The sequence below is a fragment of the Hypomesus transpacificus genome, chromosome 10 (assembly GCF_021917145.1).
Source record: "Hypomesus transpacificus isolate Combined female chromosome 10, fHypTra1, whole genome shotgun sequence".
Lineage (NCBI taxonomy): Eukaryota > Metazoa > Chordata > Actinopteri > Osmeriformes > Osmeridae > Hypomesus > Hypomesus transpacificus.
The window spans coordinates 6,725,399-6,866,820 of NC_061069.1; the positions used below are offsets into that span (position 1 = coordinate 6,725,399).

At 39.8% G+C, this 141,422-nt stretch overlaps 9 protein-coding genes, 3 long non-coding RNA genes and 7 gene segments (V, D, J or C); 2 read left to right on the plus strand and 17 right to left on the minus strand.

Annotated features, from left to right (window-relative positions):
* Positions 1-233: 233 nt before the first annotated feature.
* On the minus strand, positions 234-13,278 carry LOC124472669 (myosin heavy chain, fast skeletal muscle-like). The gene is made up of 40 exons (XM_047027644.1): positions 13,246-13,278; positions 12,729-12,947; positions 12,375-12,518; positions 12,101-12,257; positions 11,810-11,837; positions 11,215-11,329; positions 10,788-10,880; positions 10,534-10,597; positions 10,335-10,433; positions 10,104-10,207; positions 9,828-9,966; positions 9,594-9,712; positions 9,290-9,439; positions 8,921-9,091; positions 8,304-8,607; positions 8,099-8,163; positions 7,850-7,937; positions 7,628-7,745; positions 7,423-7,546; positions 6,995-7,131; positions 6,482-6,737; positions 6,158-6,400; positions 5,883-6,059; positions 5,594-5,739; positions 5,325-5,415; positions 4,783-5,172; positions 4,311-4,437; positions 4,027-4,145; positions 3,657-3,853; positions 3,340-3,523; positions 3,041-3,206; positions 2,822-2,946; positions 2,414-2,722; positions 2,054-2,257; positions 1,839-1,964; positions 1,246-1,416; positions 994-1,098; positions 814-909; positions 527-658; positions 234-339 (listed from the first exon to the last, which is right to left on the minus strand). The coding sequence occupies exons 2-40, from the start codon at positions 12,933-12,935 to the stop codon at positions 322-324; spliced, it is 5,808 nt and encodes a 1,935-aa protein (XP_046883600.1). The 5' UTR covers positions 12,936-12,947; positions 13,246-13,278; the 3' UTR covers positions 234-321.
* Positions 13,279-20,152: 6,874 nt separating this feature from the next.
* On the minus strand, positions 20,153-36,459 carry LOC124472322 (myosin-13-like; the record flags this gene model as incomplete). Its single annotated transcript, XM_047027096.1, has 5 exons — positions 20,153-20,241; positions 35,488-35,581; positions 35,832-35,890; positions 36,013-36,024; positions 36,429-36,459. Coding segments are annotated over 5 exons (285 nt in total), but the record flags the coding sequence as incomplete, so codon positions are not given.
* LOC124472671 lies at positions 23,914-28,226 on the minus strand. Of its 2 annotated transcripts, none has more exons than XR_006956644.1 (7): positions 27,957-28,226; positions 27,719-27,773; positions 27,518-27,615; positions 27,139-27,275; positions 26,767-26,936; positions 24,676-24,919; positions 23,914-23,945 (listed from the first exon to the last, which is right to left on the minus strand). It is a non-coding gene; the product is annotated as an uncharacterized LOC124472671 (long non-coding RNA). The 2 variants fall into 2 exon arrangements; XR_006956643.1 differs by lacking the exon at positions 23,914-23,945 and adding an exon at positions 23,974-24,355.
* Positions 36,460-41,637: 5,178 nt separating the features above from the next.
* On the minus strand, positions 41,638-54,601 carry LOC124472653 (myosin heavy chain, fast skeletal muscle-like). The gene is made up of 40 exons (XM_047027635.1): positions 54,554-54,601; positions 53,990-54,208; positions 53,625-53,768; positions 53,372-53,528; positions 53,239-53,266; positions 52,973-53,087; positions 52,346-52,438; positions 52,186-52,249; positions 51,972-52,070; positions 51,747-51,850; positions 51,532-51,670; positions 51,310-51,428; positions 51,027-51,176; positions 50,654-50,824; positions 50,209-50,512; positions 50,003-50,067; positions 49,788-49,875; positions 49,534-49,651; positions 49,327-49,450; positions 48,937-49,073; positions 48,443-48,698; positions 48,093-48,335; positions 47,828-48,004; positions 47,557-47,702; positions 47,282-47,372; positions 46,685-47,074; positions 46,408-46,534; positions 46,137-46,255; positions 45,819-46,015; positions 45,495-45,678; positions 45,142-45,307; positions 44,919-45,043; positions 44,499-44,807; positions 43,680-43,883; positions 43,443-43,568; positions 42,813-42,983; positions 42,546-42,650; positions 42,351-42,446; positions 41,954-42,085; positions 41,638-41,710 (listed from the first exon to the last, which is right to left on the minus strand). Exons 2-40 carry the CDS (start codon positions 54,194-54,196, stop codon positions 41,693-41,695), a joined length of 5,808 nt encoding a protein of 1,935 aa, XP_046883591.1. The 5' UTR covers positions 54,197-54,208; positions 54,554-54,601; the 3' UTR covers positions 41,638-41,692.
* A 3,384-nt stretch (positions 54,602-57,985) lies between these two features.
* On the minus strand, positions 57,986-72,431 carry LOC124472655 (myosin heavy chain, fast skeletal muscle-like). Its single transcript, XM_047027638.1, has 41 exons — positions 72,405-72,431; positions 71,366-71,405; positions 70,860-71,078; positions 70,510-70,653; positions 70,233-70,389; positions 70,101-70,128; positions 69,840-69,948; positions 69,172-69,264; positions 69,011-69,074; positions 68,797-68,895; positions 68,572-68,675; positions 68,357-68,495; positions 68,135-68,253; positions 67,828-67,977; positions 67,476-67,646; positions 66,985-67,288; positions 66,779-66,843; positions 66,562-66,649; positions 66,308-66,425; positions 66,103-66,226; positions 65,685-65,821; positions 65,204-65,459; positions 64,889-65,131; positions 64,623-64,799; positions 64,287-64,432; positions 63,740-63,830; positions 63,189-63,578; positions 62,829-62,955; positions 62,504-62,622; positions 62,185-62,381; positions 61,853-62,036; positions 61,495-61,660; positions 61,182-61,306; positions 60,772-61,080; positions 60,263-60,466; positions 60,046-60,171; positions 58,952-59,122; positions 58,701-58,805; positions 58,524-58,619; positions 58,219-58,350; positions 57,986-58,103 (listed from the first exon to the last, which is right to left on the minus strand). The coding sequence occupies exons 3-41, from the start codon at positions 71,064-71,066 to the stop codon at positions 58,086-58,088; spliced, it is 5,802 nt and encodes a 1,933-aa protein (XP_046883594.1). The 5' UTR covers positions 71,067-71,078; positions 71,366-71,405; positions 72,405-72,431; the 3' UTR covers positions 57,986-58,085.
* A 2,958-nt stretch (positions 72,432-75,389) lies between these two features.
* LOC124472654 (myosin heavy chain, fast skeletal muscle-like) lies at positions 75,390-88,985 on the minus strand. 2 transcript variants are annotated; one of them, XM_047027636.1, is made up of 41 exons: positions 88,943-88,985; positions 88,567-88,607; positions 88,066-88,284; positions 87,734-87,877; positions 87,461-87,617; positions 87,331-87,358; positions 87,067-87,175; positions 86,403-86,495; positions 86,249-86,312; positions 86,035-86,133; positions 85,810-85,913; positions 85,595-85,733; positions 85,373-85,491; positions 85,059-85,208; positions 84,707-84,877; positions 84,216-84,519; positions 84,010-84,074; positions 83,777-83,864; positions 83,541-83,658; positions 83,336-83,459; positions 82,875-83,011; positions 82,419-82,674; positions 82,088-82,330; positions 81,823-81,999; positions 81,487-81,632; positions 80,940-81,030; positions 80,389-80,778; positions 80,008-80,134; positions 79,756-79,874; positions 79,436-79,632; positions 79,115-79,298; positions 78,609-78,774; positions 78,259-78,383; positions 77,848-78,156; positions 77,335-77,538; positions 77,119-77,244; positions 76,527-76,697; positions 76,290-76,394; positions 76,083-76,178; positions 75,775-75,906; positions 75,390-75,511 (listed from the first exon to the last, which is right to left on the minus strand). In XM_047027636.1, exons 3-41 carry the CDS (start codon positions 88,270-88,272, stop codon positions 75,494-75,496), a joined length of 5,802 nt encoding a protein of 1,933 aa, XP_046883592.1. In that variant the 5' UTR covers positions 88,273-88,284; positions 88,567-88,607; positions 88,943-88,985; the 3' UTR covers positions 75,390-75,493. The 2 variants fall into 2 exon arrangements, with proteins under 2 accessions (XP_046883592.1, XP_046883593.1); XM_047027637.1 differs by lacking the exon at positions 88,943-88,985 and having other exon boundaries at positions 88,066-88,280.
* Positions 88,986-105,010: 16,025 nt separating this feature from the next.
* On the minus strand, positions 105,011-105,664 carry LOC124472663. The segment is given in 2 exon segments: positions 105,011-105,440; positions 105,552-105,664. Coding segments are annotated over 2 exon segments (426 nt in total).
* Positions 105,249-106,230, plus strand: LOC124472675. Its single transcript, XR_006956648.1, has 3 exons — positions 105,249-105,340; positions 105,683-105,783; positions 105,917-106,230. It is a non-coding gene; the product is annotated as an uncharacterized LOC124472675 (long non-coding RNA).
* A 1,011-nt stretch (positions 106,231-107,241) lies between these two features.
* On the minus strand, positions 107,242-108,345 carry LOC124472661. The segment is given in 2 exon segments: positions 107,242-107,991; positions 108,107-108,345. Coding segments are annotated over 2 exon segments (435 nt in total).
* Positions 108,346-108,424: 79 nt separating this feature from the next.
* LOC124472667 lies at positions 108,425-109,911 on the minus strand. The segment is given in 2 exon segments: positions 108,425-108,949; positions 109,061-109,911. Coding segments are annotated over 2 exon segments (393 nt in total).
* A 403-nt stretch (positions 109,912-110,314) lies between these two features.
* On the minus strand, positions 110,315-111,410 carry LOC124472657. The segment is given in 2 exon segments: positions 110,315-110,954; positions 111,061-111,410. Coding segments are annotated over 2 exon segments (501 nt in total).
* Positions 111,411-113,340: 1,930 nt separating this feature from the next.
* On the minus strand, positions 113,341-114,566 carry LOC124472672. Of its 2 annotated transcripts, XR_006956646.1 has the most exons (3): positions 114,235-114,566; positions 113,566-114,105; positions 113,341-113,406 (listed from the first exon to the last, which is right to left on the minus strand). It is a non-coding gene; the product is annotated as an uncharacterized LOC124472672 (long non-coding RNA). The 2 variants fall into 2 exon arrangements; XR_006956645.1 differs by having other exon boundaries at positions 113,566-114,566.
* A 4,387-nt stretch (positions 114,567-118,953) lies between these two features.
* On the minus strand, positions 118,954-120,174 carry LOC124472323 (the record flags this gene model as incomplete). The annotated part of the gene is made up of 3 exons (XM_047027098.1): positions 120,052-120,174; positions 119,389-119,844; positions 118,954-119,261 (listed from the first exon to the last, which is right to left on the minus strand). Coding segments are annotated over exons 1-3 (801 nt in total), but the record flags the coding sequence as incomplete, so codon positions are not given.
* Positions 120,175-121,141: 967 nt separating this feature from the next.
* On the minus strand, positions 121,142-123,360 carry LOC124472324. The gene is made up of 4 exons (XM_047027099.1): positions 123,222-123,360; positions 122,717-123,071; positions 122,166-122,188; positions 121,142-121,658 (listed from the first exon to the last, which is right to left on the minus strand). The coding sequence occupies exons 1-4, from the start codon at positions 123,262-123,264 to the stop codon at positions 121,240-121,242; spliced, it is 840 nt and encodes a 279-aa protein (XP_046883055.1). The 5' UTR covers positions 123,265-123,360; the 3' UTR covers positions 121,142-121,239.
* On the minus strand, positions 123,277-124,056 carry LOC124472664. The segment is given in 2 exon segments: positions 123,277-123,755; positions 123,865-124,056. Coding segments are annotated over 2 exon segments (426 nt in total).
* A 1,734-nt stretch (positions 124,057-125,790) lies between these two features.
* On the minus strand, positions 125,791-126,976 carry LOC124472666. The segment is given in 2 exon segments: positions 125,791-126,802; positions 126,885-126,976. Coding segments are annotated over 2 exon segments (414 nt in total).
* Positions 126,977-127,207: 231 nt separating this feature from the next.
* LOC124472665 lies at positions 127,208-128,049 on the minus strand. The segment is given in 2 exon segments: positions 127,208-127,668; positions 127,761-128,049. Coding segments are annotated over 2 exon segments (414 nt in total).
* A 2,314-nt stretch (positions 128,050-130,363) lies between these two features.
* Positions 130,364-131,907, plus strand: LOC124472658 (class E basic helix-loop-helix protein 22-like). Its single transcript, XM_047027642.1, has one exon. The coding sequence runs from the start codon at positions 130,889-130,891 to the stop codon at positions 131,597-131,599; it is 711 nt and encodes a 236-aa protein (XP_046883598.1). The 5' UTR covers positions 130,364-130,888; the 3' UTR covers positions 131,600-131,907.
* Positions 131,908-132,130: 223 nt separating this feature from the next.
* LOC124472656 (cytochrome P450 7B1) lies at positions 132,131-139,394 on the minus strand. Of its 2 annotated transcripts, none has more exons than XM_047027639.1 (6): positions 138,932-139,394; positions 136,036-136,172; positions 135,222-135,842; positions 134,804-135,010; positions 133,922-134,100; positions 132,131-132,962 (listed from the first exon to the last, which is right to left on the minus strand). In XM_047027639.1, exons 1-6 carry the CDS (start codon positions 138,997-138,999, stop codon positions 132,669-132,671), a joined length of 1,506 nt encoding a protein of 501 aa, XP_046883595.1. In that variant the 5' UTR covers positions 139,000-139,394; the 3' UTR covers positions 132,131-132,668. The 2 variants fall into 2 exon arrangements, with proteins under 2 accessions (XP_046883595.1, XP_046883596.1); XM_047027640.1 differs by lacking the exon at positions 138,932-139,394 and adding an exon at positions 137,458-138,911.
* Positions 139,395-141,422: the final 2,028 nt, after the last annotated feature.

The window sequence follows — 141,422 nt, forward strand, 5'->3', positions numbered from 1 at the left end:
TACATTACATACTGTCTCACTTCACTGTATCTATCCCAAAAGATCAGAACTGCCCTAAAAATATAAAAGTTAAACTATTCACTCTACATTGCAGTGTCCTTATTATTCCTGCGAGTGACTCTCAACATTGTGTTTCACCTTTTTTAATTTGCAGTGTCTGTGCTGATCCTATGATATTTAGTTTTTTTTCTAAGGAAGAAATAAGTAAGTAAGAAATCCAGTAAAAAGTCATGTGGCATTGTGTGCACAAATACTTTATTTTTTAAATACTTTAAATATCAGCATGTAATTCATATTTTATGAAATCAGATCTTGTCAGGTCTATTCCGCTTCCTTAGCCTGAGAAAAAGAGAAAAAATAGGAGTTAGTCAGTCATCTTACTTTAACACAGAATGTGCATGTGGGGATACGTTTTAAAAAAACTACCCCCAAAACTATGTTCTTTCAGTAACTGTGACTTAAAGTGGTCTTTATGAGGTCCTATGAGGTATATTTATGAACCCTTGGTGTATCAGCAGGTCTTTACCTTTCCAGAGTCCCGACTCTTGGTTCTAAGCTTGTTGACCTGAGACTCAGCGATGTCGGCACGCTCCTCAGCCTCCTCCAGCTCATGCTGAACCTTCCTGAACTTGGACATGTGGGAGTTGGCCTGCTCCTCCTGAAAGGAATTAATATAAAAAGATATCATGAAAACGTTGTCAATTTACCTGCTGCTAGAATTGTTAAGACAAGAAATACATAATTGGTACAGATATTAGGAAAGATTTAATGTATTTTTGCATAAGCAAGGGTCAAATAAGTTATTAGACTTACCGCCTCCTCAGCCTGTCTCTTGTAAGCCTTCACTTTAAGCTGCAGCTTATCCACCAGGTCCTGAAGTCTGGCTACATTCTTCTTATCCTCCTCAGTCTGGGGTAAAAAAAAGTGTATTACTTGTTCATGTTCGCACAAATGCTGAAGATTTTATAAAGAGTGTAATGAGTATGTTTTTACCTGGTATGTCAGCTCCTTGACTCTACGCTCATACTTGCGGACTCCCTTGACTGCATCTACACCTCTCCTCTGTTCAGCCTCAACCTCAGTCTCAAGCTCACGCACCTGTGTGGAGAACATGAGGTCATGATGAATCCATCACTCCCATGCTAAAAGGCCCTTTTTAACAGCATTATGCAGGACTAAATACACCAGAAAAAGTTTACCTCTATCAAGGTTACACAGGGAATATTCAAATGTTTTCAAACTCACCCTGGACTCCAGTTTCTGGAGCTGCTTCTTGCCACCCTTCATGGCTAGGTTCTCTGCCTCATCCAGACGGTGCTGCAGGTCCTTGACAGTCACTTCAAGATTCTTCTTCATCCTCTCAAGGTGAGAGCTGGTGTCCTGCTCCTTCTTCAGCTCTTCTGCCATCATGGCCGCCTGCAACAACACAATACCGCTTGGTTGAACTGAAGAACTACTCACTCAGTATTGTACCAGGTTACATGACCCACATTTTTTCACAGTACAGCATTATATTATCTCGACCATATAATAGTGGAATGACCCAACCAACAACCTACAAATCCTTGTGAGAACTGGACTGCATATAAATCAGAACGATGTAACAGGTTCCTGCATTGTACTTAGATGGATCAGTGGGGTCGACAGTAGAATTGTGAACACTTTAGTTGTGAAGCAGTAAGTAGAACATGGCCACAAGGGGGAAGGTATGTTATCATTGGCATAGGCTACTGTATGATGATTTGGTAGTTCCATATTGCTTTGACATGGCCTTAATGATGGTATAAGTAAAGTAGCAGACTGAATAGTGACTGTACTACTAGGTTAGCCAGACTCACGTCTGTGATGGCCTTCTTGGCCTTCTCCTCAGCGTTCCTGGACTCCTGGACAATGTCGTCCACCTCTCCCTGCACCTGAACCAGGTCAGACTCAAGCTTCTTCTTGGTGTTCAACAGGCTTGTGTTCTAAAAGGAGTAGACATGGATTTAACAATAAACACAACTTTTGTTAGGAATGTTACCTATTTGTGTGTGTTTGTGGATGTTTTCCACACCTGTGAATGCAGCAGTCCCACTCTCTCACTGGCGTCCACCAGCTCCTGCTCAGCCACTTTGCGGCCTCTCTCTGTCTGCTCCAGACCCACTCTCAGCTCCTCAATCTCAGCCAACATTAGCCCATTTCTACGTTCCACCATGGCAGCCTGTTCCTTCATGTCTTCTGCGGCACGGACGGCATCATCCAGGTGCAACTGGGCATCCTAGAGAACAAACAAAGTGGTTCAAATAAATGCAGTGTAGGAGCTTAGCATTGGTGTTTGTTTCAGTTATATAAGTAAGTGAATATATCAAATGTTATTGAACTGAAAGATAGATTTTAGTAATTTTAGGTGAACTGTTGCCAACAATCACAGTACCTTGAGCTGCGCCTGAACATTCCTCAGCTGCTTCTGGGACTCAGCAGCCTGGCGGTTAGCATGGCTCAGCTGGATCTCCATCTCATTCAGGTCTCCCTCCATCTTCTTCTTGACTCTCAGAGCATCATTCCTGCTGCGGACCTCAGAGTCCAGGGTGCTCTGCATGGAGTCCAGCACTCTCTGGCTGTTCCTCTTGATCTGCTCCATCTCCTCATCCTTCTCTGCCAGCTTTCTGTCCACCTCACCCTTGATCTGGTTCAGCTCAAGCTGCACACGCAGAATCTTGGATTCCTCATGCTCCAGTGTTCCCTGAATAAAGAAACAATTTGCAATGTCATTCTTAGTTAAGTTACTTCTAAAAGTGTTTATTCTTCTCACTTCATTCTGGAAATTGTGGAGAGTTTGTACCTCAGCCTCCTCCAGAGCCGTCTGGATCTCAGACTTCTCTGTCTCCACGGTCTTCTTGGCCTTCTCCAGCTCATGGATGCTCTTGCCAGTCTCTCCGATCTGCTCGGTCAGGTCAGAGATCTCCTCTGTAAATGGAAAAAGAAATATTGTTTGATTCAAAAATATATAATCAGATGTACTAGAGGTGGGGAAAAGCACCACCCACAACATTTATCTCACGTTGCAAGTTCTTGTTTTCTCTCTTCAGAGTCTCCAGCTGGTCAAGAGCCTCCTCATAGGAGTTCTTCATCTTGAAGAGCTCTGTGCTGAGAGAACGAGCCTCCTTCTGAGCTCCCTCCAGCTCAGCCTGGCCCTCCTCAAACTTCTGCTTCCATTCTGCAAGAACCTAGGAGGAAGCACACACCAAAGCAGCCTTTAACAGTTGAATTATAAATGACTATGCAAGGGCTAAAAAACAGAGTGTCATAGAACAGTTTTGAGCAACTTGTTGCAGATTCTGGTATTTTTCCAATTGTCACCTTGTCGAAGTTCCTCTGCTTCTTATCCAGGTTGGCAGCCAGGCCATTGGCTCTCTCAACATCAATCATGAGGTCCTCCACCTCTCCCTGCAGCCTCTGCTTGGTCTTCTCCAGAGAGGCACATTTGGAGTTGGTGGCCTCGATGGTCTCCTCAGCTTCCTGGAGACGCTGAGCCAGCTTCTTTCTGTTAGGTACAAGAGCAGTATTGTAAATATGTCCTGTCCTGATGGCAGGCTTGCAGTAATTGACAATACTGTCAAATATTGTTGTGGCTCAATTGTGTATCGTTGCCTGAGGGCAGACTTTCATGGACTTACTTGGCCTCTTCCAGCTCCTCTGTCCTCTGGATGGCATCAGTTTCATACTTGGTCCTCCACTGAGCCACCTCAGAGTTAGCCTTGGACATGCCACGCTGCAGCTCTGCTTTGGCCTCCTGCTCCTCCTCAAACTGCTCCCTCAGCAGGTCACAGTCGTGGCGGGCAGATTGGACACCATGGGCCAGGGCATTCTTAGCCTTAAATGGAAATAAAAAGGGGCAGCTGTGTTGACTTGAATAATGAGAACTATACAAGTTAATGCGTTTAGATTTGTTTCCAAATTAATAATATACCAAGAAATAGATGTGGACTTGGTAAGAAATCCAAACAGGCAGTGCCTTAAATGTAATTCTTCAGGTTTGAGAATTACCTTGACCTCCTCCTCAACATGCCTCTTGAGCTCCTCAATCTGCTGGGTGTAGGCCTGCTTGCCTCTGGTCAGCTGGGACACCAGGGCTTCCTTCTCCTCCAGCTGGCGACCAAACTCACCTGTGGGGAATTTAGTAAGTTCTTGTCAGGTCAAGCCCTCGCTGGTGTACTTTTTCATATGATGACTTTGTTTTTCTATCTACCTGACCATTTACTGTACTAAACTTCAAATATGTATTTTCATAACTTTTGATGAAGGAATTGTTCTTGATTCACTGAATTTACCATTCTCAGTGAGGAGTCTGGCTCTCTGTCCACCAATGTCATTGACCTGGCGAACGTTCTCATCATTCTTGGTCTTGAGCTCACTGAGCTGGTCCTCAAGGGTACGGCACATCTTCTCCAGATTGCCCTGTGGAACACCATGTTTTACATACACTGGATCCTGATTCATAACCAGCTTAATGCAAACAGTGTATAGATTGTATTATTTGGCTTTTTTTCACTAACCCAAACCATGATTAATATTGAATGAAAATTAATCAGCCAATGGAACTAATACATTTCGTTTCTCCCATGTATGCAAAACAATCAAAAATGTTCACATGGATAGGAATCAATATAATGTTATCAATAGACATGAAGCTTTGAAGGTTAACAAAAGGTCAGATTTCAGATCCTGAGACTACTTAAACCCTAATCTTGGAAACCCACCATATTTGGGCTGATTATGTGATTGTCATTTGTCATCACTGACCTTAGACTTGGAAACAGCCTCCATGTTGGAGGAGAGGTCATCAATCTCCATCTTGAATTCACTCTTCTCTTTCTCCAGCTTCTGTTTGACGCGCTGCAGGTTGTCGATCTGCTCTCCCAACTCTGCCACACTGTCAGCCTGCTTTTTCCTCAGGGCTGAGGCTGTGGCCTCATGCTGCAGGGTGGACTCCTCCAGGTCACGTCTCAGTTTCTGGAACTCAGCCTCTCGCTTCTTGTTCATCTCAATCTGAGCAGCTGTGGCGCCTCCAGCCTCCTCCAGCCTCTCACTGATCTCCTCGAGTTCCCTGGACAGATCGGCCCTCTGCTTCTCCACCTTGGCCCTGGCAGCACGCTCAGCCTCAATCTCCTCCTCCAGCTCCTCAATACGAGCCTACAGTAGATTTAGGGTCAAAGTCTCAAAATTCTGGCCCACATACGAGAGGAAACGGATATAATAGACAAGGTGGATTTTAAATACAAGCCAGTCAAATTTAATCCAGGACAAAACAGGAGAGATTATTTGTCTGGGGTCTACAAGCGTACCTGGAGCTCCTTAATCTTCTTCTGCAGCTGGGCACCCAGAGACTGCTCATCCTCAATTTTGCTGAGGAGCTGGCTGGTCTCAAAGTCCTTCCTACGGAGCACAATGTCAGAGGTTTTGTGTCAATGGTCAAACTTAAAGCATACAGTTATATACACAGTTACACAGTTGTATTTGGTTAGTATTTCAAAATAAGTGTGTAATCAAACTTAATGACCATGGGAAATAATGAAGTAATTTATATCTCTAAGGTATTTTATCAGTTACTTACTTCTTGATCTTCTCATCAGACTGCTGCTTGTCGTTCTCCAGGTCCATGATGGACTCCTGGGCCAGTTTCAGGTCTCCCTCCAGCTTTCTCTTGCCTCTCTCAAGGTCCATACGGAGCTTCTTCTCTTGCTCCAGAGAACCTTCAAGCTGGAGGACAACAGAGTTAATTAATAGTTAATACTCAAGTTTAAACAATGATAGGTTCTACATCTGAATCTCTAATCTCAAAACGGGACTTTATGTGAGATAACAGTAAGAATGAAATCGTTAAAATGTATGACTTGACCCACATCATCAACTTGCTGTTCCAGCTTGGTCTTGGCCTTGGTCAGAGTGTTGACTTTGTCCTCCTCTGCCTGCAGGTCATCCAGTGTCTGCTGGTGGGCCTCTTGCAGGGCTTTTTTCTCCTTGGTCAGCTTGGCAACACTCTCATCTTGAGATGCCATCTCCTCAGTCAGGTTTTTAACCTGCACAAGACAGCAATAACCTGATGGTCAATTCAGACCTTATGAAGAGTACAGTTATTCAACATTTCCTATATCGCCCCTCAGTGAGATGTTGATACCTTGTTTTCTGTGGCGTGTTTCTCCTTCTCCACTTTGGCCAGGGTAAGCTCCAGATCATCAATGTCCTTCTTCAGTTCAGAGCACTCATCCTCCAGCTTCCTCTTCTTGGCTGTCAGCTCAGCATTCATCTCCTCTTCATCCTCCAGTCTTTCTGTTGTCTCTTTGAGTTTGGCCTCCAGCTGGATCTTGCTCTTGATCAGACCCTCACATCTCTCCTCAGCGTCATTCAGATTTTCTGATTCCTGAGAGAAGAACATTTGTGGGTAAGCCAATGTGTATATGACATTATAGACGTGTGGTGTGTGTATGTGTATTTAACTTACAGATGCTACTTGAAGAGACAGGTCGTTCTTCTCCTGAAGGAGGGACACCATCTTTTCTTCCAGCTCTTTTTTGCGAGCCTCAGACTTTTCAAGAGCAGCTTTGCACTTCCCATAGTCCTCTTTCATGTTGGCCAGCTCCTTCTCTGTCTCAGCACTTTGCAGGAGGGGCTTGATCTTGTAGTAGACCTTCATCCATGGCCAGTGTTTCACATTCATGAATGAGCGGACATTGTACTGGATGGTGAAGACAGACTCTCTGATAATAAGAGATAGACACAGTAATTATTTAGCTCAATACAAATTGAGCAATTTAAAGTAATTACCCTAACCTATTCCTACATGTATTGTCTACCATTCCATCAAGCCTAAGATAGACATCCTTCCAAAATTACAAGTTTACATCATTATTCTAACAATAGCTTCATAGTAGAACAAAATGTATCAGTCCCTAAAAACAAAATTTGAATACAAATACTTGAATCCATATATTTCCTTTTATCAACTCCATCTCACCTCCTTGCCATCATCTTGGTAAACTCAGTTCTCATCAGATATCCACGGGCCAGAGCTTGTGTCATGGTTACCAGAGTAGCAAGCTTCTCATCTCTCATCTCCTCAAGGACACCAAGCAGACCAGCTTTGAAGAACACCTGAAACAGAGGTATGATACAAAACTTAAATAAACAACGTAAACACTTCTGGTGTTAACATGTTGCTATCTAAGTAGAAAACAAAAGTTATGTATGATGTTGGGATCAAATAACTGCCAATGAAATGACTTGCTGAGGATTTATAAAACTGTGTATTTCACAAGTATTATTACACTAAGATTGTTGAATTCCTCTCGATTCCGTTTTGAATTTCTACCAGTTAAATGAGATAATTAATAATCTCTGTGAGTCACAAACATCAGTTGCCAGTATCCCATCATCAAGATTTACCTTGGTGTGTCCAAACTTGTACTCCTCATGGTTCACATCAATTGACCCAAGCAACTTTTCAGAAGCCTTCTTATTATCCATGAACTGGCCTTCGGGGATGACACTGGCATTCAATACCTTGTATCTGTAAAGATAAAAAATGTATTTCTCAACATGTCTGCTTATTTACAGAAACTACATCGCAAATGTATGTGTTTATTATTACCTCTGCTTAAAGTCAGCATAGATGATTCTGCTGGGGAAGCCCTTTCTGCAGATCCTAATACCCTCCAGCACACCATTACACCTCAGCTGGTGGATAACCAGGAAGTTCTCCATCAAACCTAGAATCAAAACGTTTATGGTGAAGTGATGTCTTAAAGACAACTTATATACTTGATACTGAACCATTTTAGAAGTGTAATACTGAAATAACATGATGTTTTACCTGGAGTCTTTGACTCATTGGGAATCAGACAACGCACAAAATGAGGGTGGGTGCTCCTCAAGTTGGTCATCAGCTTGCCCAAATTCTCCTGTAAGGTTTTTGCAAAGGCAATTGATCTCAGATATTGTTTGTAATCAAGCTACAATGTTTATGATGAGACAGACTACAATTTACAAGTATTTAAGTGAGTATAAGTCAGTGATGCAAAACTATTCAATCTATCATAAATGACATACAAATCCCACTCACTCTGAACTGAGAGGACACAGTCTGCATGGAACCTCCCTTCTTCTTGCCTCCTTTCTTTGAGGTGTCTGTCAAGGATTGAAGCAGCACAATACATATTGTTGAAGAAAAGTCTTTAACAAACATGTTTATCCATGACAAGGCATGTCAATATGTGTTAAGATTGAATGTATGATGATATTTTGGATCCTAGTTCAACTATACTAACCCTCAGGTGGAGCAGCAACATAGAGCGCAGCCAAAAGTTTGACTGAAGACTTTCCATACAGCTGAAGCACAGAGTCGTTCAGGGGATCCTTATTCTTTTCCAGCCAGCCAGTGATATTGTAGTCCACTGTACCAGCATAGTGGACCAGGGAGAAGTGGGCCTCTGCCTTGCCCTTTGCTGGTTTAGGCTTCTCAAATGCCTTGGTCTTACCAAGATGCTGGTCATACAGCTTGTTCTTGAAGGAAGTGTCAGAAGCCTTGGGGAACATGCACTCCTCTTCAAGGATGGAGAAAATGCCCATTGGCTGGGGAGAAAACACACATCAGATAAGAATCTGTTTCCACAAAGTAAACCACATTTCTATTCTAGAAAAAAACAACTACTGTAATAACATAACTCATCAAAGAACTAACTTGTGTAGTTGCAAGAACCTCACATTTTGGTTATTTGTACAGAAAAAAAAGTACAGCGTAGACTAGACGTACAGGGCACATTAATATTAGAGATATGGTGAGCTCTTAATATTTATTGTACAGTATTTATTGTTCTTCACGTTTACCTCATATGCTTACAATGTACTTTGAAGACCCATTGGGTAATTTATACACACAGCTCACCTTCTCAATGAGCTCAATGCAGGCAGCCAAGTCCATGCCAAAGTCAATGAACTCCCAGATGATGCCTTCCTTCTTGTACTCCTCTTGCTCCAGGACGAACATGGTGTGGTTGAAGAACTGTTGCAGTTTCTCATTGGTGAAGTTGATGCACAGCTGCTCCATGCTGTTGTACTGGGAATTGGCACATTGAGATTTTGTTTTTTTTGGAGGTTTGGAGATTTTTGGGGGGATCCCACAGTGTTTTTGCCTATTATCTGTTCTTAAATGATTTCCTTCAAGTAGATCAGAGAGTTTCTTGGTCTCTAACTAACCTAAGTAACTAAACATCATAGTGAATATACAGTACTACAATAGTATGTACAAACTCACATCAAAGATCTCAAACCCAGCAATGTCGAGCACACCAATGAAGAAGTTCCTTTGCTGCTTTGTGTCCAACATCTGGTTGATGCGGATGACCATCCACAAGAACATCCTCTCATAGATGGACTTGGCCAGAGCCATCACTGAGTTGTTCACCTGTGTAACATCAATGCAAAAAGTTACTTTCACTGCTTTACACAAATGTTATTCAATTGTATTCATTTCATGCTAAGTATTTCTTTTTACAAACACATCACAAGTAAAAGAAACAGTCTCATAGTAAAATTACTGCTCTCAAGTCTATTCTTACCTGAGGCACTGTCTGACCCTTGGTCACATACTCATTGCCGACCTTCACTCTGGGGTAGCACAGGGCTTTCAGCATGTCAGCTGAGTTCAGACCCAGAAGGTAACCGATTTTGTCAGCCACTGGTGGTGGAAATTATGCATTAATATCAAATACTAACTATGAGGTACTGTAATTATGCATCAAAATATGAAATAGCAGTTTGAGAAAAGTGTAGAAGGAGGAAGTGAGACTCACCATCTGTGCCATCTGGCTCGGCCTGCTCCTCACGCTGCTTCTGCTTGAAGTGCAGGTTGCCGTGGTGCATGACAGCACCAGTCAGCTTGTAAATGCTAACCTTTTCTTCACCGCTGAAGCCCAAGATGTCAATAGCCTCCTAGATAATTTTGTCAGAATAATATATTTTAGACACACAATCTATGCTGGTTTCTTCATGTCCTGATCCAGAGTCAATCATGTTACATTTTACATGTTAAATTGCTCAGTTAAATTGCAACACTTTCAGTAACTCACATCCGTGGCATCAAGCTCAACCGTGTCATCAATACTGGCCACAGTGATCTGACCCTGGCTGATCATGGGGTAGTCGTAGGGGTTGGTAGTGATGAGCGCCATTTCTATGGAGACACAAAACTGAAATGATTATTACCTGATGCCAGCTTGTGTTAGTTATTGCACCTTTCATGAACGGACAAAGGAGCGAATACAACACAATTTAGTATTTTCATCCCTGCAGTGACCCACCAACAAGCTCAGGTTTGTGGTTGGTCATCATCTGGTAGAAGATGTGGTAGCCTCTCTCATCAGGCAGCTGGAAGCTCACTCTGGACTTCTCCAGCAGGTCTGTGAGAGAAAGAAAAGAAGAAAGACATTTTAGCTAAAGTAAATGGACATCATATAGTTGATTTGGGTGAGAACTTCTGAGGAATCAAAACCTACTCACAGGTCTCAATGTCAGCACTAGACAGTTTGCCGGTAGTGTGGAAGTGAATCCTGATGAATTTACCCTAAAAGACGACAGTTGCTGTCAACGGTATCAAGTATAAAAGCAACTGCCTACAGTATATAGTCTTCCAGCACGCGCTCCAATGTCCATTATCCTGTTACCACAGCAAGATTGTAAGTGATAAAATGATATTACATGTAAACGTGTGAAGTGATAAGCATAGAATAGCAGTCTTCAACTATGAAACTTACAAAGCGAGAAGAGTTGTCATTCCTCACTGTCTTGGCGTTACCATAGGACTCCAGTAGAGGGTTAGCTGCAATGATCTGATCCTCAAGAGAACCCTGAAGGGAGACAAACCAGTTGGTCCTTATGTTGTATCTTGTAACTCTTATCTTTCAACATTAAGTTTTTCATTCCAGTATTGAAAAGATACAGTATATTTGTTATATATAGCCTACGGTGTTCAAGTTCATATGTTTATTCAGGGTTGACTCGCAAGTTACCATGTAGTCTTAGAAAGCTCCATACCTCTTTTATTAGTTTCAAACATTCTGAAGATCTACATCATGCAAAGTATATAGTAACCATTGCAAAACATATTAATATTTATAAAACTTAACCACAAAGAAAATGTATTAGGGCTGTGATTATCATAGAGCATATGTCACGACTTACCTGCATTTTGCCGGGTACTGATTCCTTCTTCTTGTCACCTCCAGAAACAGCAATGGTGGCAAAGTACTGGATGACACGCTTGGTGTTGACAGTCTTTCCAGCACCGGATTCCCCACTGAAGATGGTAAAATTGTTTAATTAAGTCTCCATAACTTTTAAATCTAGTACTGACAAGTGTTCTAACTAATAAACATAAAGTCATAAAGGTTCTACAGGTTCTTCAGCTCGGATCTAAGACGGATTCGAGAGACCGCAGATAGAGTGCAGCTTGTCTGGGTTGTTATATGTGTGGAAACTGCAAGTGGCAGCTCGGGTCTAAGACGGATTTGGGAGACTGCAGATAGAGTGCGGCTGGTCTGGTTTGTTATATGTTTTAGATCTATTACTTTTATCACTTGTATTATTGTTTTTGTTGATTTTATGTAAAGCACCTTGAGCTGCAATTCTTGTGTGAAATGTGCTATATAAATAAAGTCTTATTTACTTACTTACATTGAGAAATATCTCAGGTTGATCTCTTTTTATTAGAAATTATGTACTATTATGTTTTTACAGAAGAAACCATACAAATATTAAAGAAAAAATATTCACTCACGTAATTAGGACGGACTGGTTCTCCCTATCTGCAAGTAACAATTACAATAAAAGTCATGAGTAACTCCATTGTAAATCACATTGTGCTAGCTACTGTATTTTAACAGCATTTATTCACTCTCATCCATCCATTCCTAAATTCATCCATGCATCCCTTAATCTATCATTCTTGAACTCTTTATCAATCCATCCGATGATGCAACACCCATCAATCAATTTATCTCACTGTTCACCGGTTAATTAATCAGTTAAACCATGCATCCATCCTCCATCCATCAGTGAGAGTTCATACCAGTTAACATGAACTGATAGGCGTTGTCAGAGACGGAGAAAATGTGGGGTGGAGCCTCCATACGCTTCTTCCCTCTGTAGGCGTTGACCACTTCCATGTCATACACAGGGAGCCACTTGTAGGGGTTCACCGTGGCACAGAAGAGCCCAGAGTAGGTCTGTGTGAGCAGAAGGCAAATCAATACATAGATATTTGAGCTCAAGTGCTTTATATTTCCTGAGACTGATATTTGCTTCCTTGAGGTGGCTTATGTGAACAGGCACAGTTTTCTTACGTAGATCATCCATGCGGCATAACGCTCTTTGAGGTTATACAGGACAGAAGCTTCATTGAGGTAGGTCATCATGGCCATGTCCTCAATCTTGTCATACTTAGGGGGGTTCATGTTGTAGACATCCTCCTCTTTAAAGGTTTTAGTCTAAAATGGGCAGACACATAAAGCTATGTTAGGACAGAAATGTGGCAATCTGAGAAGCCAATTGGAATGGCTGCACAGTTATTTAAATAAATGGGTAAAGATTGTCAATTAATGTAGCTCATGTTGTGGATATACAGACTCGCTGCAATGACTTTTGTCCTAAACCTCTTGTTTAATTCTGTGCCAACCAAACTGATCAAATTGTCTTACCTCTTCAGTTTCAAGGATTTTCACGTCACACTTCCCGCCATCCCGCTTAAGAACCAAACCCTTGAGGTACAGCTCCTTGACATCAGTCACATAGCAGGCATTCTTAGCATCAAAGGGTGCAGTCTGGGCCTCAATCCTCTCCTTCTCAGGCTTACGAAGATAAATGGCGGCCTTGCCATATTGGGCCATCTCGGCGTCCGTACTCATGGTGGCGGTTTACTGGAAGACAAGTGTATTTATCATCACCTTAAATCAACCATAGTACTCTTATTTGCATCTAATACAAGTTTTACAAATGTTTATTCACTTAAATCAGGTCAAAACAACATATCCCAATAGCCTTGAGGATGCCACTTAGCTGGCAATGAAGATTGGAGACAAAAAGATTGGTTTGGACAATTATATTTCTCCAGTCACTTTACTTTCCACAATTAACATAGTAGACCTTCGATCAGTACTGTACACTGATTCAAACAGTATACATCAGTTCTGAATGTAGCATCAAATTATGTCTCACCTGGTCTTCCCCTTCCAGATGAATTGGACTCTTAGTTGACACTGGAAGAAATGTTTGTTTTTAGTACTCACGTGCCAATAATGTAATCTAAAAAGAGACATTATGATACACAGTTGTATCAATAGTGAACAGAATAAAGCTTTTCCTCTGGATGTCTGAAACGCACATTTGTAATTACAATACTATAATAGGAGCATACAGTTGGGTTGCTTTTGAGTCTCGCAAACAGTCACGAAAAAATCTCGCTCTACAAAATCATTGTAAAGCTAATGTCTTCAATGAAAAGTTTACCTTACCAAAACCAACTTTAATTTAAATGTAAATTGCCATGTAATGTTAAAATAGCAAGCTAACACTCTGCATTTACTTGGCCTGTGAGTAAAACATTTAGCAATGAGTTTGGTATCATAAAAAACATTATGTGAATGAACAATGCAAAGAGTATCTTACCACAGAGGTTGAAGCTATCTGTCCATGGATGCTGTCCTGTGGGACTCCTTATATCTGGTGGAAAGTGCCTAGCAAGCAGAAGTTATTTATGGATCACTCTCCTCAAGGAAGTTTGTTGGAGCCCAGAATCTAGAATTTGATTGGACCCCATCTGTTCTTCCCTCCCTCCGCCTTTCCATTTGTCTATTGTCTGTGATGAAGAACATTTGTATACATTTCCTACCATGCATTTGTTTGTTAACAGGTATTTTATTTAGGCTATTAAACAATTTTATGTACAACTTTGACAACAGTTGAAAAACTTAAGGGTAAAATATGCTCAATTTGGTCAAACAAATTACACAGTAGATTTGTTTGACAGTTATCGTTAGAAAAAAGAGGCAAGAATAACTTTTATAAAACATTTTGCAAAGCATTACAACTTCTTATGACATTTCATAAGTACTTTAAGATACGATTTACAGGGTAGATTTCTCTAACAGTTTTTTTGAGGACTGATAGATTGAGAGATGGCTTTATGCTCGATTTTATCATACAAAATGACAAATATTCCAGGTCAAGTTATTATTCATTACCATGTGTTATTGCAGCATGGAGATGGTTTATAGGCTTTTTGTTGTATTATTATTTTCTATTTAATCTATATTCATATTATTTGGCATGACTTTGAAAGGAAAGATTTATAAACCTTTCATAAGATCAAAATGTCAATATTACAAATACATTCATTAAAACACTCAATGTCAGACACTAACCATTCATGTAGCCAACATTTGATGTGGCAGAAGTGAACGTAGTTTAAGCCTTATCTGAAGGTGCCGATGAGTCCCAGACATAAAACAACCTTCAATCAAAGGACAAACTTTAAATATGTTTGCATCACTTTTCAACACCTTATTGTAAAAACTGTTATTCTTACAAAATACTTTTAGCCTCTTAAACTAAATGATGACATATAAAAGAGCTTATCCACAGACATTCATACTCAATCACCACACAATTTTAAGCTGACAGTCCCCTCGCCGTAGCAATGTGTTTCAAACACATTCAAGAATAAATTTTATTTTCCACAATGTTCATGCAAGATTCAAGTCAACTTTGTAACAAAAATGAGTCCTCTCCAGATCATTTCATGTATACTCTATTATATGTATTTATGTGAAAAGTTTGAAATGCAAGATATACTGTATTTGTCCTCCCCCAAAATTATGTATGTGACTTGATGTACAACTTGAATGTTAGAGTTCTTGGACTTGTACTTGAACATCTACGGTATCTTGGCTCCAACATCAGCTGTTCGAAGAAATATGTTAAAGATGTCATCATTAAATTTTACTCTATATTTATGACCACCACTTGACATATTTTGAATAAAATATTTAAACCAGAAACCTATACTATTAAGATTAACCCAGTAAAATCACACTATATGTAATCAACATATACTGTAAATGTTGTGAGCTTATGCAGTAATTGCTGCAATCAGTTTTTTACCAACTGCTGGTCTTCACCATAAATTAAGATTTACTACCAAGGACTTGGTAACTTGATTCAAGCTAAAAAGAAAATGCCCTTTGAGATAAAATCTAATTTGGGATGTGGTGTCACATTCCTTTGCAGTACTCTAATAAATAACACCACCCTGGGTTTACATTGAAAGGACTTATAGGGCATTTGTTCATTCCTTTTATGACAGTATCAATGACAAACATGGAATGGAGTCAACGATATGTATGGAGATGACGTGTATACGAGATGCAAATTATGTCAATCATCGGTTGATTATGACTTTTTTCGGAACTGGGATGAATGATATTAGGACGTAAAACAGTGTTGCCAATTGGCAGCATCAATGTACATTCTTGTGCATTAATGTAGGTTTTAACATGCTTGTTATCGTTAGTATCAACAAGTAATAGTTTAGTAGCTTTAGCACCTCTTGATAAAATCTTCATTTTCTGTAACAGTAACTGTAAATATTGTGAACAATGTAAGACTATATCATTAATATTTATTGCCTTTTTCCATTGATGTTGACTACGTGACTTTTGACAATGTTGAGCATGTTGTAATTAGCAATAAGTAATTTCTGAAATTCAGCTATTGTTTACTGGAGTGTTGTTTACTCCAGCAAATTTAATATGTTCTCTAACACAATCGGCACTGTATTACTGTTACTATTAGAGCTTATGTGTTCATTTAAGAACACTTCCCCCCTCATGGTTTATTCCCCCAACAGTTGTCCTCAATGGCTCTCCTAGTGCACACACACACACACACACAGTTATAGTCTGTCAGGGGGATCCTTCACAGCAAGCTGGGTAAAAAGGTTGATTAAGTTTGTTGTGTGTTCTCAAATTTCTCTCTGGCCGCCTCCATATTATTCATATAACAGAATTGGATAGGAGTCAAGTGGCGCACCTCTTCTAGACATGGAACAAAGTGCTGTATGCTCTATTTCCCTTGGAGGACCTCTTGAGCAATAACAGAGCCACTACTTTCCTGAAAGATGTCTGTGATTAGTACAACAACTGTGTCAGTTTCCAAGTCCTCTCTGCCGTATATGCAATTAATAATCAATCTTTTGTAATAATACAAAAGTAGTAATAATATTAATATTAACAGAATGTATTAACTTATCAGATGCTTTTCCCAAATTAAGTTGGAAAGCTTGAAAATGTTTTAGTGATCTTTCATACCTTGGGCCCTATCTTGATAGCCTGGCTCTGCCCTCCTACGTACTTCCGCTCAATTTGGATTTTGCTTCTGTACTAGGTCTGGCCATTCGGTACGTAGGTCAGATTTTTCAAGTATAATTTCTACCGGCAAATCAGTGAACAGAGGGAGTTGCTGAGAACGATGACGTTGATGTCGTGCGCTAGTTTGTATTGTAGTTTCGTAATAGCGGCGGAGAAAGATGCGAGCAAAGCCATTCGGTCCGTTGTGGCAACACTGCCGAATATCTATAAACTAAAGCCAGAGCAAGAACAAGTTTTGCTGAGTTTTGTTGGTGGCCATGATGGTGTGGCCCTCCTCCCCAAGGGGTTCGGGAACAATTTGATTTTCAAGCTACGGCAGCTAGCTCTGTTACTGTAGTGGTGAAGGAATTGGCTAAAGCAAACTCTGGCGATTGGTTATGGCAGATCAGAGTGGCTCTGGGCAGATCCAATAGTTTTAAACTTCAACACAGTACCCGCCTACAAGGAAGTCAACGCTTGTCAATGGAGCGAGGCCAGACTCTCTGTACAAATGAAATGTACGAGAGTCTGGTTAGGACCAGGCTACTATCTTACACCCAGCGCAATTGACTTTGTCAACGACGCCAGTATCATTCCTAGTTTGCACTTGACGTAAAGCGGACTTTTCCTTCCACAGATGCACGTCGGTAAATTAGGGAATGACTTTGCGCTCCCGGGGGCAGTTCAGCGAAAAAAGGAGGCGTGTTCCGGCTCAAACATTCCCTGATGCTATTTTTGCAGTTTCAGAAAAACAATTCCGCCACTGACCAGGAAAAACTCTAAAGTCAATAGCGCGTTATTCAGATACTATTTTAAGGGCGCAAGCTTGGTCCGTGCACCCTGCTGGCGGGGCCATGGTCTTCTTTCTACGAAGCTACGTTACATTGTTTTGATTTATGGCATGTTACATTTCTTCAATGATTATGAAAAGATTTTAATAAGAAATCTCTATGTATGTGAACTTGATTTGTATCAGGTGGCTGAGCGGTTAGGGATATGGGCTCGTAATCAGAAGGTTACCGGTTCGATTCCCGGCTGTGCAAATGACATTGTGTCCTTGGGCAAGGCACTTCACCCTATTTGCCTCGGGAGAATGTCCCTGTACTAACTGTAAGTCGCTCTGGATAAGAGGATCTGCTAAATGACTAAATGTAAATTTCCTCCCACGCCTGTTTAACCGACGCTAATTTGGGTGGGTTTCTTCTCCCATCTCCATCAGAATCAGGTTTATTCGCCATGTAGCCTATGTTACACAAACATGGAATTTACTGTGGCAGGAAGGTGCAAACAATAAACATATACGTACATATCTTAAATTAAGTAAAAAAGTACAATAGTTAAACTAATTCTAAGAACTAAACAGTAAAAAAATATAACAATTTAAAAAATAATATATATATAAAACAAGAATAAGAATTTGCATGAACGGGCAATTTAGTGCAATGAGAGAAAACTGCTCTGCCTTTCCCATACCATGTCACTTCTATCTGTTACGGCCCTGACTAGAACGTCGGTCTCCTCGGCTGTGAACCGCACCTGGCGTGCGCCTGGCAAATCCGCCGTTATAATAGCAATCTGCCATGGAACAAGCGCTGCTCTTAAAGGGAATGTGAAATGACGCTCTGATCGGTTTATTGCACGTTACGCCCAAACCACACCCATTAGTGATGAAGCTACTTCGGACCAACCCATTTTTGATTTGCGCCAGGCGCAAAGTCATTTATCCCGCCGGCAAAATAGCAACCGCGCCGGAATCCCGCCCACAAAGTTACTTGCGCTTTGCGTTTTGATACTTGCATTTCAGATCGTTAATATAGGGCCCAAGTGTGTAGATAGTTACAGCAACTACTCGTGTATCGAATGAGTATAACTCTAGCTTTGTTGCTTTGTTGAAGAAATGAGTCTTCTATTGCCCCCCAGGTCCTCTTGGTTTCTTCCTTTTGGAACTGGACGTACTCATCAACTCACTCCCTGAAGATTTACATTTAGTCATTTTTTAGTCAAGATTTAGTCAAGATGGCACCCCCATGACTGTACTGGACTGAGACCACACAGATGGCCATCTTGCATTTTCAGTCCTTTGCCTTTGCTCTCTCTCGCTCCATCCCCTGCCATTTTCAATGTCAGCAACCAACTAGACCTTGGAGCTAGGAGCTGCATAATGTAACCCAGTATAAAGACCAGCAGTGGTGGTTTTAACCAATTTTACTAAGGACGCCAAGGTGGGGCCAGTGTTTAATCAGAGGGGAACAAAAAAACGGAAACAAATGATATTAAATACTTGAATTTTGCTTTACATTAAAATCATACAAACGGATCTGGCTCTTCCTTTTCCAGCTCCTCAGCTTGTAGTAGACTACAAGTCATAGTATTTCCAAGCCTTGATAGTGTAACTGAGATGACGCAGTCATTAATTCCTCTTTCAAGTAAGCCCACGTGTTCACGTGTGGAGAATTAAATTAGCTGCATGGTCTGTAGAGATCTTGGGACGCAGCTGCAATACATTACATAACAGAAAGTGTTTCATTCTGCAGAAATTGTGGAAATGTTTTGTGTATCAAACACCTCAATTGTTTTCATTTGTATAATATTACAGCTCATCTTCATTGGTAAAAGACACGATCTTTACCCGTACGTGACTTTAGTGCATGGAAAAGTGAAACGTAAATATAGGCTACTTGTCCAAAGGACAACTGCCTCAGAAAGTTAATGTCAGGCCCTGAATGATCACTGTCACTAGATATAAAGAGACGTTGACTTTCACTCGGTGCACAAAAAAGGGTAACCTAGGCTCAGGTGGGTCTTCAACCGACAAAACTTAAACAATGCCTCTTCTTGGCGGTGAAATCATTGTCCCGATTCTCTCAGGTAAGTAAACTTCTCGATCTTACGTAAACCGGAGCTCCAGCCTTCCGTGTCCCTCACGGTATCCCTACTGGGGTGGCCAGGTCTGTTGTAGGGGGCCCAACCTGCAGCTCGTCTCTCAAAACCTCACCCACCACCTAACTGTGGCTCTCCCTCTTTAACAAAACCCCTCAGGTCATCAGGGTCTCATCAGTCCCAGGTCCACTATGAGGGAGGGATGGAGCTCCCGACTCCCCCAGCAGAGGGAGCAACAGCTGGTCAGGGCTGCAGCCACCTCCAGGGAATGTGGCACCCCTCCAGGACCTAGCCTGTCGTGACGTCACACACTCCTTTCCAAAACTCTGGAAATCTCAATCTGCTATTCCCTTTTCTTTCCAGGAAAGAAACAACCACCTTCATGACACCGACTTATCTTGCTTCAACGCCGGACACTCAACGGAGTCGGCTTACTGGTGGTGGTGTTCAAGAAACGCAAGGTTCTACATTGAGAAATATCTCAGGTTGATGACTTTTGATAAAAAATTGTGTTAATATGTTTTTACATAAGAAACCATACAAATGTAAAAGAAAAAATCTTAACTCATGTAATCAGGACGGACTGGTTTTCCCTATCTGCAAGTAAAAAGAAAAGTAATAGTCACGAGTAACTCCATGGTAAATTACATTGTACTGTCTACTGTATTTAAACAGTATATCTTCACTTTCATCCATCCATTCCTAAATTCATCCATGCATCCCTTTATCTATTATTCTTGAACTCTTTAACAATCCATCCGATTATGCATCAACCATCAATCAGTATATATCACTGTTCACCAGTTAATTAAACAGTTAAACCATCCATCCTCCATCCATCAGTGAGTGTCCATACTAGTCAACATAAACTGATAGGTGTTGTCAGAGACGGAGAAGATGTGGGGTGGAGCTTCCATACGCTTTTTCCCTCCTTACTCAAGTTCAAATTTGTGAATATTTATGGATACACAATAATTGTCTTAAAATGCATGGACGATATGAAGTGAGTAGGCAAGACAATTAATACTGTTTCATGACTATATTACAAAAGTATATTCCCTAAATTCAGATTCTGATTTATGCATTCATTTGAACTCTATGTGTCTGTTCTGATGTGTTTATGGGGATAGTAGTAAATGTTTTGGAGGTGGTTGGATTGTTAAAGAGTTTAGTTTAATTGAATTTCTTTATAATTGCATCATGTTACACATTATATCACATACTGTACTTATATGAATACACTCTGTAAAATATATCGAGAGTACTAAAGTGTTCTTCTATCTACAGTACATATCCATCCACCAGACCCTTGAAGTCATTGGATGTACTGTCCAAATGGGAGAATGAACTCACAGAGACACATCAGAATGCATTTTAATGGCTTTATAATTATATTTATTATATAATTTCAATACACATTTCAATGACACAGAGTCATCTGGTAAAGTGGTAGTCAGATTGTACTTTTTTGTACATAATGTAATACAAAACATACCTTACACAATCAGTACTAAGCCACATAAAGTGTATCAAGACAGCACCTAAGTGTACTGTCCAAGGGGCTGAGTAAACACAGTAGGACATAGGTGAATAGATGTACTTGCCATGGAATTACACCATAGTGAAGCTTTATTACATTTTCCATTTGTAAGTAAAATGCATTAATGGTAGAGTTTCTATAGAGCAACAAACAAATGTGAGTTTTAATGCTTATATTATTGCAATATGTATTATTACATATTGCTCCCAAAGGGCATGGTTCCATAATGTGTTATAACGTGTCAACGGGCTCCAGTGTTAAGGGAGTGTTGCTATATAACTAGACTAGACTAACTAAAATGTTGGGAATCTCATGTTTTCAGGAATGTATAAGAATTCACATTATGACAATGTTGGGAATGTGCATGTATACAGTATTAGATGTCCATTTGCAGACATAAATATGAAAATGCATGACACCTTATAAAATCCCCAAATATAACTTGATACTTGATATCAAGTTAGCAGAAAGCCATTTTGTTATCCATTAGATGGGCCTGTTTTCATCAAAACATGCTACAAGCTTTCATACAACATTTCTATGTGTATTTTCAAACAACATTAAACTATTAACTATTATATTTACCAAACACTCCAGAGCAACTTACAGTAAGTACAGGGACAGCATGAGCTGGAGGAGGCTGAGGAGCATGCTGACATCGCTGAGTCTCAGGTCAACAAGCTTGACATTTAATCATTTAGCAGACACTCTTATCCAGAGCGACTTACAGTAAGTTCAGGACCTTCTCCCTGAGGCAAGTAGTGTGAAATGCCTTGCCCAAGGACACAACTTGATTTGGCATGGCTGGGAATCAAATCAGCTTCCTTCTGATTAATAGCCCGATTCCCTAACCACTCAGCCATCTGACCCGTATTTTTTTTTTTTTTTACTTTAAAAAAACCTTTTTGAAAAACACTTTAATAAGCAACCTTGGGTTATACAATTATTCCCCTGAACATGTTCGTGAAGTTTCACCAGAACTTTAATGAAATTGACAGGAATTTCCCACTGCTTTGTGGGAATACACATTACTAAAACAAACCTTTATAAGTTTGGCAACAATGAAAAGAAAAGGAGTGCAAAGAGTCAAGTGTATCTTACACACAATTAAATCTATGTGTCCAGGGCCGGCGCAAGCACCTTCGCCGGCCAAGATGTTTCAACACCCCCCCCCCCCCCCCCCCCCCAGGAGCGAAAAACTGAGAGACGTCCCCCCCACCCCACCTCGGCGCCCTCTGCTGGTGGTGCGGGACGGTTACTTAATGGACGCACTTCGGTATTTGGCGCCCCCCTCTTCATGGCGCCCTAGGCGGCTGCCTAGTTCGCCTATAGCAAACGCCGGCCCTGTATGTGTCCATGAATGCGTGTGTCTTCTGATATGTCCCAGAGGCTGACTACCTAATAGTGGCCTCCATTTGAGGTGAATTTGAGACAAATGCTGTATATATAGTAGGGTTTAACTCTCTCCCTATCTCATTGTTTGCATTATTAGCTAAGGCAACGAAAACATTTAAAACATTCAAAAAGTTAATTATACAGAATATTAAATGGAGGTATTTATTTCCGAATTAAAGAGTTGGAGAAGAATCTTGTTTTGTGGGCTTAGGAGAGGAGTCACAAATAAGGCCAAATAGCTTCAATATAAACAAAGTTGGGCAGCAGTACATGTGGGTGCACAACATTGACAATTCAAAAAATAAAAGGTGAAACTTCAACTTGAGGACAAAAAAGTGTTTTGCAACATACTGGTGATCTGTCCCCTACAGATAAGGAGAACATGTTGAGAGTCAGGGCTGTTTACAAGGTTGACTTACGGTACTTTACTCTGCTACAATTAGCTGTCTCAAAACTGCATAGCGATGTGTTAGTCAAGAATAGATTAATGTATTCATGTCATCTGAGCTGTATCAATTCAGTGAGGAAGCCTTATAAAGACTCTGAATGTGCTTTGAGCTTGGAGTAGGCAGTCATAACAGCTGAGGACATATGCCGTCAGCTGACTGCAAGACTGGGTTCAGATTTTTCCATGATATATTTAAGAGGTGCTACATTAGCACTACTGTAAATGACTCATTTATTTCATCTCTAAAAACAACACGTCTGCAAGTAGGAAAATGTATCCAATTCTAAACGTAAATATATGTTGCCCTTAACCAAACCAATTCTTATCCTTTCCCACTTGATTCTATTGAGACCTGCATTAAAAGTTTTGTCCATATGCACATGCTCATTCTGTTGATTCTATTAATAGCTATCCTTAATACAGTATGCCAGGGATCCCTCACAGCAAGCTGACTACTAGATGCTTGAGGTTAATAAGTTTCTTAACAGCTTGTTGTGGCTGAAGTCTAGACACTCTGCTTCAAATCATTTATAATACCGCAATATATTTGATTTGCACCAAATGGTCAGCCCCTGTCCAGATACAGATTGTGAGAGAAATTCGACAAGGTTTGAAGAAGCCAATTACAGTAGATTAGATTAAGTTCCTACTGCAATCACATAATGAATCTATTGATACAAAACCTATTTCCTAAATTGTATTAGGCCTACAACACTCTCACATGTGTTCCCCTATATGTGGTATAAATGAGTGTTCTCATACATGCTGTAGGTTCATCACTACTGTGGTTCAATGTTCAGGTAAGTTTCGGTCAGTTTACTGTTGAGAACTGTGTATAAATTGTATCAATCTCAAAACCTGAACTGATGTAGTAGCATCATCAGCACCAGATCTCCTCAGGGCTGCGTTCTTTCCCCTCTGCTCTTCTCCCTGTACACCAACAGCTGGACCTCCAGTCATCCGTCCATCAACTCATGAAGTTTTCGGACGACACCACCCTCATTGGGCTCATCTCTGGTGGAGACAAGTCTGATTATAGGTGGGAAGCGGCCAACCTGGTGACCTGGTGCAGCCAGAACAACCTAGAGCTCAATGCTCTTAAGACAGTGGAGATGGTTGTGGACTTCAGGAAGAATACAGCCCCACTCACCCCCATCACCCTGTGTGACTCCCCAGTCAACACTGTGGAGTCCTTCCGCTTCCTGGGCACTATCCTCTCCCAGGACCTCAAGTGGGAACTGAACATCAGCTGCCTCACCAAGAAAGCACAAGAGAGGATGTACTTCCTATGGCAGCTGAAGAAATTCAACCTGCAGAAAGACTATGATGATGCACTTCTACTCAGCCAATAGTGTGTTAAAATGTGTGCTTTTCTCATTTACTTAGAACGTTGTTTAATTGATGTTTGATTATAACTTCCCTTCAGGTAGAGTTGCGTTAGTCAATTTTAGATCCCAAAAATGGTATCATACTAACAAAACCATTTATGAATGTTGTATTGTTATGTTTTGAAGTATAAGCGATCCATGAACATTTTAAATATTGAATTAAAAAAACCACCAACCACTTCACACCTGTAAGCGAATCTCAGGATGACGCCCAGGTGGGGAGTAACTGACCAATCAGGAATTCTCCTTCACAAAGACACCCCCCTCTTTCCTTTGGAGTATAAAGCCCCCCAAAATATAATTACCCCCACTTGTTTGTAGAAGTGAAACTGAAGTGAAAGCGTAATTTCTAACCTATTCCTCTCAACTTGCAAACTTCACTAAATCGCCCGGAACTTTGACGAGAGATTCCGTTGTTCTATTTTCTAGACGATAACGAAACCATTGACACTACCCTTCTTCAAACCGACCAAAGTAACTGCGATTTGCTATATTTCTTACTAGCGAACATTGGCATATTGTGACCGAATTTGTTACGTTTGATTTTAGTTTGCAAATGATTTAACGTAACGCTTTTTAGGATTAGATTACCATATCAGACTGAAAAAGAGTCGTTCAGGGAATCCTTGTTATTTCCAGCCAATGATATAGTAGTCCACTGTACCAGCATAGTGGACCAGGGAGAAGAGGGCCTCGGCCTTGCCCTTGGCTGGTTTAGGCTTCTCAAATGCCTTGGTCTTACCAAGATGCTGGTCATACAGCTTGTTCTTGAAGGAAGCATCTGAAGCCTTGGGGAACATGCATTCCTCTTCAAGGATGGAGAAAATGCCCTTGGCTGTGTAGAAATATACTTTGATCAGTCAAATATACTGTGTATTAGAGTTAGCTGAAATTGCATAAATAAGACATATAATAAGCATTGTGATATGATAAGAACATGTCAGTTTATTCATACTGTATATACAGTGCCCTCCAAAAGTATTGGAACAGTGAGGCGAATTCCTTTATTTTTGCTGTTGACTGAAAACATTTGGGCTTGACATCAAATAATGAACGTGAGACCAGAGATCAACGTTTCAGCTTTTATTTCCAGGTATTTACATCAGGATCTGATGCACAACTAAGAAAATATCACATTTTGTTTGAATCCACCCATTTGTCATGTGATCAAAAGTATTGGAACAGATATACTTAAAACATATTTAAGTGAATAAGACTTAATATTTAGTTGCAAATCCTTTGCTTTCAATAACTGCAGCAAGTCTGTGACCCATTGACGTCACCAAACTTTTGCATTCTTCCTTTTTGATGCTTTCCCAGGCTTTCACTGCAGCCTCTTTCAGTTGTTGTTTGTTTTGTGGGGTTCCTCCCTTCAGTCTCCTCTTAAGCAGGTAAAATGCATGCTCTATAGGGTTTAAGTCTGGAGATTGACTTGGCCAGTCTAATACCTTCCATTTCTTGCCCCTGATGAACTCCTTTGTTGTTTTGGCAGTGTGTTTTGGGTCGTTATCTTGCTGCATGATGAAGGCTCTGCCAATCAGTTTGGTTGCATCTTTCCTTAAATTGGCAGACAAAATGTTTCTGTAGACTTCCGAGTTCATTTTGCTGCTGCCATCATGTGTTACATCCTCAATGAAGATTAATGAGCCCGTCCCAGAAGAAGCCATGCAAGCCCAAGCCATGACATTACCTCCACCGTGTTTCACAGATGAGCTTGTGTGTTTGGGATCATGAGCAGTTCCTTTCTTTCTCCAAACTTTAGCCTTTCCATCACTTTGGTAAAAGTTAATCTTTGTCTCATCAGTCCATAAAACTTTGTCCCAGAATTTTTGAGGTTCATCTCTGTACTTTTTGGCAAATTCCAGCCTGGCCTTCCTATTCTTCTTGCTAATGAGTGGTTTGCATCTTCTGGTGTAGCCCTTGTACTTTTGTTCATGAAGTCTTCTGCGAACAGTAGATAGTGATACCTTCACTCCTGCCATCTGGAGGTTGTTGCTGATCTCACTAACAGTTGTTTTAGGGTCTTTCTTTACAGCTCTCACAATGTTTCTGTCATCAACTGCTGATGTTTTCCTTGGTCTACCTGTTCAACGTCTGTTACTTAGTACACCAGTAGTTTTCTTCTTCTTCAGGACATTCCAAATGGTTGTACTGGCTATGGCCAATGTTTCTGCAATGGCTCTGATTGATTTTCCATCTTCTCTAAGACTCACAATTGCTTGTTTTTCACCCAAAGACAGCGCTCTGGTTTTCATGTTGTTTTCACCTCTGAATACAGTCTGCATAGACAAAACCTATCTTACCCAATCTGAACCTGAGTGTAGACATTCAGTGGTATTTATTGATTGAATAATGTATGTAATAGGACACACCTGGGCAACAAAACACACCTGTCAGTCACATGTTCCAATACTTTTGCTCACGTGACAAATGGGTGGGTTCGAACAAAAAGGTGATATTTTCTAATTTGTGCATCAGATCCTGATGTAAATACCTGGAAATAAAAGCTGAAACGTTGATCTCTGGTTTCACATTCATCGTTTGATGTCAAGCCCAAATGTTTTCAGTCTACAGCAAAAATAAAGGAATTGGCCTCACTGTTCCAATACTTTTGGAGGGCACTGTACATGTATGAATAATCTTGTATCCTTGCCAGGTATGAAACATCCACAGGCACCTCACCTTCTCAATAAGCTCAATGCAGGCAGCCAAGTCCATGCCAAAGTCAATGAACTCCCAGATGATGCCCTCTTTCTTGTACTACTCTTGCTCCAGGACGAACATGGTGTGGTTGAAGAACTGTTGCAGTTTCTCATTGGTGAAGTTGATGCACATGCTGTTATACTGTAGATCTGCAAAGTTTGGCAGAACTTTATTGAGCAATCCTACCATGCCATATGTATTTTTTACTTTATCTGCACAATTGTTGTTCCTTGAAATCAAATCTTCAGTAGATACTATCTGTATAGTTTAATGACACATGAAAGAAACCACTTTTGAATGTATTTCTAATAATTGCTCAAATGTTGCCATAATGACAAGTCTCAAACTCACGTTCAAGATCTCAAAACCAGCAATGTCAAGCACACCAATGTAGAAGTTCCCTTGCTGCTTGGTGTCCAACATCTGATTGATGCAGATGACCATTCACAAGAACATCCTCACATAGACTGACTCACAGAATTGTTCCCCTGTGTCACATTATGTAATACAATATGTTAGTTCCACTTTACTGTCCACTTTTTTTACCATTATGCAATATTTACATTTCATAGATATAGAAATACCATCCCACTGCACTTGCAACAGCATATCAATTATTTAAATGTAGACATTATGCCAGTTTGTGTCATACAACTTTCATGAAATGACAAAAGCGAAAACAATTATTAAGTTAGTTATAATCATTCTTTTAAGCTCTGCAGTGACTCACCAACAAGCTTAGGTTTGTGGTTGTCATTATCTCGTAGAAGATGTGGTAGCCTCTCTCATCAGGCAGTTGGAAGCTCGTTCTGGACTTCTCCAACAGGTCTGAGAAAGAGAGATGAGAAGAAGAAAGATATTTTAAACAAAAGTAAATGGATATCATCAGTTGATATGGGGCTTAATTTTTAAGGAATACAGGCCAACTCACAGGTTTCAATATCAGCACTAGCCAGTAGTGTGAAAGTGAATTCGGATGAATTTACCTTAAAGAAAGCATGTCATTTCAAGGGTGTCAAGAATGAATGTCACTGGAGAGTGTACTCCTCCAATGTGCAATCCAATGTAAATTATCATGTTACCACAGCATGATTGTTTGTAATAATAATAATGATACATAAAAAGATGTGGAGGAAAATGCATAAAATGGCAATCTTTGTCAAACTTACAAAACAAGAGGAGTTGTCATTCCTCACTGTCTTGGCATTACCGTAGACCAGCACCAAACTTCCAAACTTCTCATTCTCATTCAGTTACTCAGTTAGTCTTCACTAACCCTCTTCTGATTCTTGAAAACAACATTTTCTCGACATTGAGCCTCCCGTTTTATTTATCTTGTCAGAGCTGAGTAAAGAGTAAACATGCTTCACAGACTTTTTATTCCTAATACAAAAATTGGACACATCGTTCTTTGCATTAACTTCATATAGTATTTAATGTAAGGACTAACCTGCATTTTACCAGGAGTTCGTTTTTTCTTCTCACCCCAAGAAACAGTTATGGTAGTACTGGATGACAGCGAGGTGAAGTTAGTTTCATATTCGACATTCGACATTCGTCTCACATTCGGAAGACGCTACTTTGCAGCGCCGAGTTAAGGACCGGGTGAAAATTAGCCATACAATTTTGAAAAATGATGACATTTATAATATTTGTATGACTATAAAACCTCAAACAAACAGCTGAGCATTCCAACAATGTCTGGCCTACTTCCAAACCCTTTACTTTTTCAATAAAACATTTTAAAAAATGATAGAAAATCGCTAATCTCTGAAAATAGCATGACATCCTTGCTAATATCAATATATTTTCCAAACTTGGGTCAAAAAATCTCAAATACACACCAGATTATTCTAATAGTGTCTGGCCTACTTCCACACCCTTTACTTTTTCAATGATGTTTTTAAAAAAATGATAGAAAATCGCTAATCTCTGAAAATAGCATGAAATCCTTGCTAATCTCAATATCTTTTCCAAACTTGGGTCAAAAAATCTCAAATACACACCAGATTATTCTAATAGTGTCTGGCCTACTTCCACACCCTTTACTTTTTCAATAAAACATTTTAAAAAATGATAGAAAATCGCTAATCTCTGAAAATAGCATGAAATCATTGATAATCTCAATAACTTTTTCAAACTTGGGTCAAAAAATCTCGAATATACACCAGATTATTCTAATAGTGTCTGGCCTACTTCCACACCCTTTACTTTTTCAATAATGTTTTTAAAAAAATGATAGAAAATCGCTAATCTCTGAAAATAGCATGAAATCCTTGCTAATCTCAATATCTTTTCCAAACTTGGGTCAAAAAATCTCAAATACACACCAGATTATTCTAATAGTGTCTGGCCTACTTCCACACCCTTTACGTTTTCAATAAAACATTTTAAAAAATGATAGAAAATCTCTAATCTCTGAAAATAGCATGAAATCATTGATAATCTCAATAACTTTTTCAAATTTGGGTCAAAAAATCTCGAATATACACCAGATTATTCTAATAGTGTCTGGCCTACTTCCACACCCTTTACTTTTTCAATAAAACATTTTAAAAAATGATAGAAAATCGCTAATCTCTGAAAATAGCATGCCATCCTTGCTAATATCAATATATTTTCCAAACTTGGGTCAAAAAATCTCAAAGACACACCATATTATTCTAATAGTGTCTGGCCTACTTCCACACCCTTTACTTTTTCAATGATGTTTTTAAAAAAATGATAGAAAATCGCTAATCTCTGAAAATAGCATGAAATCCTTGCTAATCTCAATATCTTTTCCAAACTTGGGTCAAAAAATCTCAAATACACACCAGATTATTCTAATAGTGTCTGGCCTACTTCCACACCCTTTACTTTTTCAATAAAACATTTTAAAAAATGATAGAAAATCGCTAATCTCTGAAAATAGCATGAAATCATTGATAATCTCAATAACTTTTTCAAACTTGGGTCAAAAAATCTCGAATATACACCAGATTATTCTAATAGTGTCTGGCCTACTTCCACACCCTTTACTTTTTCAATAATGTTTTAAAAAAAATGATAGAAAATCGCTAATCTCTGAAAATAGCATGAAATCCTTGCTAATCTCAATATCTTTTCCAAACTTGGGTCAAAAAATTTCAAATACACACCAGATTATTCTAATAGTGTCTGGCCTACTTCCAAACCCTTTACTTTTTCAATAAAACATTTTAAAAAATGATAGAAAATCTCTAATCTCTGAAAATAGCATGAAATCATTGATAATCTCAATAACTTTTTCAAATTTGGGTCAAAAAATCTCGAATATACACCAGATTATTCTAATAGTGTCTGGCCTACTTCCACATCCTTTACGTTTTCAATAAAACATTTAAAAAAATGATAGAAAATCGCTAATCTCTGAAAATAGCATGAAATCATTGATAATCTCAATAACTTTTTCAGAATTGGGTCAAAAAATCTCGAATATACACCATATTATTCTAATAGTGTCTGGCCCACTTCAACACACCCTTTAATTTTTCAATAATGTTTTTAAAAAAATGATAGAAAATCGCTAATCTCTGAAAATAGCATGAAATCCTTGCTAATCTCAATATCTTTTCCAAACTTGGGTCAAAAAATCTCAAATACACACCAGATTATTCTAATAGTGTCTGGCCTACTTCCACACCCTTTACTTTTTCAATAAAACATTTTAAAAAATGATAGAAAATCGCTAATCTCTGAAAATAGCATGAAATCATTGATAATCTCAATAACTTTTTCAAACTTGGGTCAAAAAATCTCGAATATACACCAGATTATTCTAATAGTGTCTGGCCTACTTCCACACCCTTTACTTTTTCAATAATGTTTTTAAAAAAATGATAGAAAATCGCTAATCTCTGAAAATAGCATGAAATCCTTGCTAATCTCAATATCTTTTCCAAACTTGGGTCAAAAAATCTCAAATACACACCAGATTATTCTAATAGTGTCTGGCCTACTTCCACACCCTTTACTTTTTCAATAATGTTTTTAAAAAAATGATAGAAAATCGCTAATCTCTGAAAATAGCATGAAATCCTTGCTAATCTCAATATCTTTTCCAAACTTGGGTCAAAAAATCTTAAATACACACCAGATTATTCTAATAGTGTCTGGCCTACTTCCACACCCTTTACTTTTTCAATAAAACATTTAAAAAAATGATAGAAAATCGCTAATCTCTGAAAATAGCATGAAATCCTTGCAAATCTCAATACATTTTCCAGACTTGTTGAGAAAAATCTCAAATACACACCAGATTATTCTAATAGTGTCTGGAATACTTCCACACCCTTTACTTTTTCAATAATCTGTTTTAAAAATGATAGAAAATCGCTAAACTCTGAAAATAGCATGAAATCCCTCTGAAATGTTATAGAAGACGAGTAATCATGTCATACAGGAAGACAGGATCACAATCCACCACAACGGATCAATTGACAGTCTCAGCTGTCAAGTCTTAGGTTAAACACTTTATATATAAGGAATATTTTGAATCCAGTCGATACTGACCTGACTGAGAGAGAGAGAGAGAAAGAGAGAGAGAGAGAGAGAGAGAGAGAGAGAGAGAGAGAGACAGACAGACAGACAGACAGACAGAGAGCGCGAATTAGAGAGAGAGGTATGTGTAAGATTACTCTGATGTAACCCCTTGACACACCCCATCACTTTGAGTGTCTGCCTGTCAGAAAAATTGAAGATGTATCTTTTTTTATTCTGTATAAAATTATACTGTGTTCAGCATTCCTTGTGTGGAAAGAGAGGCCTACTCCCAAACCTGGAATAGATGGAGACGCAAACTCTGGTGACCATTTGCTTGACACCTATATGGTCAACTAGGGTTGATGACGCAAACACTCACACACACGCGAGCAAGGTCTATGCAAGGGAGCCAATGAAAGAAGAGTTATGAAGAAATTGGGATTTCCTATGTGCTTACATTATTCACTTATCAATAGAACTAGTCATTGGATACTAGTTAGTAAGTTCTCATGTAAACTTGCTATTAATAGCAAAATAGAGTAGATTGTGTCTATGTGTCAGGATTAATAGATGTTCGGGGTCAAGAGAAAGTACTGGCTAAACGTTCCTTGTCATAACTACAATTAGAGCTCCATATGAACTCTCTAGTCTGAGAGTTGTCATGGTGTTGGGAGCAGTGAATCTCTTTCTCTGAGACTGTCGTAACGTCAATACTGTCTGACTGTCACAATCTATGTTTACATTCTTGTGCCCTATAAAAGATGGTCCTCCGGCTTTCAGAGCTGAGAGAGACATGATTGAGACCTAAGCCTGGTGTTGTGTTGTCATTTATTGTCAGAGATCTGGTTCTTTGTTTGGCAAAACTCATTGCCACAACTTGTGCCACTGTGTTTAAATGCACGCTTAAGATAAAAAAAGAAACAGGGAATGAAAATAAGCAAAGGCTGTAATCATAATATATATGGGGTTCCATAAAAGTTATTGATTGAGATTAGTGAAGATTTCGTGCTATTTTCAGAGATTAGCGATTTTCTATCATTTTTTTAAAAACATCATTGAAAAAGTAAAGGGTGTGGAAGTAGGCCAGACACTATTAGAATAATATGGTGTGTCTTTGAGATTTTTTGACCCAAGTTTGGAAAAGATATTGAGATTAGCAAGGATGGCATGCTATTTTCAGAGATTAGCGATTTTCTATCATTTTTTAAAATGTTTTATTGAAAAAGTAAAGGGTGTGGAAGTAGGCCAGACACTATTAGAATAATCTGGTGTATATTCGAGATTTTTTGACCCAAATTTGAAAAAGTTATTGAGATTATCAATGATTTCATGCTATTTTCAGAGATTAGAGATTTTCTATCATTTTTTAAAATGTTTTATTGAAAAAGTAAAGGGTGTGGAAGTAGGCCAGACACTATTAGAATAATCTGGTGTGTATTTGAGATTTTTTGACCCAAGTTTGGAAAAGATATTGAGATTAGCAAGGATTTCATGCTATTTTCAGAGATTAGCGATTTTCTATCATTTTTTTAAAAACATTATTGAAAAAGTAAAGGGTGTGGAAGTAGGCCAGACACTATTAGAATAATCTGGTGTATATTCGAGATTTTTTGACCCAAGTTTGAAAAAGTTATTGAGATTATCAATGATTTCATGCTATTTTCAGAGATTAGCGATTTTCTATCATTTTTTTAAATGTTTTATTGAAAAGGTAAAGGGTGTGGAAGTAGGCCAGACACTATTAGAATAATCTGGTGTGTATTTGAGATTTTTTGACCCAAGTTTGGAAAAGATATTGAGATTAGCAAGGATTTCATGCTATTTTCAGAGATTAGCGATTTTCTATCATTTTTTTAATGTTTTATTGAAAAAGTAAAGGGTGTGGAAGTAGGCCAGACACTATTAGAATAATATGGTGTATATTCGAGATTTTTTGAAACAAGTTTGAAAAAGTTATTGAGATTATCAATGATTTCATGCTATTTTCAGAGATTAGCGATTTTCTATCATTTTTTAAAATGTTTTATTGAAAAAGTAAAGGGTTTGGAAGTAGGCCAGACATTGTTGGAATGCTCTGCTGTTTGTTTGAGGTTTTATAGTCATACAAATATTATAAATGTCATCATTTTTCAAAATTGTATGGGTAATTTTCACCCGGTCCCTAACTCGGTGCTGCAAAGTAGCGTCTTCCGAATGTGAGACGAATGTCGAATGTCGAATATGAAACTAACTTCACCTTGGTCTGGATGACATGCTTGGTGTTGACAGTCTTTCCAGCACCATATTTTCAACTACCTGTTTTGCGTGCGGGCCCGCCCGCGGGCCCGAAACACTGCCCCCTCCTCCCCCAGTTATTACGCATTAAAAATCATAAATAATTTTTTTAACTAGTACACATGTTATACATCATTGGAAAGCTATGATTCTTGTGCTTCCATTGAAATAAACCAATTCAAGCTCAACTTGCAACAGAAAGTACCGTCAACGTCTTTGTCCAGTGACCGTTCATTCAACAATGCCAGAAAAAAAGTTGTACTTACCTTCGATTACTTAGGAATGTCCAGGTATGCACACAACTCATCAAAACCTCATCTGCTTACATTCCCAAGGGTCCAAAGTATCAAACCATGTCGAGTAGTTGTCCAAACAAAGAATTATATCCACACATAGCCACGATCTTGTTGCTTCATTGTTACTTCGTAAAAAAAAAGAATTCTGTCTCTCAACGCACTTTAGCTCATAGCATGAGATCTGGGTCAAGTAGAAACACGGGGATAGTCTTAAAATGGCCGCTACACTCTGACTTGTTGATAGACACCTTGGTTTAGCCAATAGGAGCTTCCATGCCCCGGTGACAGTCCTCTAAAGCCAACTAGGTCTGTGCGTCCAGCCCGCCCCCCGCCCACCCCCCCCCCCCCCCCCCCCGCCCCCTCTACACGATTTTTTCTAACTGGCTTGGACTGACTCTGAAAAGAGCTAGTTATCCTTGTAGCTTAGCACTAGCTGTAAATGGCGATACCCCATATGCCAGGTTTTGTGGAGCCTTCAAAATAAAAGTCGATTGCGCAATATGTCAGTGTTCTTTGTGTGCCAATCCTGGGAATCAGATAAACCACTCCAATGTGTTCATGCTTCAGTTTTTGTGTTTCAGTAATACTAATGAGGGATTTAGCTGTTATATATGATAGTTCTAAGGACCACCTTTCATTAGAGATAACAATTATACCTTTTTATCCTAAGAATTTGACCTTGGTTAGAAGGGTCATTCTGGAGTCTCCAAAAGGCCCTTTTAGAAAACGCCTGGATGTACTCTTATAAAAACATGTGTCAAATATGAATATATTGTGGTATTATGTTTGACTTTTAATCTGAATTGGGTAAGGCTTCAACCTGTGGTCCAATTCTGTCTTCCAGCTAATACCTACCACCTCTAGGCCTCTTCAGGCCTCTGTTTTCAAAACAAAATCTAGGCGGAAATAGAAACTTTCACTTTCCTTGTGTTCAAGCTTCTATTACTCAACACCAGTAGGACTGACAGGGGTCCTGACAACAAGGAACATAACTTCAGAGTGTCAGCTTTCAAAAGAGTCCATTTACATGCATGTACTCCAAATGGTTCAAGAACAGCTTTCAATTTACTTTGGGCATGCTGTTTAGGCGTTTTTAGGCACATTTAACAGTCTCCAGAACAGGTTTTAAGAAGATGGTCAAAAAAATTTTTTAAATCTTCATAACTTTTACATTTTGAAAGTACCGACAAGTATTCTAACTAATGATCATGACCTCTAGTCATAAATATTCTACATTGAGAAATATCTCAGGTTGATCTCTTTTTATTACAAATTGTGTTAATATGTCTTTACATAAGAAAGCATACAAATATTAAATAAAAAATCTTAACTCACGTAATCAGGATGGACTGGTTCTCCCTATCTGCAAGTAAAAATAAAAGTAATGGTCATGACTAACTCCATAGGAAATTAAATTGTGCTGTCTACTGTATTGAAACAATATATCTTCACTTTCATCCATCCATCCCTAAATATATCCATGTATCCCTTAATCTATTATTCTTGAACTCTTTATCAATCCAATCCGATTATGTATCAACCATCAATCAAATGATCTGACTGTTCACCTGTGAATTAATCAGTTAAACAATGCATCCATCCTCCATCCATCAGTGAGCCTCCATACGCTTCTTCCCTCTGTAGGCGTTGACCAATTCCATATCATACACAGGGAGCCACTTGTAGGGGTTCACCGTGGCACAGAAGAGCCCAGAGTAGGTCTGTGTGAGCAGAAGGCAAATTAATACATAGATATTTGAGCTCAAGTACGGTATATTTTTTGAGACTGTCATTTGCTTCCTTGAGGTGGCTTTTGTGATTAACATGTAATAGTAAATGTAACTGCTCAAAGGTTCATGTTTTATAAAAGATTGTTTATTATTACTGACTTGCAGAATTCTGGTTTACAGAAAAACTTGGCCACATCCACTGAACCATATCTTTTTTATTTTGTGTGTTTTATTGTCTTACCTCTTCAGTGTCAAGGATTTTTACGTCACGCTTCCCGCCATCCCTCTTAGGTATAACTCCTTGACATCAGGCACATAGCAGGCATTTTTAGCATCAAAGGGTGCAGTCTTGGCCTCAAATCTCTCATTCTCAGGTAAATGGCGGCCTTGCCAAACTTGGCCATCTCTGCGTCCGTACTCACGGTGGCGGTTTACTGGGAAGATAATGCATCAAGCTAAGTAAATAAAATAGATAAACTGGTTGTGACAATTACAATACAAAATCATATTCTTTCAGTTGCTTCAAATGGTTAGCTCTAGATATATATTACCACTTATTTAAAATGTAAATTCCAAATACCAGCTTTAAAGTTAGATGAAACAATGCAATTATGCCTGAATAATTATTATGTGATTATAATAAAGTAATAAAAATAACAATAATACAGTATACATATACATATTTACAGGCTCAAAGCACATAAACTAGGATGATACCTAGATGATAATCAGACATGGTTGTACTTCACAAGTCACTGTATGTTGTTAATTGTAGACAATGTAAAAAACTGCCGTTTGAACAGTATGCACTAGTATGCAGCATCAAACCAGGCCTAACCTGGTGTTCCCTCCCCAGATGAAGTAGGTTTTTAGTTGACACTGGAAGATATTAGATAGTTTGAATGAGTTCATACATACCGATCATTCAAACCCAAAAAGAGACACACAACATTGTTATAGCAAACATATTTTTCTAAATCTTTATGTCATTGAAATAGAGCCCACATTGTGTAACTTACTGGATGATAGCATGATTTAAAGTGTTTAGTTTTTTTTATTTAATGTTATGTACTGTGTTAAATGTGTTGTTGTTAGAGTACTATGTGTGGGTTTCATTCTGAATCAATGAAATTCATTTGTAAATATCTAAGAATGTTTTGTTCTCACGGGATGTGAGGGAGCACATCTGACCACATCCAAGAGTAATAAATAATAATTAAAAGGATAAATAACTAAATAGTATTACATGGTATGCCATCCATTGTAAGTCAAATGATGTGTCCATAAAGTTAACATAAAATAAATACATCAATCTCAACACCCACATGTAATATGGGTATGGGAATATGTGAATGCAAAATAAAAGAGACTTGGGTCTCACCACAGAGGTTGAAGCTATCTGTCCATGGATGGGAAGCTATCTGTCCTGTGGGACTCCTTATATCTGGTGCAGAGTGCCAAGCTAGCAGAAGCTAATTGTGGATCACTCTCTTCAAAGAAGTTTGAAAGAGGCGAGCATTTAGGGTTTGACTTGACTCCCTTCCTCCCTTCCTTCTTCTCACTCTCTAATTACTGGGATAAAATTGCAGTACAGTACGTGTTCTACAACGCTCTAATGTTCTAACATGATATTTAATGTAGGTTATTATATAATCTTTTAATTTCAGAAATACGGTGGACATACAAGTTGGAAAAAAAACAAGGCACTTGCAAACACAATCAAAAATTCACATTTAATAAATTGAAGCTTAATGAGGCTTAGTGTGAAAATGGCAAGACAATGTTTGGTACCAACATAATATTTATATTTCTTTATGATACTACATTTGTGAAAAAGAATCAACAGTCGTCCATTGTGTAGCAAGTAAATGGTTGCAGTATATTCAGAGTGTCACTATGGAATGTAACCACCCAATGTTTACAGATGCTTAACCTTTTCCTTGGACAAAATACAAATTCTTCACATTCCTACAAATCTGTAGACAATGTTATGTGCTGCAGTCTAAAAGTATAATGTCGAATGTTAGTCTTTTCATTTCATTATGCCTTGAAGCATTTTTTCTTATTTTTTTGTATCATAATTTAAAACGCACGCCTAAGATTTTTGTACAGTACTGTACATTAACATATGAAATATTCAATCAGATCCACCCGCATGAAAGGATTCAAAATTGACAGCATCCTTTTTACCCCATAGTGTAAACCACTCAAAAAAAGAACTGATAAATAATGATGCATACTTTATGTGAACTGTATGCATCTTAAGACAATGCACTTATAATGTAAATATTTAGAGACACAGCTGTGGTATCTACTTATCTACTATTGTGCCAATGTTCAAAATGTGATAGATAACTTTTAAACTGTAAGTATTTAATTCACCAGTGTGACACAATTCTTGACACAACATACCTTTTTGGGTGACATGTACTGCTTGATTAAAGGCTTAGACTTGTTAACATTTACCCTGGCTTTAAAATCAGCCATTACTTGGAGACAACATATCCAAGATGCCATGTTTCGGATATCCACTGGTTGCCATCAGGGTTCCAGCAGTCTATTTCACAAGCCAGCATACTAAATCTGGATGAGCTTTTAAAATACCACTTGGCCAACCATTTCTTCAGCTCAGCTGGCTTGCTTATATCTGGTATCATATTATAATGGGAAAAATGTATGGGAACAGGTAACATACTTAAACTATTTTATTAATGAACAGGTTTTTTCCAGACAATTGTTTGTCTAGTATTATAAACTTGGATTGTAAAGGGATAGCTTGCTGATAAACAGAAGTCAGGAAAGTCTCTGATATAATTCCTCATTCAATATATAACTATACAGTTTAATGTACTACAATGATTTATAGTTCTTGAGCTTATTTAACGCTACCTGTCACAATCCAATTTAAATTATTACTGGAAGTTTGCCTGATACATCAACATGTAATTTGATAACTATAAAAAGTCCCCAAATCTAATTTTGGATGTGTTCTAGGTATGGGCATAGTGCCACTGAACAGCTTACTTGGTTACACTTTGATAGCCCATTTGAAAGGTCAACACAGCTCCTGCTCAGGCTATCAGTGTCAGACTTGTGGTGCAAACAGTGGATATATTTCAGGGTGGGGATACTTCTATGGTCACATTCTATGCGTATGCACTATTGGATGTCTCCATGCTGCAAAACAGTCTACTGAATCTCATTCAGCATTTTCATTTGAGCTGTATCAATGTCTATGATCACACCTTGTATACTCTGATGTTGTAGAAGCTGGTCCATCATAGTTATCATAGGTGCTGTTCAGCACAACATTAATCATCTATTTTAAAGTCAAGATTGTAAGCATAGCTTAATTTTTGCACAGTATCTGAAGTTCATTCAATGCAATCAGTTACTGCCTTTGTCCTTTGCCAAGCCCTTTTCCAGTCACAGTTGATTCTATTATTGGTTGTCCTCAAAATTAACCCAGAACAGTCAGCGCACACACATGTTGAGCCAGATTTACAGTCTATCAGGGGAGCACATACTGCTGGCTGACTTGCAGAAGCAAACATAATCATTGATAGGTTTGTTGAGGTTGCTGTGTTTTTGTTTTCCCTTCTTTCTCCAGGCAACACCACGTCATTCATGGTACTGAGTTGGATTTGAACCAAGTGGCCGCTTTTCCAAACACAGATTAAAATACTGCTGTATGTGCATGATTTGCCTGGGTGGAGCTCTTGAGTAGCCAATCTCATACACTGCAGAGAGGACCTGGCGTGACCAGAAAGGACTGTATTGACAGCTACTTTGTTGAGTCCAGATCCTCCTTTCAGTGCATGGAATTTGCAAAGGACATTAACTTTGATAAAACCAATATGAGTTACATTTTTTTCACTTTTTTATTTTGCTCACTTTTGAAGTTGTGTCACAGATCGGCGGTAAAACTAATTTGTCCTGTCTCAATACCAAACTACTCTACAGTTGGGTGTTTTTTGTTGAAGGTAAGCCGCCGTTAAAGGCTGGTTTTATCTTGCTCTTGTAATAGAATTCACTTCACTCAACTGATGAGAATAGTTGATAAGAATGGTAGCCCGTAAAGTATCAGGACTTATTTATAATTGGTTTAGATAGGCCACTTGGAAATGTACAGTGGAGCATAATAAAAGTCTAAGGTATCTGTGCCTGTACTGTAGGCTACAGAAGCGCATTGCATTTGCAAAACACAATATTTTGCCATATTATCTCATAATTCAGAGAAAATATCTCATAATTACAAGAACACAAAACAGGGTGTTCAATGCACCAGCACTTCATAACGTAAAGGCAAATTACCAGTTATTTGTAAACAATGTAATGTGCAAAATCACGCAAAAACTTTGAAGATCTTATTATAATATTATAAAGGGAAAATACCCCAGAGAGGTGTATATGAACAGTACAGTGTGGAAATAAAGTATCAGTTTATTTGATAAAGGTTTTTATTTGATGAATCTAATCATGATAAAGCGAATTGAAAGTGTGTGTGTGTATGGGGGGGTGCAGGTCTGAAAATGTGTTATACCCACTTCTTCAGGCACCACTACACCACTGTTAACAATCATCACTTACAAACGCAGTCATAATTATAAAGCAAAGTACAAGTGAATGAAAGACTCAGACCCGGAGGCCCATTCAAGGGTCGAACTACTAATTTCTTCTTCCTATTCTAAGCCTATATACAGCTTTGACATGGAAAATTAATTACTGAAAGACTCAGACCTGAAGACCCAGTCAAGGGTGAACTTGCTGTCTCCAATACTGACCCTATACAGCTGGCACATGGCAAATGAACAGAAGAGTCAGACTCAAAGATAGTCATTTCTGTTTCCTACACTGAGGGCCTCATTTACTAACAAAGGCGCAGCTTACGCTGCGTATGTTTTTGCGAGTTTTGTAATAGCGCCCGCTATGCTTCCTCATTTTGCCTGGTATTTATCAAACCTGACATCCATCAGGCAATCAGGGCATACTCCTCCCTCAATCGTAATGTGCACGCCTCTAAAAGAACAGGGCTCGCATATTTCTAACATGGATCTTAAAGAAAGCGCAAGCTTAAATGTAGTGACGGATCTAAGGGGTGGCAAGGGGTGGCAGCTGCCACCCCAATAAAAAATACTTTTTTTTTTTTTTTTTTTTTCATGCATTTAGCAGCCGCTTTTATCCAAAGCGACTTCCAAGAGAGAGCTTTACAAAAGTGCATAGGTCTCTGATCATAACAACGAGATAGCCCCAAACATTGCGGTTAGCCAAAACATGAAGCATACATTGTGAAAAAACAGTCCAAAAGCGAAGAACCATAAGAGCATGTAGTGAAACAAGTTACAATTAAACAACATGAACCTCAATCTTCCCATGGAAAAATATTATTTGCACATTACAGAACATTTCAATAAATAATATTAATGTTACTGTTTAATTTAAACTACAAATATCTAGCCTAATCATTTACCATAGGGAGTACTGTACCCCCCTACTTTGGGTTTGATTCGCCTCCAGGAGGCCACCCAACAACTTCCTTCTGCCACCCCATTGCCACCCCGAATGAAAATCTCTAGATCCGCCCCTGGCATGAAGTAACAGCAAACCTGAACATTTTACAGGTAAGAACATTTGGAAACAGGCGCAAACGGCTTGATAAATGAGGCCTTGAGTATCTACAGCTGTCACGCTGAAAATGAAGGACCCTAACCCTAACCCTAACCCTATTGGAAGGAAATAACCCTTTTGAAAAACACAGTGGTTTAATGTGAAAGGCTCATGATGCAAAACCATTTAAGTTGTATGGTGCATCAGTGGCTTAACTACCTATTACTGACCACATTTCTAAAAACGTGTCCATGTATATCCCATACTACAATATCCCATTCAATTTTGTGTTGAGAAAATCTACGTGTTTGAGTACACTCTAGCCAGGGGAATAATCGGTTGCTCCGTGCCTCCGTGATAAATTCACAAAGTCAAATAGTATTGCAGGCCCATATTTTATTTTACGTGTCTTTATTTAAAGGACAGTCTTGAAACTTTGCCATGACAATCATATTTTATGAAGCATAGCATTGTTTTGGAACAGGTTTGTGTTGTCTATTCAGCTTCTTTAGCCTGATTGGAAAAAGAAAAAGAAGGAATTGTTATTGATAGGATTCCTTCCACGAGGAACATAGAGTAAGGTGGGCCTATTTTGACTTAAATTACTTTTGACAAAAACTGAAATTAAAAACTGTCCTGGTTGATGTGGAGTGGTGTATTATATTCCAGTTGGAGTAGTATGATATCAGGCATAGTTCAGATTGTATTGTAATGGTATGTATTGTTATCATAATCTTAGTGAAACACGATTTTTACCTTTCCAGCCTCTCGACTCTTGGTTCTGAGCTTGTTGACCTGAGACTCAGCAATGTCAGCACGCTCCTCAGCCTCCTCCAGCTCATGCTGAACCTTCCTGAACTTGGACATGTGGGAGTTGGCCTGCTCCTCCTGGGAGGATTTTGGGGGAAAACAAGTGAGGCACAATTTCAACTAATTCATAATAACAATTGGGCCATGTGTGATATAATTAGATAGGGCATTAAAACATTATTTACAAAGCCACATAAATAATACAAGGGGAATATAATTGTGTGTGCCCTTTGTGTTATTAGACATGTAATAAATGTTCTGTATATCTGATGTAGCAGATACACTGCCCCAATAAGCTACTTATGCCAACGTAAACTGAAATGCTTGTTAGTGTATGACTCACCGCCTCCTCAGCCTGTCTCTTGTAAGCCTTCACTTTAAGCTGCAGCTTATCCACCAGGTCCTGAAGTCTGGTTACATTCTTAATATCCTCCTCAGTCTGGAGCAAAAATTATATTATATTGGACATGTAGTGTACAGTTTAACACATGTATGTCTGTTAAGGAATAATGTTTTGGAATGTAGAGTAAGTTGTTACCTGGTATGTCAGCTCCTTGACTCTGCGCTCATACTTGCGGACTCCCTTGATTGCGTCCATGCTTCTTTTCTGTTCACCATCAACTTCAGATTCCAACTCACGCACCTGCATGAAGGCATGAGCTCATGGTGAATCCAAATGCCAACACGGCCAAGCTGGAAGACTGCCATGGTCAAATATTATGACAACCAGAGAGAGACATCATTATATCGACTACATATTTTAAATGTGTTTTGTTGAAGGTAGCCATGGTAATTGTACACTCACTCTAGACTCCAGTTTCTGGAGCTGCTTCTTGCCACCCTTCATGGCTAGGTTCTCTGCCTCATCCAGACGGTGCTGCAGGTCCTTGACTGTCACTTCAAGATTCTTCTTCATCCTCTCAAGGTGAGAGCTGGTGTCCTGCTCCTTCTTCAGCTCTTCTGCCATCATGGCTGCCTGCAATCAAAGACAAATATTTTGTGAGGTAGACCTGGTAAATTCATCATAGCTGTGTGCAATGTGGACTGATGTTGAGAATGTACAGGTTAGCATACAGTGCAATGTGGATAAAAGGTAATAGCAAATACTTGGAGTTCAAAAGAAGCCAGAAGTACATAGAATTCCCAGGTTTATTAACAAAATAGCTTTAAAGTTCAAGGGAGGTGCCCAACCATAAACTGCCAATTTTCAACAGTGCTTGGTTGAAAATTGGTGGGGTTTGGAGGTAGGTAAGCTCTGGTATGTTTATATTCAGGAGCTAGAAGAATGGGACCACTGGATGCTGGGTACAGTATGTTACCATAGAGGTTTGATTATGTGGTGGAAAGACATTGCACATTGCTTTGTTATTGGGAGTGTGGCAGTGTATAGGAAAACGGTATACCGTACAAGTAAGACAAAATTATCCAGACTCACATCAGTGATGGCTTTCTTGGCCTTCTCCTCAGCATTTCTGGCCTCCTGGACAATGTCGTCCACCTCTCCCTGCACCTGAACCAGGTCAGCCTCAATCTTCTTCTTGGTGTTTAACAGGCTGGTGTTCTGGAAGGGAGTACACATTGATTTAGCAAAAACTAAGCTTTTACTGTGAGTGTTATAAATCACACAAAAAATATAACACTTTGTGTCTATATGTGTGGAACTCGTCCATACTTGAGAATGCAGCAGTCCCAGTCTCTCGTTGGCGTCCACCAGCTCCTGCTCAGCCACTTTGCGGCCTCTCTCTGTCTGCTCCAAACCCACTCTCAGCTCCTCAATCTCAGCCAACATCAGACCGTTTCTACGTTCCACCATGGTAGCTTGCTCTTTCATGTCCTCTGTGGCACGGACAGCATCATCCAGATGCAACTGGGCATCCTAGAAACACCACAAGGTGCCAAGAAGTCATAAATGATGTTGGTACATCTTTGGATAGATTAAACTAGCGTTTATGGATTTTGTAGTGTGATGTTGTGTTGTAACAGTCTCTTGGAATACTGAGTATTACAACAGTAAGTTTGTTCAAATGGGTGTTATCAGGTTTGCTTTCAATTTATTAGGTGTTTTCATTTTTGTTAAAACATTGATTTAGATATATTAATAATTTATAGATTTATATTGACAATTACTTAGTCCCATTATTAATGATGATATAGTTGTGTGTGTATTAATAAAACATTTTTTTTTAACCAGATAAAGGCAAATCTTGAAAATTCTCTTAGTTTTATTTTAGGATAAACTTAGTCTACGGCTGTGAACAAGGAACAGAAAAGGCCCTGTAATGTTTTGTAATGTTTTACAATTGTTGGCTACGCAAACAACTCTATAATACGATGCAACCCTATATTGATTACAAGGATTGGAAGCACTGGACAACATTTCAATGATCGCAGCAAAATTTTATGACTTTATGTGAGGTAGTGACCAGAACATATCATGTTGTGTACTTCTGTGTACTTCTCTGTAATATGATATTGCCAACAATCACAGTACCTTGAGCTGCGCCTGAACATTCCTCAGCTGCTTCTGGGACTCAGCAGCCTGGCGGTTAGCATGGCTCAGCTGGATCTCCATCTCATTCAGGTCTCCCTCCATCTTCTTCTTTATTCTCAGAGCATCATTCCTGCTGCGGATCTCAGAGTCCAGGGTGCTCTGCATGGAGTCCAGCACTCTCTGGCTGTTCCTCTTGATCTGCTCCATCTCCTCATCCTTCTCTGCCAGCTTTCTGTCCACCTCACCCTTAATCTGGTTCAGCTCCAGCTGCACACGCAGAATCTTGGATTCCTCATGCTCCAGTGTTCCCTGGATAAATAAACATTGAGACACTTTTGTAATTCACTTATGTGATCATCTCAACAGTATTGGGGAATTCGACAGCATACTCATATTTCTCATAAAAGGTAGTTATTGCACCTCAGCCTCCTCCAGAGCCGTCTGGATCTCAGACTTCTCTGTCTCCACTGTTTTCTTGGCCTTCTCCAGCTCATGGATGCTCTTGCCAGTCTCTCCGATCTGCTCGGTCAGGTCAGAGATCTCCTCTATAATTAGAAAAATAAACATTCCGAATTACCATTACATGGGGTTGTACACTATTTAAGTAGATTGTACAAAGCACCACACACTATATTTATCTCACGTTGCAAGTTCTTGTTCTCTCTCTTCAGAGTCTCCAGCTGATCAAGGGCCTCTTCATAGGAGTTCTTCATCTTAAAGAGCTCTGTGCTGAGAGAACGAGCCTCCTTCTGAGTTCCCTCCAGCTCAGCCTGGCCCTCCTCAAACTTCTGCTTCCACTCTGCAAGAACCTAGGTGGAAGCACACACACAAAAGTAGCCCTTAACAATGAATGTCAACATGTAAACAATGTTTTAGGCTCATGGCACGAAAGGGCATGAGCATGACAATAGTTCTTAAGTCCCAATTGCAGATTTAGGTCCATCTTTGGATTCAACTTAATGCCTTATTAAAACCTTGCTGTGGAACATTTTATACCCTGTCAAAGTTCCTCTGCTTCTTATCCAGGTTGGCCGCCAGGGCATTGGCTCTCTCAACATCAATCATGAGGTCCTCCACCTCTCCCTGCAGCCTCTGCTTGGTCTTCTCCAGAGAGGCACACTTGGAGTTGGTGGCCTCGATGGTCTCCTCAGCATCCTGGAGACGCTGAGCTAACTTCTTCCTGTTTGGGTACAAAAGAGGCAATTACTTTTCTCTCTTTTTTTACATTGGGATCTTTGGAGACCCACGAGTTACAGTTAAGCTACCAACAAATCAACAAATGTCTGCTTCAGGGAAGACCTCAATGGTCAATAGACTTACTTGGCCTCTTCAAGCTCCTCTGTCCTCTGGATGGCATCAGTTTCATACTTGGTCCTCCATTGAGCCACCTCAGAGTTAGCCTTGGACATGCCACGTTGCAGCTCTGCCTTGGCCTCCTGCTCCTCCTCAAACTGCTCCCTCAGCAGGTCACAGTCGTGACGGGCAGATTGGACACCATGGGCCAGGGCATTTTTAGCCTGAGAAGAAATTGGGGAGTAAATATTGTTCTTTTTATTCCAGCAATAGGAATTTGAAAGGTGGATGTTTTCAGCACAGTTCACAGTTCAATCCCTAGATAAATAATGTGAGTTGTCTTACCTTGACCTCCTCCTCAACATGTCTCTTGAGCTCCTCAATCTGCTGGGTGTAGGCCTGCTTTCCTCTGGTCAACTGGGACACCAGGGTTTCCTTCTCCTCCAGCTGGCGACCAAACTCACCTGTGGAGAGTTAAGGAAGCTCTTGTCAGGTATTCTTCTAGCTAGATTTTTTCCTCTGACAGGTTGAAGAATGTTATGCCAGTTTGTAGAATGATCGTCCAGTAATTAATATACTGTAGATGTAAAATAAAATAGATTTTTCTTATTTTTACCATTCTCAGTGAGGAGTCTGGCTTTCTGTCCACCAATATCGTTGATTTGGCGAGCGTTCTCATCGTTCTTGGTCTTGATTTCACTGAGCTGGTCCTCAAGGGTACGACAGATCTTCTCTAGATTGCCCTGTGACGCAAACATCATGTTAAACAGACACAGTTACTGGAAAGTGTTATCTTTACGATAATAATTTTACCACACATTAAGAAATGAGACAGGCAATTAAAAAACAGACCATATTACATATGGTATATATATTTTTATTGTATCACAGACCTTAGTCTTGGAAACAGCCTCCATGTTGGAGGAAAGGTCATCAATCTCCATCTTGAATTCACTCTTCTCTTTCTCCAGCTTCTGTTTGACGCGCTGCAGGTTGTCGATCTGCTCTCCCAGCTCTGCCACACTGTCAGCCTGTTTCTTCCTCAGGGCTGAGGCTGTGGCCTCATGCTGCAGGGTGGACTCCTCCAGGTCACGTCTCAGTTTCTGGAACTCAGCCTCTCGCTTCTTGTTCATCTCAATCTGAGCAGCTGTGGCGCCTCCAGCCTCCTCCAGCCTCTCACTGATCTCCTCGAGTTCCCTGGACAGATCGGCCCTCTGCTTCTCCACCTTGGCCCTGGCAGCACGCTCCGCCTCAATCTCCTCCTCCAGCTCCTCAATACGAGCCTAAATCATGTCATTTTATTCCGAAACAAAATGTCAGAAAGAAGATTTGTGCAATAGTATTTGTTTATTATGTGTAAGTTGCTATGGCTAAAAGGATCTGTTGTATTATAAATAAACAAATGCAAAATTTAAATGTAAACTTATGCTATCATTTTAGATTGAAGAAATATGAAACTATACTGCACAATGCAAAACAACTGTGCTTACCTGGAGCTCCTTGATCTTCTTCTGCAGCTGGGCACCCATAGACTGCTCATCTTCAATCTTGCTGAGGAGCTGGCTGGTCTCAAATTCTTTCCTATTAAGCAGAAATAACTCATTTTCAAATGGCTTTGGTTACTGTAGTTTGGGGAAGGGACAGTAAATATATCCAGATTTGTGGATGGTTATTGAATATATAAATAACATTGCATATCCTAGATATGCATAGTTAATTTAATCTGCCTAGAATATGAATATGAATCTCTGATCAGTATACTTACTTCTTGATCTTCTCATCAGACTGCTGCTTGTCGTTCTCCAGGTCCATGATGGACTCCTGGGCCAGTTTCAGGTCTCCCTCCAGCTTTCTCTTGCCTCTCTCAAGGTCCATACGGAGCTTCTTCTCTTGCTCAAGAGAACCTTCAAGCTGGAGGACAAAACAGATTGTTTTGTTGATTAAAACAGGTAAGATTTTATTCATTAACACAAGTCCTTCTTCTCACACTCACTACTGTTAATTGTTTGGACATCATACTGTATAACCCAACTCACATCATCAACTTGCTGTTCCAGCTTGGTCTTGGCCTTGGTCAGAGTGTTGACTTTGTCCTCCTCTGCCTGCAGGTCATCCAGTGTCTGCTGGTGGGCCTCTTGCAGGGCTTTCTTCTCCTTGGTTAGCTTGGCAACACTCTCATCTTGAGATGCCATCTCCTCAGTCAGGTTTTTAACCTGGACAAGACAAAGTTAGTTCAAGTAAAAACCATTGTTTGGTGTTTCTGAACAAACTACTGCTTGGATATCGGTGAGATGTTGATACCTTGTTCTCTGTGGCATGTTTCTCCTTCTCCACTTTGGCCAGGGTAAGCTCCAGATCATCAATGTCCTTCTTCAGTTCAGAGCACTCATCCTCCAGCTTCCTCTTCTTGGCTGTCAGCTCAGCATTCATCTCCTCTTCATCCTCCAGCCTTTCTGTTGTCTCTTTGAGTTTGGCCTCCAGCTGGATCTTGCTCTTGATCAGACCCTCACATCTCTCCTCAGCATCGTTCAGATTATCTGATTCCTGGAAAATTAAAGGTAGAGAAAAACGTTGTTTCAATGTTTGTTCTAAGATTGTTTTTTTTAGCTTGTTTAGCTGTCTTTACATGTGAATATATTTTGTTCACTCACGGATGCAACTTGGAGAGACAAGTCATTCTTCTCCTGCAGGAGGGACACCATCTTCTCCTCCAGCTCCTTCTTGCGAGCCTCAGCCTTTTCAAGAGCAACTTTACATTTCTCATAGTCCTCTTTCATGTTGACCAGTTCCTTTTCAGTCTCAGCACTTTGCAGGAGAGGCTTGATCTTGTAGTAAACCTTCATCCATGGCCAGTGTTTCACATTCATGAATGAGCGGATGTTGTACTGGATGGTGTAGACAGAATCTCTGATAATAAGAGATAGACACAGTAATTGTTTAGCGCAATACAAATCATGCAAAGTCATTACTCTAACCCTAACCCATTCCTACATATGAATTATATAATTCCATCAAGCCCAAGATAGCCATCATTCCAAAATTACAAGTTTACATAATTATTTTAACAATAGCTTCATAGTAAAACAAAATGTATCACTCCCTAAAAACAATATTTGAATGCAAATACTTATCATCTCCATCTCACCTCCTCTCCGTCATCTTGGTATACTCCCTTCTCATCAGGAATCCACGGGCAAGAGCTTGCGTCATGGTTACCAGACTAGCAAGCTTCTCATCTCTCATCTCCTCAAGGACACCAAGCAGACCAGCTTTAAAGAACACCTGAGACAAAGGTATAATACAAAACCTAAATAAACAACATAAAAGCTTCTCATTTAAACAATTAAATGACTTGCTGAGGATTTGTGAAAAAGAATATTTCTCAGATGTAGTTTATTAAGATTGTTGGATTGCTCTTGAAAATTTGTAAACTCCATTTTGAATGTCTACCAGGTAAATTAGATATTAATAACCTCTGTAAGTCACAAGCACGAGTTGCCAATATCCTAAAAATCAATAGTGTACGGTATGTTACCTTGGTGTGTCCAAACTTGTACTCATCATGGTTCACATCAATTGACCCAAGCAGCTTCTCAGAAGCCTTCTTGTTATCCATGAACTGGCCATCAGGGATGACACCTGCATTCAATACTTTGTATCTGAAAAGGGAGAAACTCGGTTCATTAATTGCTGTGTTGTTTTCTCTCTACCATATCTATGTTGCATTTGTGTGTAACATTACCTCTGCTTAAAGTCAGCATAGATGATTCTGCTGGGGAAGCCCTTTGTGCAGATCCTAATACCCTCCAACACACCATTACACCTCAGCTGGTGAATAACCAGGAAGTTCTCCATCAGACCTGGATGAAACATTTAAGGTCAGCATTTTACTTTATGGAACTTAATTGTAGAAATAATAATCAAATACATGTTGAATCACCTTATGTTTAAAGTAATAATGACTTAAGAGAAATAATACGTAAAACTATATTTTACCTGGAGTCTTTGACTCATTGGGGATCAGACAACGCACAAAATGAGGGTGGGTGCTCCTCAAGTTGGTCATCAGCTTTCCCAAGTTCTCCTGTCAGGTCGTTATAAAGCATTGTTACTCTCAGATATTATTCATAAGAAAGCCAAAATGCTCACTAATATTAAAGTACAATCACAGTATGGAACTATCCCAAATCATATAAAAAAACCTCACTCACTCTAAACTGAGAGGACACAGTCTGCATTGAACCTCCCTTCTTCTTGCCTCCTTTTTTTGAGGTATCTATTATAGGAGTATCAGGAGTAAGACAGCATAATAAATTAAATGTCTTGTTGCTTGAACAATACTGTTAATTCATTCACAAATCATGTTATTACGTTCATGTATAAACCTGTGTTTGTAATCTAATTCAACCATACTAACCCTCAGGTGGAGCAGCAACATAGAGCGTGGCCAACAGTTTGGTTGAGGACTTTCCATACAGCAGAAGCACAGAGTCATTCAGGGGATCCTTGTTCTTGTCCAGCCATCCAGTGATATTGTAGTCCACTGTACCAGCATAGTGGACCAGGGAGAAGTGGGCCTCGGCCTTGCCCTTTGCTGGTTTAGGCTTCTCAAATGCCTTGTTCTTGCCAAGATGCTGGTCATACAGCTTGTTCTTGAAGGAACTGTCTGAAGCCTTGGGGAACATGCACTCCTCTTCAAGGATGGAGAAAATGCCCATTGGCTGTGTAGAAATATACTTTGATCACTCAAATATACTGTGTATAAGAGTGAGCTGACACGGCATAGTTGAATAAGACATAATAAGCATTGTGATATGATAAGAACATCCTTGCCAGGTATGAAACATCCACATACACCTCACCTTCTCAATAAGCTCAATGCAGGCAGCCAAGTCCATGCCAAAGTCAATGAAAGCCCAGATGATGCCCTCCTTCTTGTACTCCTCTTGCTCCAGGACGAACATGGTGTGGTTGAAGAACTGTTGCAGTTTCTCATTGGTGAAATTGATGCACAGTTGCTCCATGCTGTTGTACTGTAGATTTGCAAAGTTTGGCAGAACTTTATTGAGCGATCCCACTGTACCGTAAGTATTTTTACTTTATTTGCACAATTTATGTTATTCTCAATCTTAAAATAGAGTAGATACTATCTGTATAGTTTAATGACACACAAAATAAACCGTTTTTGTATTTCTAATAATTGTAACAATATTGCAATAATGATCTCAAACTCACATCAAAGATCTCAAAACCAGCAATGTCAAGCACACCGATGTAGAAGTTCCTTGGCTGCTTGGTGTCCAACATTTGGTTAATGCGGACGACCATCCACAAGAACATCCTCTCATAGATGGACTTGGCCAGAGCACTTACTGAATTGGTTACCTGTGTAAGAATGTTAGTTCAACTTAAACATTGATTTCATTTCATGAATTATTTTTTACCTATAATAATTGAACACTGCTAAAATTAATATGACAATCAAGCTTTTTTTACAACATGCTTTTTAAAGCCTTACCTGAGGCACTGTCTGACCCTTGGTCACATACTCATTGCCGACTTTCACTCTGGGGTAGCACAGGGCTTTCAGCATTTCAGCTGAGTTCAGACCCAGAAGGTAACCGATTTTATCAGCCACTGGGGAGAGAAAGGAGCAATGAGCATCAGAGTGTAATGTTTATCAAAGGAATATAGTTTTATGAATGCTCTTTAGAACATTTATACAAATACTTTGGCTTACCATCTGTGCCATCTGGCTCTGCCTGCTCCTCACGCTGCTTCTGCTTGAAGTGCATGTTGCCGTGGTGCATGACAGCACCGGTAAACTTGTAGATGCTCATCTTCTCGTCAGCGGTGAAGCCCAAGACGTCAATAGCATCCTGGATGGGGAAAGAAAGTTTACAATGAACCACCAATACACTATGATTTTCAAGTTGAACCCTTTTAGTGACTTACATCTGTGGCATCAAGCTCAACCTTGTCATCAATACTGGCCACAGTGAGCTGACCCTGACTGATCATGGGATAGTCATAGGGATTGGTGGTGATAAGCGCCATTTCTGAGGAGACACAACTCAAATGATTATCACCCACGGCATATGTAAATTTTATGTAAAAGGATGAACCCTCAATGAGTGGACAAAGTAGTTTATGCCATTCAGAATCCCTGCAGTGCCTCACCAACAAGCTCAGGTTTGTGGTTGGTCATCATTTGGTAGAAGATGTGGTAGCCTCTCTCATCAGGCAGCTGGAAACTTACTCTGGACTTCTCCAGCAGGTCTGTGAGAAACATGGTTGAAAGGATAGAGAAAAATTAGAACAATTTGAATCTCAAGTAAATGAATACCAACATTTACTTACAGGATCAAATAGGAAATAATCCAAACTAACTTACAGGTCTCAATGTCAGCACTTGCTAGTTTTCCATTCATGTGAAAGTGAATCCTAATGAATTTACCCTGAAAGAGTCCATAGAGAGGGGCTTTTTCAACGCATCCGATTGATTTTTAAGTTTGTGTAAAATGTGAAAAGTAATATTTTCCCTCCAAACTTACAAAGCGTGATGAGTTGTCATTCCTCACTGTCTTGGCATTACCATAGGACTCCAGTAGAGGGTTAGCTGCAATGATTTGATCCTCAAGGGAACCCTGAAGGGAGAAAAACCATTGGTCATTTAGACTGATCACCAATCATCCAAAATAATTATCTTACTTCCTTGAGACAATGTCTAAACTTATTTCTATATTATCTTTTAACACCTTTAGTTTAATATGTTTGGCCAAAGTTAACATAATACCCCCTACTTAAAGGGCAAATGTCAAAAATCATTAGGTAATATACTTAGTCTTATTTACATTGTGCTGTATGTAAAACTACCACTGGACTGCTGTCAAGAATGACAACATATTTTGAAGATATAAACTAGATTTTAACTATACAAAGGGAGTCTTTTTGTATTAAAATGTGGGGGGACAGATTTTTTTTATAACTGATGATGCAGCCAGTAAATATATTTTTTTCTAAATAAACACTGGGGGGACATATTTACACTTTTCATGTAAATGAAACCTACTCCCTTGAACTGTACCATGGAAATACGTTTTTGTTTTTGGTGGGTGGAAAAACAATTATGGGTCAACCATTGATGACTTGCACTTTAAACGGTGTATATTAGGTCATACCTGCATTTTGCCAGGTACTGGTTCCTTCTTCTTCTCACCTCCAGAAACAGCAATGGTGGCAAAGTACTGGATAACACGTTTGGTGTTGACAGTCTTTCCAGCACCGGATTCTCCACTATTTTATAAGATGATAAAAATATGATTTAGTGTGCATGAACTAATATAAGTATTGTCAAGCATCTTAAGTCATTAAGCAATATAGACTTCATATTTATATACATATATAAATATATAAAATATACACTCAATTAAAGTCTTAAACTTACGTGATAAGGACAGACTGGTTCTCCTTATCTGAAAGTAAATTGACAAATAAATGTGTCAGAAGTGATACGAGTAGCAACTCAGAATGCATCCATCTATATATAAATTCACCTATCCCTCAGTGAGCGTCCATACCAGTTAACATGAACTGATAGGCGTTGTCAGAGACGGAGAAGATGTGGGGTGGAGCCTCCATACGCTTCTTCCCTCTGTAGGCGTTGACCACTTCCATGTCATACACAGGGAGCCACTTGTAGGGGTTCACCGTGGCACAGAAGAGCCCAGAGTAGGTCTGTGTGAGCAGAAGGCAAATTAATACATAGATATTTGAGCTCAAGTATGGTATATTCCTTGAGGTGGCTTATGTGAACAGGCACAGTTTTCTTACGTAGATCATCCATGCAGCATAACGCTCTTTGAGGTTATACAGGACAGAAGCTTCATTGAGGTAGGTCATCATGGCCATGTCCTCAATCTTGTCAAATTTAGGAGGGTTCATGTTGTAGACATCCTCCTCTTTGAAGGTTTTCACCTGTAAATTGGCAAAAGCACGAAAGGTTTGTACAATTTCAAACTACTGTATTTTCAATGGATGAAAATAAACGTGGTAAAAGTTTTTGATTGAAGAAACTGAAATTGTGGCATCGAGGACAGACAACTGACTGTTGCTATACAGACACACTTGACCATATCCAGTAAATCTGTTTATTCTGTTTCATTGCAGCCCAACTAATCAAACATGTATCATCTTACCTCTTCAGTGTCAAGGATTTTCACATCACACTTCCCACCGTCCCTCTTAACAACCAGTCCCTTGAGGTACAACTCCTTTTCGTCAACCACATAACAAGCATTCTTAGAATCAAATGGCTTGCTCTGGGCTTCAAGCCTCTCCCTTTCAGGTTTACGAAGGTAAATTGAAGCCTTCCCATACTGGGCCATCTCCGCATCCGTACTCATGGCTGCGGTTCACTTGTGGGGGAAAAAAACATGAAAATAAATTTGTTTAATAATTTTTTTCGTTGTCCATCTCTTCTGACAAGTGGTCAATAAATTAGTAAATTGTGTGAGTGCCTTATACATGGTAAATAGGTGCTTTTCCATGCTTAAAGCACAGATAGCACTTGAGATAAGATAATCCTTTATTAGTCCCACAATGGGGAAATGTGCATGTCACTATAAAGGAAGGTTTTGAAAATTAGATTATATGGTGAGGATAATTGTATTTCAACTACCTCTTTTATTGTACTAAGCCATGAAAACTATGTTTTGCATTTTTTACAGTGTGCATTCATTGATAACATAAAGCTATCTCACCTGTTATTCTCCTCCCAGACTAATTGGACTCTTGGTTGACACTGAAATATAGTTGAGGGTTGTTAGTACACACATACTAGCCATTTTGACCAAATAGAGATAAATTGGGCTACATACTGGATATGATTCCTCTCCACACACTTCCCCATTTCATCATTCACACACTTATTAAAAACTGTAAGTGTCATTGCTCTCAACACATTCTTGTAGTTGCTGTGATTGAAGACAGTGGCTGGACTGGAAGGACCATTCTTTACAATTCCAAGATATTAAATCTTATACTTCAAACTGGTTTTCTCAATAAAAGACCAGCATGCACTTATACACAGTTAATAAAACATGTAGCAACGAGTATGTTATCAATAATAAGAATGTGAAAATGAAAAGTGCAAAGACTGAGAGGAACTTACCACAGAGTTTGAAGTTATTGGCCAATGGATGCTTATCTGTGGGTCTCCTTATATATTGTTGAAGAGTGCATAGCAAGCAGCAGCTAATTGTAGACCACTTCGTCTTAAGGAAGTTAACTGGAGGCGAGAGTCCACTGTTTGACCTTGACCCTTTCTCTCCTTCCCTCTTGCTATCTCTAGTTTCAATGATGAAAGACATTAAAACATGTTAAGGTATTTCATTGCAGAAGTACAGTGTTGTGACATAGGTGGGACAAATTATTTTACTATGGTACCTCCCAAAAATATTTTACCATTATAAATAAAAATACATAAAACAATCAAACCATGATTCAAGTATAGGCACTAAATACTTGTATGCACAAGCACCATATCCACCATTTAAAAAGTAATGGAATATTGTAAAATGTGTAAGTCATCTTTACTATTAAACATTTTATTATTACATTACAGTTTGACACAGCTGTAAATGTAGAACCTTAGTTATTTATACCATTAATGAAAGAGTTATCACCCAGAGGTGAGATGGATACCACTGCTCTTTTGTGAAGCTGACATGGCACATGTAATTGAGCTGCCCTTCAGAGATGACTTTGTGCAGAACTTTATAAATGACAAATCCAAAAGATTAAACAGCTGTGTGAACTGACACAAAAAGATTAAATAAAACCTGACATGCAGATCTATGACAAATTGAATGGTTTGGTGAGGAAAACGGTGATATACATTTTTTATTTTCAACAGTTTGTCTTTTAAGACTATTCACTATTTACATAACATCCAAACTCTTTAGCCACCATAGATTTTGTCAAATACTTTCAGAAAGTTGGTACAAAAGCCTAATAATTTAAACAGGTTCAAATTAAAATTGAAAGAATATTGAGAAAAAAACTAACACATGATTTGTACCGGATTAAAAAATATTTACATATTTTATTTTGGTTGATTTGCATTTCAAAATACAAGGTTTAAATGGATAATGTTCAAGACCCTCATGTCAGCTTCCAAACTGTCCTGTCTAGATATATTTGTGTTATTTATCCTCCTTCGTTTCTCCATTCATTTGAAATATGTCTCATCACAACAAGACATTTTAGGTGAGACAAGTTACACTGCTAGAGTAGTCTTGTTAAATATGCATTAGTCTTGTTGACATCTATCTTCGCTATAAAGTTGGCTAATACTTAGGCACACCATTTTCAAGACGCCATGATTACATGGTTCACATTTCCCCTGGCTGCCACATGACAGGGTTTCAACAGTGGGAATTTTGAGGTTTTCTTGTCATGCCGCCAAATATTAAGGATGAGCTTTTAAAATACTAACCATCTGACAATCGCTACTGCACAACTAATTATAATTGGTGAAACAGTATTTTATATGTAATTATTGTAATAACTGTTGACCTACTCAAATTGATATGTTTGACAACATTGATTTTATAAAAAATATATTAAGACCACACTTCCTCAAATTAAATAGATGGTAAAGAGAAAGCCAAAGATACATTTCAGACCTTAATATAAAGACTAAACTATACTGTACTATGAGAAACTTTACAACTAGAGGTTTTGGATTGTTTCTAAGTTCTCGTTAGTCTCTCATACATGCATCAGAATTTACCGTTGTAACGTGAGCTTATAAGAAAACATCAACCCTGAGTTATAGTCTAATTTGGGATGTGTGTCACATGTAATGGCAGAACTCCAGTAAAGCTCGGCCACCTTGGCCTCACTTTGAAAGTTATACATGAAAGGCCAAAACGGATATTGGCTCATCTCAGGCCAGATATTCCAGGCCAAATAGCTCACTGGTAATTCAATTATGTCATTTAGTAGTGGCATTTGAGCAGTATCAATGTCAGTAAAAAAGTAGTCTGTACTTAACTATAATGAGGTTCGTGCTTGTGTAATAACGTTGATTGCTGACAAGCAGCTGTTAACTGCTCATAGCAAGACTTAGAAATGCGTATGAGAAATAGATATGAAGACAGGTTTGTGAGGAGGAATCTATTTTCACACCATCTGAAAAGTTAGGTTATAAATTTAGAATTTGAATATAATTTTAAATGTAAATGCAATGACAATACATTTTGGATGGTTTTGATTGTCAATTGTTATTTAGTTATGATTATAATAATAATACATTTTATTATATGGGCCTTTCTTGCACACAAAGCACTACAGTACAGTAAAAAGTAAAGGTTGCAATATTAGTTGCCTAGTAATGTTAGCTATCTAGATACTCACATGACTCACAGGTTGAATAGCCATAGTGGCTAACTGACTATTTTAAATTGATCTAATTCGTATTTTATTAAAAATAAGGAAATGTGGAAGAGAATGCATATTATGTTACATTTTACATTTAGCAGACGCTCTTCTCCAGAGCGACTTACAGTAAGTACAGGGACATTCCCCCGGAGGCAAGTAGGGTGAAGTGCCTTGCCCAAGGACACAACTTTATTTGGCACTGTGGGGAATCGATCCAGCAACCTTCTGATTACCAGCCCGACTCCCTCACCGCTCAGCCATCTGACTCCCATTATGTCTGTTTAACTAGAACTAGCAACAAAACTGTTAACCTAACAGTCTTAATACTGTACATTCCACAGACACTGTACTAGTTTAATTGTTTTTTTAGAAAAGCCTGGATTATTCTTCATCTATATGATGAATTTGAGTCATTGTATCTGTATATTTTGTATCCCTTGCAGTCACTAAAGGACCCACTTTTTCAAACATATTTTACTGAAACAAACATCTTTAAACTTATCTATCAGCTATAGCACCTATAAACAAGCCACAGTAGCTTTAACAAACTCACTTTCTTATAAATACTATATTCAGGATCATGGAAGAAATGTTTCATAGGCTACAAGGGCCTTGTGTTTTCAAACTTAATTTGGATGCAGACATTTTTTATGTGCTTTACCTACCTGTATAAACAAATTTCTATGTACACAGTTGTCCAACGTTAAACAACATTTCAACCTCCTATAACAAATAAACAAGCCATGTCGTTTTGTACATTGTTCATTTTATTTTCCAAACCCCACAATGTAAACCATATTTTATGATACATAGCGATGTTTTGGCACAGTGTCTTGTATAGGTTAGTATCTATTCCGCTTCTTTTGCCTGATTGTAAAAAAGAAAACAGTTATTGTATTTAATTTGACAAATAGTCTAACAAAACACTGTAATGCATTTTTTTCTTGTCTGAACCCTTGGTGTGACATCAGCAGGTCTTTACCTTTCCAGAGTCACGACTCTTGGTTCTGAGCTTGTTGACCTGAGACTCAGCGATGTCGGCACGCTCCTCAGCCTCCTCTAGCTCATGCTGAACCTTCCTGAACTTGGACATGTGAGAGTTGGATTGCTCCTCCTGGGATCAATTCATTAAAAATAATATTTCTTAAAAACTTTGTAAATGTGCTTGCTGCAGTGATCATTAAGACATTAAGAAAAATACCATTGGTAAAGCCATAGATATATACACCAAAAGCTAGGAAACCTTTATTTTGCATAAGCAAGGGTCAAATAAGTTATTAGACTTACCGCCTCCTCAGCCTGTCTCTTGTAAGCCTTCACTTTAAGCTGCAGCTTATCCACCAGGTCCTGAAGTCTGGTTACATTCTTCTTATCCTCCTCAGTCTGAAGTAAAAAAGTAATTAATTGTTTGTGTTCACACAAATGCTGATTATTTTATAAAGAGTGTAATGAGTATGTTGTTACCTGGTACGTCAGCTCCTTGACTCTACGTTCATACTTGCGGACTCCCTTGACTGCATCTACACCTCTCCTCTGTTCAGCCTCAACTTCAGTCTCCAGCTCACGCACCTGGGTGGAGATTATGAGCTCATGGTGAATCCATCACTTCCATGGAAAAACGTCCTTATTAACAGCATTATGCCAGGAAAAAAGGGCGTAAACATATTTTACCTTTCTCAAGGCAACAGGGATTATTTTTACTTTTGCAAACTCACCCTGGACTCCAGTTTCTGGAGCTGCTTCTTGCCACCCTTCATGGCTAGGTTCTCTGCCTCATCCAGACGGTGCTGCAGGTCCTTGACTGTCACTTCAAGATTCTTCTTCATCCTCTCAAGGTGAGAGCTGGTGTCCTGCTCCTTCTTCAGCTCTTCTGCCATCATGGCAGCCTGCAACAACAGAATACCTTCAACAGTTATACCTTCATCAAGATGGCGCCGACGAAGGCAGCCACGGTAGCTAGGTGCGCTCTGTTTTGTCTTGTTTTGTCTTATAATTCAGTGTTCTGCCAAGATTTCCAGGGTTCTCTAACAAGAGAAGAACTTCTAAACATCAGGACTACAACTCCTGTGGATTTATTTCCCACTTTTCTGCTTCCAGCGGCAGAATTAGTGGGAATTATAGTCAAAGCTGCCCTCGGCTTTGTCCTAGCAGTGAACTCCTGTAATATTTGTATTTTACTCCTGTAATATTTGTATTTTACTCCTGTAATATTTGTATTTTATATTGTATTTTATATTGTAAATTGGCAACTTATATTTTACTTATTGTATATTTTATTTTAATTGTATCCCACTTAGTATTGCTAGTTTATGTCTCCTTAGTATAGTTAGACCACATATTTAAATGTAAGATTCCTATATGTTTACTGTATGCACCTTCCTGCCAAAGCAAGTTCCTTGTCTGTGCAAACTTTCATGGCAAATAAATCCCATTCTGATTCTGATTCTGATTCTGATACCGCTTGGTTGAACTGAGGAACTGTACGTACACAGAGTATATTGTACCAGGTTATATGAACAAAAATAATTTCACGGTACAGCATTATATCATCTAGATCTTGTACGAATGGTATGACCCATCAAATTGTTATTAAACCTTGTGAGAAGTGCAGTGTATAAATCAGCGTATAAATCAGAACCATCTAACAAGTTTCTGCATTCTACTTAGATGGATCAGTGGGGGTTGACACTAGAATTGTGGACACATACGTTATGAAGCACTAGGACATCGATACAGGGTGGGCTAATGTAGGTAAGTAAAGTAGTGACTGATAGTGACTGTACTGTGATACTTTGTTAGCCAGACTCACATCAGTGATGGCCTTCTTGGCCTTGTCCTCAGCATTTCTGGACTCCTGGACAATGTCGTCAACCTCTCCCTGCACCTGAACCAGGTCAGTCTCAAGCTTCTTCTTGGTGTTCAACAGGCTGGTGTTCTGAAAGAGAGTACACATGGATATAGCAAAAACTAAGCCTTTGCTGTGAATGTTATTTAACTTTGTGTCTATGTGTGGCTCTCGTCCATACCTGGGAATGCAGCAGTCCCACTCTCTCACTGGCGTCCACCAGCTCCTGCTCAGCCACTTTGCGGCCTCTCTCTGTCTGCTCCAGACCCACTCTCAGCTCCTCAATCTCAGCCACCATCAGACCGTTTCTACGTTCCACCATTGCAGCCTGTTCCTTCATGTCTTCTGCAGCCCTGACGGCATCATCCAGGTGCAACTGGGCATCCTAGAAACAGCAGTGTAGAAAAGAATGAGAAGATGCTGCTGTGCACAGTATTTCTGAACCCGTCCTCTACTGCTTCAGCAGTACTGTTTGTACTGGAAGGTGTACTGATCTTTGTAAGAATGATATTATGAATTGCCTTTCTATATACATGAACCTATGTTTTCCAAACCAAAACAAATATGATCTGAGATGGATATTTGAGCCTATATTTTAATTTTGAGTCTAGATCTGCAGTGATGGTCTGAAGTCGGTAATAATGTAATTCACTGCAGTCTACTTATCACTATGGCCAACAATCACAGTACCTTGAGCTGCGCCTGAACGTTCCTCAGCTGCTTCTGGGACTCAGCAGCCTGGCGGTTTGCATGGCTCAGCTGGATCTCCATCTCATTCAGGTCTCCCTCCATCTTCTTCTTTATTCTCAGAGCATCATTCCTGCTGCGGACCTCAGAGTCCAGAGTGCTCTGCATGGAGTCCAGCACTCTCTGGCTGTTCCTCTTGATCTGCTCCATCTCCTCATCCTTCTCTGCCAGCTTTCTGTCCACCTCACCCTTGATCTGGTTCAGCTCCAGCTGCACACGCAGAATCTTGGATTCCTCATGCTCCAGGGTTCCCTGAGTAAATGAACGTTTTTTTTAATGTAATTGTTAGTTGTGGTAATCCTTAGAATTTTTATAATTTCCACTTCATTCTAGAAATTGTGGAGAGTTTGTACCTCAGCCTCCTCCAGAGCCGTCTGGATCTCAGACTTCTCTGTCTCCACTGTCTTCCTGGCCTTCTCCAGCTCATGGATGCTCTTGCCAGTCTCTCCGATCTGCTCGGTCAGGTCAGAGATCTCCTCTGTGATTTGAAACAGAAGCTCGGTCAATTAGCAAGCTTAGTCTACTGGATCCAACACAAGTTCAACAGGAAACTGTTTTCCCCCAGTTGATAGTTCTGTAAATCAACTAATCCACAGTATAATGAGATGGTGAAATCATTCTCTCTTTTCAACAATACAAAAGCACCACACACTGCATTTATCTCACGTTGCAAATTCTTGTTCTCTCTCTTCAGAGTCTCCAGCTGGTCAAGAGCCTCCTCATAGGAGTTCTTCATCTTGAAGAGCTCTGTGCTGAGAGAGCGAGCCTCCTTCTGAGCTCCCTCCAGCTCAGCCTGGCCCTCCTCATACTTCTGCTTCCACTCTGCAAGAACCTAGGAGGAAATACAGACAACATGTAGCATTTAACAATTAATGTCAACATTTAAACAATGGGTTAGGTTCAAGGCACAAAAGCAGGTAGTGAGGATGACAAATGTTTTTAAGCTCTAATTGCTGATTTTGGTCCATCTATATTCCACACTTACAATTACATCAACATTTAGAACTGGCACTTGATTTTTCACCTTGTCAAAGTTCCTCTGCTTCTTATCCAGGTTGGCAGCCAGGCCATTGGCTCTCTCAACATCAATCATGAGGTCCTCCACCTCTCCCTGCAGCCTTTGCTTGGTCTTCTCCAGAGATGCACATTTGGAGTTGGTGGCCTCAATGGTCTCCTCAGCTTCCTGAAGACGCTGAGCCAGCTTCTTCCTGTTGACACAAAAAGTATTGCAATGGTGTTCTGTCTTGAGAGCAAACTTGGGGTGGTTGACAGTAACTTTATATTGGGGTACTATGAATTACTATCAACGTTCTATATTACTAGCTTATTGAAGACAATTAAATGTTTTGGACTTACTTGGCTTCCTCCAGCTCCTCTGTCCTCTGGATGGCATCAGTTTCATACTTGGTCCTCCACTGAGCCACCTCAGAGTTAGCCTTGGACATGCCACGTTGCAGTTCTGCCTTGGCCTCCTGCTCCTCCTCAAACTGTTCCCTCAGCAGATCACAGTCGTGGCGAGCAGATTGAACTCCATGGGCCAGTGCGTTCTTAGCCTGAGAGGAAAATAATAGGAGATGTGGGTGATGTAGTAAGGGACCAAAAAAGAGTATTCGCAAACCACTGTACTGTAAAACTGTCATAGTTGGTCAACATAGGTATTCTTTATTTTTTTTACCTTGACCTCCTCCTCAACATGCCTCTTGAGCTCTTCAATCTGCTGGGTGTAGGCCTGCTTGCCTCTGGTCAGCTGGGACACCAGGGCTTCCTTCTCCTCCAGCTGGCGACCAAACTCACCTGTGGGGAGTTGATGAAAGCTCAGTTTTCTTAAGAGTATCCCAACGACTTAGTACCAAACTCACCTTCAGGGAATTGAGGAAGCTCTTCCTTAGGTCTGTTTCTTTATTATACTTGTTTTGGTTATTTTCAATATACACCTTTTGGAACATATTTCTGCATGTAGGTCTTTGAACTCACTAAATATGTTGCATAAATGTTTTTACCATTCTCAGTGAGGAGTCTGGCTCTCTGTGCACCGATGTCATTGACCTGGCGAACGTTCTCATCGTTCTTGGTCTTGAGCTCACTGAGCTGGTCCTCAAAGGTACGGCACATCTTCTCCAGATTTCCCTGTGGAATAAACACGATGCATCACTTAGATACTTTAGTTTTTTTTTTACTGTTTTGGTGTTTTTTTTACACAAGTGTAAACCAACATGCCCAATTGAAGTTCTTGAATCCTTAAATTGTTCAAATTTAGTAAATTATGAAAAAATGTGCCTTTATAATTATTAGGGAATTTGGAATCGTTAAAGTTTTACATTAATTCAATCTTTCTGTTTTGGTTTATTTGTATCACTGACCTTAGCCTTAGCAACTGCCTCCATGTTGGAGGAGAGGTCATCAATCTCCATCTTGAATTCACTCTTTTCTTTCTCCAGCTTCTGTTTGACGCGCTGCAGGTTGTCGATCTGCTCTCCCAGCTCTGCCACACTGTCAGCCTGCTTCTTCCTCAGGGCTGAGGCTGTGGACTCATGCTGCAGGGTGGACTCCTCCAGGTCACGTCTCAGTTTCTGGAACTCAGCCTCTCGCTTCTTGTTCATCTCAATCTGAGCAGCTGTGGCGCCTCCAGCCTCCTCCAGCCTCTCACTGATCTCCTCGAGTTCCCTGGATAGATCGGCCCTCTGCTTCTCGACCTTGGCCCTGGCAGCACGTTCAGCCTCAATCTCCTCCTCCAGCTCCTCAATACGAGCCTACAGTAGATATCAAATATTTAGCATCAAAGTCTCAAAATTGTGGCCCACATATGAGAGTAAAAGGACTAAATAGACAAGGTGGATGTTAAACATAAACAAGTCCAATATCAGCAAGGCATAAAAAAGAAATGTTACTTGTTTATTAAGGACAAGCACACCTGGAGCTCCTTGATCTTCTTCTGCAGCTGGGCACCCAGAGACTGCTCATCCTCAATCTTGCTGAGGAGCTGGCTGGTCTCAAAGTCCTTCCTATAGTGAACACATTAATCCACATCAGGTTTGGGTTTTGTGTCATTGAGTGGAGATTAAATTGTAAAGCACATCCATAAGTTTTCTGTTAATACTTGTGTTGCCGTCTGTCATGGTGCAAAAAGTGGGTCACAATGACCGGAAGTCGGCACAAGGGTTAAGTATTTAAAAACAAAAGCCTTGTTATCCCTAATGATTAACATATTCAATTAAGTCATCTATAAGTAATCTGATTAGTATAATTAGACACAAAACTCAGTTTCATAGGTCTTTATTATTGCATTACTCCAAGGAGAGTAATATGAATAATAAATGTGAAATGCATGACCTATAGATGGGTTTGAATATTGGACATCAAAATTATTATATTGAAGTAGAAATTAAATGTAATGATTGCTGGAGTAAATGAAATCAATGTAATGTCAAGAATGTCTCTAATAAATATACAATACTTACTTCTTGATTTTTTCATCAGACTGCTGCTTGTCGTTTTCCAGGTCCATGATGGACTCCTGGGCCAGTTTCAGGTCTCCCTCCAGCTTTCTCTTGCCTCTCTCAAGGTCCATACGGAGCTTCTTCTCTTGCTCCAGAGAACCTTCAAGCTAAGAGCCAACACACATTTCTCATACTTAAGCTTTTATGTTTACAGCTATCTATTCATAACATGTTATATTAGTCAGTTGTCTTTCTGAATCCCCCCCAAAAAAATATGATATGAGATTAAATTAAATACCAATAGAGGCAAAGTTGGATAAAACCCCAAATTCTGCACGAAAACATGACTTTACTCACGTCATCAACTTGCTGTTCCAGCTTAGTCTTGGCCTTGGTCAGAGTGTTGACTTTGTCTTCCTCTGCCTGCAGGTCATCCAGTGTCTGCTGGTGGGCCTCTTGCAGGGCTTTCTTCTCCTTGGTCAGCTTGGCAACACTCTCATCTTGAGATGCCATCTCCTCAGTCAGGTTTTTAACCTGGACAAGACAAAGTTAGTTCAAGACAAAATTATTGTTTGGTGTTTTCTGAACAAACTACTGCTTGGATATTGGTGAGATGTTGATACCTTGTTCTCTGTGGCATGTTTCTCCTTCTCCACTTTGGCCAGGGTAAGCTCCAGATCATCAATGTCCTTCTTCAGTTCAGAGCACTCATCCTCCAGCTTCCTCTTCTTGGCTGTCAGCTCAGCATTAATCTCCTCTTCATCCTCAAGCCTTTCTGTTGTCTCTTTGAGTTTGGCTTCCAGCTGGATCTTGCTCTTGATCAGGCCCTCACATCTTTCCTCAGCATCATTCAGACCTTCTGCTTCCTGAGAATAACAGAGGTTAATTAATGTTCAATTTAGTGTGTTTGTGTGTGTGCATGTGTGTGCCTCACTCACAGATGCAACTTGGAGAGCCAAGTCATTCTTCTCCTGCAGGAGGGACACCATCTTCTCCTCAAGCTCCTTCTTGCGAGCCTCAGCCTTGACAAGAGCAACTTTACATTTCTCATAGTCTTCCTTCATGTTGGCCAGCTCCTTCTCAGTCTCAGCACTTTGCAGGAGAGGTTTGATCTTGTAGTAAACCTTCATCCATGGCCAGTGTTTCACATTCATGAATGAGCGGATGTTGTACTGGATGGTGTAGACAGACTCTCTGATGATAAGAGATAAACACAGTAAGTGTTTAGCTCAATACAAATTAAGCAATGTAAAGTCATTACCCTAACCCATTCCTACATGTAAAGTCTATCATTCCATCAAGCCCAAGTTATCCATCATTCCAAAATTACAAGTTGACATCATTATTCTAACAATAGCTTCAAAGTAGAACAAAATGTATCTTGAATCCATATTTTTCCTTTTATCATCTCCATCTCACCTCCTCTCCGTCATCTTGACATACTCCCTTCTCATCAGGTATCCACGGGCAAGAGCTTGCGTCATGGTTACCAAAGCAGCAAGCTTTTCATCTCTCATCTCCTCAAGGACACCAAGCAGACCAGCTTTGAAGAACACCTGAAACGGAGGTACGATACAAAACTTAAATAAACAACATAAACACTTCTGGTGTTAACATATTGCTATCTAAGTAATCAAATAACTGCCAATGAAATGACTTGCTGAGGATTTATAACACATTTTTCATATGTATTATTACAGTAAGATTGCTGGATTGTTCTCAAAAACATTTAACTCAATTTTGAATGTCTACCAGGTAAATTAGATATTTAACAATCTCTATATGTCACAAACATGAGTTCCCAGTATCTCATAATCAATAGTGTACAGTGTGTTACCTTGGTGTGTCCAAACTTGTATTCATCATGGTTCACATCAATTGACCCAAGCAGCTTCTCAGAAGCCTTCTTGTTATCCATGAACTGGCCTTCAGGGATGACACTGGCATTCAATACCTTGTATCTGTAAAGATAGAAAATGTATTTCTCAACATGTCTGCTTATTTACAGAAACTACATCCGAAGTGTCTGTGTTTACTATTACCTCTGCTTAAAGTCAGCATAGATGATTCTGCTGGGGAAACCCTTTGTGCAGATCCTAATACCCTCCAGCACACCATTACACCTCAGCTGGTGGATAACCAGGAAGTTCTCCATCAAACCTGGATGAAACATTAAGGGTCAGCATTTTACGTTGTGGATTATAATTGTTGAAAGAATAATCAAATAGATGTTTCATCATTTCATGTTTAAAGTAATAATGACTTAATAGAAATAATACGTAAACCAATAATGTACCTGGAGTCTTTGACTCATTGGGGATCAGACAACGCACAAAATGAGGGTGGGTGCTCCTCAAGTTGGTCATCAGCTTTCCCAAGTTCTCCTGTAAGGTTGTTATAAAGCATTGTTACTCTCAGATATTATTCATAAGAAAGCTAAAATGCTCACTAATATTAAAGTACAATCACAGCATGAAACTATCCCAAATCATGTAAAAGAAAACCTCACTCACTCTAAACTGAGAGGACACAGTCTGCATTGAACCTCCCTTCTTCTTGCCTCCTTTCTTTGTGGTATCTGTCAAAGGAGTGGCAGGAGTTAGACAGCATTATAAATTAAATGTCTTGTTGCTTGAACAATACTGTTAATTTATTAACAAATCATGTTAATATGTTCATGTATAAATCTGTGTTGGTAATCTAATTTAACCATACTAACCCTCAGGTGGAGCAGCAACATAGAGCGTGGCCAACAGTTTGGTTGAGGACTTTCCATACAGCAGAAGCACAGAGTCGTTCAGGGGATCCTTGTTCTTGTCCAGCCAGCCTGTGACATTGTAGTCCACTGTACCTGCATAGTGGACCAGGGAGAAGTGGGCCTCGGCCTTGCCCTTTGCTGGTTTAGGCTTCTCAAATGCTATGTTCTTGCCAAGATGCTGGTCATACAGCTTGTTCTTGAAGGAAGTGTCTGAAGCCTTGGGGAACATGCACTCCTCTTCAAGGATGGAGAAAATGCCCATTGGCTGTGTAGAAATATACATTGATCAGTCAAAAATACTGTGTATAAGAGTGAGCTGAAACGGCATCATTGAATATAATCACAAATAGCATTGTGATATGATAAGAAAATGTCAGTTTATTCATACTGTATCTGCATGTATGAATAACCTTGTATCCTTGCCAGGTATGAAACATTCACAGACACCTCACCTTCTCAATAAGCTCAATGCAGGCAGCCAAGTCCATGCCAAAGTCAATGAAAGCCCAGATAATGCCCTCCTTCTTGTACTCCTCTTGCTCCAGGACAAACATGGTGTGGTTGAAGAACTGTTGCAGTTTCTCATTGGTGAAGTTGATGCACAGCTGCTCCATGCTGTTGTACTGTAGTTTTACAAAGTTTGGCAGAACTTTATTGAGCGATCCCACCATAATGTATGTATTTGTTACTTTATCTGCACAATTTATGTTCCTGTTAATCAAATATTTAGAATGTATTTTTGACTTTTGAATGTATTTCTAATAATTGTTCAAATATTGCCATAATGCCAAATCTCAAACTCACGTCAAATATCTCAAAACCAGCAATGTCAAGCACACCGATGTAGAAGTTCCTTGGCTGCTTGGTGTCCAACATCTGGTTGATGCGGACCACCATCCACAAGAACATCCTCTCATAGATGGACTTGGCAAGAGCACTCACTGAATTGGTTACCTGTGTAAGAATGTTGGTTCCACTTAAACATTGATTTCATTTTATGAATAGTTTTTTACCTGTTATAATTGAAAACACTCTGCTAATATTACAATCAAGCTTTATTTCTAACAGCATGTCAGTAAAAAAATAGCTCTGATGTTTTTTAAAGTCTTACCTGAGGCACCGTCTGACCCTTGGTCACATACTCATTGCCGACCTTCACTCTGGGGTAGCACAGGGCTTTCAGCATTTCAGCTGAGTTCAGACCCAGAAGGTAACCGATTTTATCAGCCACTGGGGAGAGAAAGGAGCAATGAGCATCAGAGTGCAATGTTTATCAAAGGAATATTGTTACGTGAAAGCTCTTTAGAACATTGATACAAATACTTTGGCTTACCATCTGTGCCATCTGGCTCAGCCTGCTCTTCACGCTGCTTCTGCTTGAAGTGCATGTTGCCATGGTGCATGACAGCACCGGTAAACTTGTAGATGCTCATTTTCTCTTCAGCGGTGAAGCCCAAGACGTCAATAGCATCCTAGATGTGGAAAGAACGTTTACAATGAACCACCAATTCGTCATGATTTTCAAGTTGAACCCTTTTAGTGACTTACATCTGTGGCATCAAGCTCGACTGTGTCATCAATACTGGCCACAGTGATCTGACCCTGGCTGATCATGGGATAGTCATAGGGATTGGTGGTGATGAGCGACATTTCTGTGGAGACAAAACTCAAATGATTATCACCCACAGCATGTGTACATTTTATGTAAAAGGCTGAACCCTCAATGAGTGGACAAAGTAGTTAATGTCCTTCAGAATCCCTGCCGTGCCTCACCAACAAGCTCAGGTTTGTGGTTGGTCATCATTTGGTAGAAGATGTGGTAGCCTCTCTCATCAGGCAGCTGGAAACTTACTCTGGACTTCTCCAGCAGGTCTGTGAGAAACATGGTTGAAAGGATAGAGAAAAATTAGAACAATTTGAATCTCAAGTGAATGGACACCAACAGTTATTTAAAGGATCAATTGGGAAATAATCCAAACCAACTTACAGGTCTCAATGTCAGCACTTGCCAGTTTCCCATTCATGTGGAAGTGAATCCTAATGAATTTACCCTGAAAGAGTCCATAGAGAGGGCTTTTTCAACGTGTCCCATTGATTTATAAGTTAATGTAAAATGTGAAAATGTGAATACTTTCCCTCCAAACTTACAAAGCGGGATGAGTTGTCATTCCTCACTGTCTTGGCATTACCGTAGGACTCCAGTAGAGGGTTAGCCGCAATAATCTGATCCTCAAGGGAACCCTGAAGGGAAACAAACCAGTTGGTAATTTAGAGTTATCACCAATATTCCAAAATAATTATCTTGTCACTTTAATCATTTACTCCTGAAATGCTTCCCCTAGACTAGGTCTAACCATGTTTCTATTTTATCTATGAACACCTTTAGTTTAATATGTTTGGTCAGAGTTAACACAGTACCCCCCACTTAAAGTGCAAATGTCATGAATCCTTAACCTTTTAAGTTGCTATATAAGTAACATACTAACAGTCTTATTAATGATATGCTGTATGTAAAACTATGACAGGACTGCTGTCGAGAATGACAACATATTTTGAAGATATAAACTATATTTTAATTACCGTAAACAAATGGAGTCTTTTTGTTTTCAAATGTGGGGGGACAGATTTTTTCAATAACTGATGATGCAGCCAGTGACCATAATTTTTTAATAAAAAAATGGGAGGATATATTTACAGTTTTCATGTAAAATGAAACATACGCCCTTGAACTGTACCATGGAGGGGTGGGGGCCTGAAAACAATGATGGGTCAACAATTGATGGCATGCACTTTATATGGTGTATATAAATTCATACCTGCATTTTGCCGGGTATTACTTCCTTCTTCCCTCCAGAAACAGCAATTGTGGCAAAGTACTGGATGACACGTTTGGTGTTTACAGTCTTTCCAGCACCGGATTCTCCACTAGTTTATAAGATGATAAAAAATATAATTTAGTGTGCATGAACTAAATTAAGTATGGTCAAGCTTCTTGAGTCATTAATCACAACCATTTTCATATTTGTATATATATATATATACATAAAATATACACTCAGTTAAAGTCTTAAACTTACGTGATTAGGACTGACTGGTTCTCCTTATCTGAAAGTCAATTGACAAATAAATGTATCAGAAGTGATACAGGTAGCAATTAAGAATCCATCCATCTATATTTGAATTCAGCCATCCTTCAGTAGAGTCCATACCAGTTAACATGAACTGATAGGCGTTGTCAGAGACGGAGAAGATATGGGGTGGAGCCTCCATGCGCTTCTTCCCTCTGTAGGCGTTGACCACATCCATGTCATACACAGGGAGCCACTTGTAGGGGTTCACCGTGGCACAGAAGAGCCCAGAGTAGGTCTGCATATGAGCAGAGAGTAAAGGGAAATATTGCTATTAGAGTTTAAATTTAAGTATACATTTTCTGAGGGTGTGATTTGCTTCCTTAAGGTGGCTCATGTGTATGTGTAGTTTTCTTACGTAGATCATCCATGCGGCATAACGCTCTTTGAGGTTATACAGGACAGTAGCTTCACTGAGGTAGGTCATCATGGCCATGTCCTCAATCTTGTCATATTTAGGAGGGTTCATCTGCAAGACTTCCTCTTCTTTGAAGGTTTTAACCTGAAAGATGATGTCAATTACATGCATTAAGCCTACTCTAATTGAATAATGTATACTTTTGTCAAGTGAATTTCAATCATATTTCATAGTTTTTGTATGTTTTTAAACAGCTTAAATGTGTCTGTAACTGTGGCTGCAAAATATCGATGTACAGAAACAAGTCCACCAAATTGTTTTTTCATTAGTATTCCTAAGTATCCTCTTACCTCCTCAGTGATAAGGATTTTCACATCACACTTCCCGGCATCTCTTTTAACAACCAGACCCTTGAGGTACAACTCCTTGACATCAGGCACATAGCAGGCATTCTTAGAATCAAATGGTGCAGCCTGGGCCTCAATCCTCTCCTTCTCAGGTTTACGAAGGTAAATGGCGGCCGCGCCATATTGGGCCATCTCAGCGTCCGTACTCATGGTGCCGGCTTACTGGGGAAAAAACATATCACTGTTATGAAATCTATTCCTTCTTTTTTGAAAAGATGTGCCCTTTCTCATTATTCATAATTGTCCTGTGGGGCTGAAAGTTTACATGATAAATGCATTTACTGTTTATTACTGTAAAGTAAGTAGGCCTCAGAAGCCTACAAAAGGTGTAAAATAAATATAAAAATATAATAACATAATAACATTTAATACAATTACAGTAGTAGATATACTTATGGTGCTTTGGCTTTGAGCAGTATACATGTATGTAGCATCAAACTATGTCTCACCTGTTTTCCCCTCCCAGATGAAATTGACTCTTAGTTGGTGCTGTAAAATATGTTTGTTTAGAGTTTTTTGAGAAATGTATATAGAAATAACATAACCAGAAAATATACAACATTTACATGTCATTGCTATACCTCCCATCACATTTGCGTGTTACATAGTAGGGATGCACTTCAATGATTGGTCAACACCTTAATCCAATATTCCTATAACAAAATTGGCTGATGCCGATATTTTGATATTTAAATTACTGTTTCATATAATTGATTAAGAAAAAATGAATACCCCATTCAGATATAGGAAAAATGATCACATATGGTATACACATTTGATGGACACATTGACCCGTGAATTAAGAAAACGTAGCCTATTGTAGACATATGATAAGCAGGGTGCCTTTTCAAACATCACAATTGGTCACAAGTAATCGGCCATTTTCTTTACAGTCAGCTGATATAAACATTTTGTTTGGGGCGGGCCAATACCTATTGGTAATGGAAAATGAATCGGTGCATCCCTGCTACACAACAAACATGATTTACTGTAAATGCAATATGTCATTCAAGAACAAGAACATACTTTTCATCAACCAATATCTTATAGTAAACAAAAGTTTGTCATCCCAAAATAGTATTTCAGTTATGGGACAAAACGTATTGTATCACATTGTCTTGTCTGTCTTTTCATTCAAAACTTAATCGTACATGTTTGTCCATGATAGTTGAATTTTTTTTCTTGTATATGGGCAAGGCAAACAATTACATTTACATTTAGACATTGAACAGACGCTCTTATCCAGAGCGACTAACAGTACATTCCCTCGAGAAAAGTAGGGTGAAGTGCCTTGCCCAAGGACACAACATCATTTTGCATGGCCGGGAATCAATCCAGCACCCTTCTGATTACCAGCCCGAATCCCTAACCGCTGAGCCACCTGACTCCCTATTACAAATCTGCTTACCTCGTAATCACAAAGTGTGATGAGTTTTATCCATGTGTCTGAGCTCAATAAAAAGGATGTGAAAATAACAAGTATCTTACCCCACAGGTGGAAGTTATCTGTCTGTGGATGCTGCTCTGTGGGACTCCTTATATCTAGTCGAGAGTGATTAGCAAGCAGTAGCTAATTGTGGACTACTCTCCTAAAGGAAATGGATTAGAGACGAGTCTAGAGTTTGACTTGCACCCCATCCCTCCCTCCCCCTCATTCTCTCTATGTCTCTTTTGCATGATACAGGACATTTCTGGATTTATTACACATTGCTTTCCCTTTTCTTCATTTTTTAATAATGTATAAAAAGGCCTAAATTTGATTTTTATTAAGGACAGTACACATTCAAGGTTGTAATGAGTACAGTACTAGATCCAACAGGATTTTAGGCAAGCAATTTTATTTTTTATTTTATTTTTGCTTGTTGTGCAGTTTGCACAACTTTTGACCAACTTGCTAAACTTGTGAAAATGAAAACTGTGTTTCATTCTATATCTTTAGAATAGGTTCACCAGAAAAGGAAAACACTTTTTTACTGAACATTGGATGTATTATTTCAAATCCAACGTGAAGAGAATAGAGATAAAATGTATTATTACCCACATACAGGAGTGAACTGTATGGATTTTATAATAAAGACACTGGCATTTGTCCAGTCTGGTTTCTAGTATCCTAATCCAATTCCGTCCACTGAAATGTAAAACCTATTTATTTTGGATAATAAATTATTGGATGACATGATCAACTGATTTACAAGATTAATTATGAATCCAGAGACAACGTGTTAAGATTGGCGCTGGTAGCTTGGACCAATAAACTTGTCATATCCCCTACGTTGAATTCCAATTTGGGATTTGGTGTGTCAGATGCAATATCAGGCCAGTAAGTTACTTTGGCATGCCTCCTTTGAAAGGCCAGAGAAGGTTTTGGCTTGGCAGACCTTCAGGGCTATTTATCTGACTAGCAACTTTATCGTGGTATCAATGTCCAAAGTATGAATGGGATATGTTGTGGGGGAACAGACATACATGGTCAGATTGCTTTCTTGCCCACCACTGAACATCATCATGTTGCAAAACAGCTTGACACGACAAGAAACATACATTCAGCAGTGCCACTTGAGATGTATCATGTCAGAAAAGCCTTATATGCTTGTCAATAATAACCCTGACCTTTGAAGTGAGATTATTTCTGTTGATGGTAAGAATGATAGGAATTAGAGAAACATTAATAGGCCCCTATGTTCATATAAATATTTATATGTTACATGTAAATGTATTTAATATGTATTTGGGACTACTACTAACTGAAGCAACAGTCATGGAAAAGTTGTGTTGTGTTCATTTTCATAGACCCGCTATCCTTCAAATTATATAAATTCAGTGCACGCACACAAACACACACATGCACAGACACAATCCCACACATCCACAAACACACATGATGAGCCATAAATAATTTGTCAGGGGAATCCCTATCAGCAAACTGACTCCCAGACAGTTTAGGTTAAAAGGTTACTCAACAGTTTGTTAAGGCTGGCTGAATTCCAGGCTCCAGTTTCCTGTTCCAGGCGTCTATACAATATCTCAGTTATGACAGTTAAATTCAATTACAGATTGAAGTAATAACTCCAAAGACGTAGGCTATAGCTGGCTGCAGTTGTAGATGAGAATTGGTAGCCTAATCACAGAACGTCATACTTTATATTGCTATTCTGCTATTATCATTGTCTTTCACATTTCTAAGACTTGTGTTTAGCAAACACTGTGGGAAAGTACACTTTTGTTTACCTATTTCAGTCGGACAAAACCAATAATTTATGAAGAATGGCTCATGGCGTGGCCTAAGAGGGACCACTTAAAACGCCGAGGCCTGACTGATGCTGTCGACCAGACAATACTGAATGTAGGCGACTGTGGTGAAGTTGGTTTGAATATCGATATTCAACAGATATTCAGACGCCCAGTATTGTGTTTTTTTAACCGGGGTACTATCGGCCGCTTAGAATGCTTTTCGGTGCCTAAACAACGCATATTTAAGGATCATCAACAAATTACAAATGTCAACAGTCAATTTCAACAACATGAACTATGAACATCAAAATTATGTTCAAGTAGGCCTATTCAAGATGTGTGCATGCTGCACAGCCTTTAGTAGCATATCATTTTCATCTCAGGTTATTAACAATTAATTTTGTATTCAAATTACATTTTCAAACTTCGATAGCTAGCTTAGGTAGGCTAATATGATCTATTTACCTCAAATTACTTTGAGAATGTTCACTGACTATTCAGTTCACTGTATGTTACACAGCTTTGAGTTTGTCCATTTCAATCTCACATTATTTTCAACGAATTTTGGATACTTTTATTTGCACACTCCTGAGAGCAGCGCATATAGCTACAAATACAGTGCTAACTTGCAGCGCTAGAGTGGGAGATGATGAATAAATTGTATACATTTATTAATAAATGAAACGTCATGGAGATCTGAAGCAATTATGTGGTTGCTTGCTAACGGCTTTCTAGAAAGCGGACATAAAAAAGCAAGTTTTACCTAATTTAACGTTACACCATGAGCAGCTTTGATGCAACTGATGAGTCAAATAAAAATGCATATACGATAAGATGATTAGGCCTATTAGTTTTGTGATTTTTGGGGGGGCAATTATCTTTGTAAATGATCTTGCTGAGGGTGTATCTAATATGATTGTACATGCAAATATATTTTGTGTAACCTTTTGCTGGGGACACACCACAGGATAATCGGGCCGATTTCGGCCCTTCCGACAATCAGGTAAACTTGATGGTTCCGCAGATTTTATCAGATGTTCCCTTGGTGTGAGGTGTGTTAAGAGTGACCACACACTGTAGGAGCAAAACGGCTACATCTAGGATTTTTGGTCATCATGTTTGTGGTCTCTCACAGTTTGAAAATCTTATAAGATTTTAAAAATCGTAGTGTGTCCCCAGCATTAGTCTGTGTACAATATTGAGGTTTCTTCTTCCTCCCACCACAAATCCACAAAGCCAGTATTGTGTTGTCAACATTGTTTATTTTCAAACAATTCTCAAAATATCACCATGAAAATCATATTTTATGAAACATAGCTCTGTCTTGGGACCGCTTGTTGTCATGTCTATTCAACTTCTTTAGCCTGATTGAGAAAAAACAATCATTGGACATTTTCAAAAGAACATACATTTGGTGTGGCTGTTTTTTTGTCTTTGAATTACAAACTTTCAACTGTGTTGTGCTATGTAGTGATGTAATGTGTGCTATGAAAAAAATGTTTACAATACTACAGTAGACCATAGTTTAAGAGTAACATTTCTACTATAAGTACGTCACTTTGGATGAAAGCATCTTCTAAATCAATGTCAAATTGTATTTCAAACCCTGCTGTCAGCAGGTCTTTACCTTTCCAGAGTCACGACTCTTGGTTCTGAGCTTGTTGACCTGAGACTCAGCGATGTCGGCACGCTCCTCAGCCTCCTCTAGTTCATGCTGAACCTTCCTGAACTTAGACATGTGGGAGTTGGACTGCTCCTCCTGGGATCAATTCATTTAAACAATGTTTATTAAAAACATTGTAAATGGGCTTGCTGCAGTGATCATTAAGACTTAAAATACTTAAAATACCATTGGCAAAGCCATACATATGTACACCGAAAGCTTGGAAAGCTTTATTTTGCATAAGCAAGGGACAAATAAGTTATTAGACTCACCGCCTCCTCAGCCTGTCTCTTGTAAGCCTTCACTTTAAGCTGTAGCTTATCCACCAGGTCCTGAAGTCTGGTAACATTTTTCTTATCCTCCTCAGTCTGAAACAGAGAGAAAATCTTTAAATAAATCAAATTACACACTCAAATGATTTAATAAAATACGCAGATTTTATAAATAAACTTAGTGTAGTGAGTGTGTTGTTACATTACCTGGTATGTCAGTTCCTTGACTCTACGCTCATACTTGCGGACCCCCTTGACTGCATCTACACCTCTCCGCTGTTCAGCCTCAACCTCAGTCTCAAGCTCACGCACCTGGGTGGAGAACAGGAGCTCATGGTGAATCCACCACTCCCATGCTAAAAGGTCCTTATTAAGTAAATGCACCAGAAATATTTTAACTCCATCAAGGTTACACAGGGAATATTCAAATGTTTTCAAACTCACCCTGGACTCCAGTTTCTGGAGCTGCTTCTTGCCACCCTTCATGGCTAGGTTCTCTGCCTCATCCAGACGGTGCTGCAGATCCTTGACTGTCACTTCAAGGTTCTTCTTCATCCTCTCAAGGTGAGAGCTGGTGTCCTGCTCCTTCTTCAGCTCTTCTGCCATCATGGCAGCCTGCAACAACAGAATACCGCTTGGTTGAACTGAGGAACTGTACGTACACAGAGTATATTGTACCAGGTTACATGAACAAAAATAATTTCACAGTACAGCATTATATCATCTAGACCTTGTACGAGTGGTTTAACCCATCAAATTGTTATAAAATCTTGTGAGAACTGCAGCGTATAAATCAGCGTTTCTGCATTCTACTTAGATGGATCAGCGGGGGTTGACACAAGAATTGTGGACACATAAGTTACAAAGCAATCACTAGGACATGGCAACAGGGTGGAAGGTATGCTACCATAAGGGTAGGCTACTGTATGGTAGCTGCATGGTAGTTCCATATTGCTTTGATATGGCCTTGATGATGGTGTAAGTAAAGTAGTGACTGATAGTGACTGTACTGTGATACTTAGTTAGCCAGACTCACATCAGTGATGGCCTTCTTGGCCTTGTCTTCAGCATTTCTGGACTCCTGGACAATGTCGTCCACCTCTCCCTGCACCTGAACCAGGTCAGTCTCAAGCTTCTTCTTGGTGTTCAACAGGCTGGTGTTCTGAAAGAGTGACACATGTATATAGCAAAAACTAAGCCCTTGCTGTGAATGTTATTTAACTTTGCGTCTATGAATGGCTCTCGTCCATACCTGGGAATGCAGCAGTCCCACTCTCTCGCTGGCGTCCACCAGCTCCTGCTCAGCCACTTTGCGGCCTCTCTCTGTCTGCTCCAGACCCACTCTCAGCTCCTCAATCTCAGCCACCATCAGACCGTTTCTACGTTCCACCATAGCAGCCTGTTCCTTCATGTCTTCTGCAGCCCTGACGGCATCATCCAGGTGCAGCTGGGCATCCTAGAAACAGCACAGAGTGTAGAAAAGAATGAGAAGATGCTGCTGTGCACAGTATTTCTGAAACCGTTCTCTACTGCTTCAGCAGTACTGTTTGTACTGGAAGGTGTACTGTTCTGTGTAAGGATGATATCGTGAATTGCCTTTCTATATACATGAACCTATGTTTTCCAAACCAAAACAAATATGATCCGAGATGGATATTCAAGCCTAAATTCTCATTTTGAGTCTAGATCTGCAGTGATGGTCTGAAGTCGGTAATAATGTAGTTCACTGCAGTCTTCTTATCACTATGGCCAACAATCACAGTACCTTGAGCTGCGCCTGAACGTTCCTCAGCTGCTTCTGGGACTCAGCAGCCTGGCGGTTAGCATGGCTCAGCTGGATCTCCATCTCATTCAGGTCTCCCTCCATCTTCTTCTTTATTCTCAGGGCGTCATTCCTGCTGCGGACCTCAGAGTCCAGAGTGCTCTGCATGGAGTCCAGCACTCTCTGGCTGTTCCTCTTGATCTGCTCCATCTCCTCATCCTTCTCTGCCAGCTTTCTGTCCACCTCACCCTTGATCTGGTTCAGCTCCAGCTGCACACGCAGAATCTTGGATTCCTCATGCTCCAGGGTTCCCTGAATAAATGAACGTTTTTGAAAATGACATTGTTAGTTGTGGTAATCCTTAGAATTTGTATAATTTCCACTTCATTCTAGAAAATTGTCGAGAGTTTGTACCTCAGCCTCCTCCAGAGCCGTCTGGATCTCAGACTTCTCTGTCTCCACTGTCTTCCTGGCCTTCTCCAGCTCATGGATGCTCTTGCCAGTCTCTCCGATCTGCTCGGTCAGGTCAGAGATCTCCTCTGTGATTTGAAACAGAAGCTTGTTCAATTAGCAAGCTTGGTCTACTGGATCTAACCCGAGGTCAACAGGAAACTGTTTTCCCCCAGTTGATGGTTCTGTAAATCTAAACTAATCCACACTATATGGAAATATTGGATGGAATGTGTATATATGAATGTGGTGAAATAGAAAATAATTCTCTCTTTTCAATAATACAAAAGCACCACACACTACATTTATCTCACGTTGCAAGTTCTTGTTTTCTCTCTTCAGAGTCTCCAGCTGGTCAAGAGCCTCTTCATAGGAGTTCTTAATCTTGAAGAGCTCTGTGCTGAGAGAACGAGCCTCCTTCTGAGCTCCCTCCAGCTCAGCCTGGCCCTCCTCATACTTCTGCTTCCACTCTGCAAGAACCTAGGTTGAAGCACACACAAACGTAGCTTTTAACAATGAATGTAAACAATGGGTTTGGTTCAAGGCACAAAAACAGGGCGTGAGCATGACAATATACTGTAGTTCTTATGCCCAAATTGCAGATTTTGGTCCATCCATGTTCCACACTTACAATTACATCAAAACCTCGAACTGGCACAATATTTTTCACCTCCACATTCCACAGTAACACAGCAGCAATTCATAAAACCAACAACTGAAGGTCTATCTTGTATGCCATTCAACTGCACGTTTCAAACCGTGACTTCCCAAAAACTCAAATTTAGACTTAAACCTATAGGTGTAGTACAATATTTTTCACCTTGTCAAAGTTCCTCTGCTTCTTATCCAGGTTGGCAGCCAGGCCATTGGCTCTCTCAACATCAATCATGAGGTCCTCCACCTCTCCTTGTAGCCTCTGCTTGGTTTTCTCCAGAGAGGCACACTTGGAGTTGGTGGCCTCGATGGTCTCCTCAGCTTCCTGGAGACGCTGAGCCAGCTTCTTCCTGTTGACGCAAAAAGCAATGGTGTTCTGTCCCGAGAGCAAACTTGGAGTGTTTGACAGTAACTTTATATTGGGGTACGATGAATTACTATCAATTTTCTATATTTCTATCTTAGGGAAGACATTTTTGGGACTTACTTGGCTTCCTCCAGCTCCTCTGTCCTCTGGACGGCATCAGTTTCATACTTGGTCCTCCACTGAGCCACCTCAGAGTTAGCCTTGGACATGCCACGTTGCAGCTCTGCCTTGGCCTCCTGCTCCTCCTCAAACTGTTCCCTCAGCAGATCACAGTCGTGGCGTGCAGATTGGACACCATGGGCAAGGGCATTCTTAGCCTGAGAGGAAAAATGATAGGAGATGTGGGTGATGTAGTAAGGGACCAAAAAAGAGTATTCGCTCACCACTGTACTGTAAAACCATCATAGTTGGTCAACATAGGGCTTCTTTAGGTGTTATACCTTGACCTCCTCCTCAACATGTCTCTTTAGCTCCTCAATCTGCTGGGTGTAGGCTTGCTTGCCTCTGGTCAACTGGGACACCAGGGTTTCCTTCTCCTCCAGCTGGCGACCAAACTCACCTGTGGGGAAGCTTTTCCTTAGGTCTGTTTCTTTATTATAGTTGTTTTGGTTATTTTCAATATACCCCTTGTGGAACATATTTCTGCATGTAGGCCTTTGAACTTATCAAATAAGTTGCTTAATTTCTTTTACCATTTTCAGTAAGGAGTCTGGCTCTCTGTCCACTGATGTCATTGACCTGGCGCACATTCTCATCGTTCTTGGTCTTGAGCTCACTGAGCTGGTCCTCAAGGGTACGGCACATCTTCTCCAGATTGCCCTGTGAAACAAACATCATGTTTCAATGATAGTTATTCTAGTTGTTTTACAGTTTTTTTTAACAGTTAATGAATTTATTTGATCAATTGCAGTCATGAAATCCTTAAATTGTTAAATTGTAGTACATTATATAAAGGTGAACTTTGTTCACAAACCTCTACAATCCACTCCTTCATCCTCTGCGGACTTGGTCGGTGAGCATTCAAGTTTTACATCAATTTTATCTTTCTGTTTTGGTTTATTTGTATCACTGACCTTAGCCTTAGCAACTGCCTCCATGTTGGAGGAGAGGTCATCAATCTCCATCTTGAATTCACTCTTCTCTTTCTCCAGCTTCTGTTTGACGCGCTGCAGGTTGTCGATCTGCTCTCCCAGCTCTGCCACACTGTCAGCCTGCTTCTTCCTCAAGGCTGAGGCTGTGGACTCATGCTGCAGGGTGGACTCCTCCAGGTCACGTCTCAGTTTCTGGAACTCAGCCTCTCGCTTCTTGTTCATCTCAATCTGAGCAGCTGTGGCGCCTCCAGCCTCCTCCAGCCTCTCACTGATCTCCTCGAGTTCCCTGGATAGATCGGCCCTCTGCTTCTCGACCTTGGCCCTGGCAGCACGTTCAGCCTCAATCTCCTCCTCCAGCTCCTCAATACGAGCCTACGGTAGATATCAAATATTTAGCATCAAAGTCTCAAAATTGTGGCCCACATATGAGAGTAAAAGGACTAAATAGACAAGGTGGATGTTAAACATAAACAAGTCCAATATCAGCAAGGCATAAAAAAGAAATGTTACTTGTTTATTAAGGACAAGCACACCTGGAGCTCCTTGATCTTCTTCTGCAGCTGGGCACCCAGAGACTGCTCATCCTCAATCTTGCTGAGGAGCTGGCTGGTCTCAAAGTCCTTCCTATAGTGAACACATTAATCCACATCAGGTTTGGGTTTTGTGTCATTGAGTGGAGATTAAATTGTAAAGCACATCCATAAGTTTTTTGTTAATACTTGTGTTGCCGTCTGTCATGGTGCAAAAAGTGGGTCACAATGACCGGAAGTTGGCACAAGGGTTAAGTATTTCAAAACAAAAGCCTTGTTATCCCTAATGATTAACATATTCAATTAAGTCATCTATAAGTAATCTGATTAGTATAATTAGACACAAAACTCAGTTTCATAGGTCTTTATTATTGCATTACTCCAAGGAGAGTAATATGAATAATAAATGTGAAATGCATGACCTATAGATGGGTTTGAATATTGGACATCAAAATTATTATATTGAAGTGGAAATTCAATGTAATGATTGCTGGAGTAAATGAAATCAATATAATGTCAAGAATATCTCTAATAAATATACAATACTTACTTCTTGATTTTTTCATCAGACTGCTGCTTGTCGTTCTCCAGGTCCATGATGGACTCCTGGGCCAGTTTCAGGTCTCCCTCCAGCTTTCTCTTGCCTCTCTCAAGGTCCATACGGAGCTTCTTCTCTTGCTCCAGAGAACCTTCAAGCTGGAGGACAACACACACTTCTCATACTTAAGCTCTGATGTTAACAGCTATTTATTCATAACATGTTATATTAGTCAGTTGTCTTTCTGAATCCCTAAAACCAATTTATTATATGAGATTAAATTAAATATCAATAGAGACAAAGTTGAATAAAACTCCAAATTTTGCACGAAAACATTAATTTACTCACATCATCAACTTGCTGTTCCAGCTTAGTCTTGGCCTTGGTCAGAGTGTTGACTTTGTCCTCCTCTGCCTGCAGGTCATCCAGTGTCTGCTGGTGGGCCTCTTGCAGGGCTTTCTTTTCCTTGGTCAGCTTGGCAACACTCTCATCTTGAGATGCCATCTCCTCAGTCAGGTTTTTAACCTGGACAAGACAAAGTTAGTTCAAGACAAAACTATTGTTTGGTGTTTCTGAACAAACTACTGCTTGGATATTGGTGAGATGTTGATACCTTGTTCTCTGTGGCATGCTTCTCCTTCTCCACTTTGGCCAGGGTAAGCTCCAGATCATCAATGTCCTTCTTCAGCTCAGAGCACTCATCCTCCAGCTTCCTCTTCTTGGCTGTCAGCTCAGCATTGATCTCCTCTTCATCCTCCAGCCTTTCTGTTGTCTCTTTGAGTTTGGCCTCCAGCTGGATCTTGCTCTTGATCAGACCCTCACATCTCTCCTCAGCATCGTTCAGACCTTCTGCTTCCTGAGAATAACAGAGGTTAATTAGTCTTTAATTTAGTGTGTGCGTGTGTGTTTGTGTGTGTGTATGTGCGTGTGTGTGCCTCACTCACAGATGCAACTTGGAGAGACAAGTCATTCTTCTCCTGCAGGAGGGACACCATCTTCTCCTCAAGCTCCTTCTTGCGAGCCTCAGCCTTTACAAGAGCAACTTTACATTTCTCATAGTCTTCCTTCATGTTGGCAAGCTCCTTCTCAGTCTCAGCACTTTGCAGGAGAGGCTTGATCTTGTAGTAGACCTTCATCCATGGCCAATGTTTCACATTCATGAATGAGCGGATGTTGTACTGGATGGTGTAGACAGACTCTCTGATAATAATAGATAGACACAGTAATTGTTTAGCTCAATACAAATTATGCAATGTAAAGTCATTACCCTAACCCTAACCCATTCCTACATGTAAAGTCTATCATTCCATCAATTTTACGTAATTATTCTAACAATAGCTTCAAAGTAGAACAAAATGTATCTTGAATCCATATTTTTCCTTTTATCATCTCCATCTCACCTTCTCTCCGTCATCTTGACATACTCCCTTCTCATCAGGTATCCACGGGCAAGAGCTTGCGTCATGGTTACCAAAGCAGCAAGCTTTTCATCTCTCATCTCCTCAAGGACACCAAGCAGACCAGCTTTGAAGAACACCTGAAACAGAGGTATGATAGAAAACTTAAATAAACAACATAAACACTTCTGGTGTTAACATATTGCTATCTAAGTAGATAGCAAAGGTTAGGTATGAAGATAGGATCAAATAACTGCCAATGAAATGACTTGCTGAGGATTTATAATATGTAGGATTTTGTAGGATTTTTCATATGTATTATTACAGTAAGATTGCTGGATTGTTCTCAAAAACATTTAACTCAATTTTGAATGTCTACCAGGTAAATTAGATATTTAACAATCTTTATATGTCACAAACATGAGTTCCCAGTATCTCATAATCAATAGTGTACGGTGTGTTACCTTGGTGTGTCCAAACTTGTATTCATCATGGTTCACATCAATTGACCCAAGCAGCTTCTCAGAAGCCTTCTTGTTATCCATGAACTGGCCTTCGGGGATGACACTGGCATTCAATACCTTGTATCTGTAAAGATAGAAAATGTATTTCTCAACATGTCTGCTTATTTACAGAAACTACATCCGAAGTGTCTGTGTTTACTATTACCTCTGCTTAAAGTCAGCATAGATGATTCTGCTGGGGAAACCCTTTGTGCAGATCCTAATACCCTCCAGCACACCATTACACCTCAGCTGGTGGATAACCAGGAAGTTCTCCATCAAACCTGGATGAAACATTAAGGGTCAGCATTTTACGTTGTGGATTATAATTGTGGAAATCAATCATTTCATGTTTAAAGTAATAATGACTTAAGAGAAATAATGCGTAAACCAATGATGTACCTGGAGTCTTTGACTCATTGGGGATCAGACAACGCACAAAATGAGGGTGGGTGCTCCTCAAGTTGGTCATCAGCTTTCCCAAGTTCTCCTGTAAGGTTGTTATAAAGCATTGTTACTCTCAGATATTATTCATAACAGATATTATTCATAAGAAAGCTAAAATGCTCACTAATATTAAAGTACAATCACAGCATGAAACTATCCCAAATCATGTAAAAGAAAACCTCACTCACTCTAAACTGAGAGGATACAGTCTGCATTGAACCTCCCTTCTTCTTGCCTCCTTTCTTTGTGGTATCTGTTAAAGGAGTGGCAGGAGTTAGACAGCATTATAAATTAAATGTCTTGTTGCTTGAACGATACTGTTAATTTATTAACAAATCATGTTAATATGTTCATGTATAAATCTGTGTTGGTAATCTAATTTAACCATACTAACCCTCAGGTGGAGCAGCAACATAGAGCGTGGCCAACAGTTTGGTTGAGGACTTTCCATACAGCAGAAGCACAGAGTCGTTCAGGGGATCCTTGTTCTTGTCCAGCCAGCCTGTGACATTGTAGTCCACTGTACCTGCATAGTGGACCAGGGAGAAGTGGGCCTCGGCCTTGCCCTTTGCTGGTTTAGGCTTCTCAAATGCTATGTTCTTGCCAAGATGCTGGTCATACAGCTTGTTCTTGAAGGAAGTGTCTGAAGCCTTGGGGAACATGCACTCCTCTTCAAGGATGGAGAAAATGCCCATTGGCTGTGTAGAAATATACATTGATCAGTCAAAAATACTGTGTATAAGAGTGAGCTGAAACGGCATCATTGAATATAATCACAAATAGCATTGTGATATGATAAAAAAATGTCAGTTTATTCGTACTGTATCTGCATGTATGAATAACCTTGTATCCTTGCCAGGTATGAAACATTCACAGACACCTCACCTTCTCAATAAGCTCAATGCAGGCAGCCAAGTCCATGCCGAAGTCAATGAAAGCCCAGATAATGCCCTCCTTCTTGTACTCCTCTTGCTCCAGGACAAACATGGTGTGGTTGAAGAACTGTTGCAGTTTCTCATTGGTGAAGTTGATGCACAGCTGCTCCATGCTGTTGTACTGTAGATTTACAAAGTTTGGCAGAACTTTATTGAGCGATCCCACCATAACGTATGTATTTGTTACTTTATCTGCACAATTTTTGTTCCTGTTAATCAAATATTTAGAATGTATTTATGACTTTTGAATGTATTTCTAATAATTGTTCAAATATTGCCATAATGCCAAATCTCAAACTCACGTCAAATATCTCAAAACCAGCAATGTCAAGCACACCGATGTAGAAGTTCCTTGGCTGCTTGGTGTCCAACATCTGGTTGATGCGGACCACCATCCACAAGAACATCCTCTCATAGATGGACTTGGCCAGAGCACTCACTGAATTGGTTACCTGTGTAAGAATGTTGGTTCCACTTAAACATTGATTTCATTTCATGAATAGTTTTTTACCTGTAATAATTGAAAACACTCTGCTAAAATTAATATTACAATCAAGCTTTATTTCTAACAGCATGTCAGTTAAAAGAATAGCTCTGATGTTTTTTAAAGCCTTACCTGAGGCACTGTCTGACCCTTGGTCACATACTCATTGCCGACCTTCACTCTGGGGTAGCACAGGGCTTTCAGCATTTCAGCTGAGTTCAGACCCAGAAGGTAACCGATTTTATCAGCCACTGGGGAGAGAAAGGAGCAATGAGCATCAGAGTGCAAGGTTTATCGAAGGAATATCGTTATATGAATGCTCTTTAGAACATTGATACAAATACTTTGGCTTACCATCTGTGCCATCTGGCTCAGCCTGCTCCTCACGCTGCTTCTGCTTGAAGTGCATGTTGCCATGGTGCATGACAGCACCGGTAAACTTGTAGATGCTCATTTTCTCTTCAGCGGTGAAGCCCAAGACGTCAATAGCATCCTAGATGTGGAAAGAATGTTTACAATGAACCACCAATTCGTCATGATTTTCAAGTTGAACCCTTTTAGTGACTCACATCTGTGGCATCAAGCTCGACTGTGTCATCAATACTGGCCACAGTGATCTGACCCTGGCTGATCATGGGATAGTCATAGGGATTGGTGGTGATGAGCGACATTTCTGTGGAGACAGAACTCAAATGATTATCACCCACGGCATGTGTACATTTTATGTAAAAGGCTGAACCCTCAATGAGTGGACAAAGTAGTTTATGCCATTCAGAATCCCTGCAGTGCCTCACCAACAAGTTCAGGTTTGTGGTTGGTCATCATTTGGTAGAAGATGTGATAGCCTCTCTCATCAGGCAGCTGGAAACTTACTCTGGACTTCTCCAGCAGGTCTTTGAGAGACATGGTTGAAATGATAGAGAATTTTTTTTTAAATTTGAATCTCAAGTGAATGGACACCAACATTTATTTAAAGGATCAATTGGGAAATAATCCAAACCAACTTACAAGTCTCAATGTCAGCACTTGCCAGTTTTCCATTCATGTGGAAGTGAATCCTAATGAATTTACCCTGAAAGAGTACATAGAGAGGGCTTTTTCAATTTTTCCCATTGATTTATAAGTTAATGTAAAAATGTGAATATTTTCCCTCCAAACTTACAAAGCGGGATGAGTTGTCATTCCTCACTGTCTTGGCATTACCATAGGACTCCAGTAGAGGGTTAGCTGCAATGATCTGATCCTCAAGGGAACCCTGAAGGTAAACAAACCAGTTGGTCATTTAGACTTATCACCAATATTCCAAAAAAATTATCTTGTCACTTTGTCTTTAATCATTCACTCCTGAAACGCTTCCCCTAGACTAGGTCTAACCATGTTTCTATATTATCTATGAACACCTTTAGTTTAATATATTTGGTCAGAGTATCCCCACTTAAAGTGCAAATGTCATGAATCCTTAACCTTTTAAGTTGCTATATAAGTAACATACTAACAGTCTTATTAATGATATGCTGTCTGTAAAACTACGACAGGACTGCTGTCAAGAATGACAACATATTTTGAAGATATAAACTATATTTTAATTACCGTAAACAAAGGGAGTCTTTTTGTCTTCAAATGTGGGGGGACAGATTTTTTCAATAACTGATGATGCAGCCAGTGACCATAATATTCTTAATAAAAAATGGGAGGATATATTTACAGTTTTCATGTAAAATGAAACATACGCCCTTGAACTGTACCATGGAGGGGTGGGGGCCTGAAAATAATGATGGGTCAACAATTGATGGCATGCACTTTATATGGTGTATATAAATTCATACCTGCATTTTGCCGGGTATTACTTCCTTCTTCCCTCCAGAAACAGCAATTGTGGCAAAGTACTGGATGACACGTTTGGTGTTTACAGTCTTTCCAGCACCGGATTCTCCACTAGTTTAGAAGATGATAAAAAATATAATTTAGTGTGCATGAACCAAAATAAGTATGGTCAAGCTTCTTGAGTCATTAACCACAACCATTTTCATATTTGTATACATATATATACATAAAATAAAATATACACTTAGTTAAAGTCTTAAACTTACGTGATTAGGACTGACTGGTTCTCCTTATCTGAAAGTCAATTGACATATAAATGTATCAAAAGTGATACAGGTAGCAACTAAGAATCCATCCATCTATATTTGAATTCAGCCATCCTTCAGTAGTCCATACCAGTTAACATGAACTGATAGGCGTTGTCAGAGACGGAGAAGATATGGGGTGGAGCCTCCATGCGCTTCTTCCCTCTGTAGGCGTTGACCACATCCATGTCATACACAGGGAGCCACTTGTAGGGGTTCACCGTGGCACAGAAGAGCCCAGAGTAGGTCTGCATATGAGCAGAGAGTAAAGGGAAATATTGCTATTAGAGTTCAAGTATAAACTTTCTGAGGGTGTGATTTGCTTCCTTAAGGTGGCTCATGTCTATATGTGTAGTTTTCTTACGTAGATCATCCATGCGGCATAACGCTCTTTGAGGTTATACAGGACAGTAGCTTCACTGAGGTAGGTCATCATGGCCATGTCCTCAATCTTGTCATATTTAGGAGGGTTCATCTGCAAGACTTCCTCTTCTTTGAAGGTTTTAACCTGAAAGATTATGTCAATTACATGCATTAAGCCTACTCTAATTAAATAATGTATACTTTAGTCAATCGTTTCATAGTTTTTGTACGTTTTTAAACAGCTTAAATGCGTCTGTAACTGTGGCAGCAAAATATCGATGTACAGAAACTCCACCAAATTGTTTTTTCATTCCGTACTAAGTATCCTCTTACCTCCTCAGTGATAAGGATTTTCACATCACACTTCCCGGCATCTCTTTTAACAACCAGACCCTTGAGGTACAACTCCTTGACATCAGGCACATAGCAGGCATTCTTAGAATCAAATGGTGCAGCCTGGGCCTCAATCCTCTCCTTCTCAGGTTTACGAAGGTAAATGGCGGCCGCGCCATATTGGGCCATCTCAGCGTCCGTACTCATGGTGCCGGCTTACTGGGGAAAAAACATATCACTGTTACAAAATCTATTCCTTCTATTTTGAAATGATGTGCCCTTTCTCATTAATTCATAATTATCCTCTGGGGCTGAAAGTGTACATGATAAATGCATTTACTGTGTATTACTGTAAAGTAAGTAGGCCTCAGAAGCCTACAAAAGGTGTAGAATAAATATAAAAATATAATAATTCATTTTATACAATTACAGTAGTAGATATACCTATGGTGCTTTGGCTTTGAGCATTATACATGTGTGTAGCATCAAACTATGTCTCACCTGTTTTTCCCCTCCCAGATGAAATTGACTCTTAGTTGGTGCTGTAAAATATGTTTGTTTAGAGTTTTTTGAGAAATGTATACAGAAATAACATAACCAGAACATATACAACATTTACATGTCATTGCTATACCTCCCATCACATTAGAGTGTTACATAATAGGGATGCACTTAAATGATTGGTCAACACGGTAAGCCAATATTCCTATAAGAAAATTGGCTGATGCCGATATTTTGACTTTAATATACATTTCTACAATGTCAGAACTTTTTATAAAATATGTCCTTATGATGAAGCTTTTCACTTTTTTATCCATGAGTTTTATCCATGTGCCTGAGCTCAATAAAAAGGATGTGAAAATAACAAGTATCTTACCCCACAGGTGGAAGTTGTCTGTCCGTGGATGCTGCTCTGTGGGACTCCTTATATCTAGTGGAGAGTGATTAGCAAGCAGTAGCTAATTGTGGACCACTCTCCTAAAGGAAATGGATTAGAGACGAGTCTAGAGTTTTTCTTGCACCCCATCCCTTGCACCCCATCCCTCCCTCCCCCTCATTCTCTCTATGTCTCTTTTGCATGATACAGGACATTTCTGGATTTATTCCACATTGCTTTCCCTTTTCTTCATTTTTTAATAATGTATAAAAAGGCCTAAGGAAGGACAGTACACATTAAAGGTTGTAATGAGTACAGTACTAGATCCAACAGGATTGTAGGCTATTATTTTAGCTTGTTTTGCAGTTTGCACAACTTTTGACCAACTTGCTAAACTTGTGTGAAAATGAAAACCGTGTTTCATTCTATGTCTTTTGAATAGGTTCGCCAGAAAAGGAAAACACTTTTGCTGAACATTGTGTGTATTATTTCAAATCCAACGTGAAGAGAATAGAGGTAAAATATATTGTTACCCATATACACGAGTGAACTGTATGGATTTTGTAATAATGACATAGAAATGTGTACAGTCTGGTTTCTAGTATCCTAATCCCATTCAGACCATTTGAAATTTAAAACCTATTTCTTTTGGATAATAAATTATCGGGTGACATAATCTACTGATTTAGCAAGCCATAGACTTGATAACATTTACAGTAGGCTTACTATAAATCCAGTTATGAGGAGACAACATGTAAAGATGTCACGCCTTTATCTCAGGTTTCTCTGGTTGGAAACAAATGACCTTCTTCCCAAACCTTTTATGACATTAACCAAGGCCTAGACCTTGATTAATTTAGCATTTTTGTATGATTCTTGCATGACTATGCAACATTGTCCAATTGTATGTAAAAGATGATCAGTGCTGCTACCGCCCTCCACCATCCCCTTCTCCACCTTGCTGTCTGTATGTTCTATCCATTAGGGGGATCATATCTCTATTGCTCCCTGCCTCATATGTCATGTATGTATGTGTCGCATCAAGGAGGCAGGGAGCGCTTCCCTTAGATCATCCACTCCACCAAAGTCAAACCTACTTCCATGTCATGGTTATCAATAAATGCTCAAATATAATATGTAATATGTATTGACTGAACTGTCATTGATAAACCTAATGCTCTTGCAAACAGGATAAATAATGTATCATAAAATATGACACATTTAACTGCTGTGAGTTGTTACACATTTGATGTGTTTTATATCTTCTGGGAGTCTGCCTGACACATAAGCAATTACTTTGGTAGCTCAAGTAGCGCTGGTAGCTTGGACAAGTAAACATGTCATATCCCCTAAATCCAATTTGGGATTTGAGGTGTCAGATGCAATGTCAGGCAAGTAAGTTACTTTGGCATGCCTCCTTGAGAGGCCAGAGAAGGTTTTTTCTTGGCAGACCCTCAGGGCTATTTATCTGACTGGCAACTTTATCGTAGTATCAATGTCCAAAGTATGAATGGGATATGTTGTGGGGGAACAGACATATATAGTCAGATTGCTCTCTTTCCAACCACTGAACATCATCATGTTGCAAAACAGCTTGACAAGTCAAGAAACATACATTCAGCAGTGCCACTTGAGATGTATGTTTGCCAGAGAAGCCTTATATGCTTGTCAATAACACCATTGACCTTTGAGGAGAGATTATTTATGGTGATGGTAAGAATGACAGGAATTAGAGAAACATTAATATGTTTATATAGATATTTATGTTAAATGTAAATGTATTTAATAGGTCTTTGGGACTACTACTAACTGAAGCAGTAGTCTGGAAAAGTTGTGTTGCATTCATCTTCATAGACCCGCTATCCTTCAAATTCTATAACTTCAGTACACACACACAAACACACACATGCACAGACACAATCCCACACATCCACAAACACACATGATGAGCCATAAATAATTTGTCAGGGGAATCCCTATCAGCAAACTGACTCCCAGACCGTTTAGGTTAAGAGGTTATTCAACAGTTTGTTCGGGCTGGCTGAACGCTGGCTCCAGTTTCGTGTTCTAGGCGCCTCTAAAGTATCTCAGTTATGACAGTTAAATAAAACTACAGAATGCAGTACTAACTCCAAAGACATATAGCTGGCTGCAGTTGTAGATAATAATTAGTAGCCTAATCACAGTTAACGTGGGGACAAACATGGGGGTCAGATGCGGTGAGGGAATCGGGCTATTAATCAGAAGGTTGCCAGTTCGATTCCTGTCTCTGCCAAATGACCTCAGGGCCTCATTTCCAAACAGGATTGCGCCCATTTCATGCGTGAAATTGCGGGTATACCCAGCTAACACATTTACGTTGCCCTGACGTTGTCGCAACGTCACGCGATGACCAAACATACGTTGCCGCAACGTCTTTGGCGACGTTGCGGGACCGTGCATCTGTGGGGCGCCAGTAGGTTGCCGCAACGTCATCTTGTGACGTTGCCAGTCCGTAACCGCGACGTCGTGGCAACGTTAATTTTCCGACGTTGCCAGTCCGTAACCGCAACGTCGTGGCAACGTTATTTTCCGACGTTGCCAGTCCGTAACCGCAACCTCCTAGCAACGTAATTTTCTGACGTTGCCAGTCCGTAACCGCGACGTCGTCGCAACGTTATTTTCCGACGTTGCCAGTCGGTAACCGCAACCTCCTAGCAACGTTGTTTTGGGACGTTGCCAATCCGTAACCGCGACGTCGTGGCAACGTTATTTTCCGACGTTGCCAGTCGGTAACCGCGACCTCCTAGCAACGTTGTTTTGTGACGTTGCCAGTCCGTAACGGCGACCTCCTAGCAACGTAATTTTGTGACGTTGCTAGTCCGTAACTGCAACGTCAACAATTTACTTAATTATGAAGTAACCTATATTTCATATGCAGACCTTATTTGCCCAGAAGGCTACTTGTTTTGGTATAATAGATAGCCAACGTTAGGAGGAATATGTTTGTGTGATGTGTAGCCTGACTCAAGCTAAATCATAAACGAGGCAGCATTTCAGAATCATAAAGTGTTTTAATCGCCATGAAAGTTTGCACAGACAAGGAATTTACTTATACATATATATATATATGTATAAGAATATACATTCACCATATAGGAATCCTAAATATGTGGTCTACCTATACTAAAGGGGAGTCAGATGGCTGATCGGTTGGGAAATCAGGCTATTAAATCAGAAGGTTGCCAAATGATGTTTCCTTGGGCAAGGCACTTCACCTTACTTTCCTCCAGGGAATATCCCTGTACTTACTGTAAATAAGAGCATCTGCTAAAATGACAATGCACAAAGTATGCATGTAACATTTACAATTAAAAAACTAAAATGGCCAAAATATATACATACGTGATAAAAAGTGCCACTGCAAAACAAACACTGCAAAACAAACACTGCAAAGAAAAAAACACTGCAAAACAAACACTGCAAAACAAAAGTGCCAAACAAACAAAGTGCAAAAAATGAATTAAAATCTTCTTCCAGTCCCCGCTATGAGTTCTGTCTGTTGGCCCTGACAAGGAAGCACAAAATAAGTTAGTGTTCGATTAACATAATCGCACGTGTGAAAAGGGGCTATACAAGTCATTAAAAAAATCACATCTAAAATAATATACGTCATCAATTAAAATATTATGTGATTCTAGATTTGTGTCATAGCCATGTGAAAGATTGGATATGGAAGTTGCAAACATGATCATTCACCTGGCTGGTTTTGAATGGGCTGCCGGGGTGTGTTTGAGTGTTTCCTCTATGCGGAGCTCCACAGCTTTCTCTCCCAGTCCCGTCTTCTACTTCATCACAGCGTCTGGAATTAGAAGTCATTAACTTATTGTCAGCACCAATGTGAACGTTGAATGCGTGTAAGCCATAGTTTGTGGGATCTCCAAACACTTACCGCTCTCTTTCGCAACTCCAGCACCTTAAGGCACTCCTCAAGGTCTTGAAGTTCAGCCTGTGTTTGGGCCACCTGTAGGTCCATCACTGGCACCTCTTCAGTGTGTCTGCCCTGTGGTCGCCTGAACAGGAGAGCCTCTCGCTGGTTCTCTTCCAATGTCTCCATCTTCCGGAGCATAACCTGTAATGTGTCTGTAATTAAAGACAAGTAAAACAAGTTTACAAGAGTTTGCATGATTGGCATACACTGTGGTTCTTCTAGATTAGCTGTAACATTAATGTACATAACAAATGTTACCTTGATTGGTCTTTGCCCAAGATGGTACAGCTGAATGGGGTATACAAAGCATTAGTAAGACAACATTTGTTGTTTTGACAAATATGTTTCCCCCACGATCAGAACAACTTAAGTATGCCTTACAATTAGGTATGCCTTACAATGGCAATGGTATGAGTATTTTTTTGAGTGTCTTATATTTGCACTTGCCTGGCTGCCAGCTGTTTTCCGGGGCACCCTATGGGTTCTCCTCCACCAGACCAGAGTTGACACCTAGAGGTATGGCATCTGGTGATGCAAACGTTTTAAGTCATACTTTTGCTTCAAAGCATAGCCTTTAGGGTTGCCATGGCTCATACAATTATTGTCACTGTTATAAACGGTCATTCATTACTTTACCATAATTTCCAAGGGACACAGTACTTGTGATGGTGGTCGGATCACCTGTACAGAAATCAAAGTGGAATGTAGTTTACGTACATAGTAGCCTATTAGTATATTGATATTGAAGAAGCATCGCACATATGTGATCGTTCGAAAGCAGGGCCCCACAGCGTAGCATCGCACATGTGTGATTCTGAACATTCCAACCAACTATTTTCCGATGGGCAGAAACTATATGATAAACACTACAGTATGGCTTCAAAATGTACAATTAGTAGGCTAACAAGTAACATTAGCAAGTAGTAGCATTGGTACGAGTATTATCTTAGGTTGCTAGGTAACGGAAGCTAATTAAAGCTACATACCTTCCGTTTTGGAAAAATAACTCACGTACTCTGGTGAAAGTGTCTGAAATATTTAGAACTCACGCATCTAAAGGTTAAAACGAATACACTTATCCAAAAACAAATGTCATGTACAAATTGGAAGAATTAGTGACATGATACTTTTACAGACGCCATTGCTGTGCATGCCATGACCGACTGTGAACGTGAACAGCCACGCGCTAGCGTCTTTGAAAATTCAGGGCTAGCTAACTAAATAAACTATTTTGGGACAAGGTTTTCTAACAGTTCTGAACTTTTATTTTCACTGATTCTTTTGAGGGTGATTTTTGAGACTCTAAACTTTGATAACATGTATGCATTTTCAGTATTTCAAAACAACTTTCTGGAGGGTTTAACCTAGCTAGCGAAATTCTAACGTAGGCCTACTAGTAAACAATGTGAATCTGATATAACGCTATAAACAACTCAATTTCAAACCTATATGCCCCATCCAATTTCTAAAAATATGTTTATATATTTAAAACTATGTCTGTAAAGAAACTCACCTTTGAAGTAACTTATTTCCAGGTAAAATCCATTGTGTGAAAGACGGTAGGACCCCGGCAAAAACTGTTTAGGAAGCCCAGTTTCAGCTATGCCTTGAAATGGGCATGCGCAAAGTTGTTGCTCAGGGGCAGACTGAGGGGCAGGTTTGCTAAGGAAGAATTGTAATATTCTGTGATGACTTGTCTTTGAAAATGAAACTCTTAAGAGTCGCTTACCTTTTGGTCACATTTAACAATTTTGTAGGCCTATTACAAAACTATTGGAGCACAAATTTGCATGTCATACAGCTTTGGTGTGCTATAGCCTACAAATAATGTTTGCTTAATCATGTTACTCATCACACATTGATTGCTTTTGTACATGTTTATAGTAAAGAATGAAAGACTAAATTATATTCCACATTCTGTCTTTTTTAATTTACGATGTGTCTGCATATGAGAACATTGATGACCAATGACCTGCTGGGGCTGAGCAGCACATGAATTACATGCAGTGTCTACATTTATATATATAAACCACTATATTGCACTCAAGATCCGTTGTCCTGCGACAAAAATAAGGTAACCAGCCGACCAAGGGACGACGTCGCGGCAACGTTGTCCACGGGTCTAAAAATAAGGTAACCAGCCGACCAAGGTACAACGTCGCGGCAACGTTGTCCATGGGACCAAAATTAACGTAACCAGCTGACCAAGGTACAACGTCGCGGCAACGTTGCCCACGGACCTAAAAATGACGTTACCAGCCGACCAAGGTACGACGTCGCGGCAACGTTGTCCATGGGACCAAAAAATAACGTAACCAGCCGACCAAGGTACAACGTCGCGGCAACGTTGCCCACGGACCTAGAAATGACGTTACCAGCGGACCAAGGTATGACGTCGCGGCAACGTCGCCCACTGGTCTAAAAATAACGTAACCAGCGGACCAAGGTACGACGTCGCGGCAACGTTGCCCACTGGTCTAAAAATAACGTAACCAGCCGACCAAGGAACGACGTCGTGGCAACGTTGCCCATGGGACCAACTGGCAACATTCCCTTTATAACGTTGCTACGACGTTGCCACGACGTTGCCAGAAGGTAACGTCGCGGGTTACCAACTGAGCACTTACTGGCAACGTTGCCGCAACGTCATGTGTTAGCTGGGTAAGGACATAACATCGTAATTACAAAGTCAGCGCACTTGAGTAAAAACGCAGATTACCGCTCCTGGAAAGGTATAAGGGAAAGTGGGTGTGTATATTTCTAGCTCCTGTTTGCGAACTTTTTTTTTCTTTTCCTCGAAGCACCCATGGTGGCAGTAACATGCAGGCGATTTTCCCGTCTTTTAACGGCGAGCTAATTAACACTAACGGGTGCTGGTTGCCCGACGAGAATCTGGTTTGCGGTTGGGCAAAGTCGCAAATTAAGCTGCGGTCGCAATGTTAGTAAATGAGCCCCTCAGTGTCCAAGTTGTAAAATAGAAGATTTTAACTCTCAGCAGTGCCATTGAATCTAATGTTGGTTATAAAGCCTTACATAGACGCTTGTTTTGAGTGATGTTGTTGGATGTTCAAGCCCTGCTGCAGAAACACAACATTGAAAAATGCTTTTGGGAACCCAGTTCATTCTGTATTTGAAGAATGAAAACATTTTCATTCAAGTATTTTGTGTTGAAATGCCACAAGTTTTTCACCCACAATATAGGCAGTAAGGGCAATTATAATCTTGATGGTTAGTAGCAGCTGTTGCCTGTTGATGGCAAGACTGTCAAGTGTCATGCCTACGCACTTGGAACAGCCTGCAAGAAGGCTGAGTTCCCCAGAGTTTTGAGTAAATTGGTTAATGTACCTGTTGCTTGTTTGACCCTTTTTTGTTTGCTATTTGAATCCCAGTGTTCTGTAGTTTCTTTGCAGTCTCTTTCTTAAAGTTTGTCTGAGCCTTGATCTATCTTTGCTGTATTTCTGACCATTTGTTTGCCTTTTGACTACGATTATTGGATACTCCACTTTGCCCCGTTAGCCGCTGTTACAACTTATTGCCTGTATTTGCATTACAATTTTGGATGACCTCTGTTGCCCTGTCAGTCTGTGTGCCAGATCTCTGCCTGTTCCTGCCCTGTTGAAACAATAAAGCCCTCTGCACTTGGATCCCTCCTCAAATCAAATCAAAATGTATTTGTAATGCCCTTTTTACACGCAAACATGTCACAGAGGGCTTCACATACACCCATAGAACTGCCCCTCAAGTTCATGTGTCTGGTCTGGATACATCAAGAAGGAACATAACGATCTGTAAGAAGGAAATGAATGGTTGCATACCATATGAAAAGTAATGCATGCTTGCAGCCATATTTGTTTGATTTTGCATTGTTTTAACTGTTACTCCCTTTTGGCCTTTACTTTGGCCTCTTCCTGACTGTTGATTCTATTAATAGCCATACTCATAACGGGCACCTCTGCAGACATACTACACATCACACACATATTGGACAATGTATATGTCTGCAGGGAATCCCTTACAGTAAACTGACTCCCAGTCGTCTGAGGTGAAGAGGTTCCTCAGTGGCTTACTTTGGCTGCCGTCCAGGCTTCTCTCATCTCTCTTCTTGCTCCAGGCTCCCTCTGTATCATTGCTGATTCTACATTGGGTCTGATCCAAGGGGGTCACCCCCTCATGTACTGAGGGAAGCTGATGAGCAACACTGAGCATATACATATACATTTACTGTGTAAACTAATCCGTAAAAGCATGTGTACAGATAAATTGTACATCGAGTTATTCTGAGATTTGTAAACATTGCATAGGAGAGCAGTTTGTCTTTTTTAGATCTCAATTTACCTGCAGTTGTGCAAATGTGAATGAGCTCTGTCCACACCCTGTCAACTGTCCTATTTTACCCTACACTTGTGCAGTGCTCATGCCCGTGATGCCAGTTTCCGTAATGCAGCCAGTCATTAAGATGTCAGTGTTAAGTTAACGCACATGGGCAAAACATTTTTTTACAATTAGGCAAGAGATATTACGCATACACATGGAATTTTCAGTAAAATTGTGAATATAAAGTTAATCAATTGCTTTTGTTGTGCATATTGTGGCACCTGGAGGGATCCAGAGCCTTCAAAACCCTGCAAGCACCCAAGCCGACTCACAGTTTCCCCCTTCCCTCTTTGAAAATGAACTACACGGCAGCGACTCGTTTGCCAGTGGCCTTTTCCACAAAAGCTGAGCGACTGAGCTCAGAGGAGAGACGCCTCAAGAAGAGGTTTCATGCCATGTTCAGTACAGTCTTGTTTTCAAGTATGGGCCTAAACTTAGATTTCAGATCAAAATTAAGTTTTCTAAATGTAATTCCTGATTACTGAAAACACCTTAATGCTTACTGTTAGACTTATAGCTATAAAAGTAATTTTAGTGTGAACGTTTCCTTGAATTGGTGATTCGTGTGAAAGGAAGAAGAGGCCAAAGTAGAATGTGCTTGGCTGGCTCTCATTGTGAGAACTTAAGTGAAGGGGAGTTAATTTCCCTGGCTGCCAACAACTCCTGCTCAAGGGGACCCAGACAGGATGTCGTTCTCATGGGTTCCAGTGCTAGCAGCAAAAATATTTAGTCCACACCTGGTTAGGTGCTTCAACCAAAGGTATCTGATTCTCAGACTGGGTCCTGATGCTCTTTTGACATGCTTTGTCAGAACATTGCCAGATGTGATCAAGAGTACTTTAACCAGGGAATGAACTACAAAAAAACTGAAAGCATGTCATAGGCAGAAAAGGAAATCATATTATGATTTGTTCTTTATGGAGGGAACAAATACTGGTACCTTTCTCAAGAAAGCATGAAAGACATTTTGCTAAACTTAAGATTTTTCTACAAATGTAAAATGATTAATGTCCAGGCCTATTGCTGGCATGTTCCATTTCTGTAGTGCCTGCTATAGTTTTAGACCATTAACCAAACATGAATTATTTTACAACTTACCAACAAATATGACAACAAACCCATGTAAAGGAGACGTGGTGTATGATATCTCAGAAGCCTTGGAAATAGATAACTTTTCATTTCCTAAAGCTCCTGTTCACTTTATGTTTGTGATCACACTACAACTCCTCCCCCTCAATGAAAAAATGAGTATGTAAAATACCAAATTGATTAAGGGTATGTTAAATTAGCTGAAAAATCATCTAATTAATGTATTACAATGTTTAAAAGTTATTCTAAGTTCTGTTATGCTTGTCATGCTTTTTAATCTAATCAAGAGCAGCTGTCACCTGCAAAGGCTTAAAGTGGTTAAAATATAACAGAAGCCACACTGTGGTATCTCTGAAGGATGTGAAAGTAAGTGAAAACACCAGGTTAACCTCTAACTGCTATGCATTTTCCTCCTTTTTTTACTGTTAATGTTTTAGATATTTAAGACGTTCATACGGTCCTCCAGCTCTCCCTGCAGCCTCTGCTTGGTCTTCTCCAGAGAAGCACACTTGGAATTGGTGGCCTCAATGGTCTCCTCAGCTTCCTGGAGATTCTGAGCCAGCTTCTTCCTGTTGGGGACAAAATACAATTTAAGTACTCCATAAGTCAGTGGTTCCCAAACGTTTTGCAGCATGCACCCCTTTCTAGTGTTTGACCCCTGTCACGCACCCTCCAACACCTTACTATGGTTAAACTTCCATTTTTGTATTGCAATAATAGCGGGCGGGGCTATTGTGACACAGACGTGCTTGTAAAATTTAATTAAATTATGAGTAATTTACAGCTTGTAATGTGAAATTGTATTTCTCAATAAAACTTTTGCATGTGAAGTTTACCTCAGTTAAATACGTAAAAATAATACATAATAATACTGAGACAATGTTTTCCCCCCGCCATTATAAATATTATCTCGTGCGACCCCGGCGGTCAGTCTGCGCATCACCAGGGGTGAGCGCACCCCAGTTTGGGAACCACTGCCATAAGTAATCTATCTGCTCTCCCAGCTCTGCCACACTGTCAGCCTGCTTCTTCTTCAGGGCTGAGGCTGTGGACTCATGCTGCAGGGTGGACTCCTCCAGGTCACGTCGCTTCACTACTCTTCGGTAGAGCCTTGACTTTGTAGTAAACATTTATCCATGAGTAGTGGATAATTGTGGCTCTGGGCTCATGGTCAGCTCAACTCCATCTGACCTCCTCTCTAGCATTTCAAGGTACTACTTCCTCATCTTGTATCCAGTGGTAGAACTTTTTATTGCAGATCAAGGGATTGCATATTCAAATCCCCACAGTACATTGCTTTGGATAAACATTATCAAAAAAAATTATGAATCACATTCTACATGTAAACTAATTCATTGTATACTACAAATAACATGTGTAATAGTCCAGTACAAATCTTTACAAATCTTTCACCCTCAAAAATTACACAGAGACGAGTGGTCATTCCTCAGTCTTGGCATCACCACAAGCGTCCAGTAGAGGGTTGGCTGCAATTGATTTCATCCTCAAGAAAACTCAAAGTTTGTCAGTTACTGAACATGGGCTGACTAAAACTAAAACTGACTAAAACACATGCTTAATTTAATTATAAAAAATAACACAAATTTCAATTATGAAGCTTTTGGGCTTTTTAGTATTTTTTCTTTTCTACATTTTGTCTTTCTTTTTTCCTTTACTAGTGATACAACATATGTACTTCTGTCAGTGACCGCCTTTCTCAAGCTTATTTCATGGTGTATGCTTGAAATGTTTATGTTAAGTAGCATCTGTACATGTGTCTAAACTGGGATAATAGATAGTCTTACTCTGTTTAACAGTTCTTCGGCTGATGGTGGCATCGAACCTTGTCTCTGGGAGGTCTTTCCCTCCCAGATGAATTATTATTATTATTTATTCCAGACACACAAAAAACGGTCCATAGCACAATACACAACATTTCAAAAGACAGATAAATACAAGATAAAACACACAATAAGAAATGACTACAACAGTCAGAGATTCACAATACACAAAAAGAATGTTCAGATATTAGTGTATAGACTAAAACGCCAACGGTTCCACTATCTCGAAGTAAACCTAGCCGCACTCATTGCAAGGTTCGCTAGTGTTGTAATGATGCTGTTGAATGACTCAGTTAATCTACACATACATCTGTACATGAGATTCCTGAGTACAGCAGGACAGGTAGATACATCAACACTTACAAGACCTTATTATGCACCAGTTGAACTTTTTCACCAAGGATCATCAAAGCAAATATATGTGTTACCTTTCACTAGTTTGTGAAGATCCCTACATGTTGCCTAAAATAATGGAAAGCAACCAGGAAAACAATTCAGATCTTTCTCCCCTGGGATATTTCTTTTTATTATTATTTAAAATAAATAAAAGTAAAAAGTTTACAGCTGTCATTAGTTGACCTGTTATACTGTTGTTCGCTTATTTTACACACGTTTACATTCTCAATTTGGAGGATGTCAATAACACTAAATGCTTTTATCCAAATAACAGGGCTTGGGATATTTAGGATGATATTGCTGTCACAAACAATGTTTAATCTAATGAGAGCCTAGTATAACTAAATTTAACACATCAGCAGGTTTTTGGTAACTTGATTTGAGCCGTAAAAAATGTCCCTTGAGTTAATGTCTAGGTTAAGGGTCCACTAAGTATGCTAAGTATGGACAGGCTGTCCATGGTTTGTATTCCAGTCCAAATATGTCAGTGGTCAATCTATTTCAGCACCAATGTCAGAAATGTCAGAAATGTAAGGATGGAGGGGGTAAACATGGGGTGTTGACTTACTTTGTGCTTGCCCACCACTGGGTGCCTCTGCACTGCGATGCAGTCTGATGGTCAATAAAGGATTAACAATGCTGTGATGAGTTTCATGGGAGGTACTCTCTTGGAAGGTACTCTTTGAAGTATGCTGTAAACTTCAACAACAGAGTTAAACTATTCAAAACAAGAATTCCAAGAAGTACTCAGAGACTGATTCACAAGCAAGCTTACCTCTTTTTAATATGGTCACAGGAGAAAGCAAAAGATCGATACCAAAAATAGATTACTTTATGATCCTTCATCATATAAATGAGCCAAGCTGCTATTGAAGCAGTTTCAATGTCAGTCAAAGAGAAATATAGAAATATATTGTAGGTTTATTTAAGTTTGTATTGTGGGGTAGATGTTTTAGGGGGTAAAACATTTAGTTGAAGGCATTTTGGGGGGCATTTGTGTACTGTACTGTACTGTGCACTGTAGGCTTCATCCTTCAAGGTTTTAGTATGCAAGACAAAGAAGACAGCATGGTTGTTTTCACAGTGCCTTCACTTATTCACCACCATTTAGTCATGACAAGTTTGACCAAAATGCTCTGTGGGACACACACACACACTCATACTGTTCAGAAATGCTGTGTCATGAAAACAGTCTGTCAGGGAAGTTCTCGTAGAACGCTGGCTCCCTTGTGGTGAGAGGCTCATCGACAGCTACTTCTGACTACACTCCATGCTTCTTTAATCCCCGATCCCAGATCTACTCCCTGCACATCTACATCATGACTGACACACTTCCAATAAAAACTGAGAGTGTTGAATCCATAGCACCATGGAACAGAATATTAGAAATTGGGCCTTGATTCCAGAATGTGCAAAGCTGGGAAGAGAGGTAGAGCTCTGTGGGAATGAGCCAGTCACCTCAAATCAATATAATGCACCTGTAATTTTAAGGATTACTTGGTCAGTTGTTAATGGGTTGGTACATTTTGGGTAATGTGCGAGCAACCATAAAGGTCAGAAAGTATTACAAGGAATTAGCACTGAATAGCACTTTGTTGGGTTCCAGGTCTCCTGAAATCACCACCTCTTTTTTGACATCTGCATAATAGTCATTCTACTCAGATACTATACTGTAGATATTTTAGATGACACAAGTGCATCTGGTCAAATTAGTAGTGGCTGAGATACTCTTAGTTAGTGGTTTACTATGTTTTTTTAATACTCCATGTTAGCTTCTGTTTATAAATAGCCTACCCTGACCCTGACCATAAATAGATAGGAAGAAATAGAGAGGGGGAGAGAGAGGGAGAGAGACAGAGTGAGAGAGATTCTTAGCTGTAGTGCCATTACATGGTAACTCACATGTAGCCTACTGTAACAAGCATGCTTCTTACTGATTAAATGAACAAACTCGAAATAAAAAAATATACTGCCTTCTAGACATTAACATTTAAATAAGGAAACATTTATGCTTTTATACAAAATGTATGGAGAAAAACTATTGAGTTAAAATGTCACATCACTTAAATTAAATAAATGGTCTGAATTTGAGTAAAAATATGTTATGTACATATTTAAACAATCCCCCATTAATACATTAGACCTTTAGAATGTTGTGTTGTGTTCTGACATTTGAGCCCGATTTTGGGCCAATGGACTACAAATTGTTTTGAGATTACGTTGCCAAAGTATAAGCAAGCATAGAGAACTTGGCACACATTTGGGGCACTGGGGGATTTGGAGGTTTTTGTGCACAACCATGGGGCTTCCTGTCACTGTGGGCGTCAGTGCACAGTAATACAACCCAGAATCTTTCACTTTTGCAGAAGAGATCTCCAGGTCTACACATTTTGATTCTGGATCACGTTTGATTTCAAGTCGAGGATCTAGTCCCTCAGCTCTGACTGCTGACCCACGACTGTGGAGGATGAGCAGAAGGAACTGTGGAGCTGATCCAGGAATGTGATAATACCACAGGAGAGAAGTGGCAGATGAGTAATTACATGACAGGGTGATATTATCACCCTCTTGACTATTTACCACTTCTCTGGTTGGTGAAATGGTCTGTCCTTTACTCCCACCTGCAAATAAAACATAATGATTGCAATTATTATTATTAAATATAATTTTACAAGTGTTGGAGCCTTGTTGACATGATACATGAATGCTGTTAGGGATGAATAGAAAGGATGCAATTACAAATTAAATAAAGGTTCTGTACTGAAGATGACTTACATGCAAGTGTTAAAATAAAAAGAACTGTTTGAATCAGCATGGTGGCAAACTTCTCTGATCAGTATACTAAATGTTTTAAGTACTAGAACACTTCTTTTGTGAAATGCCTTCTTGTATTTGACATGTTGTAAGACCCACCCCTAAACACACACATGACAAAGGGAATAGATGCAGTCGGAGCATTCAACCACCACAGTTCCTTTTAGATTATCTTCTGAGCATCCATTGTATTAAGTAACTCACAAAATTATTGATGAATCAGATATACTTGTATACAGTTGTGAAAGATGAACAGATAAGTCGTATTTTTTTCAAGTGACCAGAATTTCATTACATTTAGACGCCATTGTCTTTGTCGCCATCTACTGAATGAATGCTGTTGCAAAACATGCAAAACAAAACACATTCATACCTGATGATGGGTGTGCATAATAATAGCAACAGCATATTGTGTGTTTAGAATACGTAATAGTTTGTTTTCCAACAGTATATGATGAGATTAGATAAGAATGATCTACAGAATGTATCTTTCCACATTCATATAAAAAATATGTTGGTTAGGGTGAATCTTGTTTCCACACATTTAAGGTTCTTAACCAGGTTGAGTTAAAGTTTAGGCATACAAGAGTGGAGAGACCTAGCTGAATAATTAAAAAAAAGATACCTTTTCTGCTGTTACTTCATGCATTACATCCCATATGTACTGTATATCTCATGTATATGTATTTATGTTGAACATGTCTAGCTCATCAGGTCACCGGGTCATTAGTATGAGCCAACTACTGTGCATATTCCCTTGCGTGTATGAGTCAGGGTACCCAAGATCAAACTCCCTAGGGGACAAGTGAGGAAGGACGTAGGGTGACCAGGAGCTTTCTGCAGGACTGCACAGCATTTTTATCCCTTGTCCTGCTTCCCACATATTGAGACAATGTCCCACGTTTCTATTGACTCTAGCTTTACATCGCAATGTGGATTGTAATACGTGTGACCGCATTTCTCTGATAACCCCAGAATGTGTTATGAGACATGAAACAAGTGTCTGAGATAGCAAATTGTGGTTTGAACAATAGGTTTCTCCTAGTCTGGGATCAAAGGATGTGGTGACATTTGTTTTGTACAGCCTCTTCTAGGCTTTGTATTACTGGGTGGAGACACAAACAGCACAGTAGTAGAAAGCTTTATCTGACAGAGTCACTTCTGTCATTTTGAGTTCAGTAGTTGTCCAGGATATTGTGGATTGATAACGTTCATCAGGGATATGGTCAGAACCACTCCTATCTCCTTTGAACAGTATGAACTGAGGAGCCTGATTTAGATAGTGTCTGTACCAGTACATTTGAATATAATTTATACAGATTCTCCCTCAGTGGAGGAGACCTCAGTCTTCTCAGGGATCAGATGATCTCCACATATGAGTCCTGCAAAAGACAACATCATTAAACAGTAAAGAAACATTTCAAATCACAGTTCCTATGTTATCTGATAAATATGTCGTAACACCCTCTCCCCAATAATGTTTTGTTGCCAATAAATGAATGTCATGATACTGATGAATCCACAATGAATGTTTACATCATGTTTACCTGTAGTGATCAGAGGGAGAACTCTGAGAGAGGTCTCCGTCTTTACAGAGACTGCTGCATGTGTCTTTCCTCTCAGGCATTCCTCTAAGTGTTACTGTGAGTGAGACATGTGAGGACCCTCCCCCTGAATATGTCAGGGTTTTTGTACAGTGTGTCTGGGCTTCCTGTCACTGTGGGCCTCAGCGCACAGTAGTACAGAGCAGAGTCTGTCACTTTAACAGAGGAAATCCCAAGTTCCACAAGTTTCTGATCTTTCACATTGCGGATAGTCAATCCTGGTATTGGACTGGTTATGCTCCCTGCATAGTCTTGTATGATGAAGTGTGGTGCTGATCCAGGATACTGGCGGTACCACAACAGACCATTGGTGAGAGAACTGCTATATGTGCAGGAGAGTTTAACACTAGTGCTCTTCTCAGCTGTCACTATGTCTCTGTCAGGTGTGATTGTATCTTCAACACTCAAACCTGTGAAAACATCAAGATATTCCAAAGTAAATTAGATTTAGCATATGTCAGACATGGTAAAAATGTTTTACTGCTCATAATACATCAAGTATGACTTAAATTTGTTCTTACCTATAAACATGCAAAAAATAAAAACCTTAAAGATCATCATCATAGTGTATATTGCAAGACTAGCTTTTTTGCTAACTGTGATCGTCCCTCAAAACATCAACTCCCTGAAATGAATTTCTTTCCTTTGTCAGGTTCAAAATACTCCTACTTTTGACATTGTGTAATACACTGAAGACACCACTTGATGGCACCAAAGGCAAGGGGAAATGACAGATCATGATTTCACTTTCAGGTAAAGTGAGGTTTTTGTACAGTGTGTCTGGGCTTCCTGTCACTGTGGGCTCCAGAGCACAGAAGTACAGAGCAGAGTCTGTCACTTTAACAGAGGAGATTTCCAGCTCTACACAGGTCTTCTCTGTGTTCAGTTTGGCAGAGAGACGAGAGTCCAGAGGCTCAGCTCCTTTCCCAGTGGAGTGAAGGATGAGCAGGAGGAACTGGGGAGCAGATCCTGGATACTGCTTATACCATAAAAGACTGTAGGCTGAGGAGTAGTTGCAAGACACAGTAACATGGTGACCTTCTTCTCCAAAGACCTCATGTTGGTTTGGCTGGATTGTCTGTCCGTTACTGAAGCCTGTATATATGATATTTGAGAACAATTAGTTGTTTTTATCTCATTACTGTTAATTACCCAATAATGAATCTTTCCAGCAGATTAAATAATATAATGTTGTTTTTGTCTACCTTTAAGAGCTGAAAATAAAGCAAATAACCAGAAGACAAACATGTTTCAAGTTAGTTATCCAACGAACAATAGTGGAAGCTGAACATTTGAGTTTTCAGAGAATAATTTCCTCCACTGCTTTTATTTTAAACTCCTCCCAATATACAGTCTGCTGTATGAATATTCATGAGGGACACTAACATTCTCTCTCAAATTCATACTTGGGCTCCAGAGAGTCCCACTACACAAAATGTGTTTTACATTGTAATATGGATGGTAAAAGGTCTACAGGTGTGACCACATTTCTCTGAAAACCAAAGAATATTTGTCATTTGTCTGAGATATCAGATTGTGGTTTGAATGATAGGTTTTCCTGTTCAGGAATCAAAGGATCTGTGGCAAAAATGTTTTTGTACAGCCTCTTCTAGACTTTGTATCACTGGGTAGTCACAAAGAGCACAGTAGTAGAGAGCTGTGTCTGACAGAGTCACTTTTGAAATTGTGAGTTCAGTTGTTGTCCAGGATGTTGTGGATTGATAACGTTTATCAGGGATATAGTCAGAACCACTCCAAGATCTGTCTCCTTTATACAGTATGAACTGAGGTGCCTGATTCAGATAGTGTCTGTACCAGTGAAGCCGAACATAATTACTGCTTGTGTCATGGGAGCAGCTCAGTGTGACAGATTCTCCATCGGTGGAGGTGACCTCAGTCTTCTCAGGGGTCAGATGATCTCCACATATGAGTCCTGTGGATAGAAACAAAAGGAGTAGCTTCTATTTATTTTATTGAGAGATTAAAAATTCCAGGAACATTTTTTATCACTTGTTTACCTGTAGTGATTATTAGAATCAGAACTCTGAGGCAGGTCTCCATCTTCACACAAGCTGCTGCATGAGTCTCTCTTCTGTCAGTCCTTCCTCTGTTACTGTGAGCGGGGCACGTTACTATGCCACAGACACCCCCCATTCCCTCCCCTTCCCCACCACTAGCACCCACTCCCCACCCCCTCCCCACTACTACCACATATGTTGATTTGAACTGCTATCTGCACGAGAACTTTTCTTTGAAAGTGAATATTTCAAGATTTACAGTTTTGTTGCCCTAAGGTGGGTCAATTTTGCAACTGCCTACATCATTGATATACATTCTTATCAGGAAATTGTTTTATAATTCCATAATTTCTATAAATTCTATAATTGTTCAAAAATTGTTTCAAATACTTTTATTGACTATATTATTATATTACTTTTAATTTTAAATTATGATGATAAAAATACAATGTAATATACTGTATTAATTGTAATTATATTATATAGTTTTGGTAAGCTGTTTCTTTGATTTCGTATTGTGTCAATTATTGTGATAATATGACTGAGCACTCTTATATTCAGTCATTGTCTTGTCCTGTGTTGTGCAGCACAGCAGGTTTTTGTACATGATCTGTGTCTCCTGTAGGCACTGTGGGCCTCAGAGCACAGTAGTAGGTAGCAGAGTCAGACAGCTGCACACTCTGGATCCTCAAAGGAACTGATCTTTCATCAAGGTTCAGTGGAGCGTCAAATCTTTCTTTTTGAAATGCTTTGGAATTGTCTCCATCTGTGTACTTGTCCCGTCTTAACATGTATCTGGGAAAGTCCTTCACCTCCATCTTGTACCAGATTAGACTGGGATTTGAATCAGTTGTGTAAAATTTACAGTCAAGTTTAACTGTCTCTCCCTCAGTGGCAGTCAGAACTCCTGTTGACTGGGAGACAGTGTCTTCACATCCGCATTCTGGGAGAAGAGACAAAAAATGTATCATGACTTTCAATAGCCAAAATATTTAAAGCATCATATATCAGAACATCAAATACATTTAATCACAGTTACAGGTATAGTAGTGTCATACCAAAAGATAAAGTTAGAATCAGTAGTAGGTTCCTCTGCCAGTGCTCCATGTCTTTACTGAGATGGGTGGGTGGGGAGAGAGCAAACTCTCTGGTGGAGACCTACATGTATCATGAGAAGATACATTGCTTCTTATCTCCTCCTCTTTCTGAGGTTTCTTCTGTGTGGAAATTAGCTGTGATTTTTGCCCAGGCCTAGTTCCTGCATTTTGCAGATTCTGAAAATAACTGTGTAGACTTATTTACGTTCAGAATTTTAAAACTGGTCAAACCTTTGTTCTTTATTTGAATATATATTAATACTGACTGACCCTTAAACATCAATTATCTTGTTGTGAACTGTGGTTCCTTTAGTTGGAAATCTGATGTTTGAATTTCTATACCTGTGCAAAAAAGAATTACTTAATTTTTAACCATGCTTCTCTCTTGATCTACTGTGACACTTTCTTTCCACGTGTTTTTGTAGAGCAGTTGCATTACATTTACATTTAGTCATTTTTAGCAGACGCTCTTATTCAGAGCACATGCAGTCACTCTGGGCCTCAGAGCACAGTAGTACACAGCAGAGTCAGAGAGCTGCACATTCCAGATCCTCAGAGGAACTGTTTTTCTATCAACGTTGAGATGAGCATCAAATCTTCCTTCAAATTCCTCAGCATTCTCCCCTTCACTAAAAACTTGACTTTTCAGCATATACTCAGGGTACTTCCTCTCTTCATACTTGTACCAGAACAGATATGGACTTCTGTCAGTGGTTTCAAATGCACAGTTAAGGGTCATTGTCTCTCCCTCTATAGCAGTGTCATCTCCAGCCATCTGAGTAACTGTGTCTTCTCCTCTGCAGTCTAATGAAGCAAAACACAAAGGCGTCAGAAGAAGAACATGAAAGAACAGAAAACATAGGATTGTTGGATATTTTAATGGCACACAGTTTAAATTGATCGTAAGTTTCATACCAAGACATAATATAAGAATCAGTAGGTTCTCCAGCCACTGTTTCATGTCTAGTGGGATGGGTGTGAAGAGAAACAGAGCGAATGCACTCGTCTATGAATCTTGAAATGACAATTCTTATGTCTCATCTTCGCTTTGAGACTTAAATCTAGTGAAGCCTATGACTTTTTCTTTTCAGATTGAACGTGTTTTGTTAACTTAAGGGAGGGACTGATTTGGCATTTATGTGTTAGTTGGTAGCTAGTACTGATTGAGGTGCCTGAGGACTTTACAGTGAAATGCTGCCCCCTACCAGGTTCTTCAGATAAATTATATTATATTGTCACAAGAAGGCCTACAATCAATTGTTCTAGTCAAGAGTATTGGTATTGTAGACCAACCAAAAATATTAACGTTTTACACTTTTCAATTGGATTAAAATATCTCATGCATTCCTGAGAAATGTCTGTTGATGACCTATGGTATCGACAGCGATCAAGTCTCTTGTAGACTGTCGCACATTTTCGGTTTGTCCTCTGCACTCTGTGAGAAAAGAAATGTACATATTTACATTCACACAGTAAAAGAAAAATACACCAAACATGGGCAGTTGAAGTTGAAAACCAAAATCAGAAGCATTTTTTCATACCAAAGATAGTTGATGCCAGGACAACAAAAATGTTTAGAGCAAGATTCATGGTTTTATAGTACATGTGTGCTACACTGAGGGAAGGTCGTTTTTAACATTGTCAGATACTTTTGCTTTCACTGAAACTGAAGGACCGTATTGTAGGAGGAGCTTGCTCAGAATTACAGGTCTCAAGTAAGGCAAGACATTCCATAGATCAATGTTAAGCCCATGAAGAATACATCTATTGGCATTGTGTAATTAAAGAATTCACAATAATCTGTATGACTGGTTTAGTTATGAAAAATACATTATATTTGGGCTTCAGGGCACAGTAATACAGAGCTGAGTCTGTCACTTCAGCAGAGGAGATCTCAAGTTCCACAAGCTTCTGATCTTTGACATTGCGGATAGTCAGTCCTGGTACTGGGTTGGTTGTGCTCCCTGCATAGTCTTGTATGATGAAGTGTGGTGCTGATCCAGGATACTGGCGGTACTACAACAGACCGTTGGTGAGAGAACTGCTATATGTGCAGGATAGTTTAACACTAGTGCTCTTTTCAGCTGTCACTATCTCTCTGTCAATGTGTGATTGTATCCTCAACACTCAAACCTGTTTAAACAATAAGATATTTAAAAGTAAAGTTCATTTAGCACATGTCAGACCTTGTAAAAAATATTTTAATAATCATAATACATCACGTATGACCTTAATTAGTTCTTACCAATAAACATGCAAAATAGCAAAAAATTATAATGCATATTGTTAGACAAGGTGTTTTGTTAACAGTGATCTTCCCTCACATCAACTCTTGGAAATGAATCAGTTTCTTATGTCAGGGTCAGAATACGCCTACTTTTGACATTCTGTAATACACTGCAGAAACCACTTGATGGAACTATCACCAAAGGAAAGGGGAAATGACAGATCATGAATTCACTTTCAGGTAAAGTGAGGTTTTTGTACAGCGTGTCTGGGTTTCCTGTCACTGTGGGCCTCAGCGCACAGTAGTACAGAGCAGAGTCTGTCACTTTAACTGAGGAGATTTCCAGCTCTACACAGGTCTTCTCTGTGTTCTGTTTGGCAGACAGGCGAGAGTCCAGAGGCTCAGCTCCTGTCCCAGTGGAGTGAAGGATGGGTAGGAGGAACTGGGGAGCTGATCCTGGATACTGCTTATACCATAGAAGATCGCGGGCTAAGGGGTAGTTGCAGGACAGAGTAACATGATGACCTTCTTCTCCATTGACCTCATGTTGGTTTGGCTGGATAGTTTGTCCGTTACTGAAACCTGTATATATGAAATTGAGAATAATTTGTTTTGTCAGTATTGTTCATTACCTAATAATGAATCCGTCCAGCAGGTTAAATAATAAATGCATGTTGTTATCATTTACCTTTAAGAGCTGAAAATAAAGGAACTAACCAGAAAGTGAACATGTTTGAAGTGAGTTAGCCAACGAACAACAATGGAAGCTGAACGTTTCAGTTTTCAGAGAAGAATTTCCACCACTGCTTTAATTTTAAGCTCCTCCCAATATACAGTTTGCTGTATGAATATTCATGAAGGACACTAACATTTTGTCTAAAATTAATCCTTGGGCTCCAAAGAGTCCCACTACACAAAATGTGTTTAACATAGTCATGTGGATGGTAAAAGGTCTACAGGTGTGACCACATTTCTCTGATAACCCCAGAATATTTGTCATTCATCTGAGATATCAGATTATGGTTTGAATGATAGGTTTCTCCTAGTCAGGGATCAAAGGATCTGTGGTGAAAATGTTTTTGTACAGCCTCTTCTAGACTTTGTATCACTGTGTAGTCAAGAGCACAGTAGTAGAGAGCTGTGTCTGACAGAGTCACTTCTGTGATAGTAATATTTGTGTTTGTCCTGGATGTTTTGGATTCATAACGTGTATCAGGGATTTGTTCATGATGACTCCAATCTCTGGCTCCTTTATACAGCATGAACTGAGGTGCCTGATTCAGATAGTGTCTGTACCAGTGAAGCCAAACATAATTACTGCTTGTGTCATAGGAGCAGCTCAGTGTGACAGATTCTCCATCGGAGGAGGTGACCTCAGTCTTCTCAGGGGTCAGATGATCTCCAAATATGAGTCCTGCAAAAAACAACATCATTATACAGTATAGAAATATGTATTCTTCTTTTGTTGCCAGTAAACCAGACAGTTCATTTGACTGTATTGATAGTGATCATCCCACAACAAATGTTTACATCATGTGTACCTGTAGTAATTATTACAATCAGAACTCTGAGAGAGGTCTCCATCTTCACAGAGACTGCTGCATGTGTCTTTCCTCTCAGGCATTCCTCTAAGCAATACTGTAAGTGAGACATATCAGGCCCCTCCCCCCTTACTATGTCAGGGTTTTTGTACAGTGTGTTTGGGCTTCCTGTCACTGTGGGCACCAGAGCACAGTAGTACAGAGCAGAGTCTGTCACTTTAGCAGAGGAGATCTCCAGGTGAACATGTTTCTTCTCTCTCTCATGTTTTACAGAAAATCCAGGTTTATTGTTCATGTGATCACTGGTGAGGAACTGTGGAGCGGATCTGGGATTCTGGAGATACCAGAAAAGGCTGAGGGATGTGCCAGAGTAGTTAAAGGAGAGAGTGACTCTTTCTCCCTCCAAAGCCATAACAACATCAGTGAATGGTGTGATCACTTCCCCAGAACATTTCCCTGAAATTAACATGCATGATCAAACAACTTTATCTTACAACACATTTGTAAATCGAATAATGCCTATCCACTTTTAGCATATTTACCTTCATTTTTCAATAATAATGCTTGTTAGTTTTTTATGAACTTCAACATTACTTACAAGCAATTATAGAACTACTTACCTACAAGCACTGAGAAAAGTAATAGTGAATGAAAAATCATTATACTAATGAACAAAAAGATTGAAAGTTTTCTCACAACAGTTGAATGACAGAACAATACATTCAATACACTCAAATCTCTACTGAGCAGAATGTTATATAGTATGCAGCGCTCTGCCGAGTAGCTCCCTCTACAGTCAAGAGGAGGAGCCACATATCTAATTGACCTGTTGTTGGTTGGTGCCTGGTGTGGAGTTAAATATCAGAGGACTAATATCAATTAATTTATACTGAAAACTATAATTTATCGGCTAAGTAGTGGTAATGTGACTGCATCAATGTGTTGCAATCCTGCAATCTGACAAAATGGTAGTGCACTGTATAATAAAAAATATAGAATTGCTGATAATTAATTTCTGAATTGAAATACAAAGAAACAACAGAAAAAAAAAGTCAGCCTTATCTGTAAAATGTGTGAAGAATTAAAAGTGTTTTATTCTATAGATCACGTATTTGTGCCTTGTGTTGAGATACTGGGGTTTTTGTACAGTGTGTCTGAGTTTCCTGTCACTGTGGGCTGCAAGGCACAGTAGTACAGAGCAGAGTCTGTCACTTCAGCTGACGAGATGCTCAGATCCACACGGTTCCTCTCCTTATTGAGATAAACTGATAGACGAGGGTATGGAGGAGTGGCAGAAACTACAGTCTCCTCAGAGGATCCATAGGATGTTACAAGGAGGAGGAACAGGGGAGCAGATCTGGGATATTGACGATACCATAAAAGACTGCCTGCACCATCCAATGAATAATTGCAAGAAAGCTTGGCACTGTCACCAAACATCACCCTTTCCTCAAGACTATCTGAATAAATTCCATTTTCAGCCGAACCATTTCCTGCAACAAAAAGCAGTGTGTAATAAAATACAATCCACATTTATTACATTGGTCTTTAAAGTCAAAGGTTTATTTAAATCCCTTTTTTATCCAGCAAATTACGAAATAATAGCAAAGCTAAACATGTACAGCATTCTATTATAATGGTGCTTCACTTACCTACAAACATAGCAATGACAAAAATGAAACAACTAAACATGATCAACTTTTGTGAAACAGGATGACAACAAACAAGACTAAACTTCACTGACATACTTTTAGACACTACAATAGCTAGGGTTCATATAGGTCTAAGAAATCCTTCCTGAATCTAGCTCCTCCCCTCAGTGTTGCTTAACTTGTTTCTGTGTAACTATGAGTAGAATAGTCACAAATGATGTATTTAATAGTTTTGTTAAATATGGTAATTAAGTGGCATCTACTGTAACGATGAAGGCAGGAATCTCTGTGTTTCCGTCTGTGTGTGTGTGTGTCTGTCTGTGGGATGATTATTTAGAGAACAAGGCTCTATATGAAGTTCAGGTGTATTGCCCAGGACCCAGAGATGTGCTGAGTCACGACAGAAGTTTTTTGGATGAGTGGTTATCGACAAATATGTGTAAATGTGTTCACCTCCATGTTGAGCTGCCATTAGCAATGGATACATGGATTACTGCCATTCAGTCTCCTTTCACGTGGCAGTATACACTCGGAGACCCACTGCATTTGTCAAATCACAAAAGTATTTGAGTAAGTATTATTTTTGTTGATAGAAACAAAAAGAGTAGCTTATAGCGTTCATTCTAGTGATACTGAGGATTCCAGGACACATGTTTACATCTTGTTTACCTATCGTAATGATCAGAATCAGAACTTTGAGGCAGCTCCCCATCTTCACACAGGCTGCTGAAAGTGTTGCTGTGGGAGGTGGAAGTCACAGTAAATGTAATTAGCCCTGCCCCAACATTGCTCTGTACAATCGAAATGTGGTTGGTCTGATTTTAAGCATGGACCCACCCCACCAAAAAAATATGTTATAGTTGAGACTTTTTCGGGGCTTTATTGGACAGAGACGTTAGATGTAGACAGGAAATGTAGGAAAGTGAAAAGGGACTGGCCTGAGCCAGAATTGAACGCAGGCCGCTGCATTAAGGCCCCAACCGGAATGGTACAGACCCTACCCAGTGAACCACCAAGATGCCCCTTATATCCCTTTACCGATAACATTTGGACAGGTACTCTTTCTTGAATGCAATTGACAATTCTGAAGTCAATATAATGTTTGCAAAACATTGAAATCAGTCTATGAAAACAATCTTTCTCATTGTGAAAAAGCCCTTTTAGGATTCCTGTTTATGCAAAACATCACATCAAAGAAGTGTTCTGTTTACTATGTTGACATTGTTTCTAAGGTCGAAGGGGTTTTTGTACAATGTGTCTGAGTTTCCTGTCACTGTGGGCTCCAGAGCACAGTAGTAGAGAGCAGAGTCTGTCACTTTAGCAGAGGAGATCTCCAGGTGATAATGTTTCTTCTCTCTCTCATGTTTTTCAGAGAATCCAGGTTTATTGTTCATATACTCCATAGTGAGGAACTGTGGAGCTGATCTGGGATATTGGAGATACCACAGGAGGCTGGTTACTGTTCCAGAGTAGTTACAGGAGAGAGTGACTCTGTCTCCCTCCAAACCCAGAACAACATCAGTGAATGGTGTGATCACTTCCCCCGAACATTCCCCTGAAAATAAATGTCCTGATCATTTAACATGCATGATTGAACAAATTAGAATCTTGTAAATCTGATCATGCCCATAAGTTTAAAATGAAATTACATTGCCTATCATGGGTACTTTTTTGCAGAGTGGTAATAGCAGGTAATTCATCGAACAATACAATAAGTTATATTTCAAGATCACTTGTAAAGCAAGACATACTGTACTTACCAAGCAATAGGAATAGTAAGATATGATGAAAAAACATTGTGTTAATGAAAGAAAAGAGAGAAGGTTGTAGCATTAAAGCAGAACAGAGTATATTCAAATCTCTACTGAGCAGAATGTTATATAGTATGCAGCGCTCTGCCATGCAGCTCCCTCTAGAGTCAAGAGAAGGAGACACATACCAAAGAAGAAGTGTTCTATGGTAGATTCATGGTTTGGTGTACAGTAGTGGAGAGACACTCAGTAGAATTGTCAATTTGATGATTGTTTTCTGTGAATAGTAGATAATGTGAGTGTATCAATGAGTTCAATGCATATTATGTAATCTTATGGTAACAAAAACACTAACATTCTCTCTCAAATTCACCCCTGGGCTCAAGAGAGTTGCACTACACAAAATGTGTTTTACATTGTAATGTGGTTGGTAAAAAGTCTACAGGTGTGACCACATATCTCTGACAACCCCAGAATAGTTGTCATTCGTCTGAGATATCAGATTGTGGTTGAATGATAGGTTTTTCGTGTTCAGGGATCAAAGGATCTGTGGTGAAAATGTTTTTGTACAGCCTTGTCTAGACTTTGTATCACTGTGGCTAGTATTCTACCCGCTGCACTAGAAGCACTTGATGTCCCGAATAAATCATTAAATGCTAAAACAAGGGATCTGAATTTGGTTCTTCAGCAATCCCTAGATTCTGTTGCTCCACTCAAACCAAGGAAAAGAATAGACAAGAAACTGGCTCCATGGTATTCAGAGGAAACCCGCACTCTCAAGAGGTCCACTAGAAAATTAGAGCGTAAGTGGCGTACCACTAAATTGGAGGTTTTCCGCCTGGCCTGGAAGGACAGCCAAATAGAGTACAAGCAAGTCCTCATCAGGTCCAGATCAGAATATTTCTCTAAGTTGATTAGTAAGAACAAACACAACACTAAGTTCCTATTTGATACTGTTGCAAAACTCACTAAGAAAAGTACACTCTGTGTTAGTTCAGATCTCTCTCCCAATGATTTCTTAGATTTCTTTGACCAAAAAATCTATGCAATAAGGGACAAACTACAGACTAGTCCTGGAGGAGTGGCCATCAACACTGATTTTCCCTCTGTACCCAGCATTCTGCATGTTGAGACTCTCACTCACTTTAACCCTATTTCTATGGAAGCATTCATCAAGCTGATAGATTCCTCGAAACCCACTAGCTGCCTTCTCGATCCCCTCCCTGCCAAACTTTGTAGGGAACTTCTCCATATTATTGGACCGCCCATGCTTAGTATTATTAATGAATCTCTTGTAACTGGACAAGTCCCTGACGATTTCAAACAAGCTATTATCAAGCCCCTTCTTAAAAAACCAAACCTGGATCCAGGTTGTCTTAGCAATTACAGGCCCATTTCAAATTTGCCATCTCTCTCCAAAATTTTGGAAAAAGCTGTGGCAAAACAGCTCACTGAGCACCTCTCCTCAAATCAGCTCTATGAACCTCTCCAGTCTGGATTTCGTCTTCACCACAGCACTGAAACTGCATTAGCCAAGGTAGTCAATGATCTATTATTAGCCTCTGACGCTGGCTTTAGCTCTGTCCTTGTTCTTCTAGACCTAAGTGCAGCTTTTGACACTGTAGATCATGAGATTCTCCTGGAACGTATGGAGAACTATGTTGGGATTTCTGGTACTTCACTTCAGTGGTTCAGATCGTATCTATCTGATAGATCACAATATGTCCACTATGATGGTTGCTCATCCAGGAGCTCCATTGTAAAATACGGAGTACCACAGGGTTCAGTTTTAGGCCCTCTGTTATTTTCACTCTATATGTTGCCTTTAGGAAACATAATTAGAAGTTTTGGGGTAGATTTTCACTGCTATGCAGATGATACTCAGCTATACATGTCTATAAAGCCGGGAGAATTTCCACATGCTATGGAAACCTGTGTTTCCGGGTTGAAAACTTGGATGACTGCAAATTTCCTTCTTCTTAATTCGGATAAAACCGAGGTTCAAATTTTTGGTCCGAAAAAACACCGAAATAATTTATCCCATCTAACCTTAGACTTAGACGGCGTCAAAGTATCTCAAAGCCAGCTGGTAAAAAATCTGGGAGTCACAATGGACCCAGACCTTTCATTTGAGTACCATATTAAGCAAATCACCAGAACAGCATTTTTCCATCTACGTAATATTGCCAAAATACGAAAATTCCTCTCAAAGGATGATGCTGAAAAACTAATACATGCTTTTGTTACGTCCCGATTGGACTACTGCAATGTGTTGTTCTCTGGCCTCCCAATTACCTACCTAAAAAACTTACAGCGGGTGCAAAATGCTGCTGCTAGACTATTGACTAAAACTAGAAAGTTTGATCATATAACATCGACTCTTATCTTTTTACACTGGCTCCCTATCCAAGCCAGAGCTGATTTCAAAGTTCTACTACTAACTTACAAATCTCTGCATGGATTGGCACCACTGTACCTCTCCGGTCTCCTTGCACCCTATTGCCCCGCAAGGTCTCTAAGATCTCAAAATGCCGGCTATCTGGTAATACCCAAAGTTAAGAAAAAAACTGCTGGAGGTAGGGCGTTCTCATATAGAGCACCTCTTCTTTGGAACAAATTACCCATCTCAATTAAGGAAGCTGATACTGTCTCGACATTTAAAACTAGATTAAAAACGTTCTTGTTTAGTCAATTCTATGATTGTTAAAGGGAAGTATGTGTGTACTTTCTATGTAAACCTGGGATGTGTGCTTGCCTATGTGTGTATCACATGTAACTTTTAAATTTTAATTATAGCTTATGTTCACATTGCCCAGCTAGATGTTACAAATAAAGTAAACCTGTTACTGTATATTGTTAGTATTATTATTATTATAGTTCCGTTGCTGTATATTGTTACTGTTATAGTTTTTATTACTAGTTGGAGACAACGGGGGACTGGCTGTTTTCATCCTTATTCGTATAAGTATAACTCCTACTTTAGAGTTCTTTCCCCTGGAACAGATTTCATGTTCCAACTGAGGGGGGCTGTCGTTGTTTTGGTGTGTGGGGCTGCATCAAATACCCTTTTTGCTCTGTTAAATTGCTGCACTAGTCCACACTTGACCGGTGGGGATCTCATTCTATTTTGACTGTAACTGTTAGCTGCTCCTGGCATTCTCTAATCCCTGCTCTCCTCTCTGTCCCCCCCCCACACATTCCCTGTGGTGTGGGGGGTTTGAGCTGTCAGGACCTGCTTGGTCGTCGGTCTGCCAACGCTGAACCAGGTCGTCACCCGGAATCCAGTCTCCATGACGGCCAACAGCGAGTTTCCCGGTCCCATCCAACGTCTATAAAGCCGAACAATGGATTTTGGTGTTTCAAAACCCATTGACACTGTATGACTATGTTTAGCTTGTGTTCTGCTCCTCTCTCTTACCAACCGTCTCTGGAGGAGGGGATCCCTCTCTGAATTGCTCCTCCCAAGGTTTCTTCCATTTTTTTCTCCCGGTGGGAGTTTTTCTGGGAGTTTTTCCTTGTCTTCCTTGAGGGTTTAGGTTGGTTGAGGGGCAGTTCTATGGGCGCATGTGAAGCCCTCTGTGACATGCTTGCGTGTAAAAAGGGCTATACAAATAAATTTGATTTGAAATTTGATTTGATCTGTGTAGTCAAGAGCACAGTAGTAGAGAGCTGTGTCTGACAGAGTCACTTTTGAAATTGTGAGTTCAGTAGTTGTCCTGGATGTTTTGGATTCATAACGTGTATCAGGGATATGGTCAGAACCACTCCTATATCTTGCTCCTTTATACAGTATGAACTGAGGTGCCTGATTCAGATAGTGTCTGTACCAGTGAAGCCAAACATCATTACTGCTTGTGTCATAGGAGCAGCTCAGTGTGACAGATTCTCCATCAGTGGAGGTGACCTCAGTCTTCTCAGGGGTCAGATGATCTCCACATATGAGTCCTGCAAAAAACAACATCATTATACAGTGTAGAAATATGTATTCTTCTTTTGTTGCCAGTAAACCAGCCAGTTCATTTGACTGTATTGATAGTGATGATCCCACAACAAATGTTTACATCATGTGTACCTGTAGTAATTATTACAATCAGAACTCTGAGAGAGGTCTCCATCTTCACAGAGACTGCTGCATGTGTCTTTCCTCTCAGGCATTCCACTAAGTGATACTGTGAGTGAGACATATGAGGCCCCTCCCCCCTTACTATGTCAGGGTTTTTGTACAGTGTGTCTGGGCTTCCTATCACTGTGGGCACCAGAGCACAGTAGTACAGAGCAGAGTCTGTCACTTTAGCAGAGGAGATCTCCAGGTGATAACATTTCTTCTCTCTCTCATGTTTTACAGTGAATCCAGGTTTATTGGTTATGTGCTCCATGGTGAGGAACTGTGGAGCTGATCTGGGATATTGGAGATACCACTGGAGGCTGTTAACTGTTGCAGAGTAGTTACAGGAGAGAGTGACTCTGTCTCCCTCCAAAGCCAGAACTACATCGGTGAATGGTGTAATCAGATCCCCAGAACATTCTCCTGAAAATATATGTCCTGATCTTTTAATAACATGCATGATGGAACACATTAGAATCTTGTAAATCTGATCATGCCCATAAATTTGACATTTTATGACATTGACTATCTTGGGTACTTATAGTACAGTGGTAATAGCAAGTAATTCATTGATCAATACAATCAGTTATATTTCAAGATCACTTATAAAGCAAGAACTACTCTACTTACCGAGCAATAAGAATAGTAAGATTTGATGAAAAAACATTGTGTTATTGAAAGAGAAGAGAGAAGGTTATGGCATTAAAGCAGAACGGAGTATACTCAAATCTCTTCTGAGCATAATTTTATACAGTATGGATCACTCTGCCATGAAGCTCCCTCGACAGTTAAGAGGAGGAGCCACATACCAAAGAAGTGTTCTATGGTAGATTCATGGTTTGGTGTACAGTAGTGGAGAGACACTCAGTAGAGATGGAAGACTATGATCATTTAGGTTGTCAATTTCATGATTGTTTTCTTTAAAAAGTAGATAATGTGAATAGAAAACTATGATCATATAGGTTGTCCATTTCATGATTGTTTACTGTGAATAGCAGATAATGTGAGTGTATCAATCAGTTCAATGGATATTCTGTAATCTTAACATGACAAAAATGCAACTGACATTCAATGTTAAGTATAACTCTATGACTGCAGTACAATATGCATTGTAAATCAGCTATGGTCATATATCTCACTCATTTTTTTAATGATTAAGATTTGTTTCATTTGTCAAAACTGACTATGACCATTTTTTTTGTTTAACTCTCATTAAATCTTTGCATTCACTACATACATGAAACTCAAGCACTAGCATTTCACGTAGTAGGCTAACATAGCATTGAATGACTTCAAATAATTAAACTCACGTTCAACTCCGATTGGTTTTTGTTTTAACTTATGCAGTACACATATCATCAATACATTTTCACACAATGCATTAAATAACTGAATTAACAGCAGAATAGAAATATACAGAACTTCACGTGCTTGACTCATCAAACACATCTATGCTATGTCTGCTAGTAACACAATGACGAACACATGTAAAACGCTCACTGGAGAAAAAGAATAGTAGAAGAAAGTAAACTCCTTGTCGTAATTTCGACCCATTGTTCTTCTATTTCTTCCTTAGAAGTAGGTTTGGTGGGAAAACCCTTTTAACTAGCTCTTTAATGTTATCTTTAACTTATCTTATTATCTTAAATACCTCTAATATATCTCCAGCTCACGATCGTTATGCTGTCAAACGTTTTTTTCTTCTTCTTTCTAAAATCAGTAGCAGTTTCCCCTCTCTACAGCACCACCACTGCTACTGCCACCTACTGGACAAATATGGTGTGCAGAGAAACATTAAGTAGGCTATTTTCGAGTGGGTTACACACTGAAGACACCACTTGATGGCACTATAACCGGAGGCAAGGGGAAATGACAGATCATGAAGTCACTTTCAGGTAAAGTGAGGTTTTTGTACAGCGTGTCTGGGTTTCCTGACACTGTGGGCCTCAGCGCACAGTAGTACAGAGCAGAGTCTGTCACTTCAGCAGAGGATATCTCCAGCTCTACACAGGTCTTCTCTGTGTTCAGTTTGGCAGACAGGCGAGAGTCCAGAGGCTCGACTCCTGTCCCAGTGGAGTGAAGGATGAGCAGGAGGAACTCGGGAGCTGATCCTGGATACTGCTTATAAAATAGAAGACTGTAGGCTGAGGAGTAGTTGCAGGACAGAGTAACATGATGACCTTCTTCTCCATAGACCTCATGTTGGTTTGGCTGGATGGTTTGTCCGTTACTGAAACCTGTAAATATGAAATTGAGAATAATTTGTTTTTTCATGTCAGTATTGTTCATTACCCAATAATGAATCTGTCCAGCAGGTTAAATAGTAAATGCATGTTGTTAGCATTTACCTTTAAGAACTAAAAATAAAGGAATTAACCAGAAAGCAAACATGTTTCAAGTTAGTTAGCCAACGAACAACAGTGGAAGCTGAACATTTGAGTTTTCAGAGAAGAATTTCAACCACTGCTTTAATTTTAAGCTCCTCCCAATAAACAGTTTGCTGTATGAATATACATGAGGGACACTAACATTCTCTCCTAAATTCATCCTTGGGCTCCAAAGAGTCCCACCACACAAAATGTGTTATACATAGTAATGTGGATGGTAAAAGTCGACGGGTGTGACCACATTTCTCTGATAACCACAGAATATTTGTCATTCGTCTGAGATATCAGATTGTGGTTTGAATGATAGGTTTCTCCTAGTCAGGGATCAAAGGATCTGTTGTGAAAATGTTTGTGTACAGCCTGTTCTAGACTTTGTATCACTGGGTAGTAAAGAGCACAGTAGTAGAGAGCTGTGTCTGACAGATTCACTTTTGTGATAGTAATATTTGTGTTTGTCCTGGATGTTGTGGATTGATAACGTTTATCAGGGATATGTTCCTGATCACTCTAATCTCTGGCTCCTTTATACAGTATGAACTGAGGTGCCTGATTCAGATAGTGTCTGTACCAGTGAAGCCAAACATCATTACTGCTTGTGTCATAGGAGCAGCTCAGTGTGACAGATTATCCCTCAGTGGAGGTGACATCAGTCTTCTCAGGGGTCAGATGATCTCCACATATGAGTCCTGCAAAAGACAACATCATTACACATTATATAAATATTTATTCTATTGTTGCCCGTAAACCACCCTGTTCATTTGAGTACAGTGACAGTGATGATCCCACAACAAATGTTTACATCATGTTTACCTGTAGTAATTATTAGAATCAGAACTCTGAGAGAGGTCTCCATCTTCACAGAGACTGCTGCATGTGTCTTTCCTCTCAGGCATTCCTCTAAGTGTTACTGTGAGTGAGACATATGAGGCCCCTCCTCCCTCACTATGTCAGGGTTTTTGTACAGTGTGTTTGGGCTTCCTGTCACTGTGGGCCTCAGCGCACAGTAGTACAGAGCAGAGTCTGTCACTTTAGAAGAGGAGATCTCCAGGTGAACATGTTTCTTCTCTCTCTCATGTTTTACAGAGAATCCAGGTTTATTGTCCATGTGCTCCATGGTGAGGAACTGTGGAGCGGATCTGGGATTTTGGAGATACCACTGGAGGCTATTAACTGTTCCAGAGTAGTTACAGGAGAGAGTGACTCTGTCTCCCTCCAAAGCCAGCACAACATCGGTGAATGGTGTAATCAGATCCTCAGAATATGCTAAAAAGGAAGTTTGTTTATAGTTGAGGACATTAAGTAAAATATCACCAATGGAACTGCTTTAGTTATAAAAAAAATACATTATATTCACACCAATAGCTCCAATCTCCAAATGTGTAAATTGTTGTATTTTAAATGTAGGATACTCACCAAGGTGCCATTTACAGACCAGCCAGATTAAACACAAGAACATGATTTACTTCAAAGTTTGTAGGACTGACCAAAAAATGCTAAACAGTATCTCATCTGTCAAAATTATTGTATTCAATGTGTTCTAGCTCCTCCTCTTCACAAAGAATTGTCAGCTGGTCTCGGTGAAGTTACATTTAAAAGCATTCTGAGGTAATGCCAAGTCTTTGTACAGTGTGCCAGGGTTTCCTGTCACTGTGGACTGCAAGGCACAGAAGTAAAGAGCAGAGTCTGTCACTTTAACAGAGGAGATTTCCAGCTCTACACAGGTCTTCTCTGTGTTCAGCTTGGCAGAGAGGCGAGAGTCCAGAGGCTTAGCTCCTGTCCCACTAAAGTGAAGGATGAGCAGGAGGAACTGGGGAGCTGATCCTGGATGCTGCTTATACCATAGAAGACTCTGGGCTGAGGAGTAGTTGCACGACAGAGTAACATGGTGACCTTCTTCTCCATATACCTCATGTTGGTTTGGTTGGATTTTTTGTCCGTAACTGAAACCTGCAAATTTGATATTGAGAATAATTAGCTTTTTTCAAGCCAGTACTGTTCATTACCCAATACTGAATCTGTCCAGAAGATTAAATAATAAAAGCATGTGGTTATCTACCTTTAAGAGCTGGAAATACAGCAATTAACAAGAAGACAAACATATTCAAGTTAGTTTCTAACTAACAACAGTGGAAGCTGAATGTTTCTTTCTCTGAAAGTTTTCAGACAAGGATTTCCTCCACCGCTTTAATCTTAAGCTCCTCCCAATGTACAGTTTGCTGTACGAATATTCATGAGGGACACTAACATTCTCTCTCAAATTCATCGTTGGGCTCCAGAGAGTCTCACAACACGAAATCTAGACTTTGTATCATTGGGTAGACTTGAAGAGCACGGTAGTAGAGAGCTGTGTCTGACAGAGTCACTTCTGTAATTATGAGTTCAGTTGTTGTCGTTGATGTTGTGGATTGATAACGTTCATCAGGGATTTGTGCAGAACTCCAATCTCCGCCTTACCATGTCAGGGTTTTTGTACAGTGTGACTAGGCTTCCTGTCACTGTGGGCCTCAGAGCACAGTAGTACAGAGCAGAGTCTGTCACTGTAACAGAGGAAATTTCCAGCTCTACACAGGTCTTCTCTGTGTTCAGTTTGGCAGACAGGCGAGAGTCCAGAGGCTTAGCTCCTGTCCCAGTGGGGTGAAAGATGAGCAGGAGGAACTGGGGAGCTGATCCTGGATACTGCTTATACCATAGAAGATTGTCAGCTGAGGAGTAGTTGCAGGACAGAGTAACATGGTGACCTTCTTCTCCATATACCTCATGTTGGTTTGGTTGGATTGTCTGTCCGTAAATGATACCTGTAAATGTGAATTTGTAGAAAATGTGCTTTTTATATATATCTAAGTTCTAATTATCCAAGAATGAATTTCTTTGCAGATTGTATAATAAAAACAGGATTTTGTGATCTACCTTTTAGATCTGAAAATAAAACAATTAACCAGATGACAAACATATTTAAAGTTAGTTATCTAATCAACAACAATGGAAGCTGAACGTTTGAGCTTTCAGAGAAGAATTTCAACACCTGCTATATTTCAAGCCCCTCCCATTAGACTGTTTGCATATAAACATTTATGAGGTGACAGTCACATTCTCTCCCATATTCATCCTTGGGCCCCTTGAGTCCCAGAGCACAGTAGTAGAGTGCTGTATCTGACAGAGCAACTCCATTTTGTTCATGTGTTGTGGATATTGTGGATTGATAACGTTTACTAAGGATGTGGTCAGTACCACTCTTGGATCTGGCTCTTTTATACAGTATGAACTGAGGTGCTTTGTTCAGATAGTGTCTGTTCCAGAAAAGCAGAACATGATTACTGGTTGTGTCAAAGCAGCAGCTCAGTGTGAGATTCTCTGTCTACAAGGGGTCAGATGATCTCCACAGATGACTTCTTTGGATAGAAACAAAAGGAGTAGCTTATATTTATTTACTTCTAGTGAGACTAAGAATTCCAGGACAAATGTTTACCTCTTGTTTACCCGTTGTGATTATTAGAATCAGAACTCTGAGGCAGGTCTCCATCTTCACAAAAGCTGCTGCATGAGTCTCTCTCGTGTCAGTCCTTCTACTGACACGAGAGAGACTTACTGTGACTGGGGCACGTTGCAGTACCGGTAGACAAATGGTGCGTGAAATTCAATTTGATTATTTTGTTCGTTTCTTTGATTTAATCATGTGTCAATAATTGTGATGAAATGACTGAGCACTGTTATATTCAGTCATTGTCTTGTCCTGTGTTGTGCAGCACAGCAGGTTTTTTTTACATGATATGTGTCTCCTGTAGGCACTGTGGGCCTCAGAGCACAGTAGTAGACAGCAGAGTCAGACAGCTGCACACTCTGGATCCTCAAAAGAACTTATCTTTTTATCAAGGTGAGCATCAAATATTTCTATTGGAAATCCATTTGTGTACTTGCCCAGTCTTAACATGTATCTGGGAAAGTCTTTCACCTCCATCTTGTACCAGAATAGATTGGGATTTGAATTAGTTGTGTCAAAATTACAGTCAAGTGTAACTGTCTCTCTCCAGTCAGAACTCCTGTTGACTGAGTGACAGTCTTCACCTCTGCATTCTGGAAAAGAGACAAAAACAAAATGTATGGATTATTTCATCAGCCAAAATATTTAAGGCATTATGAGGATATATGATATGGTTAATTACAGTTACAGGTATAGTAGTGTCATACCAAAAGATAAAGTTAGAATCAGTGGTAGGTTCCTCTGCCAGTGCTCCATGTCTTTACTGAGATGTGTGGGTGGAGAGAGAGCAAACTCTCTGGTGGAGACCTACATGTATCGTGAGAAGATACATTCCTTCTCATCTCCTCCTCTTTCTGAGGTTTTTTCAGTCTGGGCAATAACATTTGCTGTACATTTTATATCTGGAACTTTCCTGATTCACTCTGCAGTCTGGCCTACCACCAGAATACATACATTGTAGGCTAGTCTCCATTTTGACTGAATGTTGCCTTTCCAACAGTACAGACGGAATTATATTCAGTTCAAATTAATTGAACGATCCCACTGGAACACATTGTGACACACCCAGTAGCTGTCCTCAAGTTGTGTTTCTACTCACTCATGATGTAAAGAATTTGTTTAATTTTGTTTTTAGAAAACATGTAAAAACACCCCAGCTACCACTCAATGTTGTTGTATGACACAATATATCCTGAAGTCACTGTGGGCCTCAGAGCACAGTAGTACACAGCAGAGTCAGATAGCTGCACATTCTGGATCCTCAGAGATACGTTTCTGACAGCAGAAGTCAGAAGGGCATCAAATCTCCCCTTGAAGTCCTCATCAGTGTGCCCTGGTCCGATCACATCTTTTCGCAAGACGTATTTTGGGTGGTCCTCTGCGTACTTAATATACCAGAAGAGTGATGGTGCTGATGCAGTTGTCTCATATTTACAGTCCAGACTTACACTCTCTCCTTCATGAGCTGCTAGAAGTTTATGTGGCTGACGGACACTGTCTCCAACTGATTTGGTCTCTGCGAGAAGAAAAACATTTCTATTAAAAAATAACTTTGTTGATAAATTATAGTTATAGGAATAATACTTAACATATCATACCAAGGACATGTGATGCAAATACAGTCAAAGTGAACAGCCAGTTCTTCACAACCATTGTAAAAAGATAGCAAGAGTATTATACAAACGACTGTTCTCTCTGGTATGGTTAGAAAATCTTTGCATTGTTGCTTGTGGTAGCAGTCCTTTACAGGCACTTAGACTAACTTCCGTTAAGAAGTTTCAAAGTAAAGGATGATATTGTCTTGGTTATGGTGCTCTCTGGTGGTTCAAGGTTGTTACAAACGACGCATGTTTCTGAAATAACATATTCACAGTTTAAGGCTTTAAATACAAGTTTATCACAGAGATACTGTATCATTTAATATTAAATGCACATCTATTAGATTGTTTTGGGGGAAATGTTGCTATGATATCATGACTATATACAGTATATTATATTCTTATATTCAGTAATCTTGTCATGTATTGTGCAGCACAGCAGGTTTTTGTACAGGAACAGTATAACATGTAGTCACTGTGGACCTCAGAGCACAGTAGTAGGTAGCAGAGTCAGACAGCTGCACACTCTGGATCCTCAAAGGAACCAAGATGGAGACCAGAGTCAGAGTAGCATCAAATCTCTCCTTGAACTCAGGTTCATTGTTCCCAGATCCATGCCTAAACCTCATCAGTACGAACTTAGGGGAGCCAGTTGCTTCCTGTTTGTACCAGAAAAGGTATGGACTTGGATCTGTGGTCTCAAATGTACAGTTGAGCACAGCTTCGTCTCCCTCAACAGCTGTCACAGGTCCTGTTGGCTGGGTCACACTGTCTCCTTTGATTCCTGAAAAGGAACAGGATAAAACCTTATGGTCAGACATCAATATTCAAGCAGAAGTTGGTCAAAATAAGGAAAAGGATGATGCTGTACTGTACCACATTGGAATGCAGTGAGAATCAGTAAAATGTTCAGCCAAGCATGCATTCTGACGATGAGATTGTTAGGGTGTTACAGACACACACCTCTTGAAACCAGGACTTTAAAGTAAAGTGATTCCTGTAGCTTAAACTGATCCTTGCATGAGGAGGAGCTTATGCTTTACAGCAGCATACTGTTATAAGTGTGAATCACAGGACAGTTAGAGAAATTTAGAAGACCAACGTCTTATAGGTCTTATAGTGCTATTCCCTGTTTTTAATTATGACTGCTTTGTATGTGTACAGTATGGAATATTGTGCTTTTCAGACTCATAAATCCTATGACAACTCTCATCCACAGAGAGAACATGTATTTATTCAAACAAATACGTTTTCTTTGATTAAATGTTATACTGCAGAATTCTTTGTTACTCAACTTTCACATCTGAGCATACGTCTCAGACAATCTTTCACCTACAGCTTGTACCAGAAAGAAATCTGGATTTGAATCAGTCACATCATTTGACTGTGACTGCTGTTGAGTAAATAAGTAAATTGGGTAAACAACATATCAAGCTACTTCCTAAAAATGTTTTCCTTTGTTAAAACACTTCCTGTGCTTATTGTACAGCAGCTGTATATCCTGAAGTCACTGTGGGCCTCAGAGCACAGTAGTACACAGCAGAGTCAGACAGCTGCACACTCTGGATCCTCAGAGGAACTGATTTGCCACTGAAGTTGAGATGGGCATTGAATCTTTCAGTCCATGCACCAGAGTTGTCTGTTCCTCCATAACGGTCTTTTCTTAACATGTATCTGGGAAATTCCTTCACCCCCATCTTGTACCAGAATAGATCGGGATTTGAAGATGTAGTCTCAAATGTACAGTTAAGTGAAACTGTCTCTCCCTCAGTAGCAGTCAGAACTTTTGCTGACTGGGTGACAGTGTCTTCACCTCTGCATTCTAGGGAAGAGATACAAATGAAAATGTTTATTGTTCTTTCATCAGTTAAAACATTTAAAGCATCATGAGGATTTAGTATTATGCGATGAATTACAGTTACAGGTGTAGTAGTGTCATACCAAAAGATAAAGTTAGAATCAGTAGTAGGTTCCTCTGCCAGTGCTCCATGTCTTTATTGAGATGGGTGGAGAGAGAGCAAACTCTCTGGTGGAGACCTACATGTATCATGAGAAGATACATTCCTTCTCATCTCCTCCTCTTCTGTCTGTAAATTAGCCCTGATTGGATTTTGCCCATTCAGTAATTCATTGATTATTTAGTGTTCTCTCCTCTTCACTAAAAGTAAACCTCTTCAGTATATACTCAGGGTACTTCCTCTCTTCATGCTTGTACCAGAACAGATATGGACTTCTGTCAGTTGTTTCAAATGTACAGTTAAGGGTCATTGTCTCTCCTTCTATAGTCACATCTCCAGCCATCTTAGTACATCTGTGTCTTCTCTAAAGGTGTCAGAACAGGAACATTTATGAAAGAACATAAGAAAAACATAACATTGTTGGATATTTTAATGGCACACAATTTAAATTGATTGTTTCAAAACAAGACATAATGTAAATATCACTATGTTCTTCAGCCAATATGTCATGTCTGTAGAAGGATGAGTGTGAAGAGAAAGAGAACCAATACACTCTCTTCTATGTATCTTAAAAATGACTATTCTTCTGTCACCTCTTGTGTCTGAGACTTAAAAGGTTTTAAATGACATTTCGAATAGACATGCGTTTTTTATTTGACAAATATTAATTTGTTGATTTTTAGTTAGTCAGTTGGTTGTCATTATTAGTGTCCTCTTAAAACCTTTCTCTCTCCTGTGTTTTTGTATAGGGATTAATTCAACTGTAGTCAGAGTGTGCCTCAAAGCACAGAAGAATACAGAAAAGTCAGTCTGCTGCAAGCTTTGAACGCCTAAAGCAGGGCCGGCCCAAGCCTTTACGGGGCCTTAAGCAGAAATGATTTGGGGGGTCCTTGGCGTTGTTAATATATATATATTTATTTAAAAAAAACATTAAACTGTAATTTAATGTGCTCTGGGGGGCCCTGTGGTGGCCACGGGGGCCCTAAGCAGCCGCTTAGTTCGCTTATGCCTTGGGCCGGCCCTGCCTAAAGGAACTGATCACAAGGCTGAATCCAAACTGGAAAATAATCTTTCCTTTAACTCAGGGATCCATACTTATCTCTCATGAGGACACACTAAGGAGAATGTCTGGTCAGCTGGATGCACCAGAACAGGGCAAGATTGGAGCAGCTAGTGTTGTACTGGTAGTTCAGTGTAACCTGCCCTCCTTCGAGAGCAATTACTTGTCCTCACTGTTGATCAACCACCTCTTCACCTCTGCAATCTTAAAATATAGAATTACTATCCCATTGTTTGTCATTGTTATTTGTGTCAAACTAAATAGATGCCCAAAAAAGATGTATGTAGACTGCAAGTAGCTCAAATCGAAAAGGACCTATTCAGAGAAAGTCCTAAACAGTAACCCATCACAGCGATGTAGCATGCAGCGAGTAGAAAGAATGTTATCTTAACAAAATCTGAAGGATATAATTAGGGGTTTCCCAAGGGATGAGCTGAAGTGGTATTTACATGTGAGGGGTTGGACTAAGTTGGTGTCTAGTTGTGTTAAGTGCTGGAGGAATTTACAGAGAAATGCTGCCCCTCCCAGGTTCTTCAGTATATTTGTTGGTTGTCACTGTAAAGCATGGAATTGCAGGTTAATACATGTTTAATGTATTCATTAAGCAGACACTTTGATCCAAAGCGACGTACAGAGATGATTTGAACCTGCAACCTCCTGATTCGTAGTCAAATGCTCTAACCAATGCACTCAATCTGTCCCCTATACATTTTGATTGGTTGACTATGGATTTATTCCTGAATATAAATGACTTTATGGTTGCTAATTTCCTGGCGCTTGCTGAAGGTGTGACCACATTAAACTTCAACTCCAGCATTTCAAAGAGAATTATTCTACATTATTGGGTGGGCACGGGCAGAATGCAGGGCAATAATGAGTGATGAATTTGGGGTGGCGGGCGAGATCGTAACATTACTGCGCAGTGTGTGGCGCACAGAGTACGTTTTAGAGACTCCTCACAACACTCGGCGATCGGACAGGGAAAGATGGACTCCTTCAGTTCAGCGGCAAATGACGGAGTTTTTCCTCGGGATCGACCGTCGTCTATCAATTCTTTTGATCAAGGATCCACACAGTCAAGTTTAATGCGTGAAGGGCCACCAGCAACATTTAGTTTTCCATCCGTATCATCGTGCGTAAAGTACGGAGAACGTTTCAACTTGAGCGCCTCAGCTGCGGAGAGCAGCGGTGGGGAGCAGAGTCAGGATGACGATAGTGATGGCATTGGCAGGAGTGACATGGTACTATTTCCCGAGGAGAGACTTTTGCTATCTATGGGTAAATGTGAGACAGGTAAAAAACACAAAGAGCAGAAGGTCCTGAGGCTAAACATTAACGCGCGCGAGAGGAGAAGGATGCACGACCTGAACGACGCACTCGATGAATTACGGTCGGTAATCCCTTATGCTCACAGCCCATCAGTTCGGAAGTTATCCAAAATTGCAACCTTGCTCCTTGCAAAGAACTACATCCTCATGCAATCGCAAGCACTGGATGAAATGAGAAGACTGGTTAGCTACCTTAACCAAGGACAAGGCGTTACTCATACCACTGCAAATACGGCTGGTGGCCCCGGGTTAGGTGCATACGAGCAACAGACACAATACCCGTTCTCTGCTGGGATTCAAGACCCTTATCGCGACAAATGTGTTGTTTTCCCATCGAGACTCTTAAAAGAATTCAACAATAAACCTTGAAAAATGCATCCCTATCGTCATGCTTCGTGTGCGCAACTGAGGTTGATGACAAAGCGCAATTAAACAACATGGACTGAAATGTAATTGACAAATTATTCTAGCTTACTATTGACTTCTACTATTTAGGTATCGAAATTATCCCAACTAATATTTTTATTACCAAGGACAATTTGGTAACATTTTTCTTTATATGTCTTGATGAAGCCAATGTATGTGAAACTAATTTTACTGTTGATACTGATAGAGGATTTGTGTTTCGTGAGATACTGAACTATGTCTCTGAATTGATTGAAATAAATGTGAACAAATAACGCAAAACCTTGAATGTGTTAAAGAAATTAATTAAACAAGAAATATGATAAATATATACTTAATTTATCTGACATCTTGGTAAATTATATCAGCACCAGGTAGCCTACAGCAGCCCCAAGAAAGAATTAAGACGCTTTTTGGGGGGGGTCAAATTTAACTGACTGTAATTGTAATCAAACATATCATTTAAAATCAAAAGCAAAAGATTCAAATCCTATGGATGTAACACATTTCTAATGGTTTATTTTGTTTTATTTCATAATTGTGAGTAGTGCTTGAAATTTAAAAGACATTTGAATATAAAACATTGAATAGTCGATTACGGGTCAGGCAAAAATAAACATTAAAATAATAAATAAGTCATAAGATATTAGGACCACAATATTGCAAAAAATGAGCGAGAAAAGCATTTGAGAATCCGGGACACACATTTTAAGGATGTACAGCTTCAATAGCATGAAAGAAAAAAAAGAATAACAGAGAAAATAAAATGGTATCTATATCAACTGTTAATCATGAAGAATTGGGTTTCAAAGACAACAGTTCTCAACTGAATCTTCAATACTATGAAATGGAATGGAATTAAATACTGTACTATAAGACAACAGCATACACCTGTGCTATACATTATGGGTCCAGTCTTTGGCCCACAATTACTGCTGTGATTTTCTCTGAATATAATACGGCAGATGTACGTCCAATCCAATGTCCCGCATAGGACTCTGCCTTCTTTAGGTACCAATAGTCCGTCATCCAATCAGGCTTGGCGAGGCCTGTACCGAAACCTTACATCGGTGGCGGGAAGCAGAATCCCCAGACCTCCTCGACTTGAGTCCAGGGTGACCCGCTTCTGACCCTCCACCACTTCCATGTCAAAGTAAAGTAAAAGGAGAGACAGGAACTGCTTTATCTCATTTATCGCAAAGTACCTTCCAGGACACTTGGTGGAACCAGAGCCGAATGGCATGCGGTAGTACTTCAGCTTCTGGCCATCCTTGTAGAAGTCGGTCTTTTCTTTACCGTCCTCGACGTACCGGTCAAACTTGAAAACCTGTATAGAAGGGAAAATATAGAAAAGGGATGACCTTTTTACATTTATTTTAACAGGCAAGTCCAAAAAGAACATGTTACAATTGACAATAATGACCTGATAAGAGTAGGCCTCTTGTAATAATTTATATATACTGTATATCATTTTTAAATAAAACAAATAAAATGGAGGACAGAACTAAACAAGCATGCAGCAGACAAACATCAAATATGTACAACATAGGCTATAGAGAAACCAGACTATCATGCTAACAAACACAACTCTATTTAGAGAGACAAATATAAGAACCTTCTTTGACTTAATTTTCTCTTTCCTCACTTTCTTTTAGGTGTAGATATTCCATACTACTGATCTTGAAGAGCTTACAGTATACATTCATCAATCCATGGCTAAGGACCCCATTTCTGTGGGTATTTTATGGAAAAAGAAGTAGTGCCACAGAGTATACTTTCACAGTATATATTGGAGAATGTTGGAGTATGTAATGGAGAATACAGTAGTTATTTTACTTATATGGCAATAAATCGACACATCTTCATTTATGGTTTGTATTTGACCAATAGTAAGGTGAGCCCCTCTCAGAACCAGATTACATTAGCATGGACAGTGCGTGCTGACCTTCTGAAGGCCAGTGAGAGGATTCAATCACTCACAGACCATGATAATGTTCATTAATCTAACCCAGAGGAAGACACACGCTCACCTAAATATGCACACACACACACACATACAGAAATACACCCATCCACACACCCACGCTTACCCCCCCCCTCCCCCAACCACTACCACACACACACACACACAGCAGGTGGTGTAGTTTAAGGGAGCTATGCCAAACAAATACTACAGACATTAGAGAGAAAGAAGCCGATGTTTGATACAGAGCCTACAGGCCCTCTAAAACACCCACAGATTTTGTGTGAGTATATGTGTTTGAGTGTGTGTCCAGTCTAGTTTACCTCGGGGTCTTGGTAGATCTCTGGGTCCATATGCATGCTCTGAGGGTACAGGGCGATCACGTCTCCTTTCCTCACCGCCTCCGATCGCTCCCCTGCTAGCCGTAAGCTGAAGTCCTCCTGGACCACACGAATGTTCATGGAGGCCGAAGACAACCGCAGACTCTCGTTGATGGCGCTCTCTGTGAATGCAGTCCAATTCCGGGAGTTACCATTGGGGAGTATTGGGTTTGAACCATCCGTTCTGTGTTGACCTTGAGCAATTTAAGAACTAAAACTATAATACATGACCCAGACAGAATGATTTGGCGTATTTGGATATTTGTTCGGAATACTGTTCAAACCAGTTTCAAACCAGAATTGGATTATTCACGGCTGAATAATAAGGTATTTAAAAAAAAGAATCAGCATTCTACTAGACAAAGAAATGCAGCAACTTCGCTACTACTACTTGTAAAATATCATCATTAATGCTACAACAAACGGATTCAGAAGAGACAGATCCCTGCCACATCACCCCTCAGGAGACAGAATTCCCTGCTGTTTACGACGGAGCCACATCGACCTCACACCAGAGGCATTTTTTCCCCAGGCATGCTGACATGTCACCAGCGATGAGGCTGCAGTCAGCTCAGAGTGTGTGGCGTTGTGATCTAATGTGACACATGGGGAGCCTGTAACTGTGTATCTGTTTGGACTGGCTTTGTTACTGTGATCACAGACAAGGGTTTGTTGGTTGGAGTGGGGGGGGGGTGATTTAATGCCACAGGGGAGTGCTACTGTGGTGTTCCTACCTCATTTTAGGACAGAATCATTTTGTTTTGTTTTTGTTTAACAAAATATAATACAAACAAACAACAACAAATATAGACAAGGCAATCTTACCCAGATAGAGAAGACCGTCCAACTGGTCCTTGGTGAAAGTGATGTCTCTATTTTTCAGCTCCTCTATTCCAGAGAGGTTCAACACATTCTGGATTTCCTTAAATACAGCTGCAAGGGCTTCTTGGTGAGTTACCAGGTAATACATGGCCCAAAAGGTTGCTGGGATTGTATTGCCCACTGAGGCCCATAGGATGGCAAAATGATGAGCTTGAAGAAGAAGAGGAGGAAGTATGGGTGGTGTACAGTTAGAGGTCTGTGGTGCATTCAAATACAAAATAGTTGAATTAAAGTTATTTTTGACAGGTGTTTTCACAACACAAAAAGCTAGAAAAAGTAGAAAGCCTTTTCTCACAAATGCTTTTGAGAAAAATAATTATAATCCAGAGCCTTGAATAAATACAATGTCAGAAGCATTTACCTGCTTTATCTACATCTCCAAGACAATCATACTGCTCAAAGACCTCAGCTCTTTTTTTGATGAACTGTGATGTGTTGGACCAGCGTGACATTCTATGTGGCAGGAAGTAGTTGATCAGCTCTTCCCGTATAGACTTGGTCCAACCCAGTAGAGAGATGGGGATCTGGGCGATTAGGAGTGGAAACATGTTGTCGAACTTAACAAATTGTTCTCTGAGCGTACTCATTCCGCTGTGTCGACAGGCGTATTCTGGCTGGCCGTACATGGTCATGAAAGTCGCCTCAAACATGACAGAACTGCAGAACTGGTACATGCTTTCAGTCCTCCAAGCACCATCCTGATCCCTACTCTCCTCCGTCTCCCTCAGGTAGTCTTGCCGAAACACGAGCATGAGGTTACCCATCATGTTCTCTGTTAAGGTAGTCAGACTGTCACCTTGGAGGAGGCGAAAGGATCTCTGGATCTGCTCATCCATGCCGGGGAACTTGCCACTTCTTACAGGAGGGTAGCCAAAAGTTACTGGGGCAACCTGGTCAGAAAACTCGTGGAAGTCCAGCTGTTTTCCATGTTTGATGACGTTGGGATACAGCAGTGGGTTCATGATAAATGTAATGTACTTTCCTTAAATGGGAAAAAAAGATATTAAATAGAAACAGATGTGATTATACAGTACAGTAATCAACATTGAGAGACATGCTGACTCATACCGTTGTTAGAAATGACCAAATTAACAATTTTAAATAACTATTAAATCCATTACCTTTATTCAATCCTGTATGCAATAGTATTTCATCAAACACACAATGATACCAACCTGCAATCAATATAGTAAATATGTCTCCATGTTTTTCCTTGTGTGCTGCAAGAAACATATGAGCATTTTTTCCAAACTCCACTGCCTTCCCCAGGTAGGGAATCCAGCCTGTTATAAGTGGGGGCTCGTCATCCCGTCTGCAAAAGTGAAAATAAGCTTTTAAGATCAAATGAAAGAAGTAGAGCAGCATAAATAACAAAAAACGAATGTTAAAGAAACTAAACTATGAGGACACACCACTCAAATATCAAACACCTAAACAAACACCTAGACCTGTTTGAAATATCCTTTGAGAAGGCATGTCTGGGACCGATTCTGGTTGGACAGGTATCAACTTTCCCTGTGGTGTGAATTACCACAACACAGCCAACCCAACCCTAAAAAAGAGGTTATTTGTATTATACAAACGTTCCAATTCGAAAGTTCTCAGCGTGTTGCTCTGTTCTTTGTGTTTGAGGACAACCACTTGTTTCATCGAAACATTTTTTATCTGCAGCTGACTGAATAAGAGCCACAGCATATATAACTGCCAAAAATGGGTCTTCTAGTATGTCTTCTCATACAGAATCTGAAAGTAGTAAACTATGCCAAACTCTGAGTGATTACAGATGCTCCATGACACTGAAGGGAGTATCATGAAGGTCCCACATACTGCTTAGTACAAACATCTTCTCAGGCGAACAACAACACCGCTTCTGAGAGTCTGCTAAGGATCAGAAAAACTTGCCTTGTTGTTTTGACTCTTCAGCAGTTCCTTCACTCAATAGCTCCACCACCAATAAAACAGCAATGAGCCAGAACTATAATCCTTAGCTCACAAACAACTGGACTCACTCAAGGGCTCTTAATTGTCAAGTTAATAAGAGGGTGTGATTTTGTGATGTGTTGGTCCAAATAGAAATTGCAACCCTGTCAAAAAGTGATTAGAGATAACTATTAGCCGTTACCGGGCAAGATACCAAAAATGATATCCAATAAATGTGTATTGTGGTCACATTACATGTATGATCTGTCAAAAGATAACTAAACCAACCAACAGGCTTTGACAAATACTCCAAGCTCAAGGATACAGAAATCTAGCAAACAAAACATTGGTTCTGTCCTTAGGCCACTGAATGTCGAGATCCAAGGGCTATTAATAACTGGATTGTTGACGGGTAGGGAGAAATCACCCATGCATTCTAATTGCCCTAAAGAGATACAGGGGCAATTTTGATCCTGTCAAGAGAACTTACCACTCACATACGATGGTCCTTCACCACACATTAGGCAATGTTTACTCCACATACAAACCCTATTATTAATTCTACTTTTTCATTTGCACTCTAAGGTTGAGCAGAGTCCAGCACACCCTTCTGCTTTTGTGATGATTTTGTAGACGGCGATCAGAAAACATATTTCATTTTCACAAATGTCACAAACCTTATTTTTTCCTTTCATCACAAAATATCCATGATGTCATGGTTTACAATCTGAAGATAAAAGGGTTTCAATTAATTTATCATCCAGATTTTAGGTGAATTGTGTTAACTGAACACTAAAGATAAACAGTGTCACATCCGGCAAATCCCACTAGTCTTTCAAAGTGCATTTGCTATAAAGGCTTTGTCAGCATGCCAAAGATTGCAACACACACTCTGATGACTGTATCCCAACATCAATGAGGAAGGACAGAACAACCTCCCTCATTTTTGTGCTGCTGCATTACAATGGGACAGGTTCTGATTGTGTGGTTGGCAGAGCTGGTCTGATTCTCTGTTTTCTAAGGCCTCAAGCTGGCTTGACCAAGACCAGACTCGCTTGATGAGTTATAGATCCACTATAACACTAAAATGGACACGCACACACACTTTGTCTATGACTGCACACTGCTGTCAGACACTGTCAAAGGCAATCAGGGGCTCTACAAAGTATACAAGCCAAGTGCAAATTAGAATAACAATGGGTTTAATGTGACGATTACAGTAAGAATATGTGACAGTTGCAGTCATTGATACAAGTATTTGTAATCTATTTTCAATATAAGATTAAAGGAAATGGTGTGATAGTCATGGACTGAGGAAAGAGGAATTCTTCGCAAGTAGCTAGAGGGCAGACTTGGGCAAAGTGCAACAACCTTTGCACGTGTTCACTCTTGATTTTATGTGCACCAAGGTATTTTGTACAGAGGGTGAAAAACAGCGGGGTGGATCAAACAGCAGTATCCAACCTCAGTAAGAGCTCCTTTGGGAACTAATCAGCCCATTTCATCAGGAAAGGACAACATGTCTTCAGGGACTGTTGGAATTTGACCTACTTCTCACAGCAAATGGTGGCTCCCATGAATTCTTATCCAGTCAAACACTAATTACATTATAATAGGACATGCTATCAATATAGTGTTTTAAAACATTTAAGATATTTTCAAAATTGAAGACACTTTCAGACTGGCATTGCCTCTAAACTAAGAACCAAACCACATGTGTTTTAAAAACATTCAACTGCATAAGAGCTGTAACGTAGCATAAAAAATGCTTTTACAGCCATCAAAATGTGTCAAAATGAACAATACAAAAAATAAAAACGCTTCTACAATTGTTTTAATCCTAGTTGTACTCTCTATTGTCAGTCGGTGTAGTGCATGTGGCTGGAAAGGTTAATGTCAAAGAATACTGGGTTGTTAGGTCAGGTCAAACATCATGCCAAACAACAAGCAACCAGTCTATCCCCTAGCACTTGCCAACAGAGTTTTAGAGATCCTCTCTTGACAAACGTTTAGGCTATTTCACGTTAGGTATGACAACGGCACGTAATTAAATCAAGGACTATTTAGTGAAAGTTGTTTCTCGACTCGATCTGTATTAAAACAATTTGCAACAAATAGGCTAAACCTCGATGAGACAGAATATCTACTTGCCTTTTCCTTGCAACAAGCCTGGAGAATAAACAAAGTGAGAATAAAACAAGAAAGACAAAAGCGAGCATTTCCCCTTCGGATGGTCGGACGTCCCACTCCAATCCTGTTGCCACCGACAAAATGCTTGCTCCACCACCGTAACAAATTGCGGGTAACGTCTTGAGATCTTTTTGTTTTATTTTCTATTCCATTCAAATTCCAAATTAAATCCCATTCATGTGCGTGAATGACCCGAAACCAGTTCAGGTGATGTTTGAAATGGCAGGCTATTACAGGAAGTTGGATCCAAAAACTATTGCGCAATACGGTCCGAGATACAATGTCGAGCAACTGATTCCCACGGGAACTGTTCAAAGTAACTGGAAGGCAATAACGGTTAGTTTAAAGACTGAAACCAGTTGACAGGTGGAATAGGGCAATCAGTTCAAAGTTTAGTGATATACTGACGTCAATTGATTGTAGGATTGATAGCCTACATTCATATAGCTTAGATTAGAACTGTTTAATTAGGCCACAAGTAGGCCTACCGGTGAAAGTAACATAACAAAACAAGAACTTCGCTTTACAGCAAAAAGGCATTACCAATAGTCACAATAAAATATTGTAAAGCCATCATCTTATTCAATGGCTCTGGTGCAGCTCAATGCGTTTAGGCTTACGTCTCAAGCTCTATTGCTCAATGCAGTCACCTTAGACCAAGCATAACATTTGCTAAAATATGGCATTCCGTTAGTTTCTATGAAAGTGTCCAGCGGCGCATTGTGGCACAAAAAAAAGGTCTGCGTCATGTTGAACTTCCGGCTCGTATCTTGAGCAGTAGTGGCGTGCACCTCGCTTCATCGTAGGGTAAAGTGACCAGATTTTTTTTTTTTTAATTCGGGGACATTTTCAGTTCAGACACGTAAACACTGACTTGGCCAGTATTTATAAAGTCGTTTATCTTACCCTTGTTCTCGTAAATCGGAAAGGGAGTGTCACACAAAGAGTTTTTCTACAAAACCGATCACAAAGTGGCTGAAATGAAGATTAGTAGAGGTAAAAAACTGTATCCAAATAATAAGAACCATCTTATCACTGATCACCATCAGTGATAAGAACTTTGTTGATGCACAAACTTCCTTGCAGCAGGCCTAACTCTGTGATTGGCTGATAAGTGACTGGTCTGCACAGATGGGTGACAGGTGTAGGTTTTTCCAGCATAGATATTAAGATTAGTAAAGATAACAACCTTTTGCCAGATTGTTCTGCCCATAATGTGTTCTTAAGTATCTTTAACCTTGAAGTGTTTGTATGTGCACGACGTAAGCACCTTGTCATTTAATGACAAGTTGCCAACAACCTTTAAGTAGTAACCCAGACTAGTGTAACTGAAATGTCATAAGTTAGTTAGCTAGTATCTCTAATGTTAGTTAGTTAGCAAGTACAGCTGTGGCTGACACCTGACAGATACATTGTTGACACGCACATTGTTGCAAATTGCACATACATATACATGTTCTGGGTCTGTTGTTGGTCACAGTGAAAACCGGGGACATTTCCGGGGACAGCCCCAGCCGGGGACAGGCCCCCAAAACGGGGACGTCTGGTCATCTTATCGTAGGGCTGTGTTGTCTTTGGTTTTGATCCGGACAAAACCCTATTGTTTGGTCTGGCTTTATATTTATCTCTCGTGAATCGCACATAAAAACAACTTCACACCCACATCCTTGGGTCGTGAGCAAATAACTTCTCAATATAATTGGGCCACAGACACACACTACACACACATTCCTACCTTTGCAGTTAAAAGATGTCAGATATAGAGAAAATGTACAAGCAACTATGCATGTGTCCTAGGTTAGGATTCCTAATCATAACCATGTGTCGATCAGTACAGTGCTTCTTTCATTTGTATTAGTTTCCAAGAACAGTCCCTTCATGTGAAACGTGGCAAATAATTTGATTTGAACACATTTACAAATCTGGACCTATTGGACTAGATTGGTGATTTTCATCTTTTCACTGCCTTGTAAACTGTTTGTCTAATGTGTGTACAATAAGGTCAAATGAATAAAGAGGAATGCAGGAATGCAAAACTCAATGAGTCAGTTCTTTGGCTTGCATGCGTTTTCTACATGCAAGCAAAGTTTGATACTTGCATAGGCCTAATTGATGGCTCTATCAACACAACATCACAAATCCAAATTGTGATCATTTAAATGTTTTTCTGTGTTTTATATTTCACGTTGATCACACATCCTACACATGAGAGTTATTGTCAATGCCAGGTGCCAGTTAGAGTTTAATGAAGGTGAATTTGGTATCCTCAGCCAGGCCACGAGCAGCAGCCCTCCCATCTGTCACCTTGATTGCCTGGCATGGCCGAGTCTCTGGGGTGTCCGCTGCCACTCAGACCGACCCCCCTCCCCCCTTCCCCCCAGTCAGACCACATGCGTAGAGCCCAGATGGTGGGCACGCTGGCTTATCATAAGTCTTTATCTCCGAGCAGGAG

Coding starts and splice junctions, on each gene's coding strand:
- LOC124472669 (XM_047027644.1), bottom strand. CDS start 12,935: ATGAGTACGGACGCCGAGATGGCCCAATATGGCAAGGCCGCCATTTAT. Junction 7,938..8,098: donor CTGTGTCCTCTCAGTTCAGA/GTGAGTGGGATT, acceptor AAAACCTTACAG/GAGAATTTGGGCAAGCTGAT. Junction 7,746..7,849: donor CAATGAGTCAAAGACTCCAG/GTAAAACATCAT, acceptor TTTTGATTCTAG/GTTTGATGGAGAACTTCCTG.
- LOC124472653 (XM_047027635.1), bottom strand. CDS start 54,196: ATGAGTACGGATGCGGAGATGGCCCAGTATGGGAAGGCTTCAATTTAC. Junction 51,851..51,971: donor CCACAAACCTGAGCTTGTTG/GTGAGGCACTGC, acceptor GTGTCTCCTCAG/AAATGGCGCTTATCACCACC. Junction 42,651..42,812: donor TCCAGAAACTGGAGTCTAGA/GTGAGTGTACAA, acceptor GCCTTCATGCAG/GTGCGTGAGTTGGAATCTGA.
- LOC124472655 (XM_047027638.1), bottom strand. CDS start 71,066: ATGAGTACGGACGCTGAGATGGCCCAATATGGCGCGGCCGCCATTTAC. Junction 66,426..66,561: donor CAATGAGTCAAAGACTCCAG/GTACATTATTGG, acceptor TGTTTCATCCAG/GTTTGATGGAGAACTTCCTG. Junction 60,172..60,262: donor TGGGACTGCTGCATTCCCAG/GTATGGACGAGA, acceptor ACTCTCTTTCAG/AACACCAGCCTGTTGAACAC.
- LOC124472654 (XM_047027636.1), bottom strand. CDS start 88,272: ATGAGTACGGACGCTGAGATGGCCCAATATGGCGCGGCCGCCATTTAC. Junction 85,209..85,372: donor AGGGTCAGACAGTGCCTCAG/GTAAGGCTTTAA, acceptor ATTCTTACACAG/GTAACCAATTCAGTGAGTGC. Junction 79,875..80,007: donor CAGACTCCTTACTGAAAATG/GTAAAAGAAATT, acceptor GCTTCCCCACAG/GTGAGTTTGGTCGCCAGCTG.
- LOC124472324 (XM_047027099.1), bottom strand. CDS start 123,264: ATGTTCTTGTGTTTAATCTGGCTGGTCTGTAAATGGCACCTTG. Junction 122,189..122,716: donor CCTCATATGTCTCACTCACA/GTAACACTTAGA, acceptor TTTACTACCCAG/TGATACAAAGTCTAGAACAG. Junction 121,659..122,165: donor TACAAAGTCTAGAACAGGCT/GTACACAAACAT, acceptor TCATATTTACAG/GTTTCAGTAACGGACAAACC.
- LOC124472658 (XM_047027642.1), top strand. CDS start 130,889: ATGGACTCCTTCAGTTCAGCGGCAAATGACGGAGTTTTTCCTCGGGAT.
- LOC124472656 (XM_047027639.1), bottom strand. CDS start 138,999: ATGCTCGCTTTTGTCTTTCTTGTTTTATTCTCACTTTGTTTATTCTCC. Junction 136,173..138,931: donor AGGCTTGTTGCAAGGAAAAG/GCAAGTAGATAT, acceptor TCACTTTTGCAG/ACGGGATGACGAGCCCCCAC. Junction 135,843..136,035: donor ATTTACTATATTGATTGCAG/GTTGGTATCATT, acceptor TTCCCATTTAAG/GAAAGTACATTACATTTATC.